The sequence below is a fragment of the Elaeis guineensis genome, chromosome 11 (genome assembly GCF_000442705.2).
Source record: "Elaeis guineensis isolate ETL-2024a chromosome 11, EG11, whole genome shotgun sequence".
NCBI classification, from domain to species: Eukaryota; Viridiplantae; Streptophyta; class Magnoliopsida; order Arecales; family Arecaceae; genus Elaeis; species Elaeis guineensis.
The window spans coordinates 91,519,091-91,663,269 of NC_026003.2; the positions used below are offsets into that span (position 1 = coordinate 91,519,091).

At 36.8% G+C, this 144,179-nt stretch overlaps 1 non-coding gene across 1 annotated transcript; it reads right to left on the minus strand.

The window, feature by feature from the left end:
• Window positions 1–139,090: 139,090 nt before the first annotated feature.
• Window positions 139,091–139,196, minus strand: LOC114912744 (small nucleolar RNA R71). Its single transcript, XR_003798567.1, has one exon. It is a non-coding gene; the product is annotated as a small nucleolar RNA R71 (small nucleolar RNA).
• Window positions 139,197–144,179: the final 4,983 nt, after the last annotated feature.

Below are 144,179 nucleotides of genomic sequence, written 5' to 3' on the forward strand. Positions count from 1 at the left end.
GCCTGAACCGCAGAAAAGGGAGGAGCAGCCCGGGGACTGGCCGCCCATCGGGACCATCGACTCCATCACCGGAGGGCCTCAAGAAGGAGCGGAAATACTGTAAATGTATCGCTTACTATTTCGCTTTGAATCTACTTTTCTTTTTAGCTAACATGCCCCTCCCACCTAGCGTGGATGTATTATGACTGGATATGATTCCTCCAAAAATACGACCGTATCAGGAACAGGAGGAGAACCTCGTCCTGACATGAGCAAGGTCAAAGGCCCGGTTCTTTTAGACCGGATGGGGGGAGAGGCCTCACAACGTCCTAATGTGCCCCCACAGCCTTGTTAGGGACAGGAGAAAAACCTCGCCCTAACATGAGCAAAGTCAAAGGCCCGGTTCTTTTAGACCAGATGGGGGGAGAGGCCTTACAACGCCCTAATGTGCCCCCACAGCCCTGTTAGGGACAGGAGGAAAACCTCACCCTAACTTGAGCAAAGTCAAAGGCCCGGTTCTTTTAGACCGGATGGGGGGAGAGGCCTTACAACGCCCTAATGTGCCCCCACAGCCATGTCAGGAACAGGAGGAGAACCTCGTCCTGACATGAGCAAAGTTGAAGGCCCGGTTCTTTTAGACCGGAGGGGGGAGAGGCCTTACAGCGCCCTGACGCGCCCCCACAAGCCAGGCTGATAACGAGAACCTCGCGCCGGCTCCAGCAAAATGGAAGGTCCGGACTCCCACGGGAGCTGGGTTCCTATGCCAAGGAAAGCTTCACTCGGACTCCTACGGGAGCCGGGTTCCGCCGCCAAGGAGAGCTTCACCCGGACTCCTACGGGAGCCGGGTTCCACCGCCAAGGAGAGCTTCACCCGGACTCCTACGGGAGCCGGGTTCCGCCGCCAAGGAAGCTTCACCCAGACTCCTACGGGAGCCGGGTTCCACCGCCAAGGAAGCTTCACCCGGACTCCTACGGGAGCCGGGTTCCGCCGCCAAGGAAGCTTCACCCGGACTCCTACGGGAGCCGGGTTCCGCCGCCAAGGAAGCTTCACCCGGACTCCTACGGGAGCCGGGTTCCGCCGCCAAGGAAGCTTCACCCGGACTCCCACGGGAGCCGGGTTCCACCGCCAAAAAAGACTTCGCCCGGACTCCTAAGGAAGCCGGGCTCCATCCGCTACTTCGCCAGCAAGGGTTAAAAATGGTGGCGAGACTTGGCCACATGACGAGATCGGATGGAAGGGAAGAGCCCCTTCCCACGACGACCTCTAAGCCAAACAGGCCAAACGACGAGAAAGGGTCAACGGACGACAATATCGGTGCTACGCGTGGACAAGGTAACACAAAGTGCTTTTTCTTCATTTCCGATATATGTACTACAGGGCCAGGATGGCCAGGGAAAGAGGGACAAAACGACAAGAAAAAAGCAGCTACAAAAAGGGGGTGACTACAAAAGAACTCTAAGGAGGTCCTGCTCCCTCCGACCTAGGGTTATCACCTCCATCCCTCAACCAGGACTGCCTCAGATTCTCCACTGCTTCTTCTAGTTCTTCCTTCTTCCGCAGCGTATCCTGGAGCGTCTGACGAAGATGTCGGCTCTCTGCCTCCGCTTCTCGATGCCGCTTCCGTAGAACTTCGGACTCCGCCTCTGCATCCGCGACGGCCTTCCACTCGAGCGCCAGTTGGATTTTCACTTGCTGAAGCTCGGCTGTCTTCTCCCCAAGGGAGACAGAAATCCCTTCGACAGTGCCTCTCAGGGCTAGGAGCTCTTCGGTATCTTGGGCGTTAGTAAGCTGCGCCCTAGTAACCAACTGCCTCTGGAGACGAACAACCTCGTCCGCCGCCTGACGGAATCTCCCTTTGTGCTCTTCCACTTACCGGCGCCAGCTGACCCGCTGCACATCGTGGCTCATCTCAGCATCTTGAAGTTGCTTCTGGAGGTCGGAGACCTTCTGCGACCATTTTTGTTCATCATCAACCCGTGCCAGGAGCCGAAACGAGTTTCCTTCCAGCTGGCCGATCTTCCTCTTCGCAGCTGATAGCTCCATCTTAAGAGCGCTGATCCTGGCTTCTTGAGCCCAAGTTCGGTCGCTGGCGCTCTTCTTACATTCCTCGAGCTCCTTTGTGAAGTTCGCCTTCCTCCGGCTGTAATCCATGATTGCCTTCACTTGGAGACTCCTGAAGTGAGCGGCCTCAGCGGCGGCTTCGGAATAGCATTTTCTCGACTTGCGGAGCTCGTCCTCCGACTTCTTCAACTTCTTCGTCAGGTGGAGGACCTCCTTTTTCAGCCGCTGGACAGCTGACTTCAGCGGGACCCCCAGGGGCAAGGGGAGTGCTTCGGCAGGGCACTGCCATCGAAAGATGCAAACGTCAAAGACCAGCTCATTGCAAGAAGAAAGGCAGAAAGGAGGAGGAGGGGGAAGGAGAGGCCATCCACAATAAGAAATCCGACTTTATTGATTAATTTTGAAGACAAACGGAAAGGCAATATGGCGACAAAAGAAAAACATAAGATCGGAGGTCTCAGACCTCGGGGGCGGGGGGTGGAGAGCTCGGTGCAGGGGGTGCGACTGCGGTGGCGGCGGACGAAGGGCCGGCCTCGTCTTCAGACTCCTCCAGAAAGCCGAGATCAAGGTCGGGGTATCTGCTGGCCACCCTCTCTCGGCAGAGCTCGAACCCCTTGGTGAACGCCTCCAGACCGAACTGGACGTTCAGTTCCCTCATCTCCGCGGAGGCCTTGAACTCCTCCACCGCAAGGGTCCTGGCCTCTGAGACTAGAACCGGGGTTTGCTCGGCCAAATGGGCGACCTCGGCCTCTGCCTTCCTTGCCGACTCCTCCAAGCTTCGTCTCTCCTCCTCCCAGGCTTGTCTTTCCTCTTCCTGGGCTTGTCTCTCTCTCTCCAGGGCCTCCCAGAGGGTGCCTACTTCAGCCGTCTTCGCTTGAAGGCGAGCGACCTCGGCCTGGCAGCGCTCCTCCGCCTGAAGGAGGTCCCTTCTCATGCGGTTCGACGCCTCGACATAGGCGAAAAGCTGGTGCCCAATCTGCAAGGACAGGAAGGGAATCACAACAAAGGCCGAGTGACCATGCAAATAAACATCCGCTTACCTTAAGGAAGGACCCCAAAGAATCCCAAGCCCGCTGCTCGGGATCGGCACGGTCGATCCTCTCCACGACATTGGACAGAATGCAGCCATCAAGCAGCCGCCTGATCAGGTCCTTGTCGTTGAAGGGGTTCTCTGATCCCCCCTCGGAGCAGACGGACTCGTCTGCAGTAGCTCGGTGGCTGCTCGCCCTGCGAGCCACCGATTTCCTCCTCCTCCCCACGGTGGGTGCCTCCGTGGGGCGGGCCCTCGGAACAGGGGCCCCAGTCGGTGGACTCCTTGAGGAAGCCCGGGGGGCCGCTGGCTCGGCATCCGAAGGAATGTCGATGGCCGGGGTTGCCTGGACGGGCGCAGCCAAGCTCGTCTCCTCCACCCTGGCCCTCTTCGCCGATCCAGAGGCCGTCGCACCCTTCCTCTTCTGAGCTCTCATAGCCTTGGCGAGCATCCGCGTAGCTTCGGCGTCCATTGCTAAAAAAAAAAAAAAAAAAAAGAAACAAACAACAGGAAAAGAAAAGAAGAAAAAGAAGCGACACCGATCAGTCAAAAAAAAAAAAAAAAAGAGAGAGAGAGAGAGAAAGAAAGGGGAAGAAAAGAGCGGGAAGGAAAAAATAAAGAGAAGAAGAAGGCAAGAAAAGGAAAGATAAATACTTGCTGGATCCTGAGGGCTCAGGCCGATGTTGAAAAGAAGCTGCTCCCTCAGAAGATTAGGAAGGGAAGGAGCGGGGTAACTTAGAAGCTTCTGGGTGGCCTGGAGGTCGTCCTCTTCCAGGCTGGGAGCCCGGCGGACGGAATCCCTCAGGGACCCCCAAGGGGGCAGGCCCAGTTCCAAGGTCGGGCAATAGACAAAAAGAAATTTCTCCTTCCAATTATGAATCGAAGAAGGGGCGCCCTTCAACAACCCCTTCTTACCAAACTGGGGGGAGAAGTACCACCAGTCCTTCGCTGAAGGATGGCGCTTGAAAGTGTAAAAATGCCTGAATAAGGAGAGGGACGGCTGGACCTCGGCTATGTGACAGAGAGAGAGAAACCCTATCAAGAACCTAAAGGAATTCGGGGCCACGGAGGCGAGGGAAATGTCCAAAAAGCGGAAGAAGGCAGCAACGAAGACAGGAAGTGGAAGCCGGAGTCTGGCACGAAATGCCTCCTGATACAAACAAAAGCGACCAGGAGGGAGAGCGCTGGCCCGGTCAGAGGGGCCAGGAAGCTCCAGGTCATACTCCGAAGGAACCCCGTACCGAGCCCTTATCAGAAGGAGTTCATCCGGAGTCGACGAACATGGAATGGCGCCCGGTGCAAAAATCGGGCGAGGCCCTGCCCCGGACGCAGGTTCGTCCGCAGAGATAGGGACCTGGGGGTTCGAAGCGGAAGAACTCTCGGAACTGACGGGGGCAGAAGAGTCGGAAGATATTTTGAGCAGTTTCGTGGGGAGAACCCAAAGGATCCTAGAAAGGCAGACCGAAAGGGGAACGAGACGCCGAAGGCCAACTCAGAAGAAAACACAAAGGCAATGAAGAGAGGAGAGGCCCCTAGGCGGTAAGAAGAAGGTTGGCACTAACCTATGTTGCTCTGGGGACCTGGGGAGCAAGAAGCGGGAGGCGCCTACGGCTCGAGAAGGCGTTCACTAGAGCAGGCTCTCGAAGAGAAGACAGACGCCAGCAAAAAATCAGAAATGGAGTAGGACGCCTGAAGGGGGGAGGATAGGTTTAAATAGACCCTGGGATCCGGCGCCATAATGATCGCGAATCCCCCAGGCCAGTCCACGCCCGACATGTGCCCCACTCCCCCTGGCAGGCGGCTAAAAGTGGCTGACGGTTGGCAGGACCATAATTGCGCCATACCTAGGCCAGTGTACCTGCGAGATTTTTGAAGCGTCCCCTCGTACTGCTCCAATTCGAAAAGACTCTGGCACACGCTCATTTAATGCCAAAATATCTGAGGCGGCAGTGCGCAGGATTCAAAGGGACGGTTCCGGCTGTACCCACCTTTCTCTCTATGTACTTCCTTCGCTTGAAATTCAAACTCGAAAGTGGGGGGACTGGTGTTGGGTATAAAATACCCACAGCCGAGATCCTCGACGGAATCGACTTCGAGCAGCCCAGCTCCGCCTGGGATCCTACGGGAGCCGGGCTCCACCGCCGACTTCGAGCAGCCCAGCCCCGCCCGGACTCCTACGGGAGCCGGGCTCCACCGCCGACATCAGCACAGCTCCGCCCGGGCTCCTACGGGAGCTGGGCTCCACCGTCGACATCAGCGCAGCTCCGCCCGGACTCCTACGGGAGCCGGGCTCCACCGCCGAACATCAGCACAGCTCCGCCCAGGCTCCTACGGGAGCCGGGCTCCACCGCCGACATCAGCGCAGCTCCGCCCGGACTCCTACGGAAGCCGGGCTCCACCGTCGAACATCAGCACAGCTCCGCCCGGGCTCCTACGGGAGCCGGGCTCCACCGCCGACATCAGCACAGCTCCGCCCGGGCTCCACCGCCGACATCAGCGCAGCTCTGCCCGGACTCCTACGGGAGCCGGGCTCCACCGTCGAACATCAGCACAGCTCCGCCCGAGCTCCTACGGGAGCTGGGCTCCACCGCCGACATCAGCGTAGATCCGCCCGGACTCCTACGGGAGCCGGACTCCACCATCGACAGCAGTACAGCTCCGCCCGGACTCCTACGGGAGCCGAGCTCCGACCTCAATATCAGCTGCTGGTAAGCTTCGTACGGACTCCTACGGGAGCCGGACTTCACCCTTAACTTTGATTGCAGTGCAGCACCGCCCGGACTCCTACGGAGCCGGGCTCCACCGCCGACAGCAAGCACAGCTCCGCCCAGACTCCTACGGGAGCCGGGCTCCGCCCTCAGTATCAGCTGCTGGTGAGCTCCATCCGGGCTCCACCACCGACTTCGAGCAGCACAGCTCTGCCCGGACTCCTACGGGAGCTGGGCTCCACCGCCGACATCAGCACAGCTCCGCCCGGACTCCTACGGGAGCCGGGCTCCACCGCCGACTTCGAGCAGCGCAGCTCCGCCCGGACTCCTACGGGAGCCGGGCTCCACCGCCGACAGCGACGCAGCTCCGCCCCGACTCCTACAGGAGCCGGGCTCCACCACCGACAGCAGCGCAGCTCCGCCCGGACTCCTACGGGAGTCGGGCTCCGCCCTCAGTTTCAACTGCTGGTAAGCTCCATCCGGACTCCTACGAGAGCCGGACTTCGCCTTTAATTTTACGTTGCAGGAAGACTTCGCCCGTGCTCTTAAGGGAGCCGAGCTTCATCTCCGACGCCAACGACTACAGCCGCAAGCAGACTCCGCCCGGACTCCTACGATAGTCGGGTTCCGCCCGCAACTTCAGCTCCGAGAGGTTTCCGCCCGGACTCCCCCGGGAGTCGGGCTCCACCCACGACCCCAACCGCCAGGAGGACCTCTCCCGGACCTCAACAGAAACCGGGCTCCGGCCGCTGTCGAGCTTCAATCGACAGATCCACGCCCCCTGACAGGCCGCGGTAACCATCGCCACCCTGCTCCACTTCCTGTGGCGGATTCCACACAGCTCCACTATCCCCTGGCAGGCCACAGTAACGGCCACGAACCTGCTCCACCTCCTGCGACGGATACCATGCGATTCCCCTATCCGCTGGCAAGTCACGACAACGGACGCTGCTCCACCCCTCATAACAGATTCCACGTGGCGGGCCGCGGTGATAGCCACGTGTCTGCTCCACCATCTTCCGCAATCAATTCCCCCTGACCATGGGCGACCCACTACCAGGCGGTTACAAACGTCGCCATCAATCCGTTGCCTCCTCCGCCTATAAAAGGGAGACCCAGATACGTTATTCTTTAAGCTCATTTTCCTTATCTCAAAACTCTGCTAAATTCTTCGTTCGAGCACTCCATTCTTGTTCAGGCAGAAAACTGACTTGAGCGTCGGAGGGTCTTGCCGGAGCAACCCCACCTCCGGTTTAGACTTCCCTTGCAGGTCACGGCGGCGACCGCGGCTTCCCCGACTCCAGCTTCTCCGGCGCAAGCGGATTTTTGCACCAACATATTATAAAATTTGCTCTGATACAATGTGAAATCTTCTCTGATACATTATAAAATTTGCTCTGATACAGTATGAAATTTTTTCTGATACATTATAAAATTTGCTCTGATACAGTATGAAATTTTCTCTGATACATTATAAAATTTGCTCTGATACAGTATGAAATTTTCTCTGATACATTATAAAATTTGCTCTGATACAGTGTGAAATTTTCTCTGATACATTGTAAAATCTTTTCTGATAACATTGTAAAAATTATTTTTCTTGCTCTGATACATTGCAAAATTTATTTTTCTCTCTTGCTCTGATACATTTTAAACTCAAAATGATCTAATACTCTTTTCAAATCTTAAGAAAATGGACAAACTATTTTTGCATATGACCATTTATATCACATACCAAAAGAATCATACTTTTTTCAAGCATATACACCTATAGTGCATTCTTTTGAAATTAATGCATTCACATAAATGTTTTTGTTCAAATATTTTGTCATCATCAAAAAGGGGGAGATTGTTGCTCCTAGATTGATTTTGATGATTACAAAGCAGATTGAAGGGATACAAATAATTTTAAATTGAAAAAGTCCTTATGCTCTTCAAGGGCAAAATCATAATTTCACTAAAATCCTGATTTGATAGTATCATTTGGTAGAACAAATGATTTGTAATCTATTGGTGAAAATTTCATTATTTTTGGACTTATATCTTTGAAGTTATGAAGGTTTGAAGTGCATGAGTCGACTCATGAGTCAACTCATGGCACTATGAGCTGATTGGCACGCAAAAATTTCTCATGGCACGCTGGATTTTTGGCTTGGCATGACCTGTGAGTCGACTCATGAGTCGACCCACAAGGCATGAGTCAACTCATGAGTCGACCTCTGCTGATTTGGGTCAAAAAATTCAGAAATCCAAGTTTCTGGTTTTTGCAACAGAAGTCGACTCATGAGTCGACTCCTGAAGCATGAGTCGACTCATGAGTCGACCCCTGCGACGGAAAAAGTCAGCAACGGCTATTTTTTTGCCCATTTTAATTGCCTTTTATGCTTCCTAAAATTGCTCTAACGGCTCTTTATCTGCCTAAAATATTTTCTCTTATTTCTTAAGGTTATAAAAGGTTTCAAATGGTGAAAAAAAAAAAAAAGAAGATCAAACGAGAGATCAAATACAAAAGAGAGGTCCAAAATATACACGAAGTGATCAACGAGATATTCGAGAGAAAAAAAAAAGAGGATCCAAAATCCACACGAGAGATTGTGAAAGAGATTCAAGAGCATTCAAAGAGAGGATTTTTCAAGCCTATTGTTCAACCTTGATCCAGAGATCTTTCAAAGCCTTCAAGAAGTCCTCAATCAAAGATCATCTTCTTCTCAAGCATTCATTCAAGCGTTCATCCACCTTGAGAAAATCCAAAAAGGGGATTCTTCATTTGAGTAAAGTATTTTATTTTATATTCGCTCATTTAAGGAGCTGTTATTGTATTAATTTGTGCTCTAAGCTATTTTACTCTTTGTGAGTATTTGTTCTTATTTTTGGAGGATTTCCAAAATAAGGAAAGGTTGATCCGAACCTGAAATCGGAGTATTTTGGGTTAGCTTGTACCCGGGAAACAAGTAGACTAGCTTGGGATAGCTAGTGTCGGAGTTTCCGACGTTTGTATTCGGGTTGAATACAAGTATAGTGGATTGAAATTCCAAGTAGGAGCTTGGAGAGTGGATGTAGGTGCAAGGTTGGCACCGAACCACTATAAATCTTTGTGTTTGTGGTGTGCTTTATTGTTTCTCTTTATTTCTTTATTATATCCTTGCATTCTTGCTTTAGGAAATTAATCTTGATTTAAAGTCTTTGTTCTCATTCATCATAAGTAATTAATTAAGCCTAAAATTTTTAGAAACCCAATTCACCCCCCCTCTTGGGTTGCATAGCTGGGCAACAGTCCTGTACTGTTAGATTAGGTGATTTGAGTAGCAAAGTACTCAGATTGGATAATTACCAAGCCATTCAGTCATAGGAGCAAGTAGGGTTACATGATCCTCTCCACGCATTCAATAGGGTGCCCTTATAGCATTTAGGGGTGCCACTATGAGGTCCCGTGAAGAAGAAAGTGAAAAGAAAAAAACTTACTTTCTTGCAAAATCCTAGATCTTGAAATCCTAGGATTTGTTGTATGTGATGCAAGTTGTAAAGAAAAATAATTACATCTAATCTTAATAATCAAAATTATTTTGATTTAAAATCATAAAATTTAGATATGATCTAAAAAGATTTTATAATTTAATATAAAAAATTTATATGAGAAAGAGTTTCAAAACCTAAACCATGTTGATGCTAAACTTAATTAAGAATTAAGTATTGAATCGATTAGATCTAGACTTGTGATTTAAGATCTAATGACATTGCATGAAATATGGGGGCATGGGTTAGCTCAAATCAGATCTTCTTAAGTGGATTAGACCTGAGGTTAGAATCAAAAAGTTAATGGACCATATAGAAAAATTGATTAAATATAACCAAATCTTAAATTAGATTAAATCGAGATTTCTCTAATTCAATAGTTGCAGATGGTCAAGTCCATATCTTTGATTAGACCAAATGGACCTTGATTGTGGTTCAATGGCTGAACCTGAATCTTTAGGCTGGTCAAATCAAAACTAATTAATTAATTGATGTCTAAGATAAGTTTGACATTTTGACTGGTGGTTTTTAATTGAGAGCGGCTTATCTAACTATTTCGATGGTGTCTAAGGCAAGCTTAGCATATCCTCCCATCAATCTCATTTTTCTGATCAATTTGATGAATTATGTTTTGATTAGATCGCTAAGTGATTTGAGTTAATCCATGCCATTAAGGTTGATCAATGTGACTGATCTAGGTGTCAGTTCGATCAACATGACCTGAATCCAATTCAATGACTTGTTGAAGTCAGTGGAAGGATTGTGGTTTACTAGTTGATCTCTTCTCTTCTCTTCTCTTAATTCATAAATTAAATTCTTTAAATTATTAGGTCTCTTAAATGAGATAGTTATGGTGATAACTAAATCAAAGCCATCCATTAAGTTGGGTGATAATGGATCCATTAGTATGATGATCATTGGAGGCCCAAAGGTCTGGTGCTCATCTACTATTAGAATTATCATTCATAATATGATGATTTAGTCGAGTCTTTTTAGCAAGTGGTCAGGTTAGCCGATCAAAGTTGGGCTTGATCATTTGATAGTTAGATTCTTAAGTATGATCATATTAATGGTTGGACCTAACCAGGGTTTGCAGAGAAGACCAAAGTCAACTGAAAAGTTATCTAAGGCTAAATCAATTACTAAAAATTATTTTATAAAATAATTGGTTAAAGAACCTATCCATAGATGCACATGGGTGAGCCAGCCAAAGTCGGGCTCATGTGCAGTCTGTGTGGATTCTAGTACCCACTAAGAAATTAAGGTAATTTCTCGAGTTGGAGGTAGAGGCTACCAATTCATATAAAATAGTGGGAGAACTTTTAAACTAAAGTCCATATCTTTAGGCTTAATTAATTCATATACTGATTAAGTTTTGATTTTTCTTTTTATGTAGATATGGCCTCAAACTTGTTGCTCCGATCACTGTTGGACAGTGAGAAGTTGACGAGATCCAATTTTGATAACTAATATCAAAAACTAAAAATTATCCTGGAGCATGAGCAGATCTTGTATGTCATTACAGATCTGACATCTGAGGAGCCTGCTCCCAATGCCTGTGGCATAATTTGAGATACTTATTTGAAGTGGATCAATGATCGTACTATGATTTATTGTATAATGTAGGCTTCTATGAATGATGAGTTCAGTCAAAAATTTGAAGAGGCTCAGCCAGAAGATATGCTCAAGATATTGAGAGAGTCTTTTGGTACTCCTGATGATGTTGAGTGGCACAAGACTAGTTGTGTCATTTTCAATACTCGGATGAGGGAAGGAGCATCTGTCACCGATCATGTATTATACATGATCGAACAGATCAAGCGTCTGAACAAGCTCGGCTTTTCCTTGCATGAATAATTGGGGAAGGATGTGATCCTGAACTTCCTGTCCAAATCCTACCTGTCATTTCTCAGTCATTTTTGAATGATGAAGCCTGTAATCAACTACCATAGTCTATTGGGGTTACTACAGACTTTTGAGAAGGATCACCAGCTCCATAAGGAGATGGTGAATGTAGTAGGAGGATCTTCTTTGGGTGGGCATCATCCCTTTAAGAAAGGATAGAAAAAAAGAATAAGAACGTGCAAAGTGCTGGGAGCTAGACCTAGAAGTCCAAGTCCAAGGCCAACCAAAGTTAGACAGAGTGCTTCTATTGCAAGAAGCAGGATCATGGAAGAGGAACTATCCTCATTATATAGCTTTTTTTGATCCTAACAGGCCGAAGGAGAAGAAGCAATTGATTGCTAGACAAGGTAATTATATGATAACACCTTGTAACTTCTCATTTTTTGATACAATGATCTGAGTATTGGATACTGATAGCCCTATTAATATTTGTAATTTATTGCAGGATCTTCAGGTCAGTAGGAGATTTGAAGATGGTGAGAAATTCCTAAATATTGGAGATGGAAGATTAGTTTCAGTTCTAGCTTTAGAAATTATCAAGCTTGTATTTGATTTTTATTTTATTGCTCTTAATGATTATCATTACTGTCTCAGTTTTTTTTTAATATCATTTCTGTAGGCCATTTGGTCAAAATAAATTATAAAATTTTAATAAAGAAAAGCTTTTGTGATATCATTTTGAATGGTGTTACTATAATGCGTAGACAGTTGAATAATGATATTTATATTGTATCACGGCCTAATGTAATGTGCACATCTAATAAATGCTCTAGAATAGTCGATATCATAGATGCCTACCTTTGGCATTATAGGCTAGGTCATATCAACAAGAACAGGATGAACAGGTTAGCTCAAGAAAAATTTTTTGATGACAATGATTATGAATCATTGCCTACTTGTGAGTTTTGCTTATTTAGAAAGATGGCCAAGTCACCTTTTACTGAAAAAGATAAATGACCTGGTGATGTTCAGAGTCTTGTACATACTGATGTATGTGGATCTATGAGCATAAGTGTCAGAGGAGGATACCACTATTTCATTACATTCACAGATGACCTATCTAGGTATGGGTATGTCTACTTGTTGAAACATAAATCTGAATTATTTGAAATATTTAAATGGTTTCGTAATGAGGTAGAGAAACAAACTAGAAAAAATATTAAAATTCTTCGATCAGATCGAGGTGGTAAATATCTTTTTGATGAACTTCTGACATATCTTGAGAAAAATAAGATTCTCTCTTAATGGACACCTCTTAGAATGCCACAACATAATGGTGTGTCGAAAAGGAGAAATTAAATTCTGTTCGACATGGTTCGATCCATGATGGACTTTTCTAGTCTGTTGATATCCTTTTGGGGATATGTACTCGAGTCGACTTGTTATGTGCTTAATAGGGTTCCTAATAAATCTATAAAAAAAACATCATATAAGATATGGATGGGACATAAGTCAGGGCTCTATCATCTTAGGGTTTGGGGGTGTCCGACTTATATCAAACATTTAAAAATAGACAAAGAGCTAGATCTGATAAATATATTTTTATAAGGTATCTCAAAAAAACTATAGGGTATTATTTCTATCTTGTTGATAAACAAAAAGTATTTGTCAGCCTTAGGGCAGTCTTTTTGAAAAAAAAAATTCTTGAGGAAGGAATTAATGCCTCTAAGGTTGAACTTGAGAAAGTTCAACAGATAGAACTGATACAATCTAGTGCACCTACAGAACTGGATTTGATGATGTCAAACCCAGAACCTATTATAAAAGCACCACTAAGGAGATTTGATATAGTATCGCATCAATCGGATAGATACTATAATTTCTTGATCCAGGATGGGGATCCTGTTGAACTTGATAAGAACTATGAGGATCCAATCACCTATATAAATGCAATGCAGAGGTCTGACTCTGATAAATAGCTTGAAGTCATGAAATCCAAAATGGAGTCCATGAAGGTCAATGATGTATGGACATTAGTTGATCCAACTGAAGGGGTTAAACCCATAAGGTATAAGTGGGTCTTCAAAAGGAAGAGAGGTGCAGATGAAAAGGTGGAGACCTATTTGGTTGTCAAGAGTTATTATTAGCATTATGATATTGACTATGATGAGATATTTTCTCCTGTGGCATGCTCAAATCCATTCGGATTATGCTTGCGATAGCAGCACACATGGACTATAAAATCTGACAAATGGATATAAAAATAGCTTTTCTAAATGGAGAGCTAGAAGAAGAGGTGTATATGATATAGCTTGAGGGTTTCATATCCATAGATGAGTCCAAAGTGTGCAAACTTTAAAGATCCATTTATGGATTGAAGCAGGCATCTAGAAGTTGGAACATGCATTTTGATAAAGTTATCAAAACGTATGGCTTCGTTAGGAATGGAGAACCCTGTATTTACAAATGAGTAAATAATTCTGTGGTTGAATTTTTTGTACTGTATATGGATGATATTCTCTTAATTAGAAATGACATTCCTACATTATAAGGAATAAAAGTGTGATTATCATCTCAGTTCTCTATGAAGGATTTGAGAGAAGCATCTTACATCCTTGGGATGAAGATCTATAGAGATAGATTAAAAAAATTGCTTGGATTATCCCAGTCCATATACATAGACATGTGCTGAAGCGGTTCAGCATGAAAAATTTTAAGAAAGACTATCTTCTGATAAGCCATAAAATTTCTCTCTCGAAGAGGGATTGTCTGACAACTCCTCAAGAGAGAGACTATATGAGTAGAGTTTCATATGCTTTGATAGTGGGTTCTATAATGTATGTCATGATATGTACAAGATCAAACGTGACGTACTCATTAGGGATAGTGAGTAGATAACAGTCTGATCCAGGAGAGAACCACTGGAAGGTCGTGAAGACCATCCTTAAGTATTTAAGAAATACTAAGGACCAGTGGCTAATTTATGATGAAACTGACTTGAAATTAATGGGGTTCACTGACTCCAGCTTTCAATCAAAATATGACGATAGCAAGAGTGTGTCAGATTATATTTTTATCCTGAATGATGGAGCAATCTGTTAAAAAAATTCTAAGTACCACACTGTGGCTGACTCTGTTTATGAGGTGGAGTATACACGGCATCCGATGCTGCGAAGAAAGCTGTAAGGCTATGAAAGTTCATCGATGAGCTCGGAGTGGCACCTTCCATCAATGGTCCTGTTCTGTTACACTGTGACAATATCGGAGCCATTACTCAAGCCAAGGAGCCAAAGTTCTATCAGTGCACCAAGCATATTCTGCGTTGCTACCACCTTATCCGAGAGATCATGGATCGAGGTGACATCGACCTTCAAAAAATTAACGAAAAGGAGAACCTAACTTACCCATTTACTAAAGCTCTTGAAATTAAAGGGTTTGATGATCATAAATTGAAGATGGGTATACGATACTGTACCGATTGACTTTAGTTTAAGTGAGAGTTATTGAAAAATATGTTCCAAAACTAATCGTCAGTCTGTTAATGATTGTACTCATATTTGTAAAATTATATATAAATTTTTATTAATAAAAATTATTTGATATTTTCATCATATTTTGTCCATCTTATTTGAACTCCTGGTTTGTGATGAAGTCTTTAGGATTATATTTTATCAACAAAGGAGGATTTATTGTTTAGTCCTTAAAATATATTCGCGATCGAATGATATGCTGTTAATAGGATGAAAGTAATATTAAGTATAGGTCATTGTGTGCCATATGGGTTGGTTGTCCTCTTAACTAAAGAGTATGGAGACACTGGTATGGCATGCAGGTGGAATATAAGTGTACATTCACATCGAACATGATCATTTGTCGAGCACTCTGCTTTCAAGAATAGCTCATGAAGGATATGAGTATAAATATTTTTCAGATCTGAGATCACCATGGTGACTTGTAAATAACTCACTGCACTTTAGTGTCAGACCATCTAAATTTTTAATTCAATGATAGAAGGTTACTGGGTACATTCAAGTACTTATTAAGTCAGTGTGTGAGTCAAGATGGAATTGACCCCTCTGAATAAGTATGAGATATGCATCAGTATATTTTAATTTAATAAAATTTTGATCAGAATAATCCATGTGATAGATTTGAAAGGTTGAAATATAATATGGATGACTATATTAGGGTTGACAGCCAAACCCTAGGTCACCTTGAGTATTAGAATCAAAGAGATAAATTATATGGTAACCATACACCAGTAGGTTCTAAAATATTGCTTTGCAATCTTTCGACCTATCCGAACGTCAGTTTTTATTGCTAGATGGTTACATCGATTAGTATAGAAAGTTATTCTTATGCTACCAGCTTAGGTTTAAACCTATGGGATTACACACATTAGAAGATACGGTCTGATCTGATGGCTGAAGAGTCTAATTGGATTATGACTCTGGTGAAGAGTCCCACTGAGATTGAGACTCTGGAGAAAAATCCCACTAGATTAAAACTCTACTATTAATAGAAAATTTATCAGTAATTAGATTGCTCATTGACTCAATTTGATTGAGCAAAGAGCTTTGGATCAAGTCTAATTGAATTGGATTCAGTTAGACTTAGTTTGGGTTTGATTTGATCAAGCCTAATTATAAGAAAATTTTGATCCTGATTTGATCAGAACTTGGACTCAGCTAATTTTTAATTAGGTTAAAAATTTATTGAAATAATTGGGCTCTTAATTAGATTGGGTTCATTCCTATCATTGGATTCAAATCAGATTTGATTTGGTTTAGAATTAAATCGAAAATGAAGAGTCCAAGCCAATAGGGACTCTATCTCTTCTCCTTGCGCTACCTTGGATCCACCTCTTTTTCTCAACACCAAAATTGGTTTTGGCATGTGATTTTGGCATGAAGAGAGAGGGCATAATAAGGGTGGGCAGCAGAGCATAATGAGTCATAGCCTTATCTCCTGCCTAATTTGAATGCGATCTGAATTAGAGATAAGGAGATAAGAAGGAAAGAGATTTTTATGTTTGGAAAGAAGGGTAGCACCTAGAGATTTTTTTCTTGAATTCTTTAAAAAAAGTTTTGGCATAAAAAATATTAGATTCCTTCCTCACTCCAACACCTTTTTCTAAAATTTTTGGGACACCAAAATTGATTTGGTGTGGAGAATATTGGCGCCCTCCCTTTGACCCAAAACCTTAATCCCTTGCTATTTAAAGGGGGGTCCTATAATTGATGCCCCATATGTTGTTCTCCTTGCTAATTTTATTTTTCTACTAGAGCTCTCTCCTCTTCCTCCTCTAAGTCTTCTTCTCCTTTGGAGCATTCAAGAGATCTAAAGAAGAAGAAAGAGTTCAGACTTTGAAGATCTTTGTGAGCTAGCACTCTCGAGGAGCCTGATTTGCACTGATCTTCATGTGAATGATTTGTAGAGGTCAGACTTTCTTCGTGTAGCTATGAGCAACCTGAAGAAATCCTCTCCTACATGAGATTATTATGGAGATCAGCAACCCACAGTCTGATAATGAGTTTTAAACTTATTAGACTAGTTTTGATAGATCTAAGGGTTAAATTTAGTCTGCAGCATCGATTAGATCGATGCTGATTTTTATTTTTAGATCTTATATTCATTTTAAATCATATCATAGTTCTTGATATGGTAGTTTAGATTAGATCTTATGCATGTAAAATAAATTAAAGTATTTAATCTAATAAATTGCTATAAAAAATTTTAAAATTGCATACATAGAACTGTCCTACATTTTTTTCATCAAGAGCAACTCGCAAAACGTATGGATATAAGTATCTCTCAGACCTGAGATTACTGTAGTGACTTACAACCAACTCACTGTGCTTTGATGTCAGACTGCCTACATTTCTAATGCAGTGACGGAAGGCTACTGGATATAGTCAAATACTTATGAAGTCTATGTGTTGATCAAGATGAAATTTATTCCTCTTAATTATAGGAGTTAATGCATCACTATATTTTAATTTAGTAAAATCTTAGTCAGGATAATTCATGGATGGATTTGAAAGGTTGAAATACGATATGGATGACTATTTCAGGGTTGACAGTTAAACCCTAGGTCATCTTGAGCATTAGTGTTAAAGAGATCAATTATACGGTAACTATATGTTGAGGTTCTTGAATATTACCTTACAATTATTCAACCTATCCGAACGTTGGATATTATTATTAGATGGTCACTTCGATTAGTATAGGAAGGAGTTTCTATGCTACCAACTTAGTGTTTGAACCTATGAAGTCGCACACAAAAGTCAAATAATATAGAAAAGAATTGATCGAATATTTGTGTGTTCAATTTAGAAGTATGAGACTTGATTGAATATGTAGATTAAGACTTAATTAAAAATTGAGTGATAGATCATATGAAATTAAACACTGACTATGTTTAGCTAACACTGCACATGAGGTGCAGGTTTGATTCCGGTAAATCAATGATCCAAACAATTATGAGAGATTCAATTTGAGTCTTAATTACTTTAGATCAGATCTAATTTAATTGAACTTAATTTTATTAAAGCTTGATTGGGTTAATTTATCAAGTTGGATTTGGACAAGAATCCTAATTAGATTAGGATCAACAGTCTTTTCAAAATTGATTCAAATTGGATTCGAATTGAATCTAAATCTGAACTAAATTTGATTTGATCTACTTAGCCATATTTTTCAGCTATTTTTTCATCATGTGGACTGACCACGATGGTTGGGAAGGGGCTGGAAATAGCCCTCTCCCCTTGGGCATGCGGCATAATGAAGGGAGGTGCAAGTTGGCGCCTCTCCTACTTGATTTAGAAATCTTTGTATTTTAGGAAGTTTGGATTTGATTCAAATATGGAGAGTCCTGTTCCTAATACAAGAAGATATTTGATTGGATCTAGGATTTCTTATCTATTTAAGAAAGGGTGTAGAGAAGGAGAAAAGCAATCAACCATCCAACCTAGGCGTGAGCAAGGCTTGGGCATCCCCTCTCCTTGGGCGTCACCTCTCCCTGGGCATCTCTCTCCTCTTGGCATCCTCTCTCCCTTTGTGGCCGCATGTGGGTTGTTCCAAGGCTTTGAGATCAGATCTCAAGGATTCTTCTCCTTTCTCTTTGAAGAAGACATTCATCCCTCTCTTCTATAGAGTTCGACGTGCATGCGAAGTAGAGGATCTGTGTATCTGGATCTCGTGAAGTATATTAATTGAGGAGCTTCTTCAATCTTGATCCTTTTTCACTATGAATCAAGATGAGATTTTATAAATATTATGAAAAATTTTAATTACTAAACTATTCTTTCCTTCTAACATCCGATGCGATCAGACAAATTTTTTCCTCACTATATTAGTATGTTCATTAGCATTAGACTTTGCTTTATTGCACCCCTTTGGGATTAGGCTATCAACCTGAACTATTACTTTGGGAATCTCCTCTCTCCTCATGGCAACACCATAGTAAGTATCTAGTTTAGATGGAGCTTGAACTTCTTTTTATGCTTCTTTGACTATTAACAACTATTTTGTAATTTAGACAATTGAGATGTATATTCAGGATGAGCCTTACCCAAAGAAGTTGTCATCTCCTCATCCAACCTAAAGTACTGTTGGATTTGCTTTGATGACCCCTCCATCTAAGGTTTTTCTCCTTCTTTGACAACTATGTATTAGACCCCTCCTTCTGACTTCTTTTAGCACCATCAGGTTTGGTCATAATCCCCCAAACCTCCTTTTTTGACTACTTATTGCCTACTAGGTTGTCGTAGGAGAAGGATTACTTGTGGTGACAAGTTCGATGCATATGTCCTCTAATACTATCACTTTATGTTAAAGTGATTCTGAGCTAGGCAATTGATTTGGCTCCTAAGCTTTTATTGGCAATCTCTTCATTTTTTCCTTCTAAGCCAATGCGGTGGTCTATTGTGGTGTGACTTTGGAGGATTACATTGATTGTATAGCTTCCCCTTCTACCGCATTCTCTTGACACAATAGAAGAATCATGATCTTGACGAACCATAACCATATGCCTCTTCCCTTATCAATATTTTTGAGGGGGATTTCTTGGTTGTTCTCTAGACTTGAGTCCACAAACCCCTTGGTTGACCTAGCTGAAGAGTAGGTGTCAGAGATCGATGAGTCTATAATATCAGAATTGGAACCCCTACTGCTCAGATCCAAAACCCAAAGATAGGCTTCTCAATACTGGCTTCCATTCCTTCCTAACAAGTACATTGCTCTACTAATTTCTGGATTGCAGCACACATATAGCAAATTTCAAGAACGCCCTCATAGATGAATTCTTGCCAAAGCATCTTCTTATTGAGTCTGATTTTGCACCTGGGCATATACTCTTATTGATGTCAATTTGAATTGCAACTCTAGTAAAACCCATTCTCATCTTGGCTTTTGTCCACTCATCCAAGAATAGAGGCTTTTTAGCAGTGGAGATGAGTTCGAATATCATTACCCTATCCCATGGTTTTAGGGATAGATCCAGAAGTCGAATCCACATAGTAGCTTGACTCAGTTAATCCTTCACTATTCTAAATTTTGGCCTCCATCCCTTCATTGCTAGCAATTGATCAGCTAGCGATCATGGACCTTTGGATAAAATTTTTTCACTAGTTTCCTCCACTGGAAGGAAAAAGAGTAGTAAACCCTTGGAGAGCGACATCACTTGGAGCTCTTCTTCCATATTCCATTGAACATTCATTATTTTGAAATCAACTCAATTAGAAACACTCTACCTAAAACCTACCAATAATGATAGATCTCCACCATTTTGTAGTTCGATCCATCTCTTTTTATAAGAATACAGCCACTTGGGATAATCATTATTCTATTGCAACTATGTCCCCCATCATTACTTGAACAACCTGGGCTAAGAATCTAGTTGTTTGCGATCGTTGCACACCTTATCAGCCAAAGAAACTTTGAAAGTCAGAAGTAGCCCTTTTTCTTTGCTCAGATGAAGCCTTCAATTGATTCACTAGTGGAACCCTTTGAATACTAGTCAAATCAAATCCATCGATCTTGGCCCCCTCCAGTGTAGCCTTCCCCTTCGAGGAGTGGTCGGCCAAAACCCTAACCACTATTTTCCCTTTATCAATCATCTTCTTTAGTGCATGCATTTCAAGAGATAGCAAAAGGCATCCATGTTAAGAACTAACTAAAGACAATAACTTATGGAATGGGCTAAAAGATCTTAAGGGTAACATTAACTAATAATAGAGATTTTTTCACATTCTTCTATGCATGTAACATAAACATAAAGTACTAACAACTTATCACTGTAACATGTTGTAATTATAGCTGAGGATCAACCAAGTTGATTTCACAAAAAAACTTAACCAAGATTAACTGAACTCCTTATGGTGTGCTTGTTTGATACCCATCTAGGTTGTCCTTGTATCTATTTGCAGCTATAAATCCAACAATAAATGTCTGGGTCTCATCCATATTAGAAAATGAAAATAGGAGAAACATCAACAATAGCTTCATCTATAGCCTCCACAATCTGCACTGAGTAAACCAAGCAAGGCTCTCCCACATTCATCATAGTTTCCTCGATAGCTTTAGCCTCATCACCTCCTAAGCTTATAGTTATCGAAGAATAGTTTAATCAACAACTGTGTGCTTATCGAAAAGTGAGTAGAACAGTCAATATAGCAATTTTTCTACATAAAAACCCTGAGCCATAAATGTAAGCATCTACTTGCTTGCGTGAGGTCATTTTATGTTGTAGCTAATAGAATGAGACCTGGCCACTTGAAAAATTATACTGTACAATGCAAGCACCATGTGGCTGTGCATGCCACCCATTACCAAGGTGCACTGCTATGGATTTCATTCATCATGCACTTGTCTTGATGATTGGCTCACAGGAATATATCTTGGTGATTGAGAGCATCAGGCTATAATTTTTTTGGCCACCTGGATCGGGCAGTAATTGCTTGAGCTTGGTGCAATGATGTTGTGACACTTGGACCCAAACCTACTAAAATAGGACCCAAGTCCCTCCCGTGGCATCACTTTAGGCCATGTAGAGAATAAGAAATAGGGAGGGGAGGCACGCATCTTATTAATGCATGCCCTATCTCTCCTCATGTGCAGTTGTGGCAAAGGAAGAAAAAAAATGGAGAAAGAAAGGAAGAGACGATGAGGACATTGAAGAAGGGGGGAATACGTACAATCATTTATTGTGCAACTTAATCGAAAATCCCATCTCCTTTTATCTTCTATTTTCAAAAAACTCTTCCTTCCTCCCAAATATATACTTTCCATGATTTCGCTCTCTCTCCTACACTCATCTCTCTCTCTCTCTCTCTCTCTTTTGTATTCTTATGCTTCCACTTTTTTTCTCTAATTTCTTTCTCACATTCGTGTCCAACACTTGAGAAGTACCACTTCTCTCTTCTTCCTCTCTAGGCTTGCCTAGATGGGCTTCATCATGTCATCCCTACTCCTCTATGGTAGTAAATAGGATAAGATCAGTAATTTCATTTCTCTATGAAAATTAAAATTTGATCAAATTTTTGAGAATTTTAAAAAATTTAGAAATTATTTTAATATGTCAATGTACCAGTAGTAGATTAGGATTATCTATAATTTTATATCTATAAGGTAAGTGACTTAATACTTCTCAATGTGTTTTTAAAATAATTTAATAATCTTTGCATTTGTCTAATTGAATGATCGAGCATATTATATTTTATCTATAGTATAGAAATTAAATATGTATTCCAATACCTCCATAAATAAATTAGTTCAATATTTGATCTATTCTGATATTGATTTTAGAAAATATGGTTGGGCAACTTGCATAAATATTTTTTTAAATATTAGCATGGTTATGATCTATTCTGACCCCACCAATGGGATTGTATATTAGTCCTGTCGACTTGTAATTTGAGAAACTAATTTCGATATTGCACCATCAATAAATAGAATAGTGGCTATTTGAGAGCCCATTATATGTTATCTTTTATTAGTATCGGTTATTTATTATCGACCCATGCCATTGGGTTATGTGGCTATAGTTAATTTTAAATCTAGTATTAGTTTGCAAAAAATATGCTCTTGAAAAAAAAATTATTATTTTTTGATATGTGACAAAAATTGTATATCACCTGATCAACTATATGAATTTAGTTTTGTTATGAATCAACATACTTTACCTTGAAATATTTTGACACTTACTGGGCTAGTGTACCTCATTATTTTTTTATCTTTTTTGCTATTGTAGATGCTAAATTATGAATGCTTATGAATTTCTGGAGAAGTGCCCTAGCTAAATGTAAAGACCAGATACTATAGTTATCTTTGCTAACTGATTTTGTGTGTAACTCTAGATCTAAAAATTATCATCTGACTCTTTTTAATATTATCTAGAAGTATATTAAATTTTGTTATCCTAGGATTATATGACAATGGATAAGAGGATGGTGGTATGTAATTACATTAGCTCTTGAGGATTGAGAATAATTTCATTAAAATTTTTATGTAATAATTTGATTTGTTATTTAGAAAGCCTTGCATGTCTGTAGGGTCCATCTTGCAAACATGCGGTGTCTATTACACTTTAGTTCGGGGCATAGCAGATTTAGTATCAGATCCTAGGTTTAAGATTACTAGGACGAGCGATAGACCATGATTGAAATAGTGATATAAAAGTTTAGTATCTAAGATTGTTGCCCAGAGGTAGCAACCCAAGAGGAAGGGTAAATTGGATTCTTATAAAAAATATAATCAAATTAAACTCCAAGCATATATGTGCTTCACTTTAAGCTATATTAAGTGATTGTGATGTGATCATTATGCACAGTAGCTAAAGTAAATAATCAATTAAACTATGCAACTTATAATCTAATGAAAGGTAAGAATTAAAATCAAGTAAAGCAACAAAATATAGGCAAGATAGCACAACACAAACACATAAAATTTATAGTGATTCGGAGCAATCTGCTCCATGTCACTCTCCAAGTTTTTCTTGAGAATTTTATTATAATCCTTCCTTGATTACAGTGCGTTCATTTTTTTAGACTCATAAATAAAATTCAGTTAATTTTTTAGGATCACCAACCAAAATCTAATACTATTAGTTTTTCGGGCTCACTAACAACTTAGTTGATTTTGTGGACTCACCAACCAAAACCTATAAGTCTAATTCTGAGCTTGGACGGACCTAAATCCCAAGTTTCTTTTTCTCATAGAAACTTGTAAAGAAATAAAAATACAAGTAGTTAAATTCAGCATAAAATAAAAAATAAAAAGGAACTCTTTTTGAAACACGAAGAAGAAGCTGAGTGATGGCTCTTTTGAAGCTTGAATATTCTTCTTTGAATGTTGAGAAGATGCTTTAAAAGTTATAAAAGATATCTCGTGAATGCTCTCTGAATTTTGAAGCTTGGTTCCTCTCTTTTTCTCTCTTTTTCTTGGATATTCAATGAAGCTCTCTTAATTTAAATGATTTCTTCTTTTAATCCATTTTTCTTTTCTATTCATTAAGTTTTAAAGCTTTTAAATTCTTTTTGGAGGCTAAAATAGCCATTTTTAGCCATTCAAAAATAAAATAGAGTCATTGAAAATATTTCTACAAAGTTTTAAAATTCTGCAGAACTAGCTGTTGGAACTCGAGTCGACTCAGTTGTGCTTTGAGTTGACTCAACTAGCTTGCGAGTCTACTCCAAACTTTTGTCCAAATATCATGCTCTCTATCATTTTTTGAAACCTTGACTTGACCAATTTGAGTCGACTCGAGCCTACTGCTCGATCCAAACTTTTTCTGCTCTAAAATTTTTTTTTTGTCATTATTCATTTGAGTCGACTCACACCCAACTTAAGTCGACTCAAGAGCTGCCAGCTAAAACTCTTATATGTCAAAATATTTTTTCTTCATCATTTCAGCTCGAGTCAATTCAAATAAACTTTGAGTCGACTCGGATGATAGCCTATTAAAAATTTCTGTATATTTTTCTGCATGAGTGACTTTTTGACTTCAACTTTTGAGAGCCTCTTCCACCTTGATTTCTAAAGTCTTTCACAGCATATAAGCTTCTAAAAACTTCTTGTTTGAGCTCTCTTTGATCATTAATTATCATTCTTTTTAAAAAATTTCTTCTATAAATAATTTTTTCATTTTGAGCATCTAAAAAATCTTACATTCATTCTTAAAATACATGATTAGATTTATAAATACTCAAAGTTTGATAATCATCAAAATCAATCATGAGATCAACAATCTCTTTCTTTTTGATGATGATAAAATTTTGAGTATATACATAAAAATAAAAATAACAAGCTTAGAACCCCGTGCGATGCACAGCATGTAATTATTTTCTTAAATAATAATTTTAAAATAAGTGCATAATTATTTTCTCCCAGCCATTAATCAATAATACATACATACGTATATGCCTAGCATACACAATTACATATACCCTCCATATATTTTTTATTTAATAATTATATTATTTTAAAATAATATTTTTATTTATTATATTTTATTATTATATAAAATTTTTATTTATATATATTTTTTAAGTTTTATAATAGTACTTTTTTATAATATTTTATTATAAAATATAGTTAAGGTATTACACAATATTATTTTATATATTATATTTTATTTTAAAAAAATAATTTTTTTCTTTCTTGTTTCTTCTCTGTGGATCTAGTGCCTCCCTCTTTGCTCGCAAAATAATTGAAAAAAAAATATTATATAATAAATTCTTCATCAAGGGCTAAATCACAAAACAATGCTAAACCAAATCAAACCAACTCAATGTGGTCTGATCAAGTCAATTATTAATGGACTGGTAGAGTAATGGATCCAAATTTTTAAAATTCAAAAATTTGAATCTACCCCTTTTTAAATCAAAGAGGTCAACTGGATTTTGGGTTTCGGGTGTGAACCCAAAACCCCAAACTTGTTAGGCCCTTCTTCTCCTCCTTTCTTTCCCAATCACCACCCAAAACCCCCATAGCCGTCAATCGAGAGTTTATTATATTAAATATATATATATTGAGTTTTATAATAGCATTTTTTTATAATATTTTATTATAAAATATAGTTAAGATATTACACAATATTATTTTTATATATTTTATTTTATTTTTAAAAAATATTTTTTTTCTTTTCTTTTTTCTTCCTCGTGGCTCCAATGCCTCCTTTTCTACTCACAAAATAATTGAAAAAAGATCATTATATAATAAATTCTTCATCAAAGGCTAAATTACAAAACAACCCCAAACCAAATCAAACTAACTCAATGTGGTTTGGTCAAGTCAATTATTAATGAGCTGATGAATTAATGGATCTAGATTTCTAAAATCCAAAAATCTGAATCCACCCCCTTTTAAAGCAAATAGGTCAACTAAATATTGGGTTTCGAGTGTAAACCCAAAACTCCAAACCCGTTAGGCCCTTCTCCTCCTCCTTTCTTTCTCGATCACCACCCAAAACCCCCATGGCCACTGATCAAACTCTCGATTAACCTCCATCGGTGGGTCATCGGGCCTTTTCAACCACCAACGGCCTTCTTTCAACCATTGGCATCCCAACGACTATCGATCTTGAGGGAGGTCAATTGAAGAAGGCTGCTCGAAACATCGTTCCACTCTACCGCATCTCGATCGATGGCCGTCGAAAATATGCAATCGATGGAACACCACCCTCTTATCGAGGCTCTCAGCTAATTTCCCGATGGGTGTGCTTGCGATCTATCGACTGTTAGGAGATCGATGGAGGGAGGTATTAAACTATGGCTCCTTCTGCCAAGAATACGATCGACGGCTGATAGGGTCAAGATGTCGTCATTAGGATACTGTGATTATCAATCAAATTCTGACTTCAATAAAAATTAAAAATACATAGAAAGTAGTGAGTCAGATCGAATCCACAGAGAAAATAAGATTTTGATTTGAAATCTTTGATTTTGCAAAAATAAAATAAAATTTTGAAGAAAGCAATTTAAGTTCAAAAATAAAAATTAAAAGTACAAAAAATAAATCGGATACTAAGATCTACTAACTAGATCCTAGTATTTACTTATAATAAAATAAATAATAAAAATTTAAAAAATATATAATAAATTAGGTACTAAGATCTACTAACTAGATCCTAGCATCTACTTGCGAAAAATAAAAGACAGAAATTTAAAGTGCAAGAAAATAAATTTTACAATAATTAAAATTAAAATTCAAGTATAAAAAATTTAAAAAGAATAATAAAATAAAATAAAAATAAAACTATAACAAAGATCTGAAGTTGATCAGTCCAGTCTTATCGGAAAGATGATTGATGACCTCTCTGTCTTCCATCGTACTCTGTAGAGTGAACTGACTTCTTTCCTTCTTTTTTTTTGGGTCTCTAAAATTATTTTATTTTATTTTTTTGATACTTTTTACTCAATTTTTTTGCTCTAAAAGTTTATTCTCGGACCTCCTATTTATAGATAAATTTTTTATAATTTTTTGATAGGAAAAGGAGTCCTAAAACCCATAGAAATCATATTAATCCTCCTAGAAATATTTTTGACTGTCGAATGAGCTTTGAACTACCCAGATCTGCCCAAAAAATCAATGTTTTAATCCGAATCAAAGTCGAATCAAATGTCAGCTATTTGATCTGGGTTCTGATGAAGTTCTGACCGTCGGATCGCATAAAAAATTTTCTATTCAAAGTCAGAAATATCCTCAGCCGTCCGATCGCATGATGGATCACTTCTGGACCATCGGATCATACAAATCCTCTTCTTATAAATTGACAGCAAACGTGGACCGTCAGATCTGGGTCGGGATGGATATCAGCCATTAGATCGTGTCCAAAATCTTTCTCTCGCTGTGAGCCATGCCTGTGGATCGTGAAACTATTCTCGTGGATCGTGCCCTGGCTCTGTGGACTGAGCGACCGGTCCATCGTGCACCAGAGGTAATATTTTTTATTTTTTAAGATATTTTGGCTTTATTTTTACTCTGATTTTTTGCCTAAAAAATAAGAAAAAATATGCATTAAATTCTTCAAAAATTTCTCTTCATTTTGTTGCTTAAATTGCTCAATTAAATTAACATCTATTTTTTATAAATATACTCTAATTTTATTTTTTTCAAAATTATTTATTTTTTTAAAAAAATTCAATTTATTCATGAAATTAGATTTTTAAGAAGATGTTAGCACTATAAATTACCAAAAATATCTTCAATAAATATAAAAATATATTACTTATCATACTCTCCAACTTGAACTTTGCTCATCCTCGAGTAAAGAAAGAATTTAGCATCAAGTACTGTTTAACTTAAAATCTCAAATTTCACCAAATAATTTTTCAAAAGGGCCACTGATGTTCAGTAGAGTATAAATAAGGTATGTCATTGGAGTATTAATACTAGTCAATATGAGAGTTAAACTAAGAATACTAAATTTTTTCTGAACTTTTACAAATTATCACTACCTTTATCTCCAAATTATTAACCTTCATATGGACAAGTATATTGTTACTTTTATCCTTCATTTATTGATTGATTTTTTTTCTCTCTTTTTTTTTTTAAATATTGTACTGCTATTGAGTGTCTTAATTTCTTAAGCTTTCTATTTGACCCATGTAGTGAGTTTTCAATCAATGACTCCTGTTGGTACAAAAATCCGCTTGCGCCGGAGAAGCTGGAGTCGCGGTCACCGTCGGGACCTGCAAAGGAAGTCTAAACCGGAGGTGGGGTTGCTCCGGCAAGACCCTCCGACGCTCAAGTCAGTTCTCTGCCTCAACAAGAATGGAGTACTCGAACGGAGAATTTAGCAGAGTTTTTAGATAAAAAAGATGAGAGCTTAGAGAATAACGTATCTGGGGTCCCCCTTTTTATAGGCGGAGGGTGCCACAGACTGATAGCGACGTTCGTAACCGTCTGGTAGTGGGCCGCCCATAGTCAGGAGGAATTTATTGCGAAGGGTAGTGGAGCGAAATCGTGGCTATCACCGTAGCTCGCCACGTGGAATCAGTTGCGAGGAGTGGAGTGGCATCCGCTGTCGTGACTCATCTGGGGGTGGTGGAATTACACAGGATCTACCGCAGGGAGTGGAGCAGAATCATGGCCGTTAATATAGCCTGTCAGGGAGTGATGAGGTCGCGTAGGGTCCGCCGCAGGAAGTGGAGCAGAGTCATGACCGTTATTGTGGCCCGCCAGTGGGTCCAGAATTGTCGGTCGGAGCTTGGTTGGGGTCGGTAGCGAGGTTCGGCACCCGTAGAAGTTCGGACGAAGTCTACTCGCAGTTGGGGTCGTGGGCAGAGTCCGGCTCCCGTAGGAGTACGGACGGAGCCTTCCTACAATTAAAGTCAAAAACGAAGTCCGGCTCCCGTAGAAGTCTGGAATCTTACCGGCAGTTGAAGTCGGCGGTGGAGCCCGGCTCCCGTGGGAGTCCGAACGGAGTCCCTCCTGAGGTTGGAGCCGTGGACAGCCCGGCTTCCGTAGAAGTCCGGGCGGAATCCTTCTGCAGTTGAAGTTGGTGACGGAGCTCGGCTCCCGTAGGAGTCCGGGCGGAGTCCCTCTTGAGGTTGGAGCCGTGGACAGAGCCCGACTTCCGTAGAAGTCCGGGCGGAATCCTTCTGCAGTTGAAGTTGGTGACGGAGCCCGGCTCCCGTAGGAGTCCGGGCGGAGTCCCTCTTGAGGTTGGAGCCGTGGACAGAGCCCGGCTTCCGTAGAAGTCCGGGCGGAATCCTTCTGCAGTTGAAGTTGGTGACGGAGCCCGGCTCCCGTAGGAGTGCGGGTGGAGTCCCTCTTGAGGTTGGAGCCGTGGATAGAGCCCGGCTTCCGTAGAAGTCTGGGCGAAATCCTTCTGCAGTTGAAGTTGGTGATGGAACCCGGCTCCCGTAGGAGTCCGAGCGGAGTCCCTCTTGAGGTTGGAGCCATGGATAGAGCCCGGCTTCTGTAAAAGTCCGGGCGGAATCCTTCTGCAGTTGAAGTTGGTGACGGAGCCCGACTCCCGTAGGAGTCCGGGCGGAGTCCCTCTTGAGGTTGGAGCCGTGGACAGAGCCCGACTTCCGTAGAAGTCCGGGCGGAATCCTTCTGCAGTTGAAGTTGGTGACGGAGCCCGGCTCCTATAGGAGTCCGGGCGGAGTCCCTCTTGAGGTTGGAGCCGTGGACAGAGCCCGGCTTCCGTAGAAGTCCGGGCGGAATCCTTCTGCAGTTGAAGTTGGTGACGGATCCCGGCTCCCGTAGGAGTCCGGGCGGAGTCCCTCTTGAGGTTGGAGCCGTGGACAGAGCCCGACTTCCGTAGAAGTCCGGGCGGAATCCTTCTGCAGTTAAAGTTGGTGACTGAGCCTGGCTCCCGTAGGAGTCCGGGCAGAATCTTACCGGCAGTTGAAGTCGGCGGCGAAGCTCGGCTCCTGCAAGGGCTGATCCTGATGAGAACTTCGGCCGTGGGTATCTCATACCCAACACCAGTCCCCCTACTTTCGAGTTTGAATTTCGAATGAAGAAAGTACAGAGAGATGGGCATGGCCGAAGTTATCCCCTCGAATCCTGCACACAACCGCCCTGGGATATGTTGGCATTTAATGTGCGCACGTCAGAGCCCTTTTCCCGGTTAAGGCGACTTGAAGAGTCTTTTCGAAACTCTTGCTGAAACGTGATCCCGAGCATCGCGCTACGGAAATTTGCGAACAGTCAACCCTCGATAGCTGCGAGTGGGACACGCGAGACATGCGGTATGCACCGGTTGGCCTAGGGACACCCGCCGCCATAACTGCGCTAAGATCCATTGCCTATTTAAACCCCCTACTCTTCCTTCGGGGCTTCATCCTGCCAAGAGGACGGCACTTTTCTTTCGCCTGAGAGCCTAACTACTCAGCCACTTCCTCCGCACCAGTCCTTGCCGTTTTCAGCCCCTCGATTCTTCTCTAAGGGGTTTCCCCGCCATGTCCTCCACCCCGGAGGCCATCCTCAAGGGGATGCCGAGGGCTTGGAGGAAGGCAAGGAGGAGAACAGCGGCCGGTGAGTTCTCCGGCCATCAAATGGCCGCTGAGGATCCCCGTCGTTTCAAAGGGGGCCCAAGGAAGAATTTCTTCAACAATAGGAGTTTAATAACGGGGGCCGCCGGTAAAGGTATTCTGCCCGAGAATTTCGAAATAGCAAGGCGGGGTGATACCGGTCAAGAGGGCAGAGCTGTCGTCATAAGTTATGGCGGGATCCTTGATGTCGATGGGGCCGAGGGACCAGAAGCGGTCGACGTCGACGGTGGGGCAGTAAAATTTGTTGCAGAGACGGTGGAAGTAGCGCATGCCGATCTTGCCGGAGCATTTTGGACGGTGGCCGTCACGAAGTATTTGGTAATGACGCATATCTCTGGTGCTACCACTGCCCCCAGGGTGACTCCGGTTCTTCTTGAAACAGGTCTTCGTCGCCGCTGCCGTTGCCCATACCGTCCCCGAAAATCTATCCCATCCTTTTCCCCCTGAGGTCGGGACTTCGGAGGTGGAGCGAAACAAGGCGGGGCAAAGGCCAATAGGCCCGCCACACGCACTGGACAACGCGGCTGGGAGGGACGAAAATGGGAAGAGAAGTTCGCAGCTTGAAGCGGCCTCCGGCGAATCCCTTCCAAACCGTGTTCTCAAGCCTTGCAACGATGTACATGTATTTTTTTCTGGCCCTCCGGGTCTTGTAACGTACATCTTGTTAGTTGGAAAATGAAAAGGAGATTTTGTTACCTCATCCGTATCTTGCGTCGAGTAGTTGTCTGTCGAACTTCTTTATTCTTCTCTCTTCTCTTTTTTTTTTTTTTTTTAGCGTCGTCCTAAGGCCACCGGTGGCCCTTTTATTCGTGTTGGATTGTTGTTCGCTGAGCTCCTTTTCGAGCTTTACGCCGTTCGAAGGCACCCGGTTGCCATTGCATCAACCCATCTTTTTCGTCAGTGGTTGCAGGCTCACCTGGGGCCGTTCGGGCTTGGAGTCCCCCTCAGGGCTCGGGCTCGGGGGTCCGAGCTTCTGTTACCCTGAAGAAGTTGTCCTATTTCACATCGAAAGCTTTCTTGAAAGATAGGACTCCTGATGGGAGCCCCAATCCTTGCTGTGGCAGGGTTCCCTGTGCCTTGGCCACTGTTTGTTTTCCAATCGTTGCTGTTGTGGTCCATTGCTTCCCTTTTCCTTTTTTGCTTGGAATTTTTCTCCGCTGAAGTCAAGGCGAAGTTCGGCTCCCATGGGAGTCCGGACGGAACCCTCCTGCGATTGGAATCGCGGGTGGAGCCCGGCTCCCATAGGAGTCCGGGTGGAGTCTTCCTTGACGTCGTGGATGGAGCCCGGCTCCCGTAGGAGTCCGGGTGGAGTCTTCCTTGGCGTTGTAGACGGAGCCCGACTCCCGTAGGAGTCCGGGCCTTCCACTTCGCTCGAGCCAGGGCGAGGTTTTTCTCCCATTCCCGACCTAGCTGTGGGGGCGCATTAGGGCGCTGTAAGGCCTCTCCCCCCGTCCGGTCTAAAAGAACCGGGCCTTTGACTTTGCTCATGTCAGGACGAGGTTCTCCTCCTATTTCTGACATGGCTGCGGGGGTACATTAGGGCACTGTAAGGCCTCTCCCCCCATCCGGTCTAAATGGAACCGGGCCTTCGACCTTGCTCAAGTTAGGACGAGGTTCTCCTCCTGTCCCTAACAGGGCTGTGGGGGTGCATATGGGCGTTGTAGGGCCTCTCCCCCCATCCGATCTAAATGGAACTGGGCCTTCGACCTTGCTCAAGTTAGGGCGAGGTTCTCCTCCTGTCCCTAACAGGGCTGTGGGGGCGCATATGGGCGTTGTAGGGCCTCTCCCCCCATCCAGTCTAAATGGAACCGGGCCTTCGTCCTTGCTCAAGTTAAGGCGAGGTTCTCCTCCTGTCCCTAACAGGGCTGTGGGGGCGCATATGGGCGTTGTAAGGCCTCTCCCCCCATCCGGTCTAAATGGAACCGGGCCTTCGTCCTTGCTCAAATTAGGGCGAGGTTCTCCTCCTATCCCTAACAGGGCTGTGGGGGCGCATATGGGCATTGTAGGGCCTCTCCCCCCATCCGGTCTAAATGGAACCGGGCCTTCGACCTTGTCGGGACGAGGTTTCCCTTTCGTTTTTGATACAGTTTGTTCGCATTGTCCAAAGGCATATAGGTATGTGATTTTCAATTAAAATGAAGTTACTGGTAGTACATCCACAAGTTTTTCAAGCTCTACGGTCGTGGGAGGTCGGTTCCCCCGAGTTCCTTAAGATAATAAGTTCCGGGCCGGACTACTTCTTTGACTTCATACGGTCCCTCCCAGTTTGGGGCGAGTTTCCCTCGGTCCTGAGGTTGCGAGACAGTGGCTCGTCGAAGCACTAGATCTCCCGCTCTAAAGGCTTTGTTCTTAACCCGGGAGTTGTAATATCGAGCAACCTTCTGTCTGTAGGCTGCCATCCGAACCTGAGCTATCTCCCATCTTTCTTCCAGCAAGTCGAGGTTGGCTCTAAGACCTTGCGAACTTTGATGTTCGTCGAACGCCACGACTCATGCTGATGGGAGTTTAAGCTCGATTGGGATGACGGCTTCCGTACCGAAGGCTAAAGCGAAAGGGGTCTCCCCCGTAAGTAGCCTCTGAGTAGTTCGATACGCCCACAACACATGATAAAGTTCGTCCGCCCAAGTTTCCTTCGCTTTTTCAAGCCTTGTCTTAATCCCCTACAAAAGGGTTCTGTTGGTCACCTCAGCTTCGCCGCTCGCCTGGGGATGGGCTACTGATGTGAAGTTGTGGGAGATGTTTAGATCTTCACAGAATTCGATGAATTTTGCTCCCGTAAATTGTCGTCCATTATCAGTGATTAGGGTTCTAGGCAGACCGAACCTACACACGATCGACTTCCAGACGAAATCTTGTACTTTTGCTTCTGTGATTTTCGCCAGTGGTTCGGCTTCAACCCATTTGGTGAAGTAGTCGATCGCTACAAGAAGGAACTTCCTTTGCCCAGACACCATGGGAAAAGGGCCAAGGATATCCATCCCCCATTGCGCGAAAGGCCATAGGGCACTCAAGGGTGTGAGCTCGATGGCGGGCTGTCTCTGGACGTTGGCGTATCTCTAGCACCGATCACATCTTTCGACGTATTCAACAGAATCATGATGCATCGTTGGCCAGTAATATCCTTGGCGGAGCAGCTTGTGGGATAAAGATCTAGCCCCCAAGTGGTTTCCGCAAACTCCTTCATGCACTTCCCACAAGGCGTAGTCAGCTTCCGAGGGCCGGAGACATTTTAAGAGGGGTAAAGAGTATGATCTCTTGTATAGTTTGCCCTCATAAAGGAGGTATCTCGAGGCTTCATTTCGGAGCTTCTGAGCTTCTTTTGCATCCTGGGGGAGGACTCCATCTCTGAGATAGATTATCAGTGGGTCGATCCAGCTGGGTTCGTGGTCGATCTCCATCACGAGCCGCGACTCCTCTGTACTCGGGTGCTTCAGAACTTCAAAGAGAACACCTTTGGGCAATTCGGTCGGAGCCAATGTTGCCAGCTTGGAGAGAAGGTCGGCTCTGGTATTCTCCATCCTTGGAATCTATCTAATGTTGAAGCTGCCAAAGGCGAGAGTAAGTTCATTTACCTTCTCAAGGTATTTGGCCATACTGTCTTCCCGCGCCGCATAACTCCCGCCGACTTGTCCCACCACCAGTTGGGAGTCACGCGCACCTGGAGTTGACCTATTCCTGGCTCTTTGGCGATCCTTAATCCTGCGATCAGAGCTTCATACTTCGCTCCATTGTTCGTTGCGGGGAACTCGAAACGCAGGGCGTACTCTGCGATGACTCCCTCCGGACTGACCAAGAGCAGGTCTGCACCTGCACCCGACATGTTGGAAGATCCGTCCACATAGAGGGTCCAAAAGTGATCGGGGGGATTGGCTTCTTCGTTGGGGGAGTTCGGTTGAGATTTCAGGTCATTAACTTTGCTTTGCTCAGGTTCGGCCTCCTCTGGGATGGTGCACTCGACTATAAAATCTGCCAGTATTTGGGCCTTTACTGCTGGTCTAGGTCTGTAGTTGATGTCGAATTTCGTGAGCTCGATCGCCCATTTTGCCATTCTTCCGGAGGTGTCAGCCCGGTGCAAAACCGCCTTGATCAGTTGATCGGTGAGTAGCGTTACGGTGTGCCCTTGAAAGTAGGGTCGGAGCCTCCGAGCTGCAATCAATAAGGCGTAGGTCAGTTTTTCTAATTTGGTGTACCTAGTTTCGGTGTCCCTCAGCGCGCGGCTAATGTAGTAGACTGGTCGCTGGACTTTCGCTTCTTCTTTGACGAGGACGGCCGCGAGGGCCATGGGAGAGACTGCCAGGTATAAAAATAGTTCCTCCCCAGGTTCAGGCTTTGCCAACAGCGGGGGCGAGCTAAGGTAGCTTCTTAACTCTTCGAACGTCTGTTGGCACTCAGAGGTCCAACAGAAGTTCTTCGACTGCCTGAGGGTTTGAAAGAAGGGCAAGCACCGTTCGGCCGACCTTGCGACGAAGTGATTAAGAGCCGCTATCCTCCCTGTGAGGCGCTGAACCTCTTTGATCGACTTTGGGACGGTCATCTCCTGTATGGCGTGAATTTTCTCTGGATTGGCCTCAATCCCGCATCCTGATACCATGAAGCCCAAGAACTTTCCTGAGGTTACTCTGAAAGCGTATTTAGTTGGGTTCAGCTTCATTCTATACTTTCAGAGAGCGTCAAAGGTCTCCTCGAGGTCGGCGACATGATTTCTGGAAGACTTGCTTTTTACGAGCATATCGTCCACGTAGACCTCCATATTTCGGCCGATCTGTTCTTTGAAGATTTTGTTCACCAACCATTGGTAGGTTGCGCCCGCATTCTTGAGGCCGAAAGGCATGACCCTGTAACAGTAAAGGCTGTGATTAGTGATGAAAGCTGTCTTCTCTTCATCTTCCGACGCCATTCTAATTTGATTATAGCCGAAGAACGCATCCATAAAGGTGAGAAGCTCATGGCCTGAGGTCGCGTCCACTAGTTGGTCGATTCTGGGAAGGGGGTAGCTGTCCTTTGGACAAGCCTTATTCAGCTTTTTGAAGTCTATGCACATCCTCCACTTGCCGTTTGCTTTCTTGACCAGAACAACATTGGAAATCCAATCAGGATAATTGACTTCCTTAATGAATCCGGCCTTGAGGAGCTTATCCACTTCTTCGGCTATCGCCTTCTACCTCTCTGGGGCATGACTCCGGATTTTTTCTTTCGTCGGTCGATGCTTTGGGTCGACGGCCAGATGATGCTCCATGACTTCCGTGTCAATTCCCGGCATGTCTGCTGGAACCCAAGCGAAAACGTCCGCATTTCTTTGTAGAAAATCGATAAGACGCGTCCGCACCTCCTCTCCCAGGTTGGAGCCAATTAGCGCTACATGCTCCGTGCTCCCATCATTCAAAGGGATTGGTACCAGATCTTTGATTGGGCCGCCCCTTTCTTCGGTGAGGTCATCGCGAGCATCCAGTCCATCGATGGGACAGGGGTCAGCCTGATCGCTTCTTTGCAAGGCGATGTTGTAGCAGTGTCTAGCCAGGGCTTGGTCTCTCCGGACCTCTCCGATCCCCTGGTTGGTGGAGAACTTCAATTTCAAATGGTAGGTCGATACGACAGCTCGGAGAGCATTGAGGCCGGGTCGACCAAGGATTGCATTGTAGGCGGATGGCGCCTTCACCACCAAGAAATTCACCAGAGCCCTGGATTGCTTTAGATATTGACCCGCGGCCACAGTCAAAGCTATCATCCCTTCCGTCGGAACGGCGTCACCGGTAAACCCGATCAGGGGGGAGCAAATCGGCCTCAGATGACCGCCAAGAGCGGACATTCTTGAAAAGGCATCGTAGAACAAGATGTCGGCCGAACTTTCGTTGTCGACAAGAATGCGATGGACGTCGTAATTTGCTATATTCAAAGAAACTACGACGGCGTCGTTATGAGGGAATTGGACCCCCTGAGTGTCTTCTTCGGTAAAGGTTATAGGTTCTTCAATCTTTTCAATCTTTTGCCACTTGGGGGATACAGCCGGTACGTTGGTTGCTTCCCACTGGGATCCTCCCGAAATGGTGTTGATGGCATCCGACAGAGGCCGATCGTCCGGCCACTCCTTGTCGGCGACCATAGCCGGAGGTAGTTGCGCGAATGCCTTGCGAGAAGGCATCAGATGAGGAAAGGGGGAGTGGGTGCCGGATAAGACGACCGGAGGTGGATCCGTTGAGCACTCCTTCAAGAACAAGGGTACTGCGAAGACACCCCCTTCCTCTAGCGCCAATCCTATTGGTGCAAAAATCCGCTTGCACCGGAGAAGCTGGAGTCGAGGAAGTCGCGGTCGCCGTCGGGACCTGCAAAGGAAGTCTAAATCGGAGGTGGGGTTGCTCCGACAAGACCCTCCGACGCTCAAGTCAGTTCTCTGTCTCAACAAGAATGGAGTGCTCGAACGGAGAATTTAGCAGAGTTTTTAGATAAAAAAGATGAGAGCTTAGAGAATAACGTATCTGGGGTCCCCCTTTTTATAGGCAGAGGGTGCCACAGACTGATAGCGACATTCGTAACCGTCTGGTAGTGGGCCGTCCATAGTCAGGAGGAATTTATTGTGAAGGATAGTGGAGCAGAATCGTGGCTATCGCCGTAGCTCGCCACGTGGAATCAGTTGCGAGGAGTGGAGCGGCATCCGCTGTCGTGACTCATCTGGGGGTGGTGGAATTACACAGGATCTGCCGCAGGGAGTGGAGCAGAATCATGGCCGTTAATATAGCCTGTCAGGGAGTGATGAGGTCGCGTAGGGTCCGCCACAGGAAGTGGAGCAGAGTCATGGCCGTTATTGTGGCCCGCCAGTGGGTCCAGAATTGTCAGTCGAAGCTTGGTTGGGGTCGGTAGCAAGGTTCGGCATCCATAGAAGTCCGGACGAAGTCTACTCGCAGTTGGGGTCGTGGGCAGAGTCCGGCTCCCGCAGGAGTCCGGACGGAGCCTTCCTGCAATTAAAGTCAAAAACAAAGTCCGGCTCCCGTAGAAGTTCGGAATCTTACCGGCAGTTGAAGTCGGCGGCGGAGCCCGACTCCCGTGGGAGTCCGGATGGAGTCCCTCCTGAGGTTGGAGCCGTGGACAGCCCGGCTTCCGTAGAAGTTCGGGCGGAATCCTTCTGCAGTTGAAGTTGGTGACGGAGCCCGGCTCCCGTAGGAGTCCGGGCAGAGTCCCTCTTGAGGTTGGAGCCGTGGACAGAGCCCGGCTTCTGTAGAAGTTCGGGCGGAATCCTTCTGCAGTTGAAGTTGGTGACGGAGCCCGGCTCCCGTAGGAGTCCGGGCGGAGTCCCTCTTGAGGTTGGAGCCGTGGACAGAGCCTGGCTTCCGTAGAAGTCCGAGCAGAATCCTTCTGCAGTTGAAGTTGGTGACGGAGCCCGGCTCCTGTAGGAGTCCGGGCGGAGTCCCTCTTGAGGTTGGAGCCGTGGACAGAGCCCGGCTTCCGTAGAAGTCCGGGCGGAATCCTTCTGCAGTTGAAGTTGGTGACGGAGCCCGGCTCCCGTAGGAGTCCGGGCGGAGTCCCTCTTGAGGTTGGAGCCGTGGACAGAGCCCGGCTTCCGTAGAAGTCCGGGCGGAATCCTTCTGCAGTTGAAGTTGGTGACGGAGCCCGGACTCCCTCTTGAGGTTGGAGCCATGGACAGAGCCCGGCTTCCGTAGAAGTCCGGGCGGAATCCTTCTGCAGTTGAAGTTGGTGACGGAGCCCGGCTCCTGTAGGAGTCCGGGCGGAGTCCCTCTTGAGGTTGGAGCAGTTGACAGAGCCCGGCTTTCGTAGAAGTCCGGGCGGAATCCTTCTGCAGTTGAAGTTGGTGACGGAGCCCGGCTCCCGTAGGAGTCCGGGCGGAGTCCCTCCTGAGGTTGGAGCCGTGGACAGAGCCCGGCTTCCGTAGAAGTCCGAGCGGAATCCTTCTGCAGTTGAAGTTGGTGACGGAGCCCGGCTCCCGTAGGAGTCCGGGCAGAATCTTACCGGCAGTTGAAGTCGGTGGCGGAGCTCGGCTCCTGCAAGGGCTGATCCTGCTGAGAACTTCGGCCGCGGGTATCTCATACCCAACAACTCCCAAACCAGATGGCTTTAGGGCACTAGGTATAGAATACCCCTCAGACCTACTTGCTCGAATCAAACAAGCTATGAGTTAAAACTAGCTTTACAATAAAACTTCTTTGCCCTTCATACTTTTTGACATGAAACTCAATGCTTGCTTAAGCAAAGAGGTCCGGTTACTCAGCATGAAGTATTTGGAAACTCTTCTTCTTCTTCTTTTTATTTAAATATATGAAGAAACATATAGTTACTCTATACAAGCTCATAAAAAGTTAACTTTTCTTTGATACTGGTAGAAAAATTTAAAAATGCTTAAAGAAAACTTTTTAAGTTCTAAACTTAACTCTTTATTGAGTTTTTCTTAATACTTGATCCCTCAATATCTCACAAACTCCCTAGTCTGTACATCAATTTTTCTTTTAAAAATGCTTGATTTAACTTGATTCTTAAGTATAATCAGATGCTTAAATACTAAATACTAACTTATTAAAAATTTTTATTATCCTCCCCCCCAACTTAATCGATATTGTCCTCAATAGAGTAGGAAAAATGAAGGGTGTATATAAAGAGAAAGAAAAGGAAGAGATACCACCTGATCCAGAAGTCTTTTCAAAATTGATTCTCCTCCTAACTTAGCCAAGATTATTTTCAGATCCTTACAAAAGATACTAAGTAAGACTCGATTAACCTAAAAAAATATAAAAGAAAGCAAAAGCTAAAAATAGAAACTAAAAAATTGGGTTGCCTCTCAGGAAGTACTAAGTTTACCGTCTTCAGTCAAACCATACTGATTCTCTCACCTATCCCATGTCAAATATTAGATTGATAAATTCTAATAGTTTTAGATTGCCAATCTCAAGAAAATAATCTATAATAAATTTTAATATTTTATTATCAATCTTTAGAAAGTAGTTCACATCTTTATTTTTAATTTTAGAAAGATAGTTCACAAATCCATTCACAGATCCTTATTTATCGAGAATTTCTCCTATTTGTTCTTCTAAAATACTCATGAATTGAGTTTTTAGGTTAGGAGTTGAGTTTGAAGTAATAGGTGCTGAAAGAGTGTCAGTTGATTTTAAACATGTGTACATAGATGTGACCAAGGATAATTTTAATTCTGAAAAAGATGGTAATTCTAAAGTGGAAGAACCGACTTCTGGGCTGAAGGGAATGAAACTTTTGGTGAATATATCTTGGGTAACTTTTTTGCTCTCTTCTCTTTATCACTTAGATCAATATCAATTTCAAACTCAGGTTCTTCTATCGGGTTAGTCTCAGTACTAATCTCTTCTTCTAAATTTTCTTTTTGTCTAGCATCAGTACTAACCTCTTTCACCTGGTCTTGGTATGAATCCTTAAAAATCCTATCACTTTGAAGCTCAGAAATTATTTTATCATTTTCAAATTGAGGATTCTTAAGTGGGACATTGGATTGATGACTAGGTCCAGATGGTTGGTGGATGGGTGGATCGTTTTCAAAATTCGAATTAGTTCGTTGGGCAATTGACCTAGTTCTCTCCTCATGGTAGATTCAGTTAATTGATCTATTTGTGCTTCTAACCTAGTGATAGATTGCTGTTGGATCATAATCATTTGTTGGAGTTGGTTGAATCTATCGTCGGCTAGATTGGTCTGTTGAGGAGGTGGGTATAACGGCTGATTGTAATAGGATGGCTGGATAGGCTGACCACTATTATAGGCATAATTTTGGTATTGAAGTCCATTCTAAAAGTTCTGCATAGAAAAGATTTGGATCTTAGCCTGAGTCTGTTGGAGTCTTCAAGAAAAATTATGATGGTTCCTCTAATCTGGGTTTTATGTGTTTAAGAATGAATCATTAATAGGACTAGAGTAACTTTGAGTAGCTTGAACTTATTTTTGGATGAAAGGTGAAAACTGTGCAGCCGTAGGACATTCACTAACATGATGGGCTGGGCTAGCGCAGATAGAACAAATCTCCTGATAATTGAAAAGTGGTGTGTATTGTGCAGGAGATTGTTGACCTAGAGCTAGGCATTTATTTATAAGAAGGTCGACTTTATCTAATTTTTGGGCTAGCAGGTTCAAATCGATCTCAGGACTAGAGTCAGAATATTTGATCCCATAGAATGATGGGAACATCGATGGATTATAAGTGTAAAGAATAAAATATTTCTTCATCTGCCTAGGTGGTTCTCAGAATTTTTAGCCATTTGATTATTAAGTGTAACATGAATCAGTCATTCAATTTCAGGATTAAGTTCAACTAGGTCAGAAAAAATTATACCGTGCATGTATTAGTGCAAACCCTAATATGTGTGTTGTTAAATTTTTTTTTTTTTAAGAAAGAGGAGAAAAAGAAGAGAAAAGAAAAAAAGAGAAAAGTTCTAAAGGTGAGATCCTTAAGAAAAGTCTTAAACCTAAAGACGTAAGATGAGAAGAATTAGTTGTGGTTAAGTGTTAATTGCAATCAAGTTAGCAAAGAGTTAAACCTAGACACCTACGAATTTTTTAGACCTAACAGTTTGATATAGAGTAGCTTAGTCTAAATACAAATTGGATTTGTTCTCACTTCTTTCAACTAGCCAGGTAAGAGGTGAGGTCATGGGGGTCCCCCCATTGCTTGCCTTAGACACCAATTGAATTGGCCAGGTAAGCTAACAGAACCAATTAAATAACCACGAATCCATTTAGGCAGAGCTTTTGTAACCTCTAGCCTTAGACACTAATTTCAGGGGTAAGTCCAAACTTACTTTGTACTTGACTTGACCATAATACTCAAACTGAACTCAATTGATCCTAGGGGTCTATGTCTACTTGATTTTAGTTAGGTTTGGGTTAATGCGGGATGCTGGTTGGTTATTTTTGGACTAAGAAAGGATGATAAAATCTTCACATTATCTTGTTATGGGTATTGCCTTTAAATTGATTTGAGATGAATATACACAACCAATTTCAAACAAGAGATTCTATGTAACTAAATTAGATGCATGAAATTAATCAAACTTGAAAGCTTACCTCATCTTCAGCAATCACCAAAAAAATTTTTAAGATGATGAATGCTTCTAACAATTAAGTTTCTACTCTTATCATGCAATTTTTATTAGATTTATGTGGATAAATTTTAGGTTAATTTGAAAAAAAAAGTAATTAATACTAAAAAAAATAATTAGGGCTAGGGTTAGGATTGATCTCACCAAATAAAATTGGAAGCTTTCTATCTTTTTTTTTTGAATTTTTTTCTTCTTTTTTTTTTTACAAAAAAAAAAAAAAATTTAGTAAGCTATATTTACAAAAAGAATCAAAGAAATCAAGCATTAAAATTGATGCCTTCCTCGGCAACGATGCCAAAAATTGATAGGATCAAAATATTGTCGTTAGGACACCGTGATTATCAATCAAATTCTGACTTCAATAAAAATTAAAAATACATAGAAAGTAGTGAGTCGGATCGAATCCACAGAGAAGGTAGGATTTTGATTTGAAATCTTTGATTTTGCAAAAAAAAAATAAAATTTTGAAGAAAGTAATTTAAGTCAAAAATAAAAATTAAAAGTATGAAAAATAAATTGGATACTAAGATCTACTAACTAGATCCTAGCATCTACTTGTAATAAAATAAATAACAAAAATTAAAAAAATATAAAATAAATTTGGTACTAAGATCTACTAACTAGATCCTAGCATCTACTTATGAAAAATAAAAGACAAAAATTTAAAGTGCAAGAAAATAAATTTTACATTAATTGAAATTAAAATTTAAGTATAAAAAATTTAAAAAAATAATAAAATAAAATAAAAATAAAACTATAACAAAGATCTAAAGTTGATCAGTCCAGTCTCATTGAAAAGATGGTTGATGATCTCTCCGTCTTTTGTCATACTCCATAGCACGAATTGACTTCTCTCCTTCTTTTTCTTGGATCTCTAAAGCTATTTTATTTTTTCTCTATTTTTTTATACTTTCTACTCATTTTTTTTGCTTTAAAAGCTTATTCTCGGACCTCCTATTTATAGATAAATTTTTTATAATTTTTTGGTAAGAAAAGGAGTCCTAAAACCCATAGAAATCATATTAATCCCTCTAGAAATATTTCTGGCCATCGGATGAGCTTCGGACCACCCAGATCTGCCCGAAAAATTAATGTTTTAATCCGAATTAAAGTCGGATCGAATGTCAACCATCCGATCTAGGTTCTGATAAAGTTCTGGCCATCGAATCGTGCAAAAGATCTCCTATCCAAAGTCGGAAACGTCCTCGACCGTCCGATCGCATGATGGATCGCTTCTGGGCCGTCGGATCGTGCAAATCCTCTTCTTATAAATCGACAGCAAACGTGGACCGTCGGATCTAGGTCAGGATGGATATCAGTCATTAGATTGCGCCCAGAATCTTTCTCTCACTATGAGCCGCGCCTGTGGATCGTGAAACTATTCCCATAGACCAAGCGACCAGTCCACCATGCATTGGAGGTAATATTTTTTATTTTTTAAGATATTTTGGCTCCATTTTTGCTTCAATTTTTTGCCTAAAAAATAAAAAAAAATATGCATTAAATTTTTCAAAAATTTTTCTTCATTTTGATGCTTAAATTGCTCTATTAAATTAACATCTTTTTTTTATAAATATGCTCTAATTTTATATTTTTTTAATTATTTATTTTTTAAAAAAATTAATTTATTCATGAAATTAGGTTTTTAAGAAGATGTTAGCACTATAAATTATCAAAAATATCTTCAATAAATATAAAAATATATCACTTATCAATGGCTATCAAAAAAATTCTGGATCGGCAGACCACCGCCATCTCTCCAAGGCTCTGGCTTATATTTCCCGACGATCAAGAGGGAGGACCACTAGTTTACCTAGATCCGATGGTCCTTCCTCTCATCTTTCTCATTTTTTATTTTTTTTATTATTTAGGATGGGATGATTGCTGGTAGGAAAGCTCGCCATTAACGAGCCTTGGGTGACTATCGGATGTAGGCTGGAGGTCTTCCTTCGCGAATTCTCCTTCCTCACTAATGACATCCTCGACCTCCATGGCCGCTTCATCCTCCTCGATCTGAACCCCTAAATTTTCTTCCCCTCTCCACAATTTTTTGGACATGTGGCATCCAAAAGGCCCAACCACATGTCAAACAGAGGCTACCCAACACGGTTGCTCCATTTTAATATATATATATATATATATATATATATATATATATATATATGATGTATTTCAACTAATTGACTAGTATAAATCATGAAATGATAGAATATACAAGAATATTTTAATTTATCTTGAATTCAAATTCTAAACATTTAAATGATCTAAAAATATTTCAAGTATATTAAGATATTTCAAGAACTTTTAAGCATGAAATATGTAAGCTCAGACATATACTCAACATTCATTATACCATTCTCCCTATTTTTGACAATATCAAAAAGCTCAAGGGAGGAACAAGAAATATCATCAAAATCAACATGAGAAATAATTTTAAGAATATATCAAAGGAGAGGTACATAAGATTCAAAAAATTAAATTGAATGAATCATCTCCTCTTTGACAATTAAAATATTTTATTTTATAAAATATTTCTTTCACTTTTAGAAATTAGTTTGAATTAAAGTATCAAAGCCTCTCCTCTTTTTTGGATGAACATGACACTTTAATCAAATTTTCAAATATACATTTTTAAGCTCCAAGGGAAATAGAGCTTTTCAAAGATTTGAATAAAAAAATTTAAGCATAATATTTAATTCAATATTATTTTTTTAATAAATTTTAGTAAATTAAGTTCGAAAAATATATGTATCAAAAATGTATCGAACTATTTAAAGACAGTATTAGAGTATAATAATAATAATAATAATAATAATAATAATAATAATAATAATAATAATAATAATAATTTTATAAAAAAATTTTAGTGTATATCAAAAATTTATATTTTTAAATGAGTTTCAGGTTTGGATTTAGAAATACATTTCTTGGTGTAAGAATATGTTTTCAATTCAATTAAATTTTTATTAATTTTCAAGAATGATCATGCAAATCAAATTTATAAGATTGGCATACGAAAAATGATAAGTATAGAAATATAACATAAAAAATATTAAAATTTTTAATAATTATTCTATATTATTTAGAATTTAATATCTTTTATGATTATTTTAGAAATTATGGATTAATCAAAAATTTAAATTTAAATTCAGGGTCCACAGATTTTTTAGTTCAGAATTTTGAAACGAAATGCGGACTCATGATAAGCAAGTGGCCCATGGGCTGAACACGAACGACAACAAGCGCACGGAAATTGTGCGCTGGGCGCGGCAAAAGCAAAAGAATCACGGTGCGGACCCACAGGGCATGAGCAGATGGCGTGGACGCTTGTGTGAGTTGAGGGTGCTATGTGTGGGTGAACCCAGGGATGCACACGGCACCATAACAAAAAGAAAAAAATTCTTTTAGGAAGAAGATGGCATTTAAAGCAGTGGGCTCCAAATATATTTAATGAAGGAAGGAAAAAAAGTGGCTTGAGGGAGAGCAAGCGACTTAAGAGGCTCGGCGTTGCTGAATTGGAAATGGGCCCACTCACGGAGAAAAAGAAGCAACGTGGGCCTTGCGCATTGGAGTGTGGAGGGTTTGCAGGGAAGCAAGGCTAGGTGTGTGAATGGCTGGGCTCGCGCACGATCGTGAATGCATAGAATGCAAGGCAGGTGGTCGTTGCATGCTGATGCGTGGGAACGGGAGCTGTGCGATAGCAAGCGCGGCATCAGGCAGGTCCATGCGGAAAGAGGAAGCGCTGGGATTCAACAAAAATAACAAATTTTTTTGTTGGAAATTTATTTAGAAAGGAAGAATTTGGGTGAACGGCAACTCTCCCTCTTATCTTATATTCCTTGTCACTTCATCTCATACACCCAAGCCTCAAGCCTCCTTATCACTTCATCTCATCCATCCATTCTCTTAGGATGCATTCTTTTCATTAGCCCCACATATATAAAACTCTCTTTCTTCCTAACACCTATAAATAAAACCTAATGCCTCTACTCTTAGATATCTCACTCCACATCATACCTCTTGTAGGAACCCATGCGACAAATGGAAATACCCACTTTTTAAATTGTTTAGCCTTATTCTCACTTTCTTCCACCCTTCCAACATATAAAGAGAGTCAGCCAAGGGAATGTGCGAGAATCAGAAGGCTCTGCAGAGAAAGACTGTGAGAGGAAGTTCTAGTTTAGGTTCTTCCTTTCTTTCTTTATTTATTCTTTTATTTTAATTTTTATTTTTAACTCCAAGTCTTGTTAATGGCTTACGAGTATCTTGCAGTACAAAATTTAAATTCCAGCAATAAAATTTTATTTATGCAATTTAATTTTTGCATTTTTAATTTCACCACATAGGATAGTTTACATTTTCTTACTCTTTTTCTTTTATGCAATTTTTAATTTTTGCAAGTAGTTTTTTTTATCACATCACGTCTAGTTAAGCAATTCCTTTTGGGATTTGCAGTGAAGCTAGACCATAATTAAAAGTCAATACTCTTTGATTTTCTTTTCATACCTTAATATTTAGAATCTTCTTCTTATCTCTCTTGTAGAAAAGTTTAATGGGTTATAGTTTGGTTAGAGCCCCTTCGTAGTCCGTACTTAGATAACACAAAAGAAGAAGAAAAGAGAAATCAAAGTTCTCAATTCTTTCTTACCGTAAAATCTTGATTGGTCATAGTTGGGTTAAGTTCCTTCATGGCATATGCTTTTATCAATACAAGAAAGGAGTCTTATTTAGGATAAAGCAAAATACTTGATAGAACATAGTTGAGTTAAGTCTTTTCATGATTTATGCTCGTTCATACTTTGCACTCTAATAAGAAGACCTAAAGGATATTCAATAAGAAACCATGAGAACGGCTATTTAGATCATTAATCTAGTGGATTCAAAAGTCCTAGATCTTTTGGTTGATATAATTTGCAATTGTTTCTCTCATTGCTTTAGTAGTAGTTACAAGTAATCTCTCCATCTTTTCTTTAGAGCTCGTCTGAGTAAAAATTTAAACATATTTTAAAAATCTAATTTCTTGTGAGATTGATCCATACTCACCAAATGTGCTACATTGCACCTCGTGCACTTACGGTATAATTCAAGACACATCAAATTTTTGACACCATTGTCGGGAAGATTGGCGTGCTTTATATTATGTTCTGAATTCTTGTTCTTCGCGCTTTTAGTTTTAGTCTTACTTTTCTGTCTTCCTTATTTTGCTTTACTTTAAGTTAGTGAGTGCTGAAAGCTAGGCACGTGTTCTAACCTATTCTTTTCTTGTGCATATTATTAATTTGTATTAGTTTTTAAATAAAACTTGTTTGTTCTTATTGGTTGTGCATAAGCATATTTAAATTACTTTAAAGGTACAAACCTAAATAAGATAAGAGAGAGATTTCATCACCCTTTCTTAGCCCATAAGCAAGTCTACTTCATTTACACTAATCCAAGCCGATAAATAAAATCAATTAGAAGCTAGTCCTAGAGACATCCGAGCTCATTAGAACAAGGGATCCCAAAAGTTGGACCGAATTCAAGTTGGTTAGTATGTCAGTATCTAAAAAAGTGGTTCAAAAACTATATTCCAAAGAAAGATAGTTCTCTAATTAGATCCATTGCAAGAGCATGAAAAGCCTCCCATCGATCTTACACTTATCTACCCGATTCGGTTAGCTGATTTCAAACTTGGAGTACTCAAAGGCAATCTTGACAGTTAAAAGCTGTCTAGAATTACAGTAATCCTAAGTAGAGTTTTAATTTGTTTGATAACTTGCTTACTTTTAAAAATTAAATCTAACTAAAACACTCTCATCTATTGTCTATAGGTCTAGGACTCCTTAGGATCTCATCTCTAGAACTTTTCTTCTTCTTCTCTCTTTCTCTCACATATATAAAAAATAAAAAAATTAAAAAAAAATTAAAAAAAAATCTACTAGGATAAAATGATGATTTTCAGACACAATCTAAAGCCTACAAGTTGATAAGGTCATTGAGGAAGAAATGGATTCTATTAGACAACTTAAAATCTTACAGGATCTATATTATCCGATTAGCTCTGTCCGATCATCTAGAATTAGATCTTCAGCTAATAATTTTATAATTGACCCTCAAAAAATTAACATACATCTTGCAATCACTGGAATTGAAGATACATACATTTATACAAGGAAGTTTGAAGAAACTAGAATTACAACTTTGACCAGTAGAATTGAAGCCTTAGAATTTGAAAATTATATCTAATTTAATCAAGTGTTAGCACCCATGTGCACTGGATGTGATGTACCAGATCATGTTGTTGAGGAGTGTCCTTTTTTGATGAGTCCAATCCAAAATGGGTTCATACAGGGAAATGTAGCGAATGAAAGAGATATGAATGAACCTTATGCACGAACCTATAACCCAAGGTAGAGAAATCATCTTAATTTTATATGGTCACAAGATGCAATATTAGGAGCCCATATTTTTGAACAATCTTACCTAAGACCCAATCAAACACGAGAATAACCAACTAGTTTTAGATCCTGAGGAAGACGTCAACACATTAGAAAAGAGTTTAGAAGTTTCGGCACAATAAACCTTAGATATTAAAAATACTCTCAATAATTTTATGAAATTATTGATCAATTATTAAAATAATTAGGCCAATCAGCTATAGCAGTCAGTGAACTAGAAGAGAGCATATTATCAAGCCAACTCGAGATTGATCCTAAACTCTAGAACTTAAAGACCAGTTCGATCAGTTGAGAATATTTAAGCCTGAGGAACTGGAGGAGATACCTGAAGCTGATAATAATAATGAGGTATCCAGACCTAGTGTGAAAGAAAAGTGCCCTATAAGTCAATCGCAAGTGTGTTGCGATGAAACTTTTCTTTGTAATTTTTCAACTCATGTAATGACATTTATTATTTGATAATAAAATGAGGTATTGATTCATCATTTTTGCTACATCTTATTATGTTTAAGATTATGATGAATCCAAAATATTAGGATAATGATTTTAGGAGATATGAATAGGTCATGCTAGTGAGACCTAAAATCTTAAAATTTTAATATTAAATATTTCTGATCATAGGAGCATTGAGTCGGAGATCAATATTTTGGATAGACTGGCACATCCTATGTATGCTCGATAGAGAAGGTGACAGATCTCACTAGGCACTTGTGTGGGACACTAATACAAGAATGTGAGTACTCATTTGAAAATGAGTCCACTGAATTGACTTGATGAAAGGGAACATCTTATGGAAGCTTTACTTGCATATCAAAGATGGTTCTTTAAGTAGAAGTTGTGCAAGTGATCCTTAAATCTGAGATCATCATAAAATCTTGTGGATATGAATCCAAATTTTAGTTTATACCCAGGCATGGCATTAAGACATATACGAGATGTTCTGGATATGGTGGAGTGTATATGAAGGTTATAAGTAGGTCAATATGAAATCGATCATTCTTAGTAAGAGGAGATTGCATCCTGTGAATTCTCATCCCTAGATGGCTCGAAAAATTTTTTTTGACTAAAAACAGGAAGGAGATTAGAAAGAGTTTCTAATACTTCTCATCAGAGTCAACATTGGTTAATTAAGAATTAATATAAATATGTATTTGAGTTTGATATAATTTCATACTCATGAACATATTCAGGATGCAGGAATGATCGAAGGATTGAATTGCATGGTAACTTACCACTGAAAGGTATATTTGATATGTTTATGAAATTTTATATCTTCTAGGTAATTATGATACGTTGTTAGGCTTTAATTTTGACTTATATATTTGATCGAATTAAAGAGTTTTATTCAATCATCAATTAGAAAGAATTCTACTTGTTGAACTCGGATTAGCTCGATTGGACCTAAATCGGTTAGATAGAAATCTAATCAAATTTGATCAACTTACACCCGGATATACTACTAGCTAGATGTGATATCCAATAGGTTACACACATATAAAAATTGGTCGAGGACCCTTTTGATAAGGTTGATTGAAATTTTGGATTCAATCAGGGTTCCTAGTAAGCATGCTAGCACGTGTGGAAACTCTAGCTCCTTAGGAGATCAATTTGATCTCATCCCTTGCTAATTAGCTAGTCCAATTTGGTGGGCATTTGGGTTAGATCGTGCTATCTAAAGCAGCTCAAATTGGGGCACCACATCTCAATTGAATGCCATATATAAAGAGTCCAAATTATGAAGGACTCTTGGTGCAAAAATAAATCATCATGTATGTGTTGGCGTGAGCAAAAGGAAGAGTCTTTCTGGCATGGGATTAAGATATGTGTGGTAGTCCATATCACCCTCCATCCCCTGATACACATCTCAAACCATGAGATAGATTTTTTCCAGATTATTTGGGGTGGAAAAAAATTGGAAAGAGAAGGATCTCTCATGCATGTGCATTGAAGCGTCGCATTTCTTCATATTTCAAAGGGTCCTTCTATAGACTAAAATTGATTAAAATAAAATATCTCTTATCATATTTTATTCCACTTTTAATCAAATTTTTTATGGATATTTATTTAAAATTTTTTCAAACTTATCAGGATGCATATCGGATGCCAAATTGCACATCTGCACACGCGCAGGGGATGATAAGGTATTCACATGAAGAGGTGTGAGGATCATATCCTTTTGTGAGATTTTTTATTCCTTATCAAGTTTTCTAGAATTAAAAATGAGTCCCCTATCCACATAAATTTTTGTGGATTTTTGTGATTTGAGAAGGGATGCGAAAACATCCCTTCTCTAGTCACGCACGCAAGTGAAGGTGCTGATCGACGTATCATTGATAAGAGTCCTTCTACTTGAAGAAATTCTTATCTCTGATATTTAGATCAGATAGAACTTTTAAGTGAGGCATGTCCTTTCATTTTGGTATCCCTCTGGTGGCTATAAAATGGCCTGGGCTCTAGGTGTTCGATGCATTCAGAAAACTTTTTATTTTTCTCTCCGTAGCTCTCCTTTCTTTCTTACAACCTATCTTAGTTTTAGGACAAGGCTTTGGGATTTAAGATAAAGTCTTATCTAATCTAGAAAAGGGTTGTGAAGGTTCTAAAAAAGAAAAATTAAAAGTTCAGAGAAAGATCTAAGAGGGTCGAGTCAGATTCTTGAAAAAACTTGATCAATCAGGGCTAGTCGATTTCTAGGGGCTAGAACTCTTGAAGCAAGGTGAAGGAGGAGTGCTGTCTTTGATCCGATTTTTATGTGGATCACCATTGGAGAGCAGACACTTGGATACCTCATAAAAATTAGCTTAGTGCTATAGATATTCTTCTTATCCAAATTTAATTTATTGTACTTTGATTGTTATAGTCAAGGGTTTCTGGGCATTTGGGTTTCTGGTGCATTAGGTATTTTGAATAAAAATTTTAAACACCTAGTCCTTCCACTGTGCCACCAAAATCCAACAGTGGTATCAAAGCCTATCTTAATCTATATAATCAAAGGTTAAAATATTATCATGATTGTGATCAAGCTTAGATTTTTGCTTTGGTTCAAGTTGGGTCAAGGGTTGAACCCAATTGAACATCCAAACCCTAGCATGTCTTAGAGATATATTTTAGTTAAATGCATGATATATGTATAGAATCTTTCTTAGTAGCTTAGTACTCAAATTGGGGTTCATCATCAGGCCATCCGAGCAAGTAGGGTTCATAGACCCTCTCTTTTCATTCCATGGGGTACTCTTATGGCATGTAGGGGTGCCACTGTGATGTCCCAAGAAGAAGAACCATGAAAAGTATATTTTATATTTGTGTATATGATATGCTTAAGTTGTTATAATCATATTATATGATTATATTTTTATATCTTAGAGATATGATTAGATGCCATGATTAGTTATTGTGTTTATTAAGATAAAACTATAATAATGCATCATTATGATTGATTGAATTGGAATGTGCATGAGACCATTAAAGTCCTCATAAAAATCATATTAAGTCGTAGTGTTATGAACCAAAAGCTAACCTATTTCTTGAATCGATTAATCAATTGGTATCTAAGGAGTATTTTAAGTACGGTGATTATTTAATTAGTTTTATTTGCTAATCTGGCCAATTTTATTGGTGTCTAAGAAAAGTAATAGAGAGACCCCACCAATCTTAATATTTTTCTGGCCAATTGGATTAGTTCAAATCTTGAATAAAAGTTGCTTAGTATTTTGAACACTACATATGCCTTCCTTAATGCCTACTCAATATCCTGTCAAAAATCATGATAGATTTATTGTGATATTCATAAGGCTTGCTATGAAAATTGATGTGGATTTGTCTTGGTGCATATTATATGCTTTATGGCATATTTGGATGTGTTGCTTTGTTGTGATATTCAGAAGAATCATATTTTTCAGATATGACTGTATGAAAATGAAGGGTCTGACTTAACTACAAAATACTATAGTTTGTTATGGTATCCACAAGGCTATGAGTATTTTTAGAGGCAATGATTATGTTGAGAATTACATGAGATACAATTGGATAGATTTTTCTACCTTCGAACTCACTGAGATTTGTTGTGATATCTACAAGATTTTATTAAGGGATTAGAATCTCAACTCCATTAAGAAATCAGATTAGGATTTTTCATTTATCATAGGAGAGGGCTATGGTATATGATAAAATAATGAGAGACATAACTAATTAAAAAACCTCATCTAGTTATACGTGTCAAACATGAGTGGTCTGCTTATACTATTGTTCTTTATTTATATAGATTTAAGTTTGTATTATGACTTCTTTATTTTTACTGCATGAAATCATAAATAAAAATATATTGACTGATCCAAACTATGTAGATTGGTTGAGGAACTTGTAAATTAGGTTCATACCGAAGAAAAACTTTGATTTTTTGGATATTCCTCACCCTAGATCGATCAGTAATAATGAAAAGGCAAAAGATGTCCACATAGATATTAGCTATTCATCTTGTGGCAAATATGGATATTGGAAGAATAAGTACAAGAATAATCTTGCAAGATTGAAGCAGGATGCAAATATAGCACCAAAAGGTGTGTATATGATACAGACCTATTTTTTATTGAGTAGCTTAGGCTCTGATACTTGGATATTAAATACTGTTTATGGATCATATATTTGTAATTTATTACAGTGACTACAAAATATCAAAGATCTGAAAAGAGGTGATCTTGAGCTTTATGGTGCAAGTAGATAGTCCATTAGTGCAGAAGCTGTGGGAACTTATATGCTTGATTTACCTTCGTACAAAGCTTTAAAATTAAAAGATTGTTATTACATATCAAAAATTATTAAAAATATTATTTTTATACTTTTGTTATTAAAATAAGATTATAAAATAAGATTAATAGAAAATGGATGCTCAATTTTCTTTTTTAATAAATTTTATGGCAATGGTTATATTGATAACAATCTTTTAATTCTTATACTCTATGAAAATATTTTTCATATTGAAAGAAATATGAAAAGAAAGAGAGAAAAAGTGAATATCGCATATCTCTGACATTGCCGCTTTGGTCATATTAGTGAGTCAAGGATAAACAAGTTATACAAAAAAAAATTTTTTGATCCGTATGATTATGAATCATTGAGAACTTGTGAATCTTGTCTCATAGGTAAGATGACCAAGACTTCTTTTTCTGGATATGAAGAGAGGGCAAATGAGTTGTTAGCTCTAGTACATACAGATGTATATAGATCGATAACAACTCAGATCAGAGGAGGATACTCCTATTTTATCATCTTTACGGATGATCTATCAAGGTTCGGATATGTGTATCTCATGAAATAAAATTTGAAGCCTTTGATAAGTTCAAAAAGTATCAAAGTATGGTCGAGAAACAAATTGAAAAAAAATATCAAGGTTCTTCGATCTGATCAAGGAAGAAAATACTTATCCAGTAAATTTTTTGATCATCTTAAAAGTAAAGGTATTCTCTCTAAATGGACCCCTCTTTATACACCACAATTAAATGGTGTAGCAAAAAGGAAAAATCATACTTTGATGGATATAGTATGGTCCATGATGTGCTTCATTGATCTTCCAATATATTTCTGGGGATATGCCATAGAGACTGCCGCATATATTTTAAATAGGGTGCCTTCAAAGTCGGTTGCAAGCACACCATATGAGATATAGAAGGGAAAGAAGCCTAATCTTAAATATTTTAAGATTTGGGGCTATCCTGCTTATGTCAAAAATATTTTTGGATGTAAGTTTAGTGCTAGATCAGACAGGTGTAGATTTTTAGGGTATCCTAAAAAAATTAATGAATACTACTTCTACCACCCTACTAAACAAAAAATAATTGTTAGTAGGCATATCACTTTCTTGAAAAATGAATTCATTCAAGAAGGAGGCATTAGGAGAAATATTGAACTTATAAAAGTTCAGGATCTACAAATCAATCTAAAAATACCTATGATTGAACCACAAGAAGATCCTCAATCAGAAGTACCTAAGGATGAGGTACATCCACAATACATATCTCCTCTCTGAAGGTCAGATAGAGTGCGTCAAACATGTCTGAGATATGATTTTATCATTGAGAATAATAATTCGATCAACATTATTCAAGATGATGATCCACTGACCTATTCAAAAGCTATCATGAGTAGAGACTCAGATAGATGGCTGAAAGTCATGAAATTTGAGATAGACTCGATTTATACCAACCAAGTGTGGATATTGATTGATGCACCTGAGGGTGTGACCCCAATAGGATGCAAGTGGGTCTTCAAGAAGAAGACCGAAGTAGATGGCCAAGTAGAAACCTACAAAGCTAGTTTGGTGGCGAAGGATTTCAGATAAAGACAAGAAATTGACTATGATAAAATCTTCTCACCAGTGGCTATGCTCAAGTCCATCCATATTTTGCTTGCTATAGTGGCATACTATGACTATGAGATCTGGCAGATGGATATCAAGATCGCTTTTCTCAATAGTAATCTAGAGAAAGAAGTCTACATGACTCAGCCAGAGAGATTTATCTCAAGTGGGAGGGCAATCAAGTATGCAAGCTAAAGAGATCCATCTATGGATTAAAGCAGGCTTCGAAGAGCTGCAACATCCAATTTGATATGACAGTCAAAGAGTTTGACTTTATCAAAAATAAAGATGAACTGTGTGTGTATAAGAAGACAAGTGAGAGTACTGTTGTCTTCTTGATTCTGTATGTCGATGACATACTACTCATTAGAAATGATATCTCAATGATGCAATTGATCAAGACTTGGTTATCAAATAAGTTTTTCATAAAAGACTTGGGTGAAGCATCCTATATACTAGGTATAAAGATCTATAGAGATCAATCTAAAAGGATGTTAGACTTATTCCAGTCATGATACAGAGATCTCATATTAAAGAGATTTAATATAGAGACAAGTAAGAGAGGTTACCTACCTGTAAATCATGATATACGACTCTCTAAGAAAATATATCCTAAAACACCAAAAGAGAGGAAGAGGATGAACAAAATCTCTTATGCTTCAACTGTGGGATCAATAATGTATGCCATGCTTGAAAGAAGAGTGTCCTATAAGCCAATCGCAAGTATATTGCGATAGAACTTTTCTTTATAATTTTTCAACTCATGTAATGACATTTATTATTTAAGGTATTGATTCATCATATTAGCTGTATCTTATTATGTCTAAGACTATGATAAATCTCAAAGATTAGGGTAATGATTTTAAGAGACATGAATGGGTCATGCTAGTGAGACCTTAAATTCTAAAACTCTAATCTTAAACATTTCTGATCGTAGGAGCATTGAGTCGGAGATCAATATTCTGGATAGACTGGCACATCCTATGTATGCTCGATAGAGAGTGTGGCAGATCTCACTAGCCATTTATGTGGGACACTAATACAAGGATGTGAGTGCTCATTTGAAAAATGAGTCCATAAAATTGACTCGATGAAAGAGAACATCTTGTGAAAGCCTTACTTGCATGTCAAAGATGGTCCTCTAAGTGAGAGTTATGCAAGTGATCCTTAGACATGAGACTACCATAGAATCTTGTGCACATGAACTCATATTTTGGTTCATACCCAGACATGGTATTAAGATATGTACGGGGTGTTCTGGATATGGTGGAGTGTATATGAAGGTTGTGAGTAGGTCAACATGGAATCGATCACTCCTAGTAAGAGGAGATCACATCCTGTGTATTCTCAATCCTAGATGACTTAAAAAAAGTTATTTGGCCAAAAACAGAAAGGAGATTAGAAAAAATTTTTAATACATCTTCATTGGAGTCATCATTGGTTAATTGAGAATCGATATGAATATATGTTTGAGTTTGATATGATTCCATACTCATGAACATATTCAGGGTGCAGGGATGATCGAAAGATTGAATTGTATGGTAACTTACCACTGAAGGATATATTTAATATTTTTATTAAAATTTTATATCTTTTAGGTAGTCATGATATATTGCTAGACGTCAATCTTGACTTATAGATTTTTGATCGAATTAAAGAGTTTAATTCGATCACCAATTAGAAAGAATTATAATTATTGAACTTGGGTTAGCTCGATTGGATTTAAATCGATTAGATTGAAATCTAATCAAAGTTGGTCAACCTGCACCCGAACCTACTACTAGCTAGATGTGGAACCCAATAGGTCACACATATATAAAAATTGGCCAAGGATCCTTTTGAAAAAGGTTGATTGGAATTTTGGATTCAATCAGGGCTCCGGTAAGCATGCTAGCACGTGTGGAACCCTTGCTCCTTTGGAGGTCAATTTGGTCCATCCCTTGCTAATTAACTAGCCCAATTTAGTGGGTATTTGGGTTAGGTCATGCTACCTAGAAGTAGCCAAAATTGGGGTGCCACATCCCATTTTAATGCAAATTATGAAGAGTCCAAATTGTGAAGGACTCTAGGCGCAAAATAGGTTCTGCGTACAAGTATTGACGTGGGTAGAAGAAAAGAGTCCTTTTGGTATAGGATTAAGATACATGTGGTAGCCCATATCACCCTCCATCCTCTGGTGCACATCTTAAAGCATGAGATGTATTTTTTTTGAAATCTTTGGGGCAGAGAAAAATTAGAAGAAAAAAGGAAGTCTCACACGCACGCACAGAAGCATCGCATCTCTTTGAGATTTAGAGAGTTTTTCTCCTCATCAAATTCTTTCAAAATAAAACTTTTTTATGATAACATTCCATATTTAACAAGTTATTTTTGATAATCTTTTTGAAATTTTTTCAGACTTATCTGGATGCCAAACGAATGCCATAAGTTCCTCCTCATGCTTGCGTGCGTGGTGATCAAACTTCACGTGAAAGGATGTGAGAACACATTCATTTGTGAGAATTTTTTTATCTACTTATTATATGTTCTAGAGTCAAGATTGAATCCTCTATTCACATAAATTTTTGAGGATTTTTCTGATTTGAGAAGGGATGCAAAAATATTCCTTCTCTGGTCACACACGCAGAGCAGGGTGCTGATCGACATATCATTGATAAGAGTCCTTCTATTTGAAGGAACTCTTATCTCTGATAATTAGATCAGATAGGCCTGTTGGATGAGGTGCATCCCTCTATTTTGGCATCCCTCTAGTGGCTATAAATTGACTGGGGCACTGGGTGTCTGAAGTATTCAGAAAGAGTTTCCAATTCTATCTCCGTTGCTCTCTTTTCTTTCTTAGACCTATCTTAGTTTTAGGACAAGGCTTTGGGATTTAAGACAAAGTCTTATTTGGTCCTAACAAGGGTTATAAGGGTCCTAAAGAAGAAGAATTAGAAGTTCAGAAGAGGTTCTGAGAGGGTGGAGTCAGTTTCTTGGAAAAATCTGATCGGTATGAGGCTAGTCGAGTTCTAGTGGCTAGAACTCTTGAAGCAAGGTGAAGAAGGAGTGCTGTCCTTGGTTCAGTTTCTGTATGGATCACCATTGGAGGGTGGACACTTGGACACCTTATGAAAATTGAGATTAGCGCTATAGATATTTTTCTTATCTTAATTTATATTTATTGTACTTTGATTATTATAGTTAAGGGATTCTGGGCATTGGGGTTTCCGATGCATCGGGTGTTTTGAATAAAAATTTTAAATACCTAACTCTTCCACTGCACCACTGAAATTCAATAGTGGTATCAGAGCCAATCTTGATCTATGTAATCAAAGATTAGAATATTTTCTTGATTATGATCAAACATGAATTTTTGGTTTGGTTCAAGTCAGGTCAAAAGTTGAACCCGATTGAACATCCAAATCCTCGCATATCTTAGAGATATATTTTTAAATATAAAATGTATGATGCATGTATAAAATTTTTTTTAGTAGCTTAGCACTCTAATTGGATTCATCACCAGGCTGTCCGATCATAAGAGCAAGTAGGGTTCAGAGACCCTCTCTTTCTATTCAATAGGGTACTCTTATGGCGCGTAGGGGTGCCATTGTGATATCTTAAGAAGAAGAACTGTGAAAAAAATATTTTATATTCACGCATGTCATTAGAACTTCATACATATGTGATATGCTTGAGATGCTTAGTTATAATCATATTGAATGATTATGATTTCATATCTTAGAGATGTGAATAGATGCTATGATTAGTTGTTATGATTATTAAGATATAACTATAATAGTGCATCATTGTGATTGAATTAAGATGTGCTTGAGACCATTAAAGTCCTCATAAAAATTATATTAAGTTGTAGTATTATGAATTAGTAGCTGACCTATTTTTTGAATCGATTAATCAATTGGTATCTAAGGAGTATTTCAAGTGTGGTGGTTATTTAATTGGTTCTTTTGCTGGCCTGACCAATTTTATTGGTGTCTAAGAAAAGCAACAGAGGGATCCCCATCAATCTTAACATTTTTCTGATCAATTGGATTAGTTCGAATCTTGAATGTAGGTAGCTCAATTTTTATAACACTACATATGCCTATCTTCATGCCTAGTCAATATCCTATCAAAAATCATATTAGGTTTGTTATGATATCCACAAGGCTTGCTATGGGGATTGATGTGAGTTTATCTTGGTGCATATTATATGCTTTACGGTATATTTAGATATGTTATTTTGTTGTGATATCCACAAGGGCAGTATTTTTCAGATATGACTGTATAGAAATGAAAGATCTAACTTAACTAAAAATACTATAGTTTGTTGTGATATCCACAAGACTATGAGTATTTTTAGAGGTAGGTTATGTTGAGAGTTGCATGAGATGCAATTGGATAGATTTTTCTACCTTTGAACTCATTGAGATTTGTTGTAATATCCATAAGACTTCATTGAGGGATTAGGATCTTAACCTCATTAAGAAACTAGATTAGGGTTTCTCGTTTACCATAGGAGCGAGCTGTGGTCTCTGATAAAATAGTGAGAGACATAACTAGTTTAAAAGTCCTCATCTAGTTATGCATGTCAAACATGAATGGTCTGCTTATACTATTGTTCTTTATTTATACAGATTTAAGTCTGCATTATGGCTTCTTTATTTTCACTGCATAATACCATAAATAAAAATATGTTGACTGATCCAACTCTGTGGATTGGTTGAGGAACTTGCAAATAAGGTTCGTATCGGAGAAGAACTCCGATGTTCTGGATATTCCTGATCTTGGGATGGTCAGTAATAATAAGAAGGCAAAAGATATCCATATGGATATTAGTTGTTTATTTTGTGATAAATTTGGATATTAGGAGTATAATTGCAAGAATAATCATGCAAGTTTGAAGCAAGATGCAAGTATAGCACCAAAAGGTGTGTATATGATACAAACTTATTTTTTATTGAGTGGCTCAAACTCTAATACTTAGGTATTATATATTACCTGTGGATCACATATTTGTAATTCATTACAGTGACTACAGAATATCAAAGGTCTGAAAAGAAGTGACCTCGAGCTCTATGGCGCAAGTGGAGAGTCCATTAGTGCACAGGCTGTGGAAACATGTATGCTTGATTTGCCTTCAACAAAATTTTAGAATTAAAAGACTGTTATTACATGCCAAAAATCATTAGAAACATTATTTCTGCATCTTTGTTATAAAAACAAGGTTATGAAATAAGACTAATGAAAAATAAATGCTCTATTTTTTTTTCTAATGAATATTATAGTAGTAGTTATATTGATAACAATCTTTTAATTCATGCACTCAATGAAAATATTTTTTATATTGAAAGAAATATGAAAAGAAAGAGAGAAGATGTGAATATCACATATCTTTGGCATTGTTGCCTTGGTCATATTAGTGAGTCAAGAATTAACAAGTTATACAAAGAAGAATTCTTTGACCTATATGATTATGAATTATTGGGAACTTATAAATCTTGTCTCATGGGTAAGATGACCAAAACTCTATTTTCTGGATATGAAGAGAGAGCGAATGAGTTGTTAGCCCTAGTACATACAGATATATGTAGACCAATGATAACTCAGACCAGAGGAGGATACTCCTATTTTATCATATTTATGAAAGATTTATCAAGATTCAGATATGTGTATCTTATAAAACATAAATTCAAAATCTTTGATAAGTTCAAAGAGTATCAATGTATGATTGAGAAACAAACTAGAAAAGATATCGAGATTTTTCGATCTGATCGAGGAAGAGAATACTTATCCAGTAAATTTTTTGATCATCTTAAAAGTAAAGGTATTCTCTCTGAATGGATCCTTCCTTATACACCTCAGTTAAATGGTGTAGCAGAAAGGAGGAATCGCACTTTGATAGATATAATGCATCCATAATGTGCTTCACTGATCTTTCAATATCTTTCTAGAGATAATGTCCTAGAGACTGCCACATACATATTAAACAGTGTGCCTTCAAAGACTGTTGCAAGCACACCATATGAGATATAGAAGGGAAGGAAGCCTAATCTTAAACATCTTAAGACTTAGGGCTGTCCTGCTTATATCAGAAGTATTTTTAGACATAAGCTTAGTGCTAGATCAGATAAGTATAGGTTTGTAGGGTATCCTAAGGAAACTAATGGATACTACTTCTACCACCTACTGAACAAAATGTGTTGGTTAGTAGGCACGCCACTTTTTTGAAAAATGAACTCATCCAAGAAGGAGGCAGTGGAAGAAATATTGAACTTACTAAAGTTCATGATCTACAAATCGATCCAGAAATACCAGTGGTTGGACCACAAGAAGATCTTCAATCAGAAGTACCTAAAGATGAGGTATATCCATAATACACACCTCCTCTCCAAAGGTCAGATAGAGTGCATCATGCACCTCTGAGATTTGATGACAATATGATTAACATCATTCAAGATGATGATCCACTGGCCTATTCAAAAGCTGTTATAAGTAGAGACTCAGATAGATGGCTGAAAGTCATGAAATCTGAGATGGACGCGATGTCTATCAACCAAGTGTGGACCTTGGTTGATGTACCTAAGGATGTGATCCCAATAGAGTGCAAGTAGATCTTCAAAAAGAAGATCAGAGCAGATGGCCAAGTAAAAACCTACAAAGCTAGATGATGAAGGATTTCAGTTAAAGCTAAAGAATTGACTATGATGAAACTTTCTCATCAATGGCTATACTCAAGTCCATCCAGATTTTGCTTGCTATAGCAGCATACTACGATTATGAGATTTGACAAATGAATGTCAAGACTGCATTCCTCAATGGTAATCTAGAGGAAGAAGTCTATATGACTCAGTCAGAGAGATTTATCTCAAGTTGGAGGATAAATCAAGTATGCAAGCTAAAGAGATCCATCTATGGATTAAAGCAGGCTTTGAGGAGCTGGAACATCCGATTTGATATGACAGTCAAAGAATTTGGCTTTATCAAAAATAAGGATGAACCATGTATGTATAAGAAGATAAGTGAGAGTGCTATTTTTTTCTTGATTTTGTATGTCGATGACATACTGCTTATTGAAAATGATATCCCAATAATGCAATCGATCAAGATTTGACTATCGAATAAGTTTTTCATAAAAGACTTGGGTGAAGCATCCTATATACTGGGTATGAAGATCTATAGAGATAGATCTAAAAGGATGTTAGGCTTATCCCAATCATGGTACATAGATCTCATATTAAAGAGGTTTAATATGGAGGCTAGTAAGAGAGATTACTTATCTGCAAGTCATGGTATACGTCTCTTTAAGAAAATATATCCTAAGATATTAGAGGAGAGAAAGAGGATGAATGAAATCTCTTATACTTTGGCTATGGAATCAATTATATATGCCATGCTATGTACCAGGCCTGATGTAGCTCATGCTTTGGGCATAGCTATCAGATTTCAAGCTGATCCAAGGGAGGATCATTGAAAAGTGGATGATAGCAAGTCAATATCAGGGTATGTGTTTATCCTAAATAATGAAGCAATGAGTTGGAAAAGCTCCAAGCAGTAGATAGTATCTAGCTTAATTACTGAGGTAGAGTACATCGCTGCTAGTGAAGCCATTAAGGAAGCTGTCTGGACGAAGAAATTCATCATGGATTTAGGAGTCATTCCTAAAAATGAAGGATCAGTGTCACTCTATCATGATAACATTGGGGCCATTATTCAAGCAAAAGAACCTAGGTCTCATTATAGATCCAAACACATCCTCAGATGCTTTCATCTCGTTGGAGACAAGATGTTATCCTTGAGCGAGTAGACAAAAAGAATAATATAGCAGACCCAGTCACTAAGGCCATACCACAACAGCTAAATGATCACCATCTTGATTGTATGAGATAAAATGTGATTGGCTTTAGTGCAAGTGAAAGATTGAAAGAAGAGTACCCTATAAGCCAATCGTAAGTGTGTTGCGATGAGATTTTTTTTTTTAATTTTTCAACTCATGTAATAACATTTATTATTTGAGATATTGATTCATCATATTAGCTGCATCTTATTATGTCTAAGATTATGATGAATCCCAAAGATTAGGATAATAATTTTAGGAGATATGAATGGGTCATACTAGTGAAACCTAAAATCCTAAAATTCTAATCTTAAATATTTTTGATCGTAGGAGCATTGAGTCAGAGATCAATGTTCCGAATAGATTGGTACATCCTATGTATGCTCGATAGAGAGGATGGCAGATCTCACTAGCCACTTGTGTGAGACACTAATATAAGGATGTGGGTGCTCATTTAAAAAATGAGTTCACTGAATTGACTCGATGAAAGATAACATCTTATGAAAGCCTTACTTGCATATCAAAGATGGTTCTCTAAGTGAGAGTTGTGTAAGTGATCCTTAGACCTGAGACCACCATAGAATCTTATGCACATGAACTCATAGTTTGGTTCATACCCAGGCATGGCATTAAGATATGTACGGAGTGTTCTGGATATGGTTGAGTGTATATGGAGGTTGTGAGTAGGTCAACATGGAATCAATCACTCCTAATAAGAGGAGATCACATCCTGTGTATTCTCAATCCTAAATAACTTGAAAAAAATCTTTTGACCAAAAGCAGAAAGGAGATTAGAAAGAGTTTCTAATACTTCTTCATTGGAGTCATCATTGCTTAATTGAGAATCGATATGAATATGTGTTTGAGTTTGATATGATTCTATACTCATGAACATATTTAGAATGCAGGGATGATCGAAGGATTGAATTATATGATAACTTACCACTGAATGATATATTTAATATTTTTATCAAAATTTTATATCTTCTGGATAGTCATGATATTTTGCTAGACATCAATCTTGACTTGTATATTTTTGATCCAATTAAAGAGTTTAATTCGATCGCCAATTAGAAAGGATTATAATTGTTGAACTCAGGTTAGCTCAATTGGACCTAAATCAATTAGATTGAAATCTAATCAAATTTAGTCAACTTGTATCCGAACCTATTACCAACTAGATGTGAAACCCAATGGGTCACACATATATGAAAATTGGCCAAGGATCCTTTTGAAAAAGGTTGATTGAAATTTTGGATTCAATCAGGGCTCCAATAAGCATGCTAGCACGTGTGGAACCCTTGCTCCTTTGGAGGTCAATTTGATCTCATCCCTTGCTAATTAGCTAGCTTAATTTAGTAAGTATTTGGGTTAGATCATACCACCTGAAACCAGCCCAAATTAGGGTACCACATCCCATTCTAATGTCAATTATGAAGAGTCCAAGTTGTGAAGGACTCTTGGTGCAAAATAGATTTTGCGTACAAGTGTTGGCATGGGCAGAAGAAAAGAGTCCTTCTAGCATGGGATTAAGATATGTGTGTAGCCTATATCACCCTCCATCCTCTGATGCATATCTCAAAGTATGAGATGTATTTTTTCTAAAATTTTTGGGGCAGAGAAAAATTAGAAAAAGGAAGGAAGTCTCACACATGCGCGCAGAAGTGTCGCATCTCTTTGAGATTTGGAGAGTCTTTCTCCTCATAAAATACTTTCAAAATAGAACAATTTTTGTAATAATGTTTAACATTTGACAAGATATTTTTGATAATTTTTCTAGAATTCTTTTAGACTTATCTAGATGCCAAACAAATACCACAAGTTCCTCCTCATGCTGCGCACATGGTGATCAGACTTCATGTGAAAAGATGTGAGAATATATCTGTTTGTAAGAATTTTTATCCACTCATTATATGTTGTGGAATTAGAATTGAATTTTCTATTCACATAGATTTTTGAGGATTTTTTTGATTTGAGAAGGGATACGAAACATCCCTTCTCTGGTCGCACGCGCAGAGCAGGGTGCTGATCGACATATCATTGATAAGAGTCCTTCTGTTTGAAGGAACTCTTATCTCTGATAAGCAGATCAGATAGGTCTCTTGGATGAGGTACATCCCTCTCTTTTGGTATCCCTCTAGTGGCTATAAATTGATCAGGACACTAGATGTCCGAAGCATTCAAAAAGAATTTTCAATTTTGCCTCGTTGCTCTCTTTTTTTTCTTACAACCTATCTTAGTTTTAGGACAAGGCTTTAGAATTTAAGACAGCCTTATTTGGTCCTAACAAGAGTTGTGAGGGTCCTAAAGAAGGAGGATCAGAAGTCCAGAGGATGTTCTAAGAGGATAGAGTTAGTTTCTTAGAGAAACCTGACCGATATGAGGCTAGTCGAGTTCTAGTGGCTAGAACTCTTGAAGCAAGATGAAGGAGCACTGTCCTTGGTTCAGTTTTTATGTGGATCACCATTGAAGGACGAACACTTGGATGTCTTGTAAAAATTAAGATTAGCACTACAGGTATTCTTCTTATCCTAATTTATATTTATTGTACTTTGATTATTATAGTCAAGGATTTCTGGGCATTGGGGTTTTCGGTGCATCGGGTGTTTTGAATAAAAATTTTAAACACCTAACCCTTTTGCTGTACCACTGAAACCCAACAATGATATGTACCAGACCTGATGTAGCTTATGCTTTAGGTGTAGCTAGCAAATTTCAGGTTGATCCAGGAGAAGATCATTGAAAAGCTGTGAAAAATATTCTGAAGTATCTAAGAAGGACTAAAGATGTTTTTCTCATATATGGAGGAGGATCAGAGTTGAAACTAAAGAAATTTACAGATTCTAATTTTTAATCTGATCTGGATGATAGTAAGTCAATATCAGGATACGTATTTACCCTAAATGGTGGGGCAGTGAGTTGAAAGAGTTTCAAGCAGCAGATAGTAGCTGACTCAACTACTGAGGTAGAGTACATTGTTGCTAGTGAAGCCGCTAAGGAAACTGTCTGAATGAAGAAGTTCATTATGAAATTAGGAGTTATTCCTGAGATTGAAGGATCAATACCACTCTATTGTAATAACACTAAGGCCGTTATTCAATCTAAGGAACTTAGATCTCATCGAAGATCCAAGCACATCCTCAGACACTTCCATCTCGTTCGAAGAATTATAGAGAGATAAGATGTTGTCTTTGAATGAGTTGAAATAAAGAATAATATAGCAGACCCATTCACTAAAGCCATACCACAGTAGCTATTTAATACCATCTAGATTGTATGCGATTGAAATACAAAAGTGATTGGCTTTAGTACAAGTGAGAGATTGAAAGAAGAGTGCCCTATAAGCCAATCGTAAGTGTGTTGTGATGAAACTTTTCTTTATAATTTTTTAACTCATGTAATGATATTTATTATTTGATAATAAAATAAGATATTGATTCATCATTTTAGCTACATCTTATTATGTCTAAGATTATGATGAATCCCAAAGATTAAGGCAATGATTTTAGGAGACATGAATGGGTCATGCTAGTGAGACTTAAAATTCTAAAATTTTAATCTTAAATATTTCTGATCATAGGAGCATTGAGTTGGAGATCAATGTTTCAGATAGACTGGCATATCCTATGTATGCTCGACGGAGAGGGTGGCAGATCTCACTAACCACTTATGTGGGATACTAATACAAGGATGTAGGTACTTATTTGAAAATGAGTCTACTAAATTGACTCGATGAAAGGGAATATCTTATGGAATCCTTACTTACATGTTCAAGATGGTTCTTTAAGTGAGAGTTATACAAGTGATCTTTAGACCTGAGATCATCATGAAATCTTGTGCATATGAACCCATATTTTGATTCATACCCAAGCATGACATTAAGACATATACGGGATGTTCTGGATATGGTGGAGTGTGTATGAAGATTATGAATAGATCAACATAGAATCGATCGCTCCTAGTAAGAGGAGATCACATCCTGTGAATTTTCATCTCTAGATGACTCGAAAAAAATTTTTTAATCAAAAGCAGGAAGGAGATTAGAAAGAGTTTCTAATGCTTCATCATCAGAGTCATCATTGGTTAATTAAAAATCAATATGAATATGTGTTTGAGTTTGACATAATTCCATACTCATGAACATATTCAGGATGCAGGGATGATCGAAGAATTAAATTGTACGGTAACTTACTACTGAAGGATATATTTGATATTTTTATCAAATGTTACATCTTCTGAATAGTCATAATATGTTACTAGATGTCAATCTTGACTTATAGATTTGATCGAATTAAAGAGTTTAATTCGATCGCCAATTAGAAAAGATTCTAATTATTGAACTTGGGTTAGCTCGATTGGACCTAAATTGATTATATCGAAATCTAATCAAATTTGGTTAACTTACACCCAGACATATTGCTGCCTAGATGTAGAACCCAATGGATCACACACATATAGAAATTGGCCAAGGACCTTCTTGATAAGGTTGATTAAAATTTTGGATTCAATCAGAGTTTTCGGTAAGCATGCTAGCACGTGTGAAAATCCTAGCTCCTTAGGAGATCAATTTGGTCTCATCCCTTGCTAATTAGCTAGCTCAATTTGGTGGGCATTTGGGTTAGGTTGTGCCACCTAGAAGCAGCCCAAATTGGGGTGCCACATCTCAATTTAACGCTATATATGAAGAGTCCAAATTGTGAAGGACTCTTGGTGCAAAAATAAATCATAGTGCGCGTGTTGGCGTGAGCAAGAGTCCTTCTGGCATGGGATTAAGATACGTGTGGCAATCCATATCACCCCCCATCCCATATCTCAAAGCATAAGATGGATTTTTTTTGGATTATTTGGGCAAAGAAAAATTGGAAAGAGAAGGATCTCTTGCATGCATGTGTTAAAGCATTGCGTTTCTTCATGTTTCAAAGTGTCCTTCTGTAGATCAAACTTGATTGAAATGGAACATCTCTTATCAAATTTTGTTTCACTTTTAATCAATTTTTTTATGAATGTTTATCTAAAATTTTTTCAGACTTATCAGGATACTTATCGGATGTCAAATTGCACATCTGTGCACGCATGATGATGAGGTATTCGTGTGAAGAGGTGCGAGGATCACATCCTTCCATGAGATTTTTTTATTCCTTATCAAGTTTTTTGGAATAAAAAATGAGTCCCCTATCCACATGAATTTTTGTAGATTTTTCTGATTTGAGAAGGGATGCAAAAACATTCCTTCTCTGGTCACACGTGTAGGTGAAGGTGCTGATCGATGTATCATTGATAAGAGTCCTTCTGCTTGAAGGAACTCTTATCTCTGCTATTTAGATCAGATAAAACTTTTATGTGGGGCATGTCCCTTCATTTTGGCATCCCTCTAGTGGCTATAAAATGGCCTGGGCATTGGGTGTCCGATGCATTCAAAAAACTTTTCATTTTTCTCTCTGTAGCCCTCCTTTCTTTCTTACAACCCATCTTAGTTCTAGGACAAGCCTTTAGGATTTAAGACAAAGCCTTATCTGGTTCAGAAAAGGGTTATGAAGGTCCTAAAGAAGAAGAATCAGAAGTCCAGAGGAAGATCTAAGAGGATCGAGTTAGGTTCTTGCAGAAACCTGACCGATACAGGACTAGTCAAGTTCTAGGGGCTAGAACTCTTGAAGCAAGGTGAAGGAGGAGCGCTGTCTTTGGTCCAATTTTTTTGTGGATTACCGTTGGAGGGCGGACACTTGGATACCTCATGAAAATTGGATTAGCGCTATAGGTATTTTTCTTATCCAAGTTTAATTTATTATATTTTGATTGTTATAGTCAAAGATTTCTGGATATTTGGGTTTTCAATGCATTAGATATTTTGAATAAAAATTTTAGACACCTAGTCCTTCTGCTGCACCATCAGAACCCAACATAGTGACCATTATTCTCAACCAAGATCAGAATTATTAGTTGGACCTCTCATGATATTGGCTGAACCTTTGCCTAAAAAGAAAAAGGCAACAGTAGAGGATCCAAAAACACTCCCTCAGCACATCGAGTATATAGATCTAGGTCCCTTAGAATTCTGACTAGTACTTAAGTTATACCTAGATTAATTGTAGAGGAAGAGTTATTAGCCATCAGAGGAATGAGTCACATAATGGTCCCACATAGAAAATACTTTAAGAAAGAGCCCAAATCACGTAGGAAATTACAGACCCATATTAAGATTCAGGCAAGAATAGGATAAGCACTCTTTTAGCGTTTGGCTAAAGATGGTAAACTTAGTGCTTACTGGGAGGCAACCTAGATCCTTGCATTTTAATTTTTTTTTAATTTATTTAGATGAGAATTATGTTGAATAAGTTAGGGCGAAGAGCCAAATATACACTCTTAAGGATGTCGGAAGATCCCTGCTGAACCAAGAACACAGTAAGTCAGGTGTATTCTTTCCTATCCCTTTTTTACCTATTGCACCCTCTATTTTTCTTGCTCCATTGAGGATAATATCAATTAAGTTAGAGAAAAAATAATAATAAAAGAATTTAAGTTCTCGAGTAAGTTAGCATTTAGTATTTAGGTATTGGATTACGCTTAAAGGAATCAAGCTCAACTGAGCAAATTTTTTTAAAGGTAAATTAATGCACAGATTAGAGACTTATGAGATATCAAAGGATCAAGTATTAAGAAAATTCAATAAAGAGTTAAGTTCATAATATAATTATTTTTTTTGTGAGCACTTCTAAATTTCTTCTATTTTCATAAAAGTAGAAATTACTTCTTATGGGCTAGTGTAGAGTAATTATATATTTTCTCATATATATAATATATATATATATATATATATATATAATAGTTTTCAAGTACTTCTCACTAAGTAACCGACCTCTTTGCCCAGCAAGCATTGAGGCTCGCATCGAAAAGTGAGAAGGGCAAAGAAGCTCGTTGTAAAACTAATCTTAACTCATAGCTTGCTTAATTCGAGTAAGTCCGAAAAATATTTTATATCTAGTACTCTAAAATCATCTGATTTGGGAGTTATTGGCTGAAAATTCGCTACATAGATTTGATAGAAAGCTTAATGGGTTAGACACTCAATAACAGTATAATATTAAAAAAAAGAAGAGAGAAAAAATATTTAAATATTGATCTCCCACCGAGTAATCGAATCCTTTCGCTTAAGTAAGTGTTGTGTCTTACGTCAAAAAATGGACAATATAAAAATATTTTTATAATAAATAAAAAATAAAAGTAACAATATACTTGTCTATATGAAGGTTAATGATTTAGAGATAAAGATAGAGGTAATTTAGAAAGAGTTCAGAAAAGATTCAATATTCTTCATTTAATTCTCATACCAAGTACTAATACCCTGTTGACATACCCACTCTCGCTCTACTAAATATTAATGATTTTTTAAAAAAAATTATTCGATAAAATTTGAAACTCTAAACTAAAAGACATCTAACTTTAAATCTTTTTTTTACTCGAAGACAAATAAAATTCAATTTAGAAGATGTAATAAGTACAGAAATATAATATAAAAAATATTAAAATTTTTAATAATTATTTTATATTATTTAAAATTTGATATTTTTATAATTATTTTAAAAATTATAAATTAATTAAAAATTTAAATTCAAATTAAAGATCCATAAATTTTTGAGTTCAAATTTTTGAAATGAAATGCGGACCCATGATAGGCAGGTGGCCCACAGGCTGAACACGAACGACAACATGCGTACGGAAGCTGTGCGCTGGGTGCAGCAAAAGCAAAAGACTCACGGTGCAGACCCACTGGGCGGGAGCAGATGGCGTGGATGCTTGTGTGAGCTGAGGGCGCTACGTGGGGATGCACACGGCATCATAACCAAAAGAAAAAAAATCTTTTAGGAAGAAGATGGCATTTAAATGATGGGCCCCCAATGTATTTAATGAAGGAAGAAAAAAAGCGGCTTGAGGGAGAGAAAGTGGCTTAAGAGGCTGGGCGTTGCAGAATTGGAAATGGGTCCATGCGCAGAGAAAAAGAAACAACATGGGCTTTGTGCGCTGGAGCGTGGAGGGTTCGCAGGGAACCATGGCTGGGTGCGTGAATGGCTGGGCTCAGCTCATGCATGATCATGCAAGCAGATCCACGCGGAAAGAGGAAGCGATGGACATCCGGGATTCAACAAAAATAATATTTGTTTTTTGAAAATTTATTTAAAAGAAAGAATTTGGGTGAACAGCGACTCTCTCTCTTGCCTTATATTTCTTATCACTTCATCTCATCCATCCAAGCCTCCTTATCACTTCATCTCATCCAACCATTCTCTTAGGATATATTCTTTTCATTAGTCCCACATCAGAAAAACATAAAACTCTCTTTCCTCTTAACACCTATAAATAAATCCTAATGCCTCTACTCTTAAATATCTCACTCCACACTATACCTCTTGTAAGGACGCACGTGACAGATGAAAATATCCACTTTTTAAATTATTTAATCTTGTTCCTACTTTCTTCCATCCTTCCAAACACACGAGAAGGAGAGTTAACTAAAGAGAGGTGCAAGAATCAGAAGGCTCTGCAGAGGAAGGTTACGAGAGAAGGTTCTAGTTTAGGTTCTTTCTTTGTTTATTCTTTTATTTTAATTTTTATTTTTAACTCCAAACCCTGTTAATAGCTTAGGAATATCTTGTAGTATAAAGTTTAAATTCCTGCAATAAATTTTGTTTATGCAATTTAATTTTTATATTTTTTATTTTAGCACATAGGATAGTTTACATTTTCTTGCTCTTTTTCTTTTATGCAATCTTTAATTTTTGCAAGTAGATTTTTTTTATCACATCATGTCTAATTAAGCAATTTCTTCTGGAGCTTGCGATGAAACTAGACCATGATTAGAGGCCAATGCTCTTTGATTTTCTTTTCATACTTTAATATTTAGAATCCTCTTATCATCTCTCTTGTAGAAAAGCTTATGGGTTACAGTTGGATTAGAGCTCTTCCATAGCCCATACTTAGGTAACAGAGAAGAAAAAAAGAGAGATCAAAATTTTCAATTCTTTCTTGCTGTAAAACCTTGATAGGTCATAGCAGGGTTAAGTTCCTTCATGGTCTATGCTTGGATCAACACAAGAAAGGAGTCTCTTATCTAGGATAAAGCGAAATGCTTGATAGGCCATAGTTGAGTTAAGTTTTTTCATGATCCATATTTGTTTATACTTTGCACTCTGATAAAAAGGCCGAAAGGATATTCAATAAGAAACTATGAGAATGGCTATTTAAATCATTGGTCTAGTAGATTCAAAAGTCCTAAACCTTTTAGTTGATATAATCTGTAATTATTTCTCTCACTACTTTAGTAGTAGTTACAAGCAATTTTTCCATCGTTTCTTTAGAGCTCACTTGAGTAAGAATTTAAACATATTTTAAAAATTTAATTCTTCATGGAATCGATCCGTACTTACCAAATGTGCTATATTACATATCGTGCACTTACGGTATAATTTAAAATATATTAGAAAAATTTAGCATCATATTCAGAGATATACATAAGTTTTAATATTGAAAGTATGTTTCAAAGTCAATTTATTTGGAGTGAGAATATATTTCAAATTTATTTTAACTCCAATTAGTGATCAAAATTGATTTGACAATCAAATCAAGTAAATCAAGTAGAATAAGCACATGAAAGCTTAAATTGAGAAAATCACAAAGCATTTGATTGAGAGTCTAAGATCAAAGTTAATTTTTTTAACTCAAATTAATTATAATTTTTAGTCAAACTAGTGGTATATGAAAGCTCAAATAAGAATTTAAGATCAAATTCAACTTTCTCAGCATAAATTAATTTAAATTTTCAATCAAGACAAAATAATATTATTTTTCAATATTTCTCTCCTTCTTTATTTCAAATTAAGCACATCTAAATTCAGATTATCAAATTTGAATAAATATTTATTTAATTAATTATTCTTTAATGTTTTCTCCCCTATTCTCTTTCAAAATTGAGCATATTTAAGCATTTCATTTTTCTCCCCCTTAATTTTACAAGTCAAGGCATTTTCAATAAGATAGCCTTTTAAGAGCATATTTTCTTCTTAAATATTTTCTTTCTCTTTTGCAAAAAATACATTGTGGGTTTAACTTAAAAATTCAAATCAAGACTTCTTCCTTTTCTCAAAAATATAGATGTAGACATACTTCTCAATTTAAAAATTTGAATAACATAGTCTTGAAAATACTTCTCTTCCTTTTTGATATTAAAATAAATTATTTAAAAATATATCACAAGAATTTATCCTAAATAATAGCAAGAATATAGCCATAAAAATTTAGATTTGAGATATAACATATTTTTCTTTTGCCAAAATATAATGCGATAGAATTTATGGCAAAAATTAGACTACTTGATAACAATTATGAGAAATATGATACCAATTGTGATAAAATTCTTAAAAAAAATTTTGTTGATACCATCTCCTCTTTTAGATAACTACTCCCCTTTTTGAAATTTGTTAGCAAATTGAGATCGAATTTTTCTTGCTTTTGATTAATGTATGTGAAAATGAAACATAGCTTCCCCTTTTTAAACAAAATTGATACATTAATTAAATTTTTTTCATAATATGTAATGCTTAATTAAATTCAAAAATGATATTATAAATGTATCAGAGCAAATCCACAGTTCTAATACATAGTATTCGAGCAAAATTAGAACAATACAGAATCAATGTGAAATATGCTTGAGAAGAAAATTGTTTGATATCAATTGTAAAAATAAATTTCTTTATATCACTTTTGATACCAACTACCTTTAAAAAAATTCAAACAACAAATTTCTTAAATATTGTTCTTGATACTAAAGAAAATCTATCAAAATATTTTTTTTTAAAGATGTATCAATCAATTTGATGCACAAAAGTATCAATCTTCAAAATTTGTCTCAAAGATATAATGTCAATGATATATTCATGCAAAATAAATTTGAGATAATGTATTCTTTTCTTTTACCAAAGATAAAATAATAGAATACAATGCAATAATGGTCTATTTGATACCAATTTTTAAAGTTTTTGATCAAAGAAGATGAATCGATTAAATTTAGATCAAATTATTTTGAGTTGATACTAATAGATCATACAAAATAAATCATAAAGAGATTTTTTGTTTAAATTCAGATCTTTCCTTTAAAAAAAATATCACTCAATTAAGTTCAGAAAAAGTATGAATTTTTTTTTTTAATTTATCTCAAATGGTATCATATGAGCTATGCAAGACCAGATTTAAGATAAAATATTCTTCTCTTTTTGCTAAAAGATTAAACAATGAAAATAAGGTAAATAGTAAGATGTTTGATACCAATTATGTTTAACTTTAGTAAATGACAACTTACTTGAGAAGTTCGATTTCATACCAATTTCAAAAGATTCAAAAAGAGTATTTCTCAAATTTATTTTTTAAAATAATCAATCGAAGTAAAAATAGTAAAAGTGATGATTCTCAAAATAATAGATGATTATCAAAGCATGCAAAATATGAATATTCTTCAATAATTTATCTTTTAAGATCTATAATGATTTTTTCAAAATAAATCAGACTATATGAATGTTCATATAAGTAAAAGGATCATAGCCTCCAACCAATGAAGATACCACTTGAAGATAACACTTGGAGATTTATGAAGTATAAATATATTTTTTTAATTTATTTTTTAAAAATAAATCAATGAAGCAAGATATTTTTCAAATTTTAGCTTGAAACTCAATGCATGTAAAGTATAAAACAAATCAAATAAACGAAATCATTGAAATATTCAAATAAATCCAATAAATCAAGACAAACATGATGCGAATATTCATCAATAGTTTTCTTTTTAAGCTTTATAATGATTTCTATTATCATACTCAAATAATGTTTGCTCCAAAGTAAGTCAAACAAAAATAACATGAAATAAAAACAACATGAGTGCTTAAATAAATTTATATAATAAAATAATTTCTCTTATTAGGTTTAGAAGTAGTTTCTTTTATTAACACCATTTCACTTAATGATTGATAAGGATTTTTTCTTTAGGGTCAATAATAATATTTTCTTTCTCTTTTTTTTTTTAACTTTAACTTGAATTTAACTTTTAAATTCAGATTTCATAATTTGTTTCCACCTTTTAAAGGCTAGCAGCAAATTTAAATTGAATTTCTTTATTTATTTTTGAAATAATATAGATTTAGAATCTTTCCTCCTCCTTTTTGAATGAATCAAAGATTTGCATCAAATTCAATTCAAGTTTGGCTAGTTTTAGAAAATATATTTCAACTTGTTGAATTATTAACTTTTGAATAAGATAAACTCTATAGCACTACTTTTTTTCCAAAATAGTCAGAAGAATATTTTGAGCTTTGAAGATTTAATAAAGCTTTTCAATATTAAGGATTCAAAGCATCAAAAGCCAAGCACAAGATATATTTTACTTTTCTAAAGATATCTCTTTCTTTTCTTTAAGAGGTATCAATCCATTAAGCTCAGAAAAGATATAAACTTCTTAGATTTGTCTCAAATGATGTAATATCAAGAACATAGCTTTGCAAAATTAGATTTGAGACAAAGACATCCTTCTATTTTTGCCAAAAGATAAATCAATGAGATATAAGGCAAAAAGTAAGCTATCTATACCAATTAATTAAAACTATAATTTTTTTTTAAAATATTTAAAGATAAAATGATAGCTTCTTTGAAATATTTTGTATGATAGCTTTAAGAGGAGTAATTTTCAAATTCATTTTTTGATATCGATCAATCAAAATAAAATATGAGTGTTCATTAATAATTGTTTTTTAAGATCAAAAATGATTTCTTAATATCAATTATTATTAAAAATTATTGATCAAAACATGTAAAGTATGCACATTTGATCAAAATGAATCAAGTGATCAAAACTATATAAATGCTCAAATAAATTTATATGGCTAGATCAAGACAAGCAAAGTATAAAAGTTTAAGATACTAGAAGGAGAGGGAGGTCTGATTTTGGTGGGAGAGGGGTTTAAAAAGGAATAACGGCTCAAGAAAATCAAAAATGGAATAACAGAGCCTCGTAGCAATTTAATTAAGAAATTCATCTTAGACACAGAGGTCGACTCCTGTTAAATCAAGAGTTGGCTGCTGAAGAGGGGTCAACTCCAGTGAGACTGGGAGTTGGCTCCTCATAGAACTATTTTTTCAAGAATACATGAGTCGACTCCTCTGATCTAAGAGTCGACTCTTCAAAGTAGAAAATAGTTCAAGAAGTTTCAAAACATAGACATTTGATCAAATTGAAGGATATCAAATTAAAGGATAAATCAACTAGCAATCAAATCAAGGATTAAGAATGATATTCTGATCAATTAGAATCAATCAAATTTGGGGATAATGATTAAATCAAGTGAATTCAAGGAAGGGGGAAAACTAGATAAAGGCTCTATAGTTAAGTTTTAACTAAGAGAATATTTAATCTTTAAGAGTTAAACTAAAATCCAGTGTAAATCATCAAGTACGTAATCTTTTATGATTTGATAACTTATCTTGATGTTCTTTGAATCATGATTAAATATTTTATGAGAATATTAAAAATTTAGTTGAGAATTTTGTACCTAAATATTTTACATACAATCAAGCTCATTTTAGTTTAAGTTTCACAAATAGTGTCATTTTATGAAGGGTTTGAGAGCATGCTAGATTTAAAACTTAAGCTTCTATCAATATGATACTAGAATTAAGAGAGCATGCAAATAAACAATATATTCAAACAAGCCATGAGAATTCATCATGATAACATGCATATATATGAAGCATCAAAATCAATCATTCAAATAAAATTATATCAAAAATTAGTGATGGTATAATGTGAGAAAAGTTTAGCTTTTACCAAGCAACATCATCCATTCATCTTAAGTCCTAAGTATCTATTTTCAAAATTTTCACCTTCAATGCCATTGAAAGCTTGGTATATCTACAAAATTATTTCATAATTTTTGATACTCAAGCCATCTTGGATCCATAGAAGTTAGAGCACATGGTTCTTTTTAGAATCCAAATTTGTTTAATCAAAGTTTGGTCGATTCTTTTAAAATTATATTTCAAAATTTTGTGACTAATTTTGTTACATTTGAAGCAAACAATAGAATCATTTTTAAGGGAAGCTCTTGTAAACATATTTTCAACATATTGCTATTTTCTTAAAGAATTAAAATCAATTTATGTCTTATTGAAAATAGCCTTACTATTATTTACCATTGACTAAAGATTTTGAAAATTAAGAATAATTTTTTTTTGCTATAGATTTCAAAATCTCAATCTCTATTCTTAATTTTTTATTTTCTTCCACAAGCTCTTTTTTTTCTTTTTGAAGATTTTCATTTTTTTAGGGAAGCTTTTAGATTTCCATGTTTCTCTTTTAGCTCAATATTTTATTCAACTAAAGATTTTTTGGATTTCATCCATTCTTCTTTTTCTTTAGCTAAAGAATTCTTTTTTTCTATTAAACTAAGATTTATCTTTTTGAGCTCCTTATTTTTCAGCTTTAATTTATTGAGTTCATCCATTATTTCATTGAAGGCATCAAATAGTTTATCAAAAGTAATTTAGAAGAGTTTTCAATATTTACCTCATCATTTTGAGTCTTGAGGCAAAGACTTGCAATACTTTCCTCCTCTTTATCTATCAAGCATGATTTATCTATTTTCTGCACTTTCTTTTCTTTACTTTGCTTTCCCTTAATTGATACTTGATTTCTTCTTTGTTTCTTCTTTTTCTTTTCATCCTCATGAGCCATGAAGCATAGGTTGGGGTGAGCATCCTTCTCTTCTTAGAAGCTTGAGTTTTCTCTTTCATTTGCTCCCTCAAAGGTCATTTCTAATTTTTTTCATATTTTTTTTATTGAAATGCAAGAAGAAATCAAGTTAAATTCATTTAAATCTAATGAACAATATAGCATATTCATATCTTTGGCATTTAGTTGTGCTATTTCATTATTATGCTCAATTAATAGATTGGAGTTGTGTGAGTCATTAACTATAATCTTCCATAAATTATAATCATATGATTGTATAAAAATTTTTATCATAATTTTTCAATAGTTATAATTAGATTCATTAAGCATTAGGGGTCTATCTATAGAATAATCTTCATTAAGAAAAGATTTTATTTTAGGTTGTAAGATTTTTTATTCTAGACCGAAAGGTCAATAACTAATAACAGAGCATCCACTCTGATATCACTTGTTACCCAGAGATAGCAATCCAAGAGAGGAGGATGAATTGGGCTCTTATAAAAATTTTAATCAAATTAAACTCTAAGCATATATGTGCTTCACTTTAAGCTATATTAAGTGATTATGATGTGATCATTATGTGCAGCAGCTGAAGTAAATAATCAATTAAACTATGTAACTTATAATCTAATAAAAAGCAAGAATTAAAATCAAGAAAGAAAATGTAGGCAATATAGCATAATACAAACACACAAAATTTATAGTGGTTTAGATCAACCCCCTTCTACGTCCACTCTCCAAGCTTTTCTTAAGAATTTTACTATAACTCTCTCTTGATTATAGTGTGTTTATTTTTTCAGACTCACAAACAAAATTCAGTTGGTTTTCCAAGATCATCGATCAAAATCTTACACCGTTAGTTTTTTGGACTCACTAACAATCTAGTTGATTTTTTGGGCTCATCAATAAAACCTATGAGTCCAATTTTGGGCTTGGATAGGTCTAATCTCTAAGTTTCTTTCTTTCAAAAAAACTTGTAAAGAAATAAAAATATAAGTAGATAAATTCAGCATAAAATGAAAAATAAAAAGAAACTCCTTTTAAAGCACGAAGAAGAGGCTGAGTGATGGCTCTTTTGAAGCTTGAACATTCTTCTTTGCATGTTAAGAGGATGCTCAAAAAATTATGGAAGATATCTCATGAATGCTCTCTAAATTTTGAAGCTTGGTTCTTCTTTTTTCTCTTTTTTTTTTGGATATTCAATGAAGCTCTCTTAATTTGAATGATTTTTTTTTTCAATCTACTTCCCTTCACTACAAAAAAACTAACTATTAGCAATAGCTAATTACCATCGCTAATAATCAGTTTGCCATCGCTAATACTATATTAGCCATCACTAATAATCAATTTGCCATCATTAATGCTAGTCGTCGCTAAAAATTTGACAAAAATACTCTAGTCATAAATTACCATTATTAGCAATGACAAGCTTGCCATCGCTAATAATGGTAATTAACAATGATATTAGCGATAGCTATTAGTTTTTAAATTTTTTAATTAAAATTTTAAAAAAATATTAGCAATGACTTGACCGTCGCTAATGTGATCACTAATACTTTTTTATTTTTTAATTAAAATTTTAAAAAACTATTAGCGATGGTAATACTATCGTTAATGCTATCGCTAATAGTTTTTATTTTTTTTTAAAAATTGATAATTAAATATTTTAAAACTTATTTTATAATTATTTTTTAAAATTTGATATAAATAAAATCATGATTATTTAACATAATTATAAATAAAAAAGAAATTATATTACATTAAAAATATAAATTATATAATTTAAAATTTTGCTTTACAGGTTTAAAAATTATATCCATATAAAAAAAAATAGGTAGCACATAGATGTAGCATCTTCATGAGTGAGCATCTTAATAAATTGAAATCTAAAAAATAGGTACAAAAAAAAAATACTAGAAAAAATATGTATAGGCATGCAATCAAAATAATAAAATGACAGTGAGTGACATAAATCAATTAGGGTGATTATAAAAAAAGAAATTTTGCTACCTTAGGATCGTTATAGTTACGGTCGCCGTTCACCGGGGCTTCGATCGCTGGCTCCCCTGTCATCAGGTCACCAACTTTCTTGACCTTCCGGCACTGGGCAGACGTCAACCCCCATACATGATCTTACGACTTTGCGGAGACCTGTGTTTTTGGTAAACAGTCACCCGGGCTTGGTCACTACGACCCTCTTTGTGAGGAGGCACTCCTTCTCCCGAAGTTACGGAGCTATTTTGCCGAGTTTCTTAGAGAGAATTCTTTAGAAACAAGCAAATCATTAGATGCTAGCATTAACAGAGATAGAGATTTTAATGACCTGCTAGCTCATGCATGCTTTTGATGCAATAAATGAAAAATAAAAAAATAAAAAATAACATATATATAAATTGATGCTCAACATATCATAACTAATTATTCCATATCATCCAATATTAATGCCTAAAATTAATAAAATATGAAGTTAACATGAATATCTGAGGAGTAAAATTTATTCTTTTTGAGGTCATCAGGATTGGCATGGACAACAACAGCCCTTCCAATAATGAAATTTGGTCCACTAAGAAGAATCTACAAAAGAGAATAAACATGAAAGAATTTAAAAGATAGAAAGAATAATATCTCATTAAAAATATATTAAGCATATGAAAAAAGCAAATAACTTGCTTGTCAATAATGCTAAAATTAACAGTTCCTGAAATATCAAACTAAATCCACATAAACATCTAGTATTCCAGTAACCAGTTACGCATAATGCTTAATAAACCTACGCAAGTATAAGTAAAACATCACTTCTAATACCAAGTTGTCATTTTTAAATGTTCTAAAAATAATAATGCAACATCATAATGTGGTCATGACAAATAGATCATACCACCTTTGTCAGCAGTCACATTTTCAAGATCACCAGCATGGCGGTTCTCATCTTTAAGTGCCCCATGTTCCTTCCTAGCAGGATTAAAATGTGGCCCTACATTTGAAAAGAATATTACAATAACTCATAAATCCAGTACTTTAATCACAGATAATGTTGAATTTCAAAACAAGAGCTTGCTACCAATAGACATGGAACCATTGGTGGTGTCACCAAGAGCATGAACATAGAATCAGTGAAGCCCTTGAGCCCAGAGATGTTTGCAATTACCTTAGTAGGATCACGACCGAGGCTTAGGGAGGTGAGAGATGGCCGAAGGCTCACGGCCAGGGGCTCGAGGAGGCAGGAGGCTGTCGGGGGCTCACAGGCCAGGGCTTGGGGAGGTGGGAGGTAGCCAAGTTCTTGCAACTGGGGGCTCAGGGAGGTGAGAGGTGGTCAGGGTCTCACATCCAAGGGCTTAAGGAGATGGGAGGCAGGAGGCGGGAGGTGGCCAAGGGCTAACGGAGGTGGTCGGGTGCTCGCGGCCAGGGGCTCAGGGAGGTGGGAGGTGGCTGGGGGCTTGAGGAGATGGGAGGCAGTCGAGGGCTCGAAGAGGCAGTCGGGTGCTTACAGCCAAGAGCTCGGGGAGGTGGGAGGCAGTCGGGGGCTCAGGGAGGTAGTTGAGGGCTCGGGGAGGCTAGAGGTGGTCGAGGGGCCGATCTGACAAGGAGAGATGGCGAGGGGCCCGATCCGATAAGGAGGAGCTAGAGGGGGGCCTGGTCTGGCAAGGAGAGGGGCGGGAGGCCAATCCGATAAGGGGAGGCAGCAGGGGGTCGATCCAATAAAAGGAGTGGTGGGGGGCTCGATTCGGCGAGGGGGAGATGATGGGAGGCCTGATTCGACAAGGGGGAGGGGGGGCCAATCTGATAAGGGGATGCGACAAGGTGCCAATCCAACAAGGGGAGTAGCAGAGGGAGAAGGGGGAGGTGGTCAACAGCTCGATCCAGCAAAGAGAGGTGGCGGGGGACCAATCTGACAAAGGGAGTGGTGGGGGGAGAAAGAGGAGGTGGTCGACGGCAAGGGGAGAGCTCGGAGAAGATGATACGCACGTGGGGAAGGGGGTGGGGGAAAACCAAGGTGTGCAGGGAAGGGAATGAGGGAAAATGAGGGTGCACGGGGAAGATAATAGGCGGAAAGGGGGAAGTTACTAGCGATGACTAAATGTCGTTGCCAATAATAAAAAAATTCATCGCTAATAATCATAGGCCAAATTAATAAAAATTCATCATTATTTTTCTTTGAATATGATATAATCTAAAAATTTAAAGTCCATCTTTATCATTCATTATTTAAATAATTATCATTAGAGTATCATCATAAAAGACCATCTCGATCCGATAATCCTAGCTTTGTCGAACAATAAAATTTAATTTCGACGGTTACAAATGACCGCATAATGATCTGATAGATAGAGACCATCGATGGATCTAAAAATTTACAATAATGATCTTAATGACATACTATCAAAATTTTACTTGAATTAGACATCATTATTATAATCAATTTAGTACAGAATGATTTCAATTGTTAAATAAAAAATGAGTGATCAAAAGGCCAAATAATGTCCGATTAAAGTAATTTTTTAGATAAATAATTTTTGTTACTATTTTAATCATTTGTATGGTGATGATCATAAAATTTTAATCTCATATATATGAACCATTCATATTAAGCAAATCTTACAAAAGCACGAGTATAATTACTTAAGAACTTTAAGAATGAGTACCAAGAGACATATAGTTTTGGATCATTCATATATACATGATTTGAATATAAATAATTAAAATAGTAGTAAAAATTAGTTATCTAAAAAATTATCTTATAATTGGATGTTGTTTGACCTTTTGATCACTCATTTTTTATTTAATAGTCCAAATCATCTCATGCTAAATTGATCATGATAATGATATTTGATTGAAATAAAAATTTTGATAGTATGCTATAAATATCATCGATATCATCGCTGTAAATTTTTAGACCTATCGGTGGTCTCTATCTATCAGATCATCATACGATCGTTCATGACTATCGAAATCAAATTTTATTGATTGACATAGCTAGAGCTATTGGATTGAGGTGATCTTTTATGATGATATTCTAACGATAATTATTTAGATAATAAATGATAAAGATAGATTTTAGATTTTAAAATTATATCATATTCAAAAAAAATAAAAAAATATTATAGTTTATTAGCGACGGCAAATGCCATCGCTAATATACTTCTTGCCATCACTAATAAGTTTAATAAATAAAAAAAAATTATTAGAGATGATGATAATCTTCGTTAATACTCTTTTCGTGGTCTCTAATAACTTTAATAAATAAAAAAATTCTTTTTTGTGATGGCTAAATTCATCGCTAATAGTACCATTGCTAATGATTATTAACGACGACAATCGCCGTCACTAATAATCTTTTCACCATCGTTAATAAATTTGATAAATTTAATAAATTATTATCAATAAAAAAAAATTGCCATTACTAATGTCGTTGCTAATACCCTGTATTAGTGATGGTAAAAATACTATCGCTAATAGCCATCGTTAATACCTTAATTTCTTGTAGTACTTTTCTCTTCATTAAGTTTTGAAGCTTTTAAATTCTTTTTGGAGGCTAAAATAGCTATTTCTAGCCATTGGAAAATAAAATAGAGCTATTGAAAATATTTCTGTAAAGTTTTAAAATTCTATAGAACTAGAAGTTGGAACTCGAGTCGACTTGACTAACCCTCGAGTCAACTCGACTGAGCCTCGAGTCGACTCGATTATGCCTCGAGTCAACTCGACTAGCCTGTGAGTCTACTCTAAATTTTTATCCAAAAATTATGCTCTCTATCATTTTCAAAGACCTCAACTCGACCAATTTGAGTCAACACGAGCCTGTCGCTCGATCTAAATTTTTTTGTTTTAAAATTTTTTTTTTTTTATCACTGTTTATTTGAGTCGACTCATGCCCAACTTGAGTTGACTCGAGAGCATGTCAGCTGAAACTCTTGCATGCCAAAATATTTTTTCTTTACCATTTCAGCTCGAGTCGACTCGAATAAAATTTGAGTCGACTCAGATGACAGCATATTGAAAATTTCTGCATATTTTTCTACATAAGTAACTTTTTGAAAGTAACTTTTTGACTTTAACTTTTGAGAGCCTCTTCCATCTTGATTCTAAAGTCTTTCACAGCATATAAGCTTCTAAAAATTTTTTGTTTGAGCTCTCTTTGATCATTAATTATTATTTTTTTGAAAGGATTTCTTCTATAAATAATTTTTTCATTTTGAGTACCTAGAAAATCCTATATTTCTTCTTAAAATATGTGGTTAGATTCATAAATACTCAAAATTTGACAATCATCAAAATCAATCATGAGGTTAACAAGGATCTTTAAGACTCGTTGGAAAGATTGAGAGTTAGATAGAACTTAAGTTATAAGACATCTCTCCCTGTGTTTGCCATTTTATTGATAATCTTATGTTAGCATATCTAAATTTTATTATAGTATTTATTTTGTATTTTGTTGAAATTAAGAATGTCATCCCATCGTGCCCATAGCCGAAGAGTAAGTGAGTTGTTAGGAGGTTCTCAGGGTGAAGCTCCTTGTTAATCAATGGCTAAAAATATATAGGATTAGGAGCTTTTAAATCAGAACATGAATTCTGATTTCAGAAAGAAGCGATAGTTGATCAGCCAGCTACAAATTAACCAATCCTAGATCAACCAGTAGTTCAACCAAGAAATAAATAGCCTTTGTACTCACTACTATAGAATCTTGGCCCATCTGATCATGGAAAGAGTATAACAAAGTTTAGAATCCCTCTAGCCTTTAAGGGTACTACTAATCCCTAGGCTGCTGAGGCTTGGATAAATGTGATGGAGAAAGCCTTTAGGGCAATAGAGTACACTGATCAGGAGAAAGTTAGATTTGCTACTTATATACTTTAGGATAGAGCACACACTAATGTTTAGTTATGAACCTATTTTCTTGCAGAGGTTTCTAGTGCTTTCTATTGTAAGTATTTTCCTTTGAGCTGATTAAGGGAGGTGGAAAGGGAATTTCTTAACTTATCTTAAGGGAAAATGATTGTGGACGAGTTTGACATTGAATTTGATTGACTATCTCAACTTATTTCTTCCCTAATCGCAAATAATGAGTCTAGGATAAGGAGATTTGAGGAAGGATTGAGACCATATATTTGAAGGAGCCTAACTGTAGTACATCCAACAACTTATAATGATCTAGTAGATAGAGCCAAAGAAGAAAAGGAGGAAAACAAAAGAAGAAAAGTAGAGATTTTGAAACTCACAGTGATCAGCATGGACAAATTTTTAAGGGACCTGAACATTTTAAGAAACCAAGAGTTCTGTACACTCATCTAGTTCTTATGCTAAGTTTTCTCCACAAGAAAAATAGGGATTGATTAGTGCACTAATTAGGAATACAAGCACTAAATTTTTTTAATAATTGATCCAATCTTTGTAGAATTTGATGCTTCCTATCCACTTTTGTAAACAGAAGATTGAGCTCAAAGAATAAAGTAAAGTCTAATTTGGCTTAGATCCGAGTGCACTAGAGCAACCACCTTGAGGGGCTGACCAAAAAGGAAACAAATCAAAGGGCTGAAAGACAAAGAAACAGATCTGAAGGTCCAAATTTGGGCCCCAACTCATGAAGATCCAGGACACTTTATCTAAGGGCTATGGATGCATTGACTTGAAGATCAAAGGCCAAGAATTCAAGAGGAGCTCTCACACAGATCCAAGTGTGAGCGCACTTAAAGATTATGGATGAGAAGCAAGCTCCCTAATCCAATGTCCCCTTTCTTGTTGCTTTATATGAAACCCTAACCCCTCTCTATTCAAAACCCTAGCCGCCCAAGGGTTCTCTCCTATCAAAAGTCTGTTGCCCCCCTTTTGGTTAGTCTCACATTGAATAATCACCTAACCCTCTGACCCCACAGCTAGTATAAGAGAGCCCTTGCACCTTCCTCTTGAGGGACATCTTTATTTCTCACACCAAGAGCCTCCATCATGTTCTAGCCTAGTCTCCACACCTCCTTGATTCTTTAGCTATCTTGTTCCCACTTTCTTCCACCCTTCTAACACAAGAGAAGAAGAGTCAACCAGGAGGATGTGAGAGAATCAGAAGGAGAGAATATTCTACAGAGAAAGCTGTGAGAGAAGATCCTAGTTTAGGTGTTTTCTTTCTTTTGTTTATTTTCTATTTTGAATCCAACTCCAAGTCTCTTTGATGCTTAGGAGTTGGAAGTTTATTATAATCAACAAGATTTTAATATTTCAGCAATAAATCTTTTATTATTCTATTGATCTCTTTTTTATGCGAGTTAAATTCTACACTCTTAATTTCAGTATATAGGATAGCTTACTTTATCTTATAATTTTCTTTTAATTTCTGTAACCTTTAATTTTTTGCAAGTAATTTTCAGCAAACAGAGTAGCATTCATTCATGATTTCAATCCTTTTAAGCTTTTAATCATATCATGTCTGTTTAAGCATCTTTTTGGGGTTTGCGATGAAACTAGACCGTAGTTAGATGCCGGTATTTTATGGTTTCTTCACTTGCTTTTAACATTGAAAGGATCCTTCTACTTTCATCCTCTCTTGTCAAGAGACTTGATAAACTATAGTTGGGTTAAAGTCCCTTCATAGTTTATACTTGATTTGGTATAAGAAAAGGTAATAAGTAGAAGGCTCACAATTTATATACTTTCTTCTTCTCCTCAACCCTTTCTTACAACCTTGATAGATTATAGTTGGCTTTAACTCCTTTCATGGCCTATGCTTGGATCATCGTAAAAAAGAAAAATCTCTTATTTAGGGTGAGGCGAAATGCTTGATGGATCATAGTTGAGTTAAATCTCTTCATAGTTCATGCTTGTTCATACTTTATACCCTAATAAGAAGACCTAAAGGATGTGTTGTTCGAGAAATCATTGAAAAAGGCTATCTCAACTATTGATCTAGTAGATTCAAAAACCATAGGTCCCATAGATATTGTATTTCTGCACTTGTGTTCTTTTGATTTTAGTTAACAAAAAATCTTCATATCTTCTATAAAGCTCATCTGAGCAAGAGTTTAAATACACTTCAAATATCAAATTTTTTATGGGATCGATCCGTACTCATCGAAAGTGCTATATTGCACATCGTGCACTTGCGGTTACTTTTAAGACACACCAAGTTTTTAGCATCGTTGCTAGAAAACTTGGCATGTTTTAAGTTTTGTTTTGAATTTTTGCTCTTCGTGCTTTAGTATTAATTTTAGTATATCTTTTCTATCTTCCTTATCTTACTTCACATTAAATTGGTGTGTGCTAGAAGTCAGGTATATATTCTAACCTATTCTTTTCTTTTTGCATATTGCTATGATCCTGATTTGTTATTAGTTTTAAATTGAAACTTGTTTGTTCTTATTAGTTGTGCATAAGTATATTTAAACTACTTTAAGGGCATGAACTTAAATAAGATAAGATGAAGATTTCATCATCCTTTTTTAGCCCACAAATAAGTTCTTCATTTGCATTAACCCTAACATTTAAATAAAATCAATTAGATGCTAACCTTAAGGACATCCGAGCTCATTAGGATAAGGGAGCCCAAGAGTTGGATCGGGTTCTAAGTAATCAATTAGCTGGTGTCTAAGGTAAGTAGTCCAGAGATTAAGTTCCAAAGAACAGTGGTTCTCTAATTCGGTCCATTGTAAAAGCACAGAGAGCCTCCTACCAATCTTACACTTATCTAACTAGTTGGTTGGTTAGTTTTAACTTAGAGTGCTCAAAAGTAACCTTAATAGTTAGGAGCTGTCTAGATTTAGGCTAACCCTAGTTAGATTTGATTGTGTAACATGTTTGTTAATTAAAAAAAAAAAAAGAAAAGAAAATGACTTCTCCACTTTCTTCATGGAGAAGGATATCAGGTCGACCGGTTAGAACCGATTCGATTCCTGATTCAAGTCTTAAAATCTCTAAAATGGAAGAAACCAATCAGCCCCAAGTCCTTAAGGATTTATATTATCCAATTGATTCTGTCCAACCATCTTGCATCAAGTTGCCCCAACCTACTGCAAATAACTTCAAATTAAACCTCAAATTATTAATATACTTTCAAAGTTTACTGGAATAGAGGATGCATATATATTTATTAAAAAATTTGAAGAAGTTTGTGCAACCATGAGGCTACAACAACTTTCAGAGAACAAGATCAAGCTAAGATTAATTAATTTTGCCCTTAAAGATAATGCAAAAAATTGGCTATACAGCCTTTCAAACCATTTTGTCATGATCTGGGAAGGCTTTGTGAGAGTATTTTTAAAGAAATTCTTTCTCCATCATAAGACAGTCAGATTTAGGAATGAGATTAATTAATTCTATCAACAAGCTAGCCAGTCATTTTGAAAATCCTTTAACCATTTTAAAAACCACTTGAGTCAATGCCCACACCATCAAATTGAGACTTGGAGGTTGTGCTAAATAGTTTACGAGGGGCTAGACTCGAATTTCAAAATCATGCTAGAGTCTATGTGCTAAGATCAATCCATGTATAAAGAATCCAACAAGGCCTGACAATTCTTAGAAGATCTAGTCGAAAAGAACTTACAATGGAAAATAACTAGAGAACCCGAAAGATCCATACTCTCAAAAGGTGGAATGCATCAAATACAAACTTTTCTAGCCACAAAGGCCAAAATTGTAACCTTAACCTGTAGGATAGAAGCCTTAGAACTCCAGAGACCAACCAGTGTAAACCAAGTGTCTGCACCCTTATGCAATGGGTGCAGTGCACCAGACCATGTCCTAGAGGAATATCCTCTTCTGATGAACCCAACAGAAAATGGGTATGCACAAGCAAATATCACATATCAAAGATCAATGAATAACCCCTATGCATCCACATATAACCAAAATTGGAGGAATCATCCAAACTTTTCATGGTCACAGGACCCAAATGTAGGCAGTCCTACATTCAATCAGCCAAATCCAAGGTCCAGCCCTATATTAAACAACCCACCAGGCTTTAATAATAATGAGAAGAAATTTTGCTCTCTGGAGAAAAATCTAGAAGTCCTGATAAAATCTAATATTGACACTAACACTATACTGAGTAACTTCATGCAGACTGCAGGCCAGTTCTTAAACACTAATACCCAAGCCATAGTCCATCTGAAAATGCAAGTAGGTTAGCTAGTCTCTATCATGAGTGAGAGAGAACGAGGGAGACTACCTAGCCAACCTGAACCTAACCCAAGAACTCAAAACGGTCCACAACCCCAACACAAAATTCAAGTTAACCAAATAAATACTGTTCACACCTTGAGGTCAGAAAAATAAGTGGACAATAAGGTAAGTTCACTTGACATTCGAGAGGACTCATTTTTCGAGTCACCTGATGAACAACCCACCAAACAAAATCAAGTTTATGAAATTGATAATTCACCAAGACTGCTTATAGGACCCACAACTCCTAAAGCTCCTTTTTCAAACTAACTAAGGTCCAACAAATAATCGAAACACTTAGATAAAATGATAGAGGTGTTTAAACAAGTCCAAGTAAATATTCCTCTTCTAGACATGATCTAACAAGTTTCGATCTATGCCAAATTTTTAAAAGACTTATACACCAAGAAAAAGACAACAAATATATCCAAGAGAACTAGCTTTCTTAGCAACAAGTGTGAGCTCATACTTATCAAGTCATGTGTCGGTGAAATATAAGGATCCTGGATCTCCAACAATTTCATGTATTATTGAAGAAATCCATATTAAGAAGGTCTTGCTAGATTTAGGGGCTAATGTAAATATCTTACTTTATTCAGTTTATGAGCAATTAGGGTTGGGAAGACTTAAGCCAACAAGGATCACATTGCAACTAACAAATCGATCCTTTAGGATCCCTAAGAGAGTGGCAGAGGATATGCTAATCAAGGTTGAAAATTTTATCTTCCTAGTAGACTTTATTATCTTAGAGACTGAACTAGTCTCAAACCTGAAGGATCATATCCCGATTATTTTAGGAAGACCATTTCTAGCTACTGCTAATGCTGAAATCAACTACTGAAATAGACTTATGAAACTATCCTTTGAGAATATGACGATCAAGTTGAACATATTTAATCTTGAATAAGAATCTAACTAGCATACTAATATAAATGTGATCCAAGATAATATTTATGAACCCATTGACATTAGCGATGATAATGTCGATCTCGAGTCAAGTCTTTGGTTCAATCATAAACCTAAAGACATCCATAAAATATTCAGTGATCATGAAATTAGCCAGAGATAGGAGCCTCCTTTTGAACCACTTGTGAAAATGACTAACCTATTATCCAAGCCATCAATAAAAGAGGCACCCAAATTAGAATTGAAACCCCTTCTCAAGCACCTTGAGTATGCATATTTAAGTCCAGCAGAAATACTACCAGTAATTATCACATCAGACTTAAATCCAAAATAAGAGGAGCTGCTAGCGATCCTAAGAGAAATTGAGAAGCAATAGGCTAGACCATGATAGATATTAAGAGAATTAGCCCTTCTATAGTCCAATACAAAATACACCTAGAGGAAGAGGCTAATCCGATTAGAGAGGCCCAGAGAAGACTTAATCCAACCATGAAAGACATAGTCAAGAAAGAAATTCTAGAATTACTTGATAGTGAAATAATTTACCCCATCTCAGATAGCTCTTGGGTAAAACCTGTATAAGTGATATCTAAAAAGTCTAGGATAACAATGGTTCAGAATGAGGTAAACAAACTTATCCCGACTAGGACCCAAACAAGGTGGAGGGTCTATATAGATTATAGGAAGCTAAACGTGGCAACAAGAAAAAATCATTTTTCTTTGCCATTCATCAATCCAATGTTAGAAAAATTAGTCGGACAGAAGTTTTACTATTTTCTTGATAGATACTTCACTATAACTAGATCCTCATAGCCCCTGAAGATCAAGAAAAGACTACTTTTACCGATCCATTCGGAACCTTCGCCTATAGGTGCATACCCTTTGGGTTATGTAATACACTAGTAACCTTTCAGAGATGCATGATCAGTATTTTTTAAATATTATTAAATAATTTTTAAAAAATTTTATAGATGACTTTTTTATCTTTGGCCCTATATTCTCCGAATGTCTAGATCATCTGAGATTAGTCTTAGAAAGATGTAAGGAGAAATACTTAGTTCTCAATTAGAAAAAATATCAATTCATGATTAGAGAATGTATAGTTTTTGATCATGTAGTTTCAAAAAAAGAAAATGAAGTAGATAAAGTCAAAGTAGACATGATTGCAAGTCTTCCACCACTCAAGTCTGTTAAGAAAATCCATTCATTTTTAGGACATGCTAGATTTTATAGAGGATTCATAGCCAATTTCAACAAAATGGCTCATCCGTTAACCATTTTGTTAATAAAAAAAAATAAAATTTGAGTTCACTTTTGAGTACCTTGAGTCCTTTGAGTTCCTCAAAAAGGCACTCATCTCAACTCCCATCATTCACCCACCTATCTAGACTGAATCTTTTGAACTCATGTGTGACATGTTCGATCATGCTGTGGGCGCTGTCTTAGGTCACAAGATTGATAAGCTACCTAGAATTATTTACTATACTAGTAAAATCTTAAATGATGCACAGCTTAATTATACTATCACAGAAAAAGAGTTTTTGACCATTGTCTTTGTTCTGAAAAAATTTAGATCCTATTTGGTGGGATCCACATCATCATATACACTGACCACTCAGCCATTAGATATCTCTTAGCAAAAAAAGAGGCCAAGGCATGCTTGATCTAATGGATCTTGCTCCTTCAAGAATTTAACCTAGAAATCAAAGGCAAAAAAAAAATCAAAAACGTAGTAGCTGACCACTTAACTAGAATCATAGTCGCATCATCTAGTGAACCACCTATCAATTAATTTTTTTTGATGAACAACTCATGTCCGTATCCACAGAACCAAGGTATGCTGACATCGTTAATTATTTGGCCATAGGTAAAATTTCTTCTCACCGGACAACTCAGGACAAACATAAATTTTTCGCCCAAGTACTTCATTTGAGATGACCCATATCTGTTCAAACAATATCCTGATTAGATCATTAGATGATGTGTCTCAGACCATAAGGTTAGAAATATTTTATTATTCTATCATGACCAAGTATGTATGCGAGCTTAGATGTGGTGCTTTCAAACCTTGAGAATAGATGGAGAAAGGTCAAGGGGTGAAGGGAGCATCAGCCAGCAGTCAAGCTGACTCAAGCTTTGAGAGAGCTAGCTCAAATAGCAGATAGAGGGCTATGCATCTGACGCCAATGGATGACACAACTGTTGAGCTGGCTTGACTGTAGATCGAGTCAGCTCGAATCTAGATCGAGTCGGCTCGGACCTTGATAGAGCCAACTCGAATAGAAGGACAGAAGGCAGCATTTATTGGTATGCTACTGGCATACATGCCAGAGCCAGCTTAAACATTGATAGAGTCGATTCGAATGCATGGATAGAAGCTTTTCAGGATTCTATTTTGAACTAGAATTGGGTTTAATTCTAGGGACTTAAGGCCTTAGTTTGGGAGGTCTTAAGGGGCTATTCCAAAGATTGGACTGGGATTTAGTCCAATGGGTGTGTGCAAGGTAAGACATGAGTGTACATAGGCTGAAAAATTGCATCAAATTAGGTTAGCTGGGAGAGTTTTTGATTTGGGTCAAATTGACCTTGTATATATATATAATTTTGTATATGGTTTTGATGAAATAAAATCAGAATAGAAGTCTTTTCTCCCTAATTGCTCTCTCTCTCTCTCTCATATTTCTCCTCCTCTCCCTCACACCCTAGGGTTCTTCTAGGGCTAGATATGAACCACCATCATCCCTTTTCTCCCATCCTTACTACTACTTCCACTATCTATGATCAACAAGGAAAGATCTGATCCTGCAACAGTTGGTATCAGAGCTTCAGAGCTAGATCTAATGGAGAAAAAGTCTTGGATGCCTGATTTGGATAAGGATCTACCTTGGTCTAAGTAATCTGCCTTATTTTATTCTAGACTACATAGATTTGTGGTTGTTCCTTGCGTAGAATTGAAATCTGTGTGGAATGATGTCAAGTACCCTTAAGGCAGACTTTGAAAAGTTTGATAGTAAGAAAAATTTTATTCTTTGGTAGCAAAGGATGAAAGATCTGTTAGTTCAGAATAGGATCTACAAGATCTTAATTAGGGATAGGCCTGAAAGATCACTGTTAGAGACTGGGAGGAATTGAAGGAAATAGCTTTCAGCACCATCAGAATGTGCCTTGTTGATGAGGTTTTGCCTGAGATTAGCAAAGAAACCACACCAAAAGGGCTCTAGAAGAAGCTTGAGAATACATACATGGGCAAGAACATGACAGACAAGCTGTGGTTGTAGAAGCAGTTGTATAGTTTGCAGATGTCTGAAGGAGGAGATCTGATTGCCCACTTCCAGAAATTCAATCAAGTTTACTCGGATGTCATGAGCCTTGATATTAAGATTGATGAGAAGGATAGAGCTCTCCTGTTGTTGTGTTTGTTGCCAATTTCTTATGATGATCTCATCACTACTTTGGTATATGGGAAAGAAATCCTAAATTTTGAGGAAGTGGTAGGAGTTCTTAGGTCAAATGAGCAGCGAGAGAAGCTATATAAAGGAAGTCCTAATTCAAAGGTGCTTCCTATGAATGAAGGGCAAGGGAGATTTAAGGAGAGGACTCGAGATAAGTCAAAGGTAGATCAAAGTCTCAAAAAAATCTAAAGGCTGTAAAATGCTACAAGTGTCATCAATCTGGTCATCTAAGGAGGAGTTGCCCACTTTTGAAGAATGAGAAGATGAAGAAAAAGGTTGGATCGACCAGTGGGAGTGGTGCTCTGTTATCTGAGGATAGTGGAGATGATGTATTGATAGTATCAAATGAGGCAGTTAAGTTTGATAGCCACCAGATACTTGATTCAGCATGTTCGCACCACTACGCTGCACATTATGATTGGTTTGCCTTCTAAGAGAAATCAGATGATGGTAGTATGAGTCTTGGAGATGATCATCCATATAGAGTGACTAGTGTTGGTGCTATCAGGGTGAGGATATATGATGGAGTCATACAGACATTCATCAGTGTAAAGCGTGTGCCAGAATTGAAAAAGAATTTGTTATCCCTAGATTACTTAGAAGAGCAGGGATATGCTTTCAGTTGTCAATCGGGCAGTGGGTGTTTGAAGATCTTCAAGGATACTTTGATGGTGATGAAAGGGAGAAGACTGAGCAATAATCTATATAGGATGGAAGGCTCAATGGTTACTGATAGTGTGGAGGCTTCTATAGTAGCACAGGAGAATCAGCTAACCTACCAGTCATGGCACTATCATATGGGTCACATAAGTGATAGGGGGCTTATGAAGTTGAGTAGGAGAGGTTTGATTCCAACACTCAAAAAGGAGGGTGATGATCTTTGTGAGCCTTGTATTTATGGTAAACATCACAGGATAAAGTTTGCTAGTAGTTCCAAGCGGAGTGAAGCTGTATTGGACCTTGTTCCCTCAGATGTATGGAGATCGGCATCTATTGTAGCTTGAGATAGAGTGAGATATTTTGTCACCTTTATAGATGACTTCTCCAGGAAGGCATAGGTATATCTGATCAGGAAAAAATCAGAGGCGTTTGCCCAATTTTAAGACCTAGAGAGCTGAGGTGGGAAGGAGATGAGGCAGTCAGTAAAATATTTAAGGTCCAATAATAGAGGGAAGTACACAAGCATGAAGTTCATGAGATACTGTGAAGAAAATGATATCAAATGCCATTACATAGTGAAGATGATCCCTCAACAGAATGATGTCATAGAGAGGATGAACGAACACTGATGGAAAAGGTCAGGAGCTTGAGGCTGCAAGCATCACTGTCCAAGTCTTTTTGGGGTAATGCTCTAATGTTTGCTTGTTTTCTTATTAATAGGTCTCCCCATAGATCGCTCAATGGAGGACTTTCAAAGGTAGTTTAGAGTGGGAAAAGGATGGAGTTTGGCCATTTGAAGGTGTTCGGCTGTCCGGCTTATACCTTGGTGGAAGAAGCCAAATGGAGCAAGTTAGATCTGAAGTCACAAAAGATGATCTTCATCAGGTACCCTATCGGTGTGAAGGGTTACTTGCTATGAGATCCATATTCTCAGAAGTGCGTCATCAGTAGGAATGTGATCTTTGATAAAAAGAGCATCTTGAAGAAGTTAGAAAGTACAGATGGAGCTAGAAAGATAGCTCAGGACGATAATGGATAACACTCGCAGTCAGGTGATTTGCTTTCAACTTCAAGCTTAAAACATGTTCAATTTGAGGTGGAGTTGGGAAGGCATGGTCATATACCTATGGAGGATCAGCGAGGATAGGATGCTGTCGTGGAGGAAGTGCAAAGGCAATCACATGCAGCAGACTTGCAGGATACAGCAAGGGAAGTGGCATTGTATAAGCCGAAGTGCATTGTTCATAAATCGGTGAGATATGGCATTGATGAGATGATTTTCTATGCTCTCATCACTACTAATGGTGATCCAAAGACCTTTGAGGAGGCCATGGAGATTTCGAATCGAGAGTCATGAATGCAAGCTATGATAGAGGAGATGGAGTCTTTCAAGAAGAATCGAACATGACAATTGATGGATCTACTGGAGGATGCTCGACCCATTGGCTCCAAATGAGTTTATACCAGAAAGGAGGCACCTTCAGAGCAAGATGGAGTGAGGTACAAGGCTAGACTTATAGCTAAAGGATACTCATAGAGAGAAGAAGTTGATTATACAGAGGTTTTCTCTCCAGTCATCAGGGTGCTGTTGAGTATTGTAGCAGCACAGGATCTAAAATTAGAGCAGATGGATGTGAAGACGGCATTCCTTCATGGTCATTTGGAGGAGAGCATTTATATGAAGCAGTCAAAGGGGTTTAGAGAATCTAGGTTAGATGAAATGGTTTGTTTGCTGAAAAAAATATTGTACGGATTGAAGCAATCTCCTAGATAGTAGTACAAGCGATTTGACATTTATATGAGAAACATTGACCTTTTCAAGTATGATTATGACTCATGTGTATATATTAGATCTCTGGATGATGGATCTAGAATATATTTACATTTGTATGTAGATGACATATTGATTACATGCAAGAGTAAGGAAGTTGTGCTGGAGTTGAAAGAAGCTTTGTCTCGGGAGTTTGAGATGAAGGACTTAGGGCCTACACGAAAGATTCTAGGCATGGGATTAGTAGAGATAGATCCAAAAGGCTATTGCACTTATCTTATAAAGGCTACATAAGGAAGGTCTTAGAGAGATATGGGATGAAGAATGTGAAACTGATAGAGCTGCCACTTGTTGGGCACTTCAGACTCTTGAAGACTATATCGCCAAAGACTGAGGTGGAGGCTCAGGAGATAAAAAGAGTACCATATGCCTTTAGTATGGAGAGCATTATATACTTTATAGTATGTTGTAGACTGAATATAGCTCATGCAGTCAGTCAGGTGAGCAGATTTATGGTGCAGCATGGCAGGGAGCATTAGAGAGTACTGAAAGATATTTTTAGATATTTAGCTGGTACGATTGGAGTTGGTATTTACTATGATCAACAAGGTGGTGCTGATGGACATTCCAACATGTCCAAGGAGGCTCGAGGGGTTTAGAGGGGTTTGTGGATGTAGATTTTGATGAAGATGAGATACTCGACATTTGACGATAGATTTTATATTTAGCCTATATGGAGGTTCAATCTCATGGAGATCTTACTTGCAACCCATAATGATTTATTTACTACTGAAGTGGAGTACATTGACATCATTGAGGTAGTGACGGAAGCCCTATGATTGAAGGGCATGGCGTTGAAGATGGACTTCTTATAGGAGGCTGTCAGAGTGCATTCTGATAGTCAGAGTGCTTTGTTGCTTACACAGAACTCCGTTTATTATGCGAGGATGAAGCACATTGACATCAAGTACCATCAGATTAGAAAGTTTATGGAGGATGGTGAAGTAGAGCTGATGAAGATTCACACCAAGAAGAATCCAACTAATGTACTCATGAAGGTACTTATATAGGACAGCTTTCACTATTATGTGACACTGATGGGGCTAGTGGATAGGACTAAGTTCAGAAAGATTTGGAAGCACCAAGGTAGAGATTGTGAGCTCAGATATGATGCTCTTAAACCTTAGGAATAGATGGAAAAAAGCTAAGGGTTGAAGGGAGCATCAGCTAGTAGTCGAGCTAGATCGAATAGCAGAAGAGAGTTGTGCATCTGACACCAGTGGATAACACAGCTATCAAGCTGGCTCAACTGTAGGTCGAGTCAGCTCAAATCCAAGTTGAGTCAGCTCAAACCCTGATAGAGCAGGCTTGACTAGAAGGACAGAAGGCAGTGTTTATTGGTACACTGCTGGCATGCATGCCAGAGCCGCTCGAACCCTGATGAGCTGACTCGAGTGCACGGACAGGAGCTTTTCGGGATTCTATTTTGAACTAGAATTAGGTTTAATTTTAGGAACTTAAGGCCTAGGTTTGGGAGGTCTTAAGGGGCTAATCTAAGGATTCGAACCCTGATGAGCTGACTCGAGTGCACGGACAGAAACATTTCGAGATTCTATTTTGAACTAGAATTAGGTTTAATTTTAGGGACTTAAGGCCTAGGTTTGGGAGGTCTTAAGGGGCTAATCTAAGGATTCGAACCCTGATGAGCTGACTCGAGTAACGAACAGAAGCTTTTCGAGATTCTATTTTGAACTAGAATTAGGTTTAATTTTAGGGACTTAAGGCCTAGGTTTGAGAGGTCTTAAGGGGCTAATCTAAAGATTGGACTAGAATTTAGTCCAATGGATGTGTGCAGGGCAAGACATGGTTGTACATGAGCTTGAAAATAGCATCAAATTGAGTTAGCTAGGGGAGTTTTTGGTTTGGGTTAAATTGATCTTGTATATATACAATTTTGTTGGAAATTATATCCTAAAGCTAATTGTTTGACAATTATACTAATTATAAATGTATATGAATTGATAAATAATAAAAATTATTTAATATTTTTTTATCACAAGGATACATCTTCTAACGAACTCTTATATTATGATAAAGTTCTTAAGACTACTTTGATCGATAAAAGAAGATTTATCATATAGTCCTTAAACTGACTCACGACCAAACGATACGTTACTACTAGGATGATCGCGATATCAAGTGTAGGTCATTGTATGCCCATATGCATTGATTATCTTCATAACGAAATAGTATGAAGATATTGGTATGGTATGCAGGTGAGATATAGGAGTACATCATCACTAAACATGACCAACTGCGGAGCACTCTGCTGTCAAGTGTAGCTCGCGAAGGGTATGGGTATAAGTGTCCCTCCGATCTAAGATCACCATAGTGATTTACAAGCAACTCACTGTACTTTGATGTCGGATTAACTGAGTTTCTAATTAAGTGATGAAAAATTTTTGGGTGCAGTCAAGTACTTGTCAAGTCGGTGTGTGAGTCAAGATGGGATTAATCCCTCTGAATTAGGAGATATGCATTAGTATATTTCAATTTAGCAAAATCTGAGCCTGGATAATCCATGTGATTGATTTGAAAAAGATTGAAATATAATATGGATGACCTATCTAGGATTGATAGTTAAATTTTTGATCATCCTCGAGTATTAGGGTCAAAGGATGAATTATATAGTAACCATACGTCAATAGGTTCTTGAATGTTGCTTCGCCTTCATTCGACCTATCTAGACGTCGAATCACTATTGCTAGATGGTTACATCGATTGGTTCAGAAAGATATTTTTGTGCTACCAACTTAGGTTTGAACCTATGGGGTCACATTCAAAAGAAGTTTCTGACTGATCATGTGGCTGATCAACGATTGAGAATCGTTTAAGGGCTCAATCATCAATTCGATTGATGGTTAACCTTATATAAAAGTTATAATAAATTAATTCATCAAGTGTTAGTGAATTAATAGAGGATTAATTAGTAATTAAATTATTGATTAGCTCAATTTGATTGAGTAAAGAGGATTAAATAAAATCTAATTGAATTAGATTCAATTAGGTTTGATCCGATTAGATTATGAGATGACTTAATCGCTAAGAGAGAATTATCCCTGATTTGATCAGGGCATTGATTCAGTCAATTTTTAATTTGATTAAGATTTGATTAAAAATTTATAAATTTAATTAGATTAAATTTTATATATTTTATTTGGGCTAAATCAGATGTGATTTGGTTTGGATTCAAATAGGAAAACTTAGAGTCCTTATTGGAATATGATCCTTCTCCCTCCGCCAACCCAGATTGCACGCCATATATCTCCACACACAAAATTGTTTTGTGTGAGATTTTTTTACACCAAAGAGTTATTTCCCTTATCTATCTCACATCCAAATCTAATTTAGTTTTGATAAAAGAAAAGTTCTAAAATTAGATTTTAAAATATTCCTTATTAGGAGAATCTATTCTCATCTAGACCAACCTCTCTATGCCAATAAATTTTTCTCTCTTTATATTTGCAACACTTTTAGGAGATTTTTTGTGAGAGATCAGCTAGAGAACTAATTTATCATAAAAAAATATGAAAATAGTAATCCCATATTTTTTTGATATATTTTGGGATATAAAATTATGAAGGAAGGTGGAATCCTGTAAGAGTCCAGGATCACTAAGACTCTTCATCCTACCTCCTTACATGCCTATAAAAGGGGTTTTTATAGTTTCTTTTATGTGTGAAAGATATCAGAAGAAATCTCTTCATATGGTAGAAGTTTGGGCATAGTTCATGATGTGAAAAATAGAGAGAAGGGTCCTCTCGCTTGGGATGTGTGTAAAAATCTAAATTTTTAATTTTTAATTCTAAGGATTTGGGAGGAGAACATAAATTAGAGAAATTTTTTTTTTATCTTTATTATACCTTTCATCTCCTCTAGAAGTCTATCTTCAATCTCTAAAAAGATTTCAAAGATTTGAAGAAAAGATCCAAATCAGCCAAGAAGAAGGTCTTCACGCGAGCTAGCACTTTCGAGAAGACCGATCAGATCGGGGCTTCAAGTGGATTTTTCATAGAGATCGGATATATATGCGGCTGTGACCTATCAGTAAAGATCCTCCCTATCATATCTCTCAATAGTGGAGATTATCGACCTGTGATCAGGTATGGAGTTCTGAACTCAGATTAGAAGTAGATGTGATCTACTGCTCACAGCATGCATGCTGATTTTATCTTCAGATTATTTTAGATTTTATATGCAACATAACATGTCATAGATCCTAGAGTAGATTGATTTGATGATTAAATCATATGTATGTTAGATTAATTTAATTAATCTAATTATCTTCTGCTGTAATTTTTTCAAAAAAATTTTGAAATATATGCATGAAATCACCTGCATTCTCCAACAGTGGTATCAGAGCCTAAGTTCGTTATGACATCATTTATGTGCATATTAAACCTAAATTTTAATTTTATTTAGATCTAATATATGATATTTTTATTTAAATTTAATTAATGATTGATCACACAAACTGACTAAGGTTATCCTGCTATAGGGTTTATCCCTTACAGTGAAAAGATTATCTTAGTTTGTACTGATCTTTGATAAAATCTGATTTTATATCATGCATGTGATATTTATGATCTAATTTAGATATAATCTAAGATTGTAATCAGATCTGATATAATTTATATTAGATCTAAATTTATGCATATATGATATGTGATTAGATTAGATGATCCAATTTGCAAGTACTTGGATTGGGTTGATTACCAGGCCATTCGATCATAGGAGCAAGAAGGGTTTAAAGGTCTTCTCTTCCCATTCGATGAGGTGCTCTTATGGCGTATTGGGATTCCATGTAATTAGATCCCATGAAGAAGAAAGCAAAAAGAGAAAACTTATTTTCTTGCAAAATTCTAGATCTTGAAATCCTAGGTATTGTTGTATGTGATGCAAGTTACGAAGAAGCTAGTTACATCCAATCTTGTTTAAACAAAATTATTTTGATTTAAAATTATAAAAAATTTAGATTTGATCTAAAAGATTTTATGATTTACATGGGAATATTATTTTTAAAACCTTAACCATGTTGATGCAAAACTTAATTGAGAATTAAGTATAGAATCGATTAGATCTAGAATTATGGTTTAAGATCTAATGACATTCGCATAAAATATGAAGGCATGGATTAGCTTAGATCAGGTCCTCTTAATTGGGTTAAACCCAATGTTAGAATCAAAAAGTGAATAAACTAACTAGAGAAATTGATTAAATCTAACCAAATATTGAATTAGATTAAAATTAGAGTTTCTCTAGAACCAATACAATAGTTGTAGATGGTTAAATTCATATCTTTGATTAGACCAAATAGACCTTTATTATGGCTCAGTGGTTGAACCTGAATCATTAGGTTGGTTAAATCAAAACTAATTAACCAATTGATGTCTAAGGTAAGTTTGGCATTTCGATCGATGGCTTTTAATTGGGAGCAGCTTATCTGACCATTTCGATGGTGTCTAAGGCAAGCTTAGTAGACTCTCTCATCGATTTCACTTATCTAGCTAATTTGATGGATTATATCTTGATTAGATCGCTAAGTGATTCGAGTTGACCCATGTCATTAAGGTTGATCAGTGTGACTGATCTAGGTGCCAGTTCAACCAGCACGATCCTAATCTAATTCAATGACTTGATGAAGTTAGTAGAAGGATTGTGGTTTACTGGTTAATCTCTTCTCATCTCTTTTTTAAATTGATTAAAATTTTTTAAATTATTAGATCTTTAAAATGAGCTAGTTATGGGGATAACTAGATCATAGCCTTTCATTAAGTTGGATGATAATGGGTCTATTAGTATGATGATCATTGGAGGCCCAAAGATCTAGTGTTCATCTGCTATTAGAATTATTATTCAATAATATGATGACTTAGTCGAGTCTCTCTGTCAAGTGATCATGTTAGCCGGCTAAAGTTGAGCCTAATTATTTGATAGTTGGATTCGTAAGTATGATCTTGTTAATGGTTGGACCTAACCAGGGCTTGTAGAGAAGATCAAAGTCAACTGAAAAGTTATCTGAGGCTAAATCAATTATTAAAAATTATTTTATGAAATAATTAGTTAAGAACCTATCCATAGATGTACATGGGTGACCTGACCAAAGTCAGACTCGTGTGCAGTCTGTGTGGATTCTACTACCCACTAAGAAATTAGAGTAATTTCTCGAATTGGAGGTAGAGGCTATCAATTCGAATAAAATAGTGAAAGAATCTTTAAACTAAAATCTAAGTCTTTAAGCTTAATCAATTCATAAACATAGAGGTCTTGTATTTTTCTTTTAATTATGCTAGATGTCCGTTGCTCCATTCACTGTTTGACAGTGACTTATTTACAGAACCCAACTTTGATAGATAGTATCGAAAGTTGCAAATAGTTCTAGAGCACGAATGGATCCTACATATGACTATGAATCCAGCACCTGAAGTTCTCACATCCAACACATGTGATGCGATCAAAGGTACTTATCAGAAGTGGCCAATTGATTATATCACCATGTGGTGTTATTAAGAGTAGCAAAGAACATTAATTTAGTTGTAAATTCAATGATGCTCAGTGGAAGAAAATTTTTCAAATATTGAAGGAGTTCCTTCGCACCTCTGAAGATATATCTTCAGTGGGGAAACAATCCTTTGAGAAAGAAAAAGAAGGTGCAGGAAAGTCGTGCTTGGGCTGAGGAGTCTGAACTGACAAAAGAGTCTAAGGTTAACCTGGTCTGGCAGAGTTTTTTGATCCGAACAGGCTAAGGAAGAGAAATCAGTAAAAGGTTGCTGAACAAGGTAGTTATATGATAATATCTTGTGATTTCTCTATCTGTGACACTACTACCTGGATATTGGATATCAAAAGTCGATGCAAATTATTGTAACAACTTCAGGTTAGTAGAAAATTTGAAAACAGCAAGAGATTTCTGAACATTGGAGTTGAAAGTTATGTTCTAATTCTGATTTTAGAAATCATCGAGCTTATTTTTAATTCCAACAATGTCATTTTAGTGATTGTCAGTATTGTCTAATGATTTTGTGATATCAATATGAATGATATCAAAATTATATAAAAAACTAAAAAATGATATTTATGAATAGTCACAGCCTATTAGTGTATTGTACACAATCAAATAAACTCTCTAAAATAGATAATATCATAAAAATCTACCTTTGGCAATTTAGGATCGATCATATAAATAAAAATAGGATCAACATGAGATAATTTTTGAAGTCAATTATTGTGAATCATTATCAATCTGTTAATTCTATCTCCTTAATAAGATAACCAAGTCACCTTTTGCTGAAAAAAGTGAACAAGCCAATGATGTTCTAAGTCTTATATATATTGATGTATTAGATCTATGAACATGTTTGCCATAAATTTAGATTATTTAAAATATTTAAATAATTTCATAATAAGATAGAAAAACAAACTGAGAAGAGTATTGAAACTCTTTGGTCAAACCAAAGAAGAGAATGCCCTTCCGGTGAGTTTTTAACAAATCTAGAAGAGAATAAAGATTCTCTTTTATTGGAATCAACTTTGTTAGACATAGTTCGATCCATGATGAGGTTTGCAAGTCTGTCAGTCTCCTTTTAAGTTTATACTCTTAAGACTATTTATCATATTTTGAACCAGATTTCGAACTAATCAGTCGCAAGGACTCCATATGAGATATGGACTAGGCGTAAACTGATATTCTTTTACCTTAAGGTTTGAAAGTATTTATTTTATGTCAAGTATTTGCAGACTGATTAGCTTGGATCTCGATCCTATATATATTATTCTATAGGATGACTCCAAAGAATCTAGGGGATATAACTTCTATCATGCTAAAGAACAAGAGTTGTTTGGCATTTCTTTCAGAAAAGGAGTATCTTGATAAAGGTACTGATGCCTTTAATATGGAACTTATGAAGTTCGACAGGTAGAAGAACCGACACAATCTAGTAAATCCATAGAATCGGACTTGATTAAATCAAACCCGAAACCCATTGTAAAAGCACCATCAAGGAGATCCGATAGAGTACCACATCCATCGGATAGGTACTTTGGTATCTAATTTCGAAATGTGATCCTGTTGAACTCGATGAGAATAACAAAAATTTGATCACCTACATGGATACCATGCAAAGGTCCGACTCCAATTAATGGCTTGGAGCCATAGAGTCCGAAATGAAGTCTATAAAGATCAACGGTGTATGGACATTCATTGATTCACTCGAAGGATAAAGCCCATAGAGTGTAAGTGGATCTTCAATGGGATCAGAATAGTACAGACGAGAAGGTGGAGACCTACAAAGCTCATCTGGTTGCCTAAGGATACTGTCAACATTATGGTATTGACCATAATGAGATATTTTCTCTTATGGCAATGCCAAATATTTTAGAGTTGAAACGTGCATTTTGATAAGTGATCAAAATGCATGACTTCATTGAGAACAAAGAAGAATCCTGCAAATACAAATAGGTTAATAGTTCTATGAGTGTATTTCTTATTTTGTATATAAATGAAATTCTCTTAATCAGGAATGACTTTCTTTACATTACAAAGAATAAAGGTTTCGCTGTTATTATTGTTCTTCATAAAGAATTTGGGAAAAGCATCTCTCATGCTAGAGATCTATAGAGATAGATCTAAGAGGCTGCTTGGATTTTTTCAATCCAACATACATAGGGTATTTATGAGTAAAATTTATTCTATCATGTACATCATGTATGAGATCGGATATAGTATACTCACTAGGGTAGTGAGTGGATACTTGCAAGATCCGGATGAGAATCATTGAAAAGTCATCCTTAAGTATTTGAGAAATACTAAGGATCGGTGACTTAGTAATAGAGAATCTGATTTAAAACTTACGGAGTATGACTTTAATTTTTAGATAGACATAATAATAGCAAGAATATGTCAGAATACATCTTTATCCTGAATAATAGAGTAATCTACTGGAAAGGTTCCAAGCAGAAAAATATAGTCAAATTCAAATTGCAAGGTAAAATGCATTGCAGCATTCGATGCTTGCAAGGAAGCTATGCGATTGTACGGGTTCACTGGCAAGTTAAGAATGGCACCCTCTGATGATGGTCCTACTGTATTGTACTGCACCAGAGCCATAGCTCATGCCAAAGAGTCGAAGTCCCATTAGCTTACTAGGCATTTTGCATCGCTACTATCTTATTCGAAAAATCTGTTAAGGTGACGTCAATCTTTAAAAGATCGATGAAAAAGAAAACTTGACCAATCTATTTACTAAAATCTCGATATCTAGGAGTTCTGAGATGATAAATCAAAAATGGATATATGATACTATACTGATTGGCTTTAGTCTAAGTGGGAGTTGTTGGGAATTGTATTCTAAAGTCAATCATTTGATGATTGTACTAATTATAAATATATATGAATTGATAAATAATAAAAATTATTTAATATTTTTTCACAAAGATACATCTTCTAATAAACTCCTATATTATAATGAAGTTCTTAAGACTACTTTGATCGATAAAGAAAGATTTATTGCATAGTCTTTAAACTAGTTCGCGACCAAACGATACGCTATTACTAGGATGATAGCGATATCAAGTATAGGTCATTGTATGCCTTATGGTTGGTTGTACTCATAACCAAATAGTATGAAGATACTGGTATGACATGCAGGTAAGATGTAGGAGTACATCATCACTGAACGTGACCAACTACGGAGCACTCTGCTGTCAAGGGTAGCTCACGAAGGGTATGAGTATAAGTTTCCCTCTGATCTGAGATCACCACGGTGATTTGTAAGTAACTCACTGTATTTTGATACCAAACTAACTGAGTTTCTAATTCAGTGATAGAAGATTTTTAGATGCAGTCAAGTACTTGTCAAGTCGGTGTGTGAGTCAAGATGGAATTGACCCCTCCGAATTAGTAGGAGATATGCATCAGTGTATTTCAATTTAACAAAACCTGGGTCCGAATGATCCATGTGATGGATTTGAAAAAAATTAAAATACAATGTGAATGACTTATCTAGGATTGATAGTTAAATCTTTAGTCATCCTCGAGCATTAGGATCAAAGAGATAAATTATACGGTAACCATACGCCAATAGGTTCTTGAATGTTGCTTCGTTTTCATTCGATATATCCGAATGTCGGGTCAACATTGCTAGATGGTTACATCGATTGGTTTAGGAAAGTATTCCTATACTATCAACTTAGGTTCAAACCTATGGAGTCATACTCAAAAAAAATTTTTGACTGATCATGTGGCTGATCAACGATTGAGAATCATTTAAGGGCTTAATCATCAATTCGATTGATGGTTAACCTTATGCAAAAGTTACAATAAATTAATTCACAAAGTATTAGTAAATTAATAAAAAATTAATTAGTAATTAAATTATTGATTAGCTCAATTTGATTAAGCAAAGAGGATTAAATAAAATCTAATTGAATTAGATTCAATTAGGTTTGATCCGATTAGATTATGAGATGACCTAATCGCTAAGAGAGAATTATCCCTGATTTGATCAGGGCATTGATTCAGTCAATTTCTAATTTGATTAAGATTTGATTAAAAATTTATAAATCTAATTAGATTAAATTTTATATATTTTATTTGGGCTAAGCCAAATGTGATTTGGTTTGGATTCAAATAGGAAAACTTAGAGTCCTTATTGGAATAGGATCCTTCTCCCTCCGCCAACCCAGATTGCACGCCATATATCTCCACACACAAAATTGTTTTGTGTGAGATTTTTTTACACCAAAGAGTTCTTTCTCTTATCTATCTCACATCTAAATCTAATTTAGTTTTGATAAAAGAAAGCTTCTAAAATTAAATTTCAAAATATTCCTTATTAGGAGAATCTATTCTCATCTAGACCAACCTCTCTATGCCAATAAACTTTTTTCTCCTTATATGTGCAACACTTTTAGGAGATTTTTTGTGAGAGATCAGTTAGAGAACTAATTTATCATAAAAAAATATGAAAATAGTAATCCCATATTTTTTTGATATATTTTGGGATATAAAATTATGAAGGGAGGTGGAATCCTGTAAGAGTCCAGGATCACTAAGACTCTTCACCCTACCTCCTTACATGCCTATAAAAGGGGCTTTTATGGTTTCTTTTATATGTGAAAGATATCAGAAGAGATCTCTTCATATGGTAGAAGTTTGGGCATAGTTCATGATGTGAAAAATAGAGAGAAGGTCCTCTCTCTTGGGATGTGTGCAGAAATCTAAATTTTAGATTTTTAATTCTAAAGATTTGGGAGGAGAAAATAAATTAGAGAAAAAAAAAATTTATCTTTCTTCTACCTCTTCATCTCCTCTAGAAGTCCATCTTCAATTTCTAAAAAGATTTCAAAGATTTGAAGAAAAGATCCGAATCATCCAAGAAGAAGGTCTTCACGCGAGCTAGCACTCCCGAGAAGACCGATCAGATCGGGGCTTCAAGTGGATTTTTCGTAGAGATCGGATGTATATGCGGCTGTGACCTATCAGTAAAGATCCTCCCTATCATATCTCTCAATAGTGAAGATTGTCGACCCGTGATCTGCCATCAACCCTTTTCTCCAATCCTTACTGCTACTTCCACTATCTATGATCAGCAAGGGAAGATCCGATCCTGCAATAATGTGGTGGTCATTTTGCATCTAAGAAGATAGCTACAAAAATCTTCCAATGTGAATTCTATTGACCCAACTTATTTAAAGACTCTTATGAGTACTATAGAAGTTGTACTCGGTAGAACTACAACAAAACAGGTTATTAGTGATGAAAAATTTTCATCGCTAATAGTTGATTTTCGTCGCTAATAATATTAGCGATAAAAATTTAGTCACTAATATTTCATCATAAATAATCCCATCGTTGATAATATTTTATGATGAAAAAAAATTTTATCGCTAATAAAAGATATTTGCAATGAATAATTTTCATTATTAAAAAAAAGAATAAACAAATTTAATCATAATAAAAAGATATTTGTGATGAAAAATACCATCGATGATAAATTAAAAAATTAATAGTGATGAAAAACTTTTTGTCGCTACTATTTTCAAAATTTTTAGCGACAAAAAATTTGCATCACAAAAAATATTTTTTAAAATAAAAAAAATTATTACTATTAAATTAATAAAAAAATTTAGTAAATAAAATTGAATAATATTATCGATGAAAATTTTACATCATAAATAATTTAATTTACGATGAACATTTACACCGCTAATAATTATTTACGATGAAAAGTTTTCTATCATTATTAATTATATATTTATTAAAAAATTAAATTATGTTAGTAAAATATTTTTGATGATAAAAATTTTATCGAGAATAATTATGTCACAAATAATTCAGTCATATTTTTTTAAAAAAATTTATGAATATATATTTTAAATTTATATGTATAATAATTTTTATAAATTAAAAAAATTAAAATAATAAATTTACATAATAAATTGATAAATAAATTTTATTATTTTATTATATTAAATTTTATTTATAAAATATTTAAAATAAAAAAAAAATACATTAATATGCCGTCAAATATCGGCATTTGGAGAATGAGCTGGGGACGAGGAGCACTCGATAGAGCTCGGACCGATGATGGAGCTCGAATCGGCCTATTGCTACCTCATCAACTGTATCGTCTGCTTCATCTGCACTATCTACTCCATCATCTGGATCTAAAATCACTGATAGTCATCGATGCATGTAGCCAACTCCTGAGCTCGTTGCTCGGCCTGCTCTCGATCCATGATAGCCTGCCTCTGCACCTCCATCAGCCGAGCCTCGCACGCAGAATGGATGTCAGTCCAAGATGAGCATGAGGATGAGGGAGTAGTGATCCCATACCCTAGATCCCTAACATAATAGGATCTCATATCGAGCACCTAATCATAGATCTCATCATCTGTGGGTGCGATCGAGCCCTCAGGGGTAGGCTGGGATCTCATGTCTGTTATACGATCTTAAAAATTAAAATTAGAGTTATTTTAATTTTTTAATAAAAATCAGATTGTGAATGAAAAATAATTGAAAAAAATTACAAAGAGCTCCTGGCTCCCCATCGTCCACTCCCCCGATCGTCACTGGTAGGTCCGTTGGTAGACATCGATCCTACCAGGAAGCTTGCCACTCTCAGCATCTCTCTGCAATTTAAGAATTAATTAAAAAAATTTTAAATAACTAAATAATTATATACTAATTAAAAATTAAAAATTACCTACCATGTGCTCCATGTGATGAGCAAACGATCTCGAACCCCAATAATGCGGCACGATCTGTCTCGCCCAGTTCGTCGCATTCTAGGCACATCGTCTCTGTAAAATTACCAGTCAAATTAGTAGATAATAAATTTAATTTAAAAATAAATAATTTAATAATTAAACTATAAAAAAAAATAGATGTGTAACCTGATATGCCAGATCCTCGTACTGTCGGTATATGGCAATCCAATCATCCATGGTGATGTTGTTATAAGGCTGCTACCGCACTGCCTCCTCCCCATGATCCTACACCACCCGGTACCAATGCTGATGCATGTGATGGTGATAATCTTTGAAATACAATGATAACTGAGTGTCGATGGCTCGCCTCACACAATCCTCCTCAAAATCAGCGATGTCAAATACATCCTATCAATAACTAATATTAAAAGAATACTATGTAAATTAAATATTCATAATATAATTTATTTTATCTGTAAGTGGGTGTAGAAAATCTCTCTCTAAGCCAGTAGAACGTGATGTCAATCGAAGAGTATCACGGGGGTATAACTGCAGCATATAATGCCTAACTCAGTCTATCATGGCTCACACCATCCTCTAATGGGTCTGATGTAGCCGACCGGTATCTCGATCCGGGGATGCTGTCCCGGGTGCTCGCATCTCCAACGCTCCAGAGCGAGGTTCTTCGATGGACCTCACCCTCACCTCACCATCGATGAAGACTGATCTAAAACAATAATAAATAAATTATTAGTATAATCCAAATAAAAGAATCAAATTTCATTATATATAAAGTGTAATAATTAATACCACTGGGACTCGCCTCACTGGGACCCGACTCACTTGGACCCGCCTCACTGGGACCTACTAGTGCAGGACCCTCTGACAGTGGAGCCGGTGCAGCAACGGAGATTGGTGAAGGTGTCTCAACCTTCGAGGTATCTGCAGGTAACTGTGAACACGAATGTCATCGTTTGTCTCCTAGTGCCATATTTGCAAAAATTGAGATATAAATAAATATAATATTAAATAATAATAATAATAATAATCAAATAATATTTTAATGAATACAATTATATCGCATACCATTATTAGAAGAAAAAATTAAATAAAGAATATAGATCTACTCATCAATATTCATATCTTCTTTGATGTGTAGATCCTCGTTCGAATCACAGTAATCGTTATATGTATCATCTTCTATCTCATCGTCATTTATGAACCGATCGTCGCCCTCCGACTCATCAAGATTAAATATAAAATCAGCTTCAACTTTGTTGGATGGAAGATCAGCCCTATTCAAATGTGTCGTTACAAGTTCTTCATCAGCCAAAAGCTCGACTAATGTTTGTTCTTCTTTCTGAAAAACTTCTTCTTCATGTAAATCTGAATTTTCATCCATCTCTAATCGAATTGGTATGTCATATACGCCTCTAGATGTTATTTTTTGTATAACATACCAATTACCTCGATACTTTAGATCCTTCAAATATATTACTTATTTCATTTGAGTTGCTAATATATACGGCTCATTTTGGTATCATGTTCATGTAAGATTTACTCTGATAAATTATGAATCGATATAAATATCGATCTTTTTATTACTAATATCCCACCATTCATACTGAAACAAAAATATAGAATTACTGGACCCATACTTCAGTTCTATGATATCTACCAGTATACCATAATAATTAATCTCTTCTTCTCTTTCATATCTTGTTGTAGCAAGTCCACTATTCTGGATCCATTGTTGCATCTCAAGTTCTCTTATGTAAAATCTCATTCCTCCAATGATACAAGATGCGTAGTGATTAACTTTTCGATCGGGACCATATGCTAAATCGTGCAACTCATCCATCACACCCATTTTTTTATTGAAATACTTTTATTTCATCTACATCATAAGATAAAAAATTATATTGGTTCAAATAATATTATTTATAAGTAAATAAATAACATATCACTAATATAACTTACAAGATCACCAAAATATTTTGTAAATTTCTTCCTATGTCGATCATCGGCATCCATATTATTTTTTCTACATAGTATACTCTTGTGCTCACTGCAAGAAGTTACGATTTTAATTTTATATCGACATAAAAAAAAATTTAATCATTAAACAGTATGGTAAGATGATACTTACTCAATAAAATCTTAAATTTTTTTATAATTATTTAGAATATAAAAATATACTTTGGATAGCTCATTCACATCCATAAATTTATATCTCCTTGCACCAATAGGTCGAACCGTTTGTTTAAATATAGACAACATCGGTTCATTATCACCCCATTCGTGGTTTGCGTTATGATCTGCATGATTGAATTTTATTTCAATATCATTAAGATATATCGAGCAGAATGTGATACACTCGATAGCTATACATGCTTTTGCTATAGATCCTTCAGGCCCTGCTTTATTGTGCATATATTTTTTTAAGATGCACAAGAATCTGTAAATAATAATAAATTTAAATTTTAGAAATATATTTAAATTTTATAATTGATATGACAAAGTACATATAATTTTTTTATCTTTCAATAGGATACATCCATCAATAATATACCGGTCCAGCCAAAAGAACTTTCTTTGGAAGATGAACAGCCAAATGCACCATAATATCAAAAAATGATGGTGAAAAATTTTTTTCTAACTTACAAAGAATGAGTACAATATCCTTCTCTGATCTCTCAAGTAAGTTAATTTTTAATTTTCGACAACACAGTTTTCAGAAGAATACTCCCAGCTCAATCAATCACGGTGACCATCACCATCCAAATAGCCATGCATGACCACAGGAAGCAAACATTGTATCATCACATGAGAGTCATGACTTATCATACCGGAGATATTACCATCTTTGTTCCCAATATACCGCGATACATTTGAAGCGTATGCATTAAAAAATTTTATAGTTTCGAACCATCCACATAAATTTTTTTTTTCCTCTCCAAACAGTGAATAATATGCGGGTGGCATAAAAAATCTCTCACCTTTATGAACTAAATGCAACTTCGATCGGATTCCCATTTTCTATAAATCAAGATGAGCTTTTGTATCATCTTTTATTTTTTTCTGAATTATTCAATACAATATCAATGATATTATCATAAATATTCTTTTCAATTTGTATTACATCCAGATTATAACAAAGTAGTAGCTGCTTCCAATACGGTAGTTCGAAAAAGATGCTTCGCTTCATCCAATTCAGCTCAGCTTCAGTACGCTTTCGCTTGCGAGTATCCGATATTTTTTCAAATCGGATATTTTCAATGACTTCAAGTTGTTCTAAAATTTTTGCTCTACTTAACTTCTTAGGTGGCGGACGTCGATCGAACTTACCATCAAAATATTGGTTATAATGGGTCCTTCAAAAATGATTAGCAGGAAGAAACCATCGATGACCCATTAAACATATTTTTTATCCGTGCTTTAAATGTAAGGAGGATGCATCCCTATTGCATATTGGACATGCAAGATATCCTTTGGTGCTCCATCCAAATAAGTTTTCATATGTCGCAAAATTATTTATGGTCCATAAAATTGAAGCATGCAACTTAAAATTACTTTGACTCATAGAATCATATGTCTGTACCTCATTTTTCCATAACTCCTTCAGATCATCAATTAAAGATCGTAGATATATATCAATTTCATTACCTGATACTTCCAGACCCCAAATCAACAGTGATAGAAAAATAAATGGATCTTTCATGCACTTCTAAGATGATACATTATATACAACTAGAATCACAGACCACATGTTGTAAGGTATTTAGATTGCCAAAAGGATTAAATCCATCTGTCGCTAGATCAAGCCGGATATTGCGTGGGTCACTCGCAAAGTGCAGATGCTTTGCATCGAAATCTTTCCACACTAAAGAGTTGGTCAGATGGCTAAGTATGTCTCCTCCAAAATTCGCTGCTCATAATGCCATCTCATTTCTTTAGCTGTCTTTGTGGATATATACAACCTTTGAAGTCTTGAAATTAATAAAAAATATCTCAAAACCTTTTAAGGTATCTTCTTTGCTTTCCTATTATCGGTTTTGTATCTTGGCTCACCGCAATTTGGACATTCAATTGCTTGTTCGTTATCCTTATAAAATAATATGCAGTCATTTTTGCAGGCATGTATAGGAGTATAGCCAAGTTCCACTTTTCGCATGTATATTTTTGCTTCAGAATATGATTTTGGAAGTCTCTCTCCATCGGACAAAGCTGCTTTAATCAATGTTAAATTTGATCAAATGACTTCTGACTCCATCAGTTCACAATTTTAATATGAAGTAATTTTATCAAAAACTTTAACTTGAAAAATTGTATACAGTTTGGATAGAGTGACTCTTGTGCATCCCTTACAAGCTTTGCAAATTGTTCAGAAGTCCCTTCTACCTTAAGCCGGATATTATGTTCATGATCAGAATTGCTTTTAGATGTAGCAATATTCATGCATATATTTGAACAAGCATCTTGATATGAATCATCTAACAATTCTCCTATATCATTATGTTCGACAGGTCCATCAGCATCACTATCAGCTTCAGTATCGTCATCATCGCACACCACTTCATTTGGATCACCCTCCCCATGCCATGTCCAATAAGTATACTTCTTATCCATACTATATTATAGCAAATGCTCCTCAACAAGTGTTATGTGATGATATACGATATTGACACATCTCTTACATGGATACTTTATCCGACTAGAACTGTCAGCCTTATATTGTGCAAAGTCAATAAAATCTCGAACTTCTTTTTGATATTCAGAAAAAAAAATACCTCTAGCATTCATCCAACTTTTGTTGATATTCATCTAACAATAAACATTAAAATCATTAACAATCAAAAAAAAAGTTCAGTGGTATTCTGGATCCCGATTCGAATTTTGAACTGAATCATGTTTTGAATTCCAGCCAAAATCCTGATTCGAATCCAGATCCGAATCACTTCATACAAAATAACACATATTAAAGAACACATGCAGACTGAACATTAACACAGAAAATGTGTTACATCAACTTAATAAAGTAAAAATACATGATCCTATCCATTTCAAATCATTACTAACACGTGTGGCCCTATCCCTTTCAGAAAAGTAATAATCTCATTATTGTTATTAGTAGATATTTCATCTCATTTTTGTGAAAATTTTGACAGTATCTCCCCATAGTTCTCCAAGTATACGATGTGGATATGGTGCCTACGCACCCTATCCACCACATATCCGGAGAACAATAAACAGATAACTACTGAATACCACATAATGAAATAAAATATCAACTATTAACAATAATAATTTTATTACTTTTTCAAAAAGCCCAAATATGGAACATCCAAGTTTCGATCTCGATAAAGATCGAAATTTGAACAAAAATCTATGGCTTAATATAATTTAAGTACCATCTTTGAATATGTATTCGAAGATAGATTTCTAATTTATTAAAAAAGAATAACTTCATATTGAAATTTCTTCATCAAAAATTTCAATAGAGTTTTCTCTAAAATGGAAATATTTTTTATATTTATAATTTCAGTAGCATACAAAATAGCAAATAAAATAATTAAATTGTAACAAATAACAACAATATGCATTGTATTAGTGAAAAAATAATTAGTCAAATAATTAAATAATTTCAGCAATAATACTAAAAAATAATATGTAACAATTATAATTAATCAAATAATCAATCAAATAATTTTAGCCCGGCCTGAACCCTACCCGGCTCGACCTGCCCCATCCCAACCCGACCCCACCCGACCCACCCCACCCTGACCCGACCCAGACCCGACCCGACCCGGCCACCCCCGACCCCGACCCGTCCCCACCCAGCCTGCCGGACCGCCACGGCCCTGTCCCCGAACCCATCCCCGAAGGCCCCGGCCCGACCCGAAATTGACCCAGCCTGAACCCTACCGGGCCCGACCGCCCCATCCCGGCCCGACCCCACCCGACCCGCCCCACCCCGACCCAGCTCGGACCCGACCTGCCCTGGCCTGCCTCAGCCCATCCCCACCCAACCAGTCGGACAGCCTCGGCCCCATCCCCAAACCAATCTCCGAAGGCCCCGGCCCGACCCAAAACTGACCCGACCCGGACCCTACCCGACCCGACCCGCCCCATCTCGACCCGACCCATCCCAACCCAGCCTGAACCCGACCCGACCCGACCCCACTCGACTCGACCCAGCCCGGCCCGACCCACACCCACCCGATCCGGCCCAGCCCGACCCAAAAATGACCAAGCCCGGCCCGGTGGGCCCTGCACCTCAGGCCTCGACCCAGCCCGACAGACCTCGACCCAGCAGGCCCCGCACGCCCCCATCCCTAGCCCGTCGACCCTAAACCGCCGTCCCCATCCCCGACCCCGGCCTGTCGAACCCCGCTCGCCATCCCCAGCCCCGGCCCGTCGAACCCGGCCTGCATGCCCCACGGCCCCAGCCCGCAGGCCCCGCATCCTCGGTCTGTCGTTCCCAGCCCGCAGTCCCCATCCCCAGCCCCGACCTGCCATCGTAGGCCCCGAGGCCCCGGCCCGTCAGCCCCGACGAGCCGGCCCCGTCTCCGACCTTGACCTGCTGGCCCTGTCCCTAGCCCAGACCCGAACCCCCCTCCTAAAAAAAAAACCAAACTCACCTCGACGACGGCCCGAGAATGAATGGCGACTGCGACGGCTATGGGGATGGTGACGGTGACGGCGATGGCTATGGGGATGGTGACGGTGATGAAGGACCGAACGACGATGGCGACCGGAGAGAGGGAGAGACATAGACGCAGGGGGGAGCGCGAGAGAACCTATCGGGCCGGAGTGGGGGGCAACTCGAAAGAAAATGGATTTCAGATGGGACGTTAAGGGACGCGTGGTATTAGCGACGAAATTTTTTATCGCTAATAAAAAATATTCATTGCTAATAATTTAAACAAAAAAAATTTGTGACGAAACAATGCTTTTTCATTGCTAATAAAATTATTAGCGACGAAGAATATTTTTGTCGCTAATAGTTCCTACCAAAAAAAAAATTTTGCTAAAAAAATATTATTTCTCCCAAAAATATTATTTATAATGAAAAAATTTTTAATGATGAAAATTACCATCGCTAATAGTTCCCACCAAAAATTTCTCGATAAAAAAAGTTATTTACAATGATAATTTTCATCGTTAAATACTTATTAGCGATGAAAATTATTTTTCATCGTTAATAATTACTAAAAAACTATTTCTCATTTTTTTAAAAAATTTATATTAAATTTTTTATTTTAAAAAAATTAACAAAATTATTAATATCCACCTAGACCAAAGAAATAAAGTTCTAATTTGGTTTCAAAATTTTCAAAATTTTAAAAATTTAAAAATAAAAAAATAAAGTTTTAATTTAAAAGTCATTTTGAAAGGAGAATGGTGAGGCCGACTTGAAATAGGCCAAGAATGCAACAAATAACATGCCTCTTAATTATATGCTTGGTTGATGGAAGCAGGCTACCTAGCTCGCTTTGTCCTCTTCTCAATCTTAGTAGCTCAAAAGTATACTCCTAAAGAATTTATTTTTCGATAACTAAGATCGACTAATTATAAATTATGATACATAAATGGTGCTCTCTAGAAGGCACCTCCTCTTGGTGTTGAAGTTCTAAGTTTGATCATGAAGTATGACCACTCTATCTCAAATAAATAAATAAATAAATATAATATTAATTTTTAGGGTCGAAAATATGATTTATTGCTTATAATTTTTATTCAAAGCTTTATAATCTTAATTTTCAATAGCCATTAGATTTTTAGATGATTAATAATATTTTATTTTTAATTGATTATTATTAGAATTATAAATTTAAGTTGTTGGTATAAATAGTACAATAACGATGTCACCACCAAGGTTTAAATTATGGCCTTCCTTGGGTGAGGAGATACTAAGCAAATGTACTAAAATTGATTAACAATAAGAGTTTATATATACTTATCACTATTGGCTTTATTAGTGGTACCTCAGAAACTATGGTTGTCATTCCAAACTAATATGGAGCCTGGTATGATCTTCTCTACTCTGATAAATTATATGGGTCTTTTATGATGTTGATGTTAGTGTAATAATAATTTACTAACTTAAGTCTGATAAAGAAAGATAATATCCAATATTTTTGCTTTTTACATATATATGCAATCTGACAATGTCATGGCGTCGATTAGAAGAGTAAGCTATTAAATTTTCAAAATTTTTAAATTATTAGCGACAAAAATTTTCATCATTAAAAAGGTTTTTAGTGATGAAAAATTCTGTTTCCATCGCTAATAGTCTAGTTTTTAAAATTTTAATTTTTTTTTTTTTCAAATATTAGCGATGAAAGATATACGTCATAAATAACTAATGATTTTGCGACCGTAATTCAATTTATCATCGCAAATAGTTGATTACATATGATGAATATATTCCATCATCAATTATATTTTATTTTTAAATTTTTAAAATATTTTTATTTATGACAGAAGATGTCTTTCCATCGCCAATATATAAATATTAGTGACGAAAATTATTTTCACCAAAAATATTCTATAATTTTTAAATTTTTATTTTTTTAAATTATTTGTGATGAAAATAATTTATTATAAATAATAGCTTATTTATAATAAAACTTTTTTTAAGTCGCAAATACCTTACATTTTGAATTTTTAAATTTTTTTCATTTTTCAACTATTAGCAATGAAAAAGTTTTCATCATAAATTGTATTTTTTTGTGATGAAAAATTTTTTTTCATCGTAAATATTTTAATTATTTACAACATTTATGGTTTCATCACAAATAATCTTTATATTTTAAATTTTTAAATTTTTTTAACTTTTTAAAGTATTAACAATAAAAATTTACATCGTAAATTATGATTTTTTGTGATAGAAAAAATTTTTCCATCGTAAATATTTTAATTATCTATGATATTTATGATTTCATCACAAATAATCTTTATATTTTAAATTTTTAAATTTTCTAACTTTTTAAAGTATTAATGATAAAAATTTCCAACATAAATTATGATTTTTTATGATGAAAAATTTTTTTTCTATCATAAATATTTTAATTATCTACGATGTTTATGGTTTCATCATAAATAATCTTTATATTTTAAATTTTTAAATTTTCTAACTTTTTTGAGTATTAACGATGAAAATTTTCATCCTTAATAATGCTTATTTGTGACACATTGTGTTATTTCATTAAAAATAATTAAATTATTTACGATGGAGTCTTACATTATAAATAAGTAATAATATTTAATTTTTTTATTTTTCTTTCAATATTAGTGATGAAAATTTTTAGTCATAAATAAGTTAATTGGAGATAAAAATTAGGTTTTCATCGTAAAAAATTTAACTATTAACAACAAAAACTCTATAGTCACTAATATTTAGATATTTATAATTAAAATAATATTTTATTATTTATGATGAAAATATTTATTGAAAATAAGTTTTTTATTATGATAAAATTATTATTTTCATCACTAATATTTTTTTATTTGCGATGAAAACCTAGAATCATCATAAATATTTTTTAATTATCGACAAAAATTTGGATTCATTATTGATATCCTTATTTGCGATGGATATTTTTTTTGTTGCAAATAAATTCATCGCGAAAACTCTCTTCCCTTGTAGTGTGGGTCGAATTATCAAGAGAGACATGATGGCCCACTCTATCCAATCTTGATGGTTGAAATTTTTTATGTATGGAGGGTCGATTTCATGGGACCATTTTTAAACTCTTTTGAAAATAAATATATTTTAGTAGCTATCAATTATGTATCCAAGTGGATAGAAACTATTCCATGTAAGTCTACAGATAACAAAGTGATCATAAAATTTCTTTAAAAAAATATTTTCTCCTATTTTGGTACTCTTAAGGCAATCATTAGTAATCGAAGGATATATTTTTGTAACCGACTCTTTGCAGCATTAATAAAAAAAATATAATATTATTCACAAGTTAGCCACACCTTATCATCCTCAAAATAATAGGCAAGTAGAAGTATCTAATAGATAAATTAAACAAATCATGGAGAAGACCATCAATGCCAATAGAAAAGACAGATCTTTGAAATTAGTAAATGCACTCTAGGCATACCGCACCACCTTCAAGACCAACCTAGGAATATCTTCCTATAAGATTGTATTTGAAAAACTATGCCACTTACCTATTGAGCTAGAACACAAAGTCATATGGGCCATCAAGAAATTAAATATAGACTTGGACGTAGCCAGAAATCATAGAAAGCTTCAAATTAATAAATTAGAAGAACTTAAAAATAAAGCTTATAAGAATGCCAAGATGTATAAGGAATGAACAAAAATATTCTATGATCAAGCAATTCTTAGAAAATCTTTTAAACCTGAATAAAAAATTCTCTTGTATAATTTTAAATTACATCTATTCTCTAAGAAGCTTAGGTCTAGATAGACAGGACCATTCATAGTTAAAGAAATTTTCTCGCATGGGGCCATAAAAATCGAAAACCCAAGTAATGGTGTAGTATTTAAAATTAATGATCAACATTTTAAATCATTCTTGGAACTATCCATAGAAATTATTGAGAAAGCCATGGTTCTCTATGAACCCACCTATCTTGGTTAATCTATTTTCAGTATTTAGTCTGGCTGAATAATTTAAACTTAGTACTTCTGAGAGGCAACCCAGCTCCTTGCTTTTTAATTTTATTTTTCTTTCAGTTTGCTTAGATTAATCAAATCGTACCTTAATAATGATGCTGCTCCATTGGGGACAATATCGGTTAAGTTGGAGGGAGAGCTCATTGAAGATTCCTCCTCAGGTGCCTTCATTTTGTTTTTTGTTTACCCCATTTTTGTTACATTATTTTTGCTATATTGTGCTTAAATTCTAGATTTTTTTTTTAGGGATAGAGGATAAAGTTACATCTTGGAAAAATATGGTGTCCATAGACCTATTATACTTTAGACTTGAGAGGATTTAGATATTTTGGTAGCAATTGATGCACAGTTTAGATAAATTATGAAGTATCGAGGGACTACATCTTAATAAAATCCAATAGATGGTTATGAATAGAATAAAAATTAACTTTTATGCCTTTCTAATCACCCCTGTTAATATCTAAGGAAAGTCTACCTTTTATGAGTATAAATGGAATGACTTGATACTTGCAATTACTTCATAAATATAAAAATAAAAATAAGAGGCAAGTTCTAAATATTGATCTCCCACCGAGTAACTAGATCTCATTGCCTAAGTAAGCAATGATATTTGCATCAAAAAGTGAGCAATGTGAAGAAATTTTGCTGTATAGTCACTTTAGCCCACAACAAAGTATACTCGAGTTAGTAAGCCTAAGGAGTGTTCTACACCTAATGCCTTAAAATCAACTAACTTGAGAGTCATTAGCCTAACACTCGCTACAAGGGTCAAATGAATGCTGACAAGGTTAAGGCATTGCATGGACTGTAATTAAAAAAAAGGAATAAAAGAATGAATAGATAAAAAGGATGAATCATGAATCTATTTTTAAGTAAGATAAACTAAGGAAAAAGATAGGAGTAGACCAGGAAAAGGTTTCGAAGAAAATTTGAGATTCTATACTTAACCACTCTAGCGGATGGCTTTGACATCCCAAGGACACACTTTACTAAACTTCTAACATTACACCAATTTTTCTCTAAAAACTCCTAAAGTCACTTATGACTCAGTATATTAATGTATGACATCAACCTTTCTCTCTTTCAAAAAAATTTTCATAAGTCCAGTAATTCATAGAATAATTCTTTTACTCTTACTCAAGGATGAGTAAGACATAAATTGAGAGTGTGATAAGTGCACTAATTAAGATATAGAAGCACTAAATCTTTTAATAATTGATCCAATCTTTGTAGAATTTGATGCTTTCTGACCATATTTTCAGATAATCGGAAGATTGGGCCCAAAGAATCAAGTAAAACCTAATTTGGCTCAGATCTGAGTGCACCAGAGCAACCACCTTGAGGGGTTGACTAAAAAGGAAACAAATCAAAGGGCTGAAAGGCAAAAGAATAGATTTGAAGGTCCAGGTTTGGATGCCAACTCATGGAGATCAAGGACACTCTATCCAAGGGCTATGGATGCATTGACTTGAAGATCAAAAGCCAAAAATTCAAGAGGAGCTCTTACACAAATTCAAATGTGAATGTAATTTAAAGACCAATGGATGAGAAGCAAGCTCCCTAATCCAATGGCCCCTTTCTTGCCGCCTTATATGAAACCTTAACCCCTCTCTATTCAAAACCCTAGTCCTCTCTATTCAAAACCCTAGTCACCCTAGGGTTCTCTCCTATCAAAAGTCTGCTGTCTCCCTTTTAGTTAGTCCCACATTGAATAATCACCTAACCCTTTAACCCCACAGCTAGTACAAGAGAGCCCCTGTCCCTCCCTCTTAAGGGACATCTCTGTTTCTCAAGCTAAGAGCCTCCATCACGTCTTAGCCAAGTCTCTATGCCTCCTTGGTTCCCTAGCCATCTTGTTCCACTTTCTTTCATCTTTCTAACATAAGAGAAGGAGAATCAACCAGGGGGAGGTGAGAGAATCAGAAGAAGAGAAAATTCTATAGAAAAAGCTGTGAGAAGATATCCTAGTTTAGGTGTTTCATCCTTTTGTTTATTTTCTATCTTGAATCCAACTCCAAGTCTCTTTGATGGCTCAAGAGTTGGAAGTTTATTGTAATCAACATGGTTTTAATATTCTAGTAATAAATCTTTTATTATTCCATTGATCTCTTTTTTATGCGAGTTAAATTCTGTACTCTTGATTTCAGCACATAGGATAATTTACTTTACCTTATAATTTTCTTTTAATTTCTGTAATCTTTAATTTTCTGTAAGTAATTTACAACAAATAGAGTAACATTCATTCATGATTTCAATCCTTTTAGGCTTTTAATCACATCATGTTTGGTTAAGCATCCTTCTAGGGTTTGCGATGAAACTAGACCATAGTTAGACGTCGGTATTTTGTGGTTTCTTTGCTTGCTTTAACATTGAAAGAATCCTTCTACTTTCATTCTTTCTTGTCAAGAGACTTGATGAACTATAGTTAGGTTAAAGTCTCTTTATAGTTCATACTTGATTTGGTATAAGGAAAGGTAATAGGTAAAAAGCTTATAATTTATATACTTTCTTCTTCTCCTCAACCCTTTCTTACAACCTTGATAGGTCATAGTTGGCTTTAAGTCCTTTCATGGCCCATGCTTGGATCATCATAAAAAAAAAATCTCTTATTTAGGGTGAGGCGAAATGCTTGATGGATCATATTAGAGTTAAATCTCTTCATGATTTATGTTTGTTTATATTTTACACCCTAATAAGAAGACCTAAAGGATGTGTTGTTTGAGAAATCATTGAAAAAGGCTATCTCAACTATTGATCTAGTGGATTCGAAAATCATAGATCCCTTAGATATTGTATTTCTGCACTAGTATTCTTTTGGTTTTAGTTAACAAACAATCTTTATATCTTTTTTAAAGCTTGTTTAAGTAAGAGTTTAAATGTACTTCAAATATCTAATTCCTCGTGGGATCGATCCATACTTGTCAGAAGTGCTACATTGCATATTGTGCACTTGTGGTTACTTTTAAGATACACCAAGGATCTTATGGTCGGACCTATCAGCAAGACAAGCCTAAGTGTGTAGTATGTGGAGGTATACATAAGATTGAAAATTATAGAAGGATAACTGGAGCCTATTTTAAATGTGGACAATAGGGTCATAAAATAGCTGAGTGCCCTCAAAAAATTTAGTAGTCCCAATTAGTACAGGGACCCCAAGCTACAAGAATTTAATTAGTTCAGGGTTCTAGCACTCAAACTCCAGTTGCTCGGGCTCCAATAGCTTTGACACCCATCCAAGGGCAACAAAAGGGGCAAGAACCGCACACCCAAGGCCGTGTCTATGCACTGAACCAACAAGATGCACAGGCATCCAACACCATGATATCAAATATATTACCAGTTACATCTACTTATGCTCATGTATTATTTGATTCTAGTGCCACTCATTCTTTTGCATCTTCTACATTTGTGCAAAAATATAATTTGCCTTGTGTGCCACTAGAGTATAATTTATATGTTAGCACTCTGATTAGGAGTGAAGTGATCTCTAATCAGATATGTCAATTTTGTTTAGTTTAGATAGAGGGTAGAAAGATGATGGCTGATTTGATAGTTATAGATATTTTTTATTTTGATATAATCTTGGTTATGGACTGGTTGTCATCACATTATGCCACCATTGATTATCTTGAGAAGTGGATAACTTTTCAAATCCTTGGAGATACAAAGTTCAACTTTATTGGTAGGGTTCCTATACTTCTCCTTGGGTTGTTTTCACCATGCAAATCAGGTGGTTTGTCAGGAAGGGGTGTACAGCATATCTAGCTATAGCGATTGATACCAAAAAAATAGGATCAAAAATTAGAAGATATTCCTATAATAAATGAATATTCTAATATTTTTTTAGAAGATCTTCCTAGGTTGCCTCCAAATAGGGAGATCGAGTTTGCAATTAAGTTGATTCTTGGTTCGGCACCAATTTCTAAAGCTCCTTACAGAATGGCCTCAATTGAAATGAAAGAATTAAAAGATCAGTTACAAAAGATTCTTGATAAAGATTTTGTTAGACCTAGTATCAATCTCTCCTTGGGGAGCTCCAATATTATTTGTTAAGAGAAAGGATGGTAGTATGAAGCTATAATTGATTATCGAGAATTAAAGATATGAAAAACAAATACCCTCTACCTAAAATTGATGATCTATTTGATTAGTTGAAGGGGGCTCAGATGTTTTCTATGATAGACCTTAATTTTAGATACCATCATTTGAAAATAAAGGCAGAGGATGAATCCAAAACTACTTTTCATGCACAGTATCAGTACTATGAATTTCTAGTCATACTTTTTGGGTTAACTGATGCTCTAATCGCTTTTATGGACTTAATGAATAAGGTGTTCAAGTCCTTTTTAGATAAATTTATAGTGATCTTAGTTGATGATATCCTAATTTACTCCAAAAATTAGGCTAAGCATGAGCAACATTTGAGGATTGTACTAGAAACCCTAAGATAGAAATAATTACTTGGCAAATTAAAGAAGTGTGAGTTTTGGTTGGATAGTATGATCTTCTTAGAATATATAGTATCTAAGGATGAAATTTCTATAAACCCAAAGAAGCTAGAGACAGTAGTAAACTGGAGCAGACCAAATAATATTTCTGAAGTTCGCAATTTTCTAAAAATAGCTAGATATTATAGGCGATTTGTTCAAAATTTCTTTTGTATGCGGCACCTTTGACTCAATTTATCCATAAAGGAGTTAGATTTGAATGGTCTGAAGAATGTGAGCAAAACTTTCAAGAGCTAACATAGCATCTGGTATCGACTTCTATCCTTACCCTTTCTTCTGGCGGTGGAGGATTTACCATTTATAGTGATACTTCAAAAATAGGTTAGGGTGTGTATTGATGCAGAATGATAAGGTAATTGCATATGTCTCTCGATAATTGAAATCTTATGAGAAAAATTATCCTACCCATGATCTTGAGCTTGCAACAATGGTGTTTACATTACAATTTGGAGGCATTATATGTATGGTCTGAAGTACACATGAATCATAAAAATTTGAAATATATTTTCACTTAAAAAAAAACTTAATATGAGATAGAAAAGATAGTTAGAGTTACTCAAGGATTATGACTTATCCATATATTATTATCTAGAAAAAGCAAATATGATTGCTGATGCACTAAGTAAAAAATCTTTTAAGTAATATATCTGCTTTAATGATGTCTCAGAGGCATATTCTAGAAGACTTGAGAAAAATGGAGATTGAAATATATTTTTCTAGTTTCAAGGTACAGTTTGCTAATCTGCATGTCCAACCTAGTACACTTGGGAGGATTAAATTTGCTTAAATAAATGATCCTCAGGTACAGAAGATCAAGAGTGCTATTGAGTTAGTCTTCTAAATGGAATTTTAAATTTATGAAGATGGATTATTAAGATTTAATAATAGAATTTGTGTTCCTAATAACCCTTAGTTAAAAAGAGAACTTATGGAGGAAGCCCATTGCATAGAAAATATGGTACATCCAGGGAGCACCAAAATATATAGAGATTTGAAGAGTACATTTTGGTAGAATAATATGAAAAGAGAAATTACTCAGTTTGTAGCACAGTGTTTGACTTGTCAGTAGGTTAAAATTAAACATTGAAGACTAGGAGGATTATTGCAACCCCTTCCTATTCCTGAATGAAAATAAAAATATATCACGGTAGATTTTGTTTCTGGATTGCCTTGGACTTCTAAAGGTTATGATGGCATATAGGTAATTATAGATAGATTAACAAAATTTGCTCACTTCTTGGTAATCAAATTTGAAGTGACAATCAAGAAATTTGTAGAGCTTTATATTGAACAGATTGTAAGGTTATATAGGGTTCGTATATCTATTATATCATATGGGGACATGTGATTTGTGGCTTACTTTTGGGGTAGCCTGCGTACAGCTCTAGGAACCACCCTTAGTTTCAGTACAGCTTTTCACCTTTCAATGGATTGTCAATCACAAAGAACTATTCATACTCTAAAAGATATGTTGAAAGCTTGTACCATCAATATGAAAGGTTTTTGGGACCATCACTTATCCTTGATTGAATTTGCTTATAATAATAGTTACCAAACAAGCATATAGATGGCCCCTTATAAAGCTCTTTATAGAAAAAAAAAATGTTGATCTCCAATATGTTGGGATGATGTAGGTAAAAAAAAAACTCTTGGATCCTGAAATTGTTCAACAAATAGTAGAAAAAATTCAATTGATCAAAGAACACCTCCGGGTAGCTCAAAGCAGGTAGAAGAGTGACGCAGACAGTAGGAGAAGAGAGCTAGAATTTCAAGTAGGAGATTATATTTTCTTGAAGGTGTCTCCTAATAAAGAGGTGATGCGATTTGGAATCTATGGTAAAGAAAGTCCATGGTATGTGGGCCTTTTCAAGATTCTGAAAAGAATTGGAGCTACAACATATCGACTTGCACTTCCACCTTTACTCTCTGAGATTCATGATGTATTTCATGTTTGCATGCTGTGAAAATATATTTGAGATGAAAGTCATGTCATGGAATTGACTTCCCTATGATTTTGGGAAGATTTGTCTTATGATGAACCAGTGTGTATAGTAGACAAGAAAGAGCAGGTTTTGAAAAGATGTACCATTCCCTATGTAAAGGTTCAATGGAATAATCATAGTAAATATGAAGCTACTTGGGAGCTGGAGAGTAAAGTGAGGGAGAAATATCCATATCTTTTTTTGGATGAAAGTATGTAAAAAATTTTGAGAATGAAATTTAATTGAGAAAACGATGTGACACCTGAACCAGACCCACTAAATTGGGTTCAGATCTCTCCCATAGCACCACTTTAGGTGGTGTAGGGAGTAACAAATAGATGGGGGAGGTGCATGTCTTATTAATGTGCACCCCCTCTCTCCTCGTGTGCAACCGTGGCAAGTGAAAAAAAATAGAGAAAGAAAGGAAGAGGCGGCGAGGACCTGGAGGGAGGGGAGAATACACGCAACTATTTATTACGCGATCTAGCCGAGAGTCCCATCTCCCCTTATCTTCCATTTCTATAAAACTCTCCCTTTCTTCTAAATATATACTTTCCATAATTTGGCCCTCTTTCCTGCACTTATCTCTCTCTCCCTCTTATATTCTTATGCTTCACTACTTTCCCTCTAATTTCTTTCTCACACCTGCACCCAGCCCTTGAAAAGTACTTCTCTCTTCTTTTTCTCTAAGCTTGCCTAGAAGGGCTTCATCGTGTCACCCTTACTCCTCTGTAATAGGAAATAGAATAAGATTAGTAATTTTATTTTTCTATAAAAATTAGAAATTGATCAAATCTTTGAGAATTTTAGAAAATTTAAAAATTATTTTAATATATCAATGTACTGACAGTAGACCCATATGTGTATATGATTTTGGATTTTAGGTCTCAAAGCATCCATGTAACTAGATTAAGATTATCTGAACTTTTACATCTGTAACATAAGTTACTTAACACTTCTTGATATATTTTTAAAATAATTTAATCATCCTTACATCTATCTACTTGAATAATCAAGCATGTTATGTTTTATCTACATTATAGGAATTAAACATGCATTTCCATACCTTTGTAAATAAATTAGTTTGATATATGATTTATTCTGATAAGAATTTTAGAAAATATGGCTGGACAACTCATATAAATATTTTTTTCAAATATTAGTATGATTGTAATCTATTCTAGCCCTGCCAATGGAGATTATATGCTGGTTTTGTCGATTTGTAATATAAGAAACTAGTTTTGACACTACACCACCAGTGAATAGAATAGTGGTTACCTGAAGATCCATTATCTGTTATCTGTTATCTGTTATCAGTACCGATTATTTATTACCGACCCATAACATTGGATTTTGTGGCTATAGCCACTTTTAAATATAGTATTAGTTTGTGAAAAGTATGATTTTCAAAAGAAAATGATTTATTATTCGCTGATATGTAATGCAAATTTAATGCGGCTCGACCAATTATATGACTTTTTTTTTTTTGTAATGAATCAACATGCTTTGACCCATCTTGAAGTATTCTGGTAGTTCTTGGGCTAGTGTAGATCGCTATTTTTCCATCTTTTCCACTATTGCAGTTGCTGAATTGTAAATGCTTATGGAACTCTGGGAAAGTACACTAGCTAGATGTGAAGACTAGATACTATAATTATCCTTGCTAACTGGTTTTATATAACTCTAGACCTAAAAATTGTCATTTGACTTTTATTAATATTATCTAGAAGTGTATTGACTTTTGTTATCTTAGGATTATATCATAATGGATAAAAAGATAGTGGTATGTAATTTTATTAGTTTTCGAGGATTGAGGATAATCTAATTAAAATTTTTATGTAATAATTAGATTTGTTATTAGGAAACCTTGCATGCCTATAGGGTCTATGTTGCAGGCATGCGGCATCTGTTATGCTTTGGTTCGGAGCATAATAGATGTCTGGCTTAATAATGCTGCAAGTACTCAAGTTGGCCCTCTATGGAGAAGGTAGCAACCCCCTGGGTTAGCCAAGCCTTCTCCATTGGGCTTGGGCCTTTCCAAGAGTGGTGTCTTGTATTCCCACACCGGAGCCATGTCTATTGTCATCCCCCAATGCATAAATTTAGTCCAAGAGAGAACCAAGAATTTTTTTCTCAAAATTTAAATTTTATTAATAGAATATAAAATATTTAAATTCCAAGTATTCTAAATAGATTCCTGACTCCGATGCTACAAGTCATATGATTGCTAATATGATTGCTACTCAGGTTTTGATGAGATGATTATTGGTGACCAAAAATCCCTACCCATTATCCGCATCGGCTATTTCCTCTTTCTTCTTCACAACATCAATTTTCTTTTAGGAAACTTTTTCTTGTTCCTAACATTACGAAAAAAATCTTCTATCCATCTCTCAGTTTACCAAAAACAACTAATGTACTTTTGAATTTTTGCCTCAAAGCCATGTGGTGAAGGAGTGCATACGAGGACACCTCTACTTAGGAAGGGCAATCAGGTTGCATTGAGCAAGATACAGCTCAGGTTGAAAATAGGATAGATAAAATCTATTAATCCGAATCAAATTTATTTATTAAACAAATCAAATATCCAGATCCAAAAATAATCATTTTATTAAACAAATAACTCAACCCGATCTACAACAGGTTGAATTAAGTTACATGGGTTAAGCATTGCCAGCCCTGGCTCCACTAGTGGCATGCTTCAAGGATAGCCTTTGCACTATTTCCTTTAGGTCAGGTCCAATAGAAGTCATGCAGCATATGTTGAGTCTCATGCACCATCTACCATTTGGCACACTCATCTTGGTCCTCCCTCTCGTTATCTTTATTCCATATTTCTGATAGCCTTGAATTTCTGATTTTCTTAATGTAGGTAAATTGATCATGCATGTCAAATGGGTAGAGTCATAAAGTCTATTTCATCCGTCGTGAAGACAGTCTAATACACCCTTGCAACTACTCGATTGAGACGTTTCCCATTTCATTCTTATGTTGGGTCAAGATAGATAAATAATAAGCTTAAATCACTATTTCTGCAACATCAAAATAATTTTTATTGTTGTTCTCATCCCAAAGGTAATATTGAAGTAACATTACCTATTGTGGAATTAATTTTAGCAATTAGATAAGCATTTATTTATTGCCTTAATTTTACATGTTATACAAATTAATATGCATAATGAACTTAAACTGATGCAACGACCCGTCTCTTTCAGGAAAACAGAAGATTGCTTTCGGATAATTTGTGAAACCATGAACATGAGACTCATGATCAAAAACTGAGACCGAGCTGAAGTCCAGATGCCGCATGGATAAGGAAAAGGGTCATGATGTTGCTGCCAAGGAGGCCACGTACAGTCCTAATTCCTGGATTTTCCTGTAGATGAAGAGAAAGAACTTAAACTCAAAATCCTTTTATTCAAATTAACAATATTTCATTTGTAAAAAAGATCATGCATAAAGGTATACCTAAACTAAAATAGGTGATACAAAGACAAAACTAAAATAGCAATGAGAGTGTACCATTGTTGGCAGTATCTAAAGAACTAACCACCAAAACTTTTAGACATTGTAAAATGGAAAATTATTGACCATTTAGCATTCAATATGAAATAGAAAAAAATTGTGCCATATGTAACCAATGACGTAAGGTGACAAACACCAAATAAGTGAATTAATATCTAATAGTTTCTGCCTCCGCCGGCATGGATCGGTATGGGATATCCCCCTCGGAAGAAAAAAGCAAGAAGAACAAGAAGAAAAACAAAACAGGTTTCACGTGTGATACATCCTTTTCATTTAGAAGGACTAGTGTTTGGGATGTGTGATGCACGTTAAAGATCCTGGGAAAAATTAAAAACTGTGTCAAGAAGAAAATCAAGAGATGCTCCCTTCACATGTGCAGTTCTTTGCATTTTTGCTTTCTAGTGTTTTTATATTTTTGCGCTCTTCCTACAAGCAACATTTTTTCCTTTCCTTTAGGACTCTTTTTATGAGGATGTAGAACATTGAATTCCAAATATCCTCCAGAGTTCTCATTATATATGTATTATACCTTGGAAAGTGTATTGTACTCCAAGGGAGATAAATAAATGCTATGGTCTTCTAAATATCTGATATCCAATCCTACAAAATTGGACACTTACATTTTACAAAGAAAACAGATAATTGTTCATGCTATGGCATTTGAATCCAACTTTAACATCAGCAGCAGGAGGGAAAACATATATGGCCTTCCTTTGAATTGTTAAAGTCTCTACCTCAAATAGGACTGGTAAAATGGACTGAACAGTCAACAGCGCAAGACCGATGAAACCACTGACAGCATGAGGACTGCAAGATTAAAGATAATTAAATTTGTACACATGAGATTATGACAGAAGTGACATCTCCAAATTTCAAGGATAATGCACTCGCAATAAAAGAACATGGCTTTCAACAGTACTAAAACCCTTCTTTACATAAATCATTGAAGCAACAGGAAGAAAGGAAGAAAATGCAGGCACTAATTCAGAAAGATGAGAATAAAATATTCATATTTCATAAGGATATTGATGTTGAAGACATCAATATCCATCATTGGTGTTTTTGTGTTTCTATTTCTCTACAAAATTAGTGAAATACAGTACGGATATTGATGTTGAAGACAGCAATTGTACAAACTTCTATTCCTTGCTCTCTTTTTTTTTTCACACTTTTTGAACGCAATGATTCTAACAAAAGCTCTAAAAAGGTTTTAAAATAATTTTAGAAACTAAAAGGGTTTTACCCTCTACCGTCAGCGCCATTTGTCTTCTTGGTTTTCGAGAAAAAAGAAAATATAAATAATACCAGGTCAACGAGACCAAATGATCCCACCTTAGACCTTTCCTTACAATTAGATATGTTTTCCATATGAGAAAAAAGAGTACAAAAATGCCAAGCCGTCAGATCTTGCATCTGACTTTTTGAATTAAATATCAAATTACCCACACTTATTGTTGGGATTCATTGATTGTTATTTTTTTCATCTAGTATTTATTTTGAATCTTAAATTGATACAGCCGATATACTATGTATAGTATGGAGAACATTCTACATAATATATTTAGTTCACAATCAGAATCAGAATCGAAATAAACATTTGAATCCTTAGGAAGAGTAGGAATTGAGTTGTGGTAGATTGGGTCATGCCCATTCCGGCTCGAAATCAGAATTGAAATGAGATTTCTCTCAACCAAAAAGTTAGAATGGGAGTCACTCATTTTCGATTTCAGATCCCAACTTACTCCAACCGAATACCTTTTATATCATCAATTAACCTCTAATCTACTCATCTTTGGAGAGCAAGACGGCTAGCAGTAGACGATAAGGTGCTACCGAGTGTAAGAGCATCTCCTAATGCTCCTTCTCTTCCACAACTCCTAAATTCCTTCCCTTTTCTTTTTTAGTAGCGAAGGAGGCAGCAACAGTGAGAAGAAGAAACTTCGTGCTTTTTGTGAATGCTTTTGAGAGAGGAAGAATTCATCTCTCGAACTTGGTGGGGAGCAGGAGGAGAGTGGTGCTGGCTGTCAGCATATCCACTTCAGGTGGTCTATTATATTTGATCTAATCGATTTCTCATTTGAGAACGTAATGAGAAAAAAAAGAAATAAGAGAAACAGAAGGAGAAAGGGAGGAAAGGAAAGGGGGAAGCAGCAATTTGGGGATCGTGGATAGACTTGACAATTGCATCCAATCTAGATAGATTTCAACCCGATCCGGCCCTAATGGGTCGAGTTGATCAACGTATTGATCGGGTTTTAATCCGACCCAACCCAAATCCGATCAATTTATATCTCGGATCGGATTGGGTTCGGATAGTGACCACTTCGACCCATTATCCGACTCAAATCTGATCTGATCTTATGTATATATATTGCTCAAATGTAGACTAGTTGTATAAAATATAGGCCTTATGGTCTTTAGGCTTGATTAAAACCTCAAAGGTTGAAGAATGGCAGTGAACTATTATTCAATATTTTTATTTTCATTTAGAAAATCTCATTTAAGTAGAGTGGGTATCCAATTGGATAACCCGATATCCAATCGAATCAAATATAGATAAAAAAATATTGATCCATCGAAATATGGATCGGATTCGGATCAAAATACTAAGATATCATATCAGATCCGAATCGATCCAAATTCGTATCCGATCTGCCTCATTGCCGAGCCTAGCCATGGAAGAAGAGAAGCTAGTTGAATCAAGGCTGATGGCTGGATGTTGGACCAGATCAGCGGTCATGTAGTCACGTGGTTTGCGGCTGACTTCCACGCGCCCACCCGATCATGTTCACGGTAAAATTTATTAGGGCGTTCCTCAATATAAAATAGAATACCCTGTTCCTTGCCCCTTTTAGACGTTGATTTTTCTTATACGTGACTGTGATGCATGAAAATTTTTCATTATGAGTATTATTCCCTCCCATTGCCTATTTCTTTCCCAAGCTCCCATTCTTTTTTGCCCATTTGTAGATTAAAATATCATTTGCAACTGGCCAAGATGGTATAGTATACAAACATTTACCTGGATTCCACGTGAGTCAGTAAAATTGGGACAGGGTTGGTATCTTTCGTCAGGAAAAAAAAAAAAAACGGAGGATGATCATACAATGACCGCTTCAAAATCTTTAAATATAGATGAATGAATGAAGGCATTTACAGTGCTTTGAGATTCGTGCGGCTGCGGTCCAATGGTCAGCAGCTCAAAAAAGAGAAATCATTCTTTGGTGAAAGATACACCAAGAACCCATTAAAACTTGCAAGCTGCCAAGTTGGATTGTAAAAGAATCAGCTGTTCGGATGCACATGGTAAACGATGCGATCCTGTCAAGCTCCTAGCAACCCAAATTGCAGGAAATAACTAGAGTTAGGTTGCTTGGTGGCCAAAAAGATCTTTGCAAGAACTTTTTCCCAGTTAATCTAACCATTTTCCAATGAATTGTATGATTTCAATTCTGGAGTTCTTTATTGCTCTTCAACATGACTGTGATTCTAATGCCATCTATTAATGCTATCAATGTCAATGGAATTTTAATGGCTTCCATTTTGATTTCGGGATGACGAATAATCCTTCCAAAGCAGTGGCAATTGTAGAACTACGGTGTCAGTGCCTTACATATATTCTATATATTAGCATTGAAATGTAGATGATGCCCCTCACCGTTGCCGGTGCAATTATTGACTTCCTCATTTTCTTCCTGCTTTTCAGTGGCAATACCATGAATCTCAAATATTAGCTAACAGTCTGATTATTTAATGCCAATGAACCTATATATGATCCTACCACATCAACTTTTTTCTGGTGGTCACAAAATACAAATTCAGTTTCCAGCAAAACTTGTGATTGTCTATATAAAGATTGCTAGCATAAATTGTTGTTATTTGAAGCTGTATTGCTTAGAGTCGATACAGCAAACAGTTGGTGTGCAAGAAAGGAAAAACAACAATAAGAGAAAAGTGGACTGAAATTCGTCACTTTTTATTGCATATTAAATCCAACATACAGCAGAGATATATATAGACTAAAAACATAACTGACATACTATAAGAAACTACCCACTAATACAGAAACTCAGCCACTACAAACAGAAGTTACATAGAAACCACCTAACTACATTAGAAATAACTGTAAATAACTGCCTATGAACATGGAGAGGGATAACCCTACTACTCACAGGAACTCCTAGCCATGTTTAGCATTCACACACGTTACACGACTGCTCATGCAGTTTCTAAGGCACACGAACAACACTCCTCGTTGCATTAGGAACTGCAGATTTCGAGTTTCTTCCGAACTGCAGATTTTGAGTTTCTTCCTCAAAAACTCAAACCTACTGATAGGAGTGGCTTGGTGAAGATATCAGCCATCTGGTCCTCAGTGTTGCAATGCAGTAGAGTAACTTCACCATTTCTCGGTACCTCCCTTAAGAAAAACAACTTAATGTTGAAATATTTGGTCTTTTCATGAAAGATCGGATTATGTGAGATAGAAATAGCAGCCTGATTGTCCACAAATACCTTGGTGCTTTCTTTTTGCTCCATATTCAGATCACACATGATCTTATTCAACCATAAAGCTTGATTAACTGCAGCTGTTGCAGCTATGAATTCAGCTTCTGCAGTTGATTGTGCCACGATCTTTTGTTTCTTGGAACACCATAAGAAAACGTCTGAACCAAAAGTGAAACAATATTCTAAGGTACTCTTCATATCATCTAGAGATCCTACCCAATCACTATCGGAATACCCAAGCAGCTTGAAATTTTGGCATTTGCTGAATTTGACACCATAGTTGATAGTCCCTTTGACATATCTGACCACTCTTTTTGTAGCCTTTAAGTGCAACTCACTTGCACAATGCATGAACCGTGACAAAATACTCACAGCATACAAGATATCAGGCCTTGTTGCTGTGAGGTACATCAGGCAACCAATTAGACTTATGTAGAATGCCTCATCCACTTTCTCAGCTCCATTATCTTTGCAAAGCTTCTCCTTTTGATTCATAGGAGTACTCGTGACCTTGCAATCTTCCATGTGAAACTTCTTGAGGATTTCTTTGACATATTTTCTCTGATAGATGAAAATTTCATTATGATTTTGCTTGATCTCCATTCCAAGGAAGTAGGCCATAAATCCAAGATCAGTCATCTCAAAAGCCTTCATCATTTCTAGCTTAAATTCATCAATGAGACCTGCATTACTTCTTGTAACCAAGAGATCATCAACATAGAGTGAAATGATAAGAATGTCAGCACCATAATGCTTGACATAGAGAGTAAATTCTGAAAGACTTTTCTTAAAGCCTAAACTTAGCATATGCTCATCAATTCTGCTATACCAAGCTCTTGGTGCCTGTTTTAAACAATAGAGAGCCTTCTTGAGCAGATAAACCTTGTTCTCCTATCCTTTTGCAGCAAAGCCTTCAGGTTGCTCGATATAAATCTCTTCTTGCAGAAATTCATTGAGAAATGTAGACTTAACATCCATTTGATATACTTTCCAGCCTCTTTGTGCTGCAACAGCAAGCAGCAACCTGATTGTGTCAAGTCTAGCTACTGGTGCAAACTTGTCTGAGTAGTCTTCCTCAAAGATTTGAGCATAGCCTTTCACCACAAGCCTTGCCTTATGTTTGTTGATAGAACCATCAGCATTTAGCTTGGTTCTGAACATCCATTTAACTACAATCACTTTTCTATTTTGTGGCCGATCAACCAGCTTCCAAGTTTTATTTTTTTTTCGATCATGGATAGCTCCTCCTGTATTGCAGCTATCCATTTTGGGTCCTTTTCTGCCTCCTTATAACCTGCAGATTGACATACTGCAATATTGCATCTTTGATAAATATCAGAGAGTAATCTAGTACCTCTGATCAGAGGTTCATCCACCAATTCATTTGAATTCTACAAAGGATCAGCATTCTGATTCTCCTTTTGATTCTTCCAGCTTCACTGCTCATTTTCCATGAAATGCACATCTCTACTTATCATCATGTTTCCTATTTGAGGCTGAAACACTTTATAAACCTTCAAGACTATGCTGTAACCAACAAACATACTAGGAATAGCCTTCTTATCCAGCTTATCATGCTTAACCTATGGCACATAGGTAAAGCATGAGCAACCAAAAACTTTCAAAAATTGCAATGAAGGTTTATACCTATGCCATGCCTCAAATGGTGTCTGATCATTCACTACTATTGTGGAAAGTCTATTTTGAAGAAACATAGCAGTATTTACTGCTTCTGCCCAAAATTTTTTTGGTAGCCCTTTCTCATGCAACATACATCGGGTCATCTCCATGATGGATCTGTTCCTCCTTTCACTAACTCCATTTTATCGTGGAGTATAAGGAGCAGTAAGTTAGTGTTCAATTCCAGCTTCATCACAAAACATGTTGAATTGTTCTGAGGTATACTCCTTGCCATTGTCGGACCTCAAAACTTGAATTTTGCAGCCACTTTGATTCTCAACCTTTGCCTTGAATCTTCAAAACATAGCCGCAACCTCTGATTTGAACTTCAAAAAGAAAATCCAACTCATCCTAGTTAGATCATCAATAAAGACAATGTAACAGAGACTACCTTTGAGTGAAGGTGTTCTCTGAGGTCTTGCTAAGTTCGTATGAATTAACTATGGCTTTTGAGTAGCTCTCCAAGTTGATTTAGGAAATGGCAACCTAATTTGCTTGCCATATTAACAAGCTTGGCAATTTGGCAGCTGCTCTTCAAGATGAGATAAGTCTTTCACCAATTCTTTCTTCTGTATATACAGCACTCCTTGGTGATGAAAATGGCCTAGCCTCTTGTGCCAAACCTTTGTTGTGCTTTCTGAAGTAGGAAAAGCAGCCTGCTCCTCCTCCATTGGATCGAGGGAGAAGCTTTTGCCTCTTATCTTGACCTTGAACATCTTCTGACCAGTTGCGTCTTTGATGAGACAATGTCTGTCCTCAAAGAGTACTTTGAAGCCCTTCTCGATTAGCTAACCAACACTCAACAGATTTTGATCAATATTAGGTACATAGAGAATATCAGGGATTGTTTTTGTACCTGAACAACTTTCAATTGCTATTGTGCCCTTTCCTTTGATGGCAATATGATCTCCATTGTCAATTCTGACTTTTGTGATTGCTGTCCTGTCCAGCTCTTTGAAAAGTCTTCTATCATGAGTCATGTGATTAGTGCAATTGCTATCAATGAGCCAGCTCTTACTTGAGCTCTTGCCAGTGAAGCATGTTGCCACGAAAAGCTGATTCTCCTCTTCTTGATCTGCAATCTGAGCTTCAACTCCTTGCTGGTGATTTTTGCCTTTGCAAATCACATCCTCGTGGCCTAACTGATTGCATTTACTGCATCTTGCATCAGATCTTCTCCAGCACTTGTAATGAGGGTGACTTTTGCGACCACAGTGTTGACATGGAGGGAATTTTTCCTTCTTGCTGCCACCACTACTGCTGTTGTTGTTTGCAGCAGATTCTCCATTTGTCGTTGAGTGTTTCTTATCATTCTTCTTCTTGCCTTTGCCACCATTCTGATGCTTAGCTTGTAATGCTCCTTCAACGGAACCATCTTGCCTCATGAGCCTTCTTTGCTCTTGTGCCTACAGAGCATTTAACAACTCTGCCAAGGTAATCCTAGATAGATCCTTAGCATTTTCTAAGGAAGAGATGATTGCCTCAAACCTTTCAGGCACCGTAACAAGAATTTTTTGAACTATTCTAGAGTCAGAAAGTTTAGAACCTAACAATCTTACCCTATTGACAATGCTTAGAAGTCTGTAAAAATACTCTTTGATTGTTTTTGACTCCTTCATTTTCTACATCTCGAACTCCCTTATCAAATTCAGCACCTGCATTCCTCTGATCCTTTCATCTCTTTGGTATTCCTCGAGATAGTCCCTGATAGCCTTTGCTGAACCAAGGGTCACGATTCAGGTGAAGATTGTTGGTGAGATAGCAGCAAACAAGCAGGCCTTTGCCTTCGATTTCTTTGTTTTCTTCTCCTTGTGATTTTTGATTTGAGCCATGGTGGGATTGTTTGGCAGAGGAGAAACCACATAATCCTCCTCTACTGCTTCCCAGAGGTCCAATGCATCCAAGTAAGTCTCCATTCTCACAGGCCACACCTGATAGGTGATTCCTGATGAATACTTAATTTAGGACGTTAGAGGTACTAAATATTGTAATCATTAATATTATTTTATTAAGAATTTAATGCTATCTAGTCTATTTTGCAGATTGGGAGTTTGAGTTCATACGATTCAATTTGGACTCAAATTGGTTCAGATTTGAGTGAACCAAGCAATCAGCTATTATTTCAGTGTGAACGCAACTTAAAGATCAAGGGTCAAGAAGCAACCTCTCCAATCCAAGGTCCAGATTAAAAGATAAATGAAACTAAGTGTGAACACGACTTATTGATCAACGGAGGAGAATCAATATGAAGAACCAAGGATCCTTATTCACACTCCCATCTTTCTTTTCATAAAACCCTAGTCTCCTCACACTATAAATAGAACCCCAAGGCCTCCCTCTTTTTCAATCAAACCAATGCCTAAGTTCTCTTCAAGCTTCTCTCTTTCTTTCTCCATCTTCCTCTTCTTCATAAGTCTAGGGGAGGTACTAACCCTAGCACAACATATTCCTCCATAGATCCCTTTTTCACATCCCATCAAATCTAGGAGAGGTTCTAATCCTAGTGCCGCTATTTTTAAAATAATCAACTAAGATCCCTGCGGATATGATCCCGACTCACCCTATCTACGTAGTAGTGAGTAAGATTAATTTTGGTGTGCTACGACATGCATCAAATTTTGGTGCCGTTGCCGGAAATTTTGACGTGATTGTTTTGAAAAAAAAATCTATAAAATAAAAAAAAAAATACTACTTTCTAGATTTTTACTTTAGATTGCTTGATTGCATTTTATGTATTCTTTTTCAAAATTTCTGCCTCATATTACTCTTCGTATATGGTAGATTTACTATTTTATATTTAGATTTCTTTATTTGCATACATAGAAATATTTTCTACTTTCTATAACCTAGCAATTTACTGCTTTCTATATATTAGAATAATTTACTGTTTTATATAATTAGTGATTTTTTATTTCATAAGTAGATTAGATTCTTAGTCTTTTATTTGGATTACGTAGTTACCTTTTATTCTTAACTATGAGATTATCTTATTTGCATAGTTAAGTAGTTACCTTATTTATTATTGCCTATTATTCCTAGTGATTTACTGCTTTCTATAACTTAGAATAATTTATTATCCTAAAAGTAGATTTGATTTATTACTTTATTTGTAGAATACCTACTTGCCTTTTAATCTTAGTATGATTTACTTTTCATTTAGTTAGATTCACTTGATCTTCTAATATCTAATTAACCTAATTTAAAAACTTACTTTTTATTTTTTCTTGTAAAAAGATAATATAATATAAAAGAAATACAATAATAATACATAACACTTGACTAATATAAATAAATCAATTAAATTTTAAAATCCACTTAACATGTTTGGACATCTTTTCCTTTTGCATTGCATATTTTCATAAAAAAAAATCTTAAGGGCAAAACCCTAATCAACATAAGGTGGAGATTTCATCACCCTTTCTTGGCCCACAAATCACCATCTTGTAATTACATTGACCTAAACTTCTAATTTAAAATCGATTAGATGTTGACCCTTAAGGATCCTCGAGCTCAGTAGGACAAGAAACCCTAAAAGTTAGACCAAGTTCAGGTTAGTCAATTTAACTAGTGTCTAGGAAAGTGGTTCAGGGATTACGTCCTGAAGAAAGGTGGTTCATTAATTGATTTCGTTCGCTAACCTGGCCAACACAGTTGGTGTCTAAGGAAAGCAATGGGGGGACCCCCACCAACCTTACACTTATCTGACCAGTTGAGCGGCTAGTCTGCTACTTAGAGTGCTTGAAGATGACCTTGACAGTTAGGAGCTATCTAGATCTAGGATAACCCATAGATAGAATTGATTGAACCACTTGATTGTTGACTAAAAATATCAAATCTAATTAATTCTTCTCTATCTTCTTAGCATTAGAACTCCTTAAGTTTTCTTCTTTAGAATTCTTTTCCCTCTTACTCTCCTCTTCTCTTTCAAAAAAAAAAACTTGTTGAAATCAAAACTCGATGAGATCTTTTGGGTGCATGCTAGGACGCCGATCATTACAACCTGATTTACACCCAGACCTAGAGCTAAAAAAAATGATTCGAATAAACCAAATTAAAATCATGGATCCAAAACAAGAGACTGACACACCACGATAATTGAGAGGATATTTTACTCCCTCATCTTACACTTACTCGTCATGTATCCAGCCTCCTCCTATGGAGATGGTACAATACAAAATCAAGTCCAGCATTATTCAAATGCTTCCATCATTCTATGGACTGACGAATGAGAATCCGTATAAACACTTGGACGAATTTCTTGAGATATGCTCCACAGTAAAAATCCAAAACTTCTCCGATGATGCCCTCAGGTTGAAACTGTTCCCTTTTTCACTTAAAAATAAAGCCAAGCATTGGTTAAACTCCCTAGATTGCATAATTATTTTAACTTGAGACCATCTTCAGAGAGAATTCCTCAAGAAATACTTTTCAATTGAAAAAACAAATCAAATTAGAGAAGCCATCACTAGTTTTTCCCAATTGGATGGTGAACTTTTTCATGAGACATGAAAAAGATTAAGAGATCTTATTCGTAAATGCCCCCACCACGCTGTCCCCAAATGGCAACTTGTTCAGTGTTTCTACGATGGTCTATCGGAGAAACACCGACAAATGATCGATGCATCGTGTGGTGGGACATTCATGCTAAAGAGTGAGGACGAGGCTTGGCAGCTCTTTGAAATACTTAGTGAGAACTCCCTACATCACATGTCTACCACCTCTAGAGAACAACCCATGTCTCAACAGAAAAGAGGTGAAATCTATCAGATTGAAAATGTTATGGATATCCACAGTAAGGTAGATAAGTCCCAAAAATTAGACCGTCTTCTGAATACCGGACACTCTTCGATTCTACCTAATCCAGTGCAAGATATTTGTGCATTGTGTGCAAGCCCGACTCATTTTGTTAGTGAATGTCCAACCGTATCTCAATTTTCTGAATTTGTGTATGAGCAGATCCAGCAAGCTCAAGCCCAACAAGCTCGTAGATCAGAAAATGATCCATATTCGAACACGTATAATCCCGGCTGGAGAAACCACCCAAATTTTTCCTGAAGATCACAGCCAGTGGTTGGCCCTACTGTACCTAGACCAAATTATCAGAACCCGACATATAGGCATGGACCATACCATCAGTTTCAAAATACTCCTCAACCATCTATCACTGGTCACAATTCAGCTTTTGAGGATAAGGTTCTAAAAGCGCTAGAATGATTAGAAGTCAACACCCAGACCCTTAACTCCCACACGCAATCCATTGCTAAGCTAGAGACCTAAATAGGTCAACTAGCAACAGCAGTCAGTAGGAGAAAAGGAAGAAAATTACCTAGCCAATCTGAGAGCAATCCGAGAGGATAATTCATGGTTGAGAGCTCCAATACTCTAGATACTTTTTCTGAACACGCCAAATCAATCATGACTCTCAAAAGTGGGAAGGTCATTGCACACACGAGTAAAATCAATGAGACCAACCCTAGACCTCTGACTAAGCCCAAATCACCTAAGAGCAAGGAGGACACAAAAGTAGAAAAGGGACTAACTGCACCGAAATCATCTTACTTGCCTAAAGCCCTATTTCTGAGTGCCCTAAAAGCCCCCACTCTTGTGGATAAGAAAGGAGGAAGACTTGATGAGATGTTGGAATTATTTAAGCAAGTCCAAATTAATCTCCCCCTTCTAGATGCAATCAAACAGGTCCCAGCTTACGCAAAATTTTTGAAGGAATTGTATACTCAGAAACATAAATCTTAATCACAACTCCTGAAGAAAGTATGGCTCACCGAACAAGCTAGCTCTGTATTCCAACACGCTACCCCTCCAAAGCTTAAAGATCCAAGTACTCCTACCATTTCTTGCATTATAGGAGACCTTCACATCGAACAAGCTCTCCTAGATCTAGGGGTGAGTGTGAACCTTTTACCTAGCTCGGTTTATGAACTTTTTGGATTCGAAGAATTGAAACCCATATCGATCACTCTACAGTTAGCTGATAGATAAATTAAGACACCATGTGGGATGATCAATGATGTTTTGATCAAGGTAGATGAGTTCTATTTTTCAGTTGATTTTTTAGTCCTTGACATGGAACTGAGTGGCAATCCAAAGCAAATTTCTATTATCTTAGGCAGACCCTTCCTAGCTACGGCAAATGCGTGCATCAATTGTAAGACAAGAGTCATGGACGTATCATTTGGGAATAAGAAACTGAGATTAAATATGTTTAGTGCATCCCAAGGACCATCAATGGATAGTTGCTTCGAGATAGATACATTCAAGGATATTATAGAAGAAGCAACATCAATGATTTTTGCACATAATTTTTGAGACACCCATTTGACGTACTTTGGAGTGGACGACTGTGATATGGAGGGAGGTAGTGAAGAAGTAAACATTTTAGTTGATACATCAAGTGATGAAACTACTCCCCATTGGATAATCAAATATGAGCCATTGCCTGCATTAGCCAATACACCCACAGCCCCATCATTACAATCACCACCTGCACTAGAATTAATGCCACTTTCGGCCACAATCAAGTATGCATTCGTAGGACCTAATGACACCATTCCGGTGATCATTGCATCAGACTTGACCCCGGATCAAGAAGCACAATTGGTTGGTGTTTTGAAGAAAAATAAAGAGGCTATCGGCTGGTCCATTGCCGATCTAAAAAAAATTGATCCCTCCATCTGTATGCAACATATTCATTGCGAGGCAGATACCAAACCCCATCGAAACATACAGAGGAGACTAAACCCAAATATGCGAGAAGTAGTGAAGAAAGAGGTAGTAAAATGGTTAGATGCTGGAATCATCTACCCCATATCCGATAGTAAATGGGTCAGTCCTACTCAAGTAGTACCTAAAAAAGCAGGTATTACTGTGGTGGAGAATGAAGAAGGTGAATTGCTTCCCACTCTCACACCATCTAGTTGGCGAGTGTGCATTGACTATAGGAAACTCAATGCCGTTACTAGAAAGGATCATTTTCTATTATCCTTCATCGATCAAATCCTAGAACGGCTAGCAGGTTAACATTTTTTTTGTTTCCTAGATGGTTATTCGGTGTACAATCAAATACCTATATTTTCGGATGATCAAGAGAAGACCACCTTCACTTGCCCCTACGGCACTTTCGCTTTTCAATGTATGCCGTTCGGACTCTGCCATGCACCCGCTACATTTCAACGGTGCATTTTGACCATTTTTTCAGATACGATGGATAAATATCTCGAAGTATTTATGGATGATTTCTCTGTATTTGAAACCACTTTTGAGGATTATCTTCATAACCTCTCCAAAGTCCTTAAGCGCTGCACGGAGATAAATTTGGTTTTAAGTTGGAAAAAGAGCCATTTCATGGTTCGAAAAAAAATCATATTGGGACATATTATTTTTGAAAGGAGGATTGAGGTAGATAAAGCAAAAATTGAGATCATCTCAAAACTACCACCCCCCACTTCGATACGACAAATACGATCTTTCTTAGGTCATGCTGGATTTTACAGATGCTTCATTAAAAATTTTAGCAAAATATCAAGATCCTTATGCAATCTGCTGGCCAAGAATCCACCATTTATTTTTAATGAAGAATGTCTACAAGCCTTCTACATGTTACGAACAACCCTGACAACAGCACCCATAATAAAACCTCCTGATTGGTCCTTCCCATTTGAAATCATGTGTGATGCTTTCGATTTTGCAATAGGGGCCATCTTAGGTCAAAGAATCAATAAGGAGCCCCATGTGATCTATTATACTAGCAAAACTCTATCCGATGCTCAATTGAACTACACTATGACAGAAAAAGAGCTACTAGTGGTGGTATTTGCCCTTGATAAATTTCGTTCATATCTGTTAGGGTCTAAGGTTCTAGTATATTCTGATCACGCGGCTTTGAAACATCTACTCTCAAAGAAAGATACTAAACCACGATTGATCAGATGAATCCTTCTGCTTCAAGAATTTGATCTAGAAATTCAAGACAAGAAAGATTTTGAAAATGTGATCGCTGATCACATTTCTAGAATCTTAGTTGATCATACGATGGGTACAGATGAAGTCAAGGAGCAATTTCCTAACGAATAACTTTTTGCAACATCCTCTGACCAAATCCCATGGTTTGCCCACATCATTAACTACTTGGCAACAGGGCAAGTTCCTCTCCATTGGACAAAACAGGAAAATGATCGATTCTTCTCACAGGTCAAACATTATTATTGGGAGGAACCCGAATTGTTCAAACATTGCCCTGACCAAGTGATTCGATGCTGTGTTCCTGAGGGTGAGTATCAAAGTATACTTACCTTTTGTCACTCTCATGCATGCGGGGGACATTTCAGTGGGAAGAAAATGGCCGCAAAAGTGTTACAAAGTGAGTTTTACGGGTCGATATTATTTAAGGATGCACATAAATTTTGCCTTGAGTGCTTGCGCTGTCAGCAAACGAAAAATATTTCTAAAAAAAACATGATGCCCCTATCTCCTATCTTAGTCGTGAAAGTTTTTGATGCTTGGGGAATCGATTTTATGGATCCTTTTCCTCCATCCTATGGATATGAATATATTTTGGTTGTGATAGATTACGTATCTAAATGGGTTGAGACTATGGTAACCAGAACGAATGATCACAAGATGGTAATCAAATTCATCCAATAGAATATCTTAAGTCGATTTGGTTGCCCAAGAGCCATTATTAGTGATGGAGATACACACTTCACGAATAGGCACTTTGAAAGTTTAATGAAGAAATATGGAATCATTCACAAAGTTGCCACACCATATCATCCCCAAACTAGTGGCCAAGTAGAAGTCTCCAACAGGGAGATCAAACGAATTCTTGAGAAGATGGTTAGGCCTAATCGAAAAGATTGGTCTGGACGATTAGACGATGCATTATGGACCTACCGTACTGCATATAGGACCTCGATAGGAATATCTCCTTACCGACTCATTTTTGGAAAAGTCTGCCATCTGTCGGTAGAGCTAGAACACCACGCATTTTGAGCCATAAAGCAATTCAATTTTGATATGAAAAATGCTAGTAATAGGAGACTACAATTGAACAAATTAAAAGAGCTACGCAATGAAGCATATGAGAGTTCACGAATTTATAAGGCTCGAACTAAGGCTTATCATGATAAATATATTTCACAAAAAATGTTTGAACCTAATCAAAAAGTATAGCTTTATAATTCGAGGTTGTGACTATTCCCTGAAAACTCTATTCATGTTGGGATGGACCATATGTCGTAACTCAGGTGTTCCCTCATGGAGCAATTGAAATCAAAGATCCTAAACAGGGAAACACCTTCAAAGTAAATGGCCAACGATTGAAACATTATGTGGATGAAATTAAAGATGACGAGCAAGTTGACTCAATTAAATTACAGGATCTAGTTTACAATGAAACTTTGCTTGGTCTGGCAGAAGACCTTAAACTTAGCGCTTGTTGAGAGGCAACCCAATATTTTATTTTTCAGCTATCCAATTTCTTTTTATTTTATAAAAATTTCTGAAAAGGACAATTAGCCAAG